Here is a 121896-nt window from a genome sequence, read left to right as displayed (position 1 = left end):
CGTTACTCGAGATTTCTCGAGCACGCTCGGGGGTCCTCCGAGTATTTTTTAGTACTCGGAGATTTAGTTTTTCTTGCCGCAGCTGAATGATTTACATCTGTTAGCCAGCATAAGTATATGTGGGGATTCCCTAGCAACCAGGCAACCCCCACGTGTACTTATGCTTGCTATCAGATGTAAATCATTCTGCTGCGGCAAGAAAAGCTAAATCTTCGAGCACTAAAAAAAATACTCAGAGGACCCACAAGCATGCTCGAGAAATCTCGAGTAACGAGTATATTCGCTCATCACTAATACCGTATATACTCGAGTATAAGCCGAGATTTTCAGCCCATTTTTTGGGGCTGAAAGTCCCCCTCTTGGCTTATACTTGAGTCATACCCGGGGGTCGGCAGGGGAGGGGGAGCGGGGGCTGTCTAGTTATACTTAGCAAAAAACAGTTTTTCGCTATATTCACTCATCCTGGTCCGAGATGAAGTTCCGTGCACCTGCGTGGATCGGTGAGCTGGCTGTGGCTTTTTAGCCCATTTATTTTGCTAGTTATACTTACCTGCTCCGGCGCGGTCCCTGCTTCTTCCAGCGCTGCATCTTCTTCCTGTACTGAGCGGTCACATGGTACCGCTCATTAGTCATGAATATGCGGCTCCACCTCCCATAGGGGTGGAGCCGCATATTCATGACGGAAAATGAGCGGTAACTGTGACCGCTCAACACAGGAAGAAGATGCAGCGCCGGGAGAAGCAGGGACTGCGCCAGGAGCAGGTAAGTATACGGGGAGGGGAGCGCTGCGCGATATTTACCTGCTCCTCGCTCCGACAATGCTCCGTCTCCAGCGTCCTCTGGCAGTGACGCTCAGGTTAGAGGGCACGGTGACGTAGTCAGTGCGCGCCCACTGCTGAGCGTCAGTGCTGGAGACGGAGCAGCACGAGGAGCAGGTAAATATTGAAAGCGCCGGCGTCCTGAGCAAAGAGAGGTGAGTATGTGATTATTTTTTTTTATTGCAGCAGCAGCATTCTATATGGCACAGCTTTATAAGGAGCATCTATGAGGCCATAATCAACGGTGCAGAGCATTCTATATGGCACAGCTTTATAAGGAGCATCTATGAGGCCATAATCAACGGTGAAGAGCAATATATATGGCACAGCTTTATAAAGAGCATCTATGGGGCCATAATCAACGGTGCAGAGCAATATATATGGGGCACAGCTTTATAAGGAGCATCTATGGGGCCATAATGAACGGTGCAGAGCAATATATATGGCACAGCTTTATGTGGAGCGTCTATGGGGCCATAATGAACGGTGCAGAGCATTATATATGGCACAGCTTTATGTGGAGCGTCTATGGGGCCATAATGAACGGTGCAGAGCAATATATACGGCACAGCTTTATAAGGAGCATCTATGGGGCCATAATGAACGGTGCAGAGCAATATATATGGGGCACAGCTTTATAAGGAGCATCTATGGGGCCATAATGAACGGTGCAGAGCAATATATATGGCACAGCTTTATGTGGAGCGTCTATGGGGCCATAATGAACGGTGCAGAGCATTATATATGGCACAGCTTTATGTGGAGCGTCTATGGGGCCATAATGAACGGTGCAGAGCAATATATACGGCACAGCTTTATAAGGAGCATCTATGGGGCCATAATGAACGGTGCAGAGCATTATATATAGCACAGCTTTATAAAGAGCATCTATGGGGCCATAATGAACGGTGCAGAGCAATATATATGGCACAGCTTTATGTGGAGCGTCTATGGGGCCATAATGAACGGTGCAGAGCATTATATATGGCACAGCTTTATGTGGAGCGTCTATGGGGCCATAATGAACGGTGCAGAGCATTATATATAGCACAGCTTTATAAAGAGCATCTATGGGGCCATAATCAACGGTGCAGAGCAATATATATGGGGCACAGCTTTATAAGGAGCATCTATGGGGCAATAACGGTATGGAGCATCTATTTTTATTTTTGAAATTCACCGGTAGCTGCTTCATTTCCCACCCTTTGTAAAGTAAGCTGAGGAGACACCATCACGTGTTACTCAACGCAAGCAATGAATAGCCAGGCCTTTCCCTGGGAAGGAACAACCACGGGAAGGGCAGCATCCAATAAAGGAAAACATCCAATAAAGGAAAACCACCTATGCCAAGCATGGTATCCATCCACAGACAGCTGTTTCGGGGTTTTTGCCCCTCATCAGTGTGGAGTAGGAAACTGGCTATTAGGAGCAGTATCTTCACAGCATTTCCCACCCTACGCTTATACTCCAGTCAATAAGTTTTCCCAGTTTTTTGTGGCAAAATTAGGTAGGGGGGGTCGGCTTATATTTGAGTATATACGGTAATAATGCTAAATTCTTGTATTCGTCTGACATGCTGCCTGATTTTTTTTTCTCACGTCACCCATCCAGGGCCCCTTCAGGGTATCATGTTCACCATACTGTGCCCCTTCATGGTATCAATACCCCCATCCTGGGCATCTTGTATTAATAATGTTCCTGATTAATCAAGACAAGTATAGTGCATGTTCGCAATATGCCAGTCTTGTTGGAATACAAGGAGCTGAATTTGTTAAGAGGCATATGCCACTGAACATGTTAAATGCATTTTCTGAATGACGTGCGCAGTGCCAGAAATGCTATTCCAGTCAGAGACTGGAGTAGCATTTCTGATGTACAAAACACAGATACTTTTGATTAATTGGACGGACAGGCATAGCCCTTTCCTCTGCCTCCTCCTTTTTAATTAGAGATAGTTCGAACTAGCAAAAAGCTGCAAAATGTCTGCATAGCTCCGTGTTTTGACTTCACTTTTCTGGCTTAAAAGCTTTGATAAAAGGGTCCCTATCTCTTCCAAATGTGTGCAACTCTTAAGGAACCAGGAGTGTCTGACTCCCCACACCAATACCACCTATGTCTGCCTATTTCAGCCAGGATCAAACCTGCTTGCCCTGCCCCCCACACTCACAAAAAAACAAAAAAACAAACAGATCACATAATGGTTATGTGTGGATAAAACTTTCCACTTGCAAGAATTAGATTCCAGAGACCTCAACTGCTGATTACAATAAAAGTCTTTCCAGTTTTCATTTGGACGCCATGCCACTGTCAGCCTTCAGCTCGGAGATCTCCAGACTACGATCAGTATGGGGATCATCTTGCTGCATAGAACCAGCTAAATATTATATGTATCAAGTCACAGACAAAAGTTATTCTTTTTGACACGGAGTCAAACTCAATTCTCCACACAGCCGTATAGAATAATAACAGGGTGTGAATGGTAATTTCACGTTTCATTCGGATGTTCTGGGGCACGCACAGCGTGGCAGGTTTATTCATACAATGACAGGTGATGGCATTATTTATAGCACACATTCACACAGTGATTTAATGAAATAAGACAGATGATCGGTAGCTGCCATAACTGTTGTGCACATCTGTATCCTGAAACAAGACACTTTTTTTTCATATGAGACTTAATAGGGACAAAACTCTGGAGTTACAGAGGTGGGGTGTAAAGTCCAAGGGCACTTTATTATAGCGCCAGACCATAATACAAACTACAGCATGTTACAGTATATCTGTATACTAGTTTTCTTTTCAGTAAAACATATAGGCCAGGCATGGGAAGAAAAATGATGTAATTAAACCTAGCAAATTAAAGAATTTAAGTATTCCTCCCATTTTATCTTCTTAATATACAATGTGTCCGTAAAGTCATGGTGCACTTTTGACCAGTCACTGGAAAGCAACAAAAAAAAAAAAAAAGATAGAAATGTGAAATCTGCTCCAAATAAAAGAAAACTCTCCCAGTTTCATACCTATTCAGTGCAGTTCGATGTGGGCTCTATTTGTTACCCCACACACATCCAAACGATAGTGAACATCTTACCACACACGTGTAAGGACGTCTGGTGTAACAGAGTGAATAAAGTCTGTGATTCTCTGTTTTAAGTGATTAATGTCGTTGATACGTTCAATGTAAACATGTTGCTTCACATAACCCCAAAAGTCTAAGGCTGGTTTCACATTTGCATTTCTGTACGCAGCGTTTCATCTGCATAGATCCGCATGCGTCCTGTGCACATATCTTTAACAGGGACATGTGTTAGCATGTGTTGCGGAAGCGTACGCATGCGTAACTTCTCGATGTGCGGCGGGGTCCGGCGAACGCAACGAGTTGCATTTTTGGAAGCGTCAAAAATTCGTCAAATATGCGCAGACATGCGTATGAGTGCGTTAAAAAACCGCATTACTGTCTATGGGAATGCATGCGTTCGATGCGCTTGCGTACTTCGGACTGCGCATGTCCAGGAACCGATTGAGACACACCCTCCTGGAAATATTGAACGCATGCGCATAAAAACCGCAAACGCAGGCAAAAATCGCATACAAAAGCATGCACACGCAGAGTTTTTTTGCAGTCATGCGTAAGCTGATGTGGATAAAAAAAAACACTGCGTTAGCATGTGTTTGCGGATGATACGCTGTGTACACAGACGCAAATGTGAAACCGGCCTAAGGGCGTCAAATCCGGGGTTCCTGGTGGCCATGGCTTGACAGAACCCCTGCCTATCCACCGCCAGGGGAATGTTCTATCCAGAAAATCACGAACAAAGGTGGCGTAGTGTGGAGGAGAGCCGTCCTGTTGAAAGATGACACCTTCTGGAAAATGTGGCACTGCATACAATTCCAACATGTTAAGATACGTGTATGCCGTCACAGACCGCTCCGCAAAAAAATGGGCCTATCACCTTATAATGCATCAGGCCACACCACATGTTCACTTTAGGGGTGTTAGGTTCGTACTCAACGTAGGTATGAGGATGTTCAGGAGCCCATATTCATTTGCAGTCCCCCCCCCCCACTCACTGCATCATTTGCAGTCCACCTCGCCTCACTCACTGCATCATTTGCAGTCCACCTCCACCTCCCACCCCTCACCCATTTAATAAAGAAAACCAAACAAATAAAGACGTTCTTCATACTTACCGCACTGACGATCATCTGTAGGCGCAGCTCTACTTCTGGTGTCCTCATACATACCGGCGCCTATGTCATAACCGGATGTCCAGAGAAGGCGGAGGAGGCAGGAGATGCGCACCCGTTCAGGTTAGATGGGCATGAAGCTACTTTATTGCAAAGTGAGGCCTGGTGAACAGAAGGACAAGAGGGGCCCAGGCCCCATTCAGCAACTCTACATTTTCTCTAAAATGGCTTCTGTTGGGGATATCCGAGAATAAACCTGATGTAGAACACGGACAGAAAGGAAAAACAAATTATCACAGACTTATGCATGCACGCACACTTGTGGCAGTACAGAAAATTGTAATAAATTTCTTTGTTTTCCAAATGTAATTCTGGTTTACGTGCAATATTCTAGAGGTGTAATTTGTTTAGTCTTAGCCGAGTTGCCTTATGAGCAGCTGTCTTGTAAAATCCAGGCGAAGGCCAGCTTCACACATCCATGATATATAAACCATTTTCGCATCAACGCAGCCCATCGTGAGGCATTTCATAGGCAAATGGCAGTTAGCTCAGGTTGGGCGGGAGACCAGGTGTTCAGGCCAGGTCTGCTGATGAGAGCGCGTCCAGTGTTTCATGCATGTGTGAAACCGGCCTAACTGTCCAGTATGTGCTCTCCACTGTAAACTGCATGTTAAGCTGGATTTACACTGCATGATCATTTTGAAAGAATGTTCAGTGTTCTTAATTGTTACCTGATAAGCTGCAGTTATGAAGCTCCCCTGAATTACACTGTAGATACTATATGTATGTCCTGTGTGCGTTTGGTGTATTTCTTTAAGACACAGTTTTGGCATGCCTGCTGAACTGACAGTAAGAAACCTATCACAAGCAAGATACAGAAGTGACAAGCTAAAGCTACATAACAGAGGATACACTACTGCAGTTCAAGCAGTGATATAGAACTCTTATCATCTACCATTTTCTGCCCATCTAAGTATATCAAATGCATGGTGCTGATAATCTGCTCTTCTCGTGCATGATATCACACTGATGATATTACCTTTATTAATTATATCAATGAGCATTATGTGTTGGGCATTACTCCCACACAAATAATGGATCATTGCACTGGTCCATAGCAGCACTTTGGCTATCAGACCCACACATCCACTGGAGCAATTTACGGTCTCTGATTACATCTTGAAGCCAAGAATTAATTAGCTTTAAAATGTAATCAGAAGTGGCTAAGTATTAATTGATTTAGTATGTACTCCTGATGAACCTACTAAGGAGAAACGCATTGAGTCTTCACTTACCCTTTAAAGGGACTCTGTCACCTGAATTTGGAGGGAACAATTTTCAGCCATAGAGGTGGGGTTTTTGGGTGTTTGACTCACCCTTTCCTTGCATGCTGGCTGCAATATTGGATTGAAGTTCATTCTCTGTCCTCCGTAGAACACGCCTGCGCTAGGCAAAATTGCCTTGCGCAGGCGTGTACTATGAAGGACAGAGAATAAACTTCAATCCAATGTTGCAGCCAACATGCAAGGAAAGGGTGAGTCAAACACCCGAAAACCCCGCCTCTATGGCTGAAAATTGTTCCCTCCAAATTCAGGTGACAGAGTCCCTTTAACGAGCCTTGTCACATGATTTAGGATAAATGCCAAAACAAGAATGTCAATTTTCAGACACTTTCAGGGTACTGCCCTTCGTCAGTGCAAAGTGCGAGATCTGGTTTGGCTGTGTGAGAGGCATCTGACCGGGATCCAAGAAGTATTGTTTCTCCTTGCAGAAGCGGACATGTTAAGTATGCCGAGATGAGGAGACTTAAAGCCGCAAACCTCCTCTGCAGATTGTCTCTTCAGAGAGGAAGAAGACTAGAACTCTGGTGCCACCTATTGGATAGTTCCCAGAGGAGCACTGCGGCTTTAAGTCTCCTCATCTTGGCATGCTTAACATGTCAGTCTCCGTAAGGAGAAACCATACTGGATCCCATGTTATTATGGTGTGTGAATTATAAAAATATGAATGAATAAAATGAATAAAACAAATAAGGATAAAAAAAAACCCTCAGAACCAGGATATTTTATGGTTTTTAATCAATACAGCACGCACAGAAAACAGCATCCTCTCTGCAAATTTAAAAGAATAAAACAAATGAACAAACAGTGATTAAAAGTAAAAATTCCCAGTAAGTACAGTACATAGAGTCTTCCTCATTCTCCTCCCAGTCAGGAATAGCAGCATATTTTGACCAAGTCCAAAACTCAGCATTCTACATTACAAGCACAATGGATGGGATTTATAGAAATCTCAGGCCCACTGTGCTCCTTTTTAACGCTGCATAAACTGACATGACCAATAAACTGTAATTAGATGCAGTAATTCCGCATAGTACGTACTGTAGAACGCAAGGTTTTGGGAGCAGCAACAATGCGCAGCATCCAGAACACTACTATTCCTGAAGGTGGGCACGCAGTCTCACCTTGTCAAATTGTTACAAATTCCCTCCTGCCTTTCTTCCCTTCACCATCTTCTGAAATAAACAACTGGAAGGGTTTATCATTACCAGAAGTCAGTAATCTTACCCAGCTCAAGTCAACAAGTCGTGACGGTGGTGAAGGATGTACAGGAGAATTATTAGGCAAGAAAACCCCACAAGTAATCCTTGCTTCTCCAGCGCTGCCACTCCGCTGGTCTATGCATACAGGGCTGCAGTAGTGATATCACTTCTACAACATGTGTCCTATGCAGGGACTAAGGGGTGATGCATCGGACTGTTTAGACCAATGATTGTCAGCAGCGGTCACATGTATACACGACAACATCGCTGCAGCTCTGTCTACGTACAGACTGTCGAGGAGCAACAGAGAAGCAGGAGTGGTGCCCGAGTAGGTGAGCACTGATGTTTTGTTCTTTTACGCTATAAGGGTAGGCACCAGTTTTTCATTAAAAACAAGGCCATTTAAATCAATTATTTGTCAAGATTTAAGGACGACAAATTCATTACCGTGTTATTTTTACAGTAAATGTGCAATAAAAAAAACCATAACATCCACTCCATATTGCCAGTGAAACACTGCGGCTAAGCAGTTATTTTCAGAAACAGTCTTCAGTAAAAAGTATCATCCCTCTTACCATAACCGGTAAATCAACCAAACAAAATGAATGATATTGCAAATAATCTGCTACAAGATATGCCTGCAGTGAAAAATAATATAGCTGTATAGAGATCAGAAAGGCCGTGACCCGATGGTGTATGCGACCTAATGAGGACACCGAAGAGTTGTGAACAGAAGTCAGGACTTGATTTCAGTGCAATATAGTAATAAAATATCGGCTATGGATTGCATTATATAGGAAGTCTCTTAGATATTCTGTTGGTGGGTCTTCAGCCAGCTTCCACTGAATGGGAGGTCACACAGGAATGAGACTTGTCGCTCAATGTTGATAGGAAGAAGTTGCATAGGAGTCGTCCTCTTCAAGCCTAGAAACAAAGAAATAAATATGGAAATCATAGTAAAGATATCAGGATCTGCTGGACCAGACAGCACTGCAATCCTAGCTAGCAGATGCCAGGACTACAATCAGGGCCGTATTTGCCATTAGGCACTGGAGGGCACGTGCCTAGGGGCGGCAGGTTGCAGGGGGCCGCACCAAGACAGAAGAACTATTTTTTTTTTTTAACCTCCCCTGCCCTCCCTCTGCTAGACAACCCATGAAATGGCTTGGATTTTTGGTATTTCCAGGCCTCCGTACCTTGTGAGGTCACACTCCTTCCAGTAGCCACACTCTAGTCGGCATGGGACTGCTAGAATACAAACTACATACTTGCAGTCATGTGACAATAAGCAGGGACAAACGGTGTGGGTATATTACACACTATTAGGATTCAGCAAGTGGCAGTAATGGATGAAAATTTACCCTGGGCTGGATACCCCTATAAGCTGAAAAACCTCTAAGGTTAACACACTGCATTCCTTCTGTAACCTGTTAACACTATTTATACTGAAGGAGGAAATAAAAAATGCTGACAATAAAATGCTGGTTTGGCCCCAAATTCCACAAGATGGATGGACACTGACATATTACAGTATATAGACAAACGTAAAATCGGAAGCTGGAGAAGGAGTATATATAAAATATATGGGACAAGAGGCATAAGATGACCCCAATGATGCTACTTTTCATTTGGTGTTATCGCACTAAAGGTACCTTCACACATAACAATTTCGTTAAAGATATCGTTGCTTTTTGTGACGTAGCAACGATATCGTTAATGAAATCGTTATGCGTGACAGCGACCAACGATCAGGCCCCTGCTGGGAGATCGTTGGTCGCAGGGAATGATCAGGACCTTTTTTTTGGTCGATGATCACCCGCTGTCATCGCTGAATCGGCGTGTGTGACACCGATCCAGCGATGTGTTCACTTGTAACCAGGGTATATATCGGGTTACTAAGCGCAGGGCCGCGCTTAGTAACCAGATATTTACCCTGGTTACCATTGTAAAAGTTAAAAAAAAAAAAAACAGTACATACTCACATTCCTGTCACGTCCCCTGGCGTCAGCTTCCCGCACTGACTGTGTCAGCGCCGGCCGGCCGTAAAGCAGAGCACAGCAGTGACATCACCGCTCTGCTTTACGTCCGGCGCTTACACAGTGCAGGGAAGCTGACGCCGGGGGGCGTGACAGGAATGTGAGTATGGACTGTTTTTTTTTTTTTTTTTTACAATGGTAACCAGGGTAAATATCGGGTTACTAAGCGCGGCCCTGCACTTAGTAACGCGATGTTTACCCTGGTTACCCGGGGACTTCAGCATCGTTGGTCGCTGGAGAGAGCTGTCTGTGTGACAGCTCCCCAGCGACCACACAACGACTTACCAACAATCATGGCCAGGTCGTGTCGTGATCGTTGGTAAATCGTTTAGTGTAACTGTACCTTAAGGCCTCCTTCATATGTACGTGGATACCACTCACACCCAATATGCACATGTCCATTTTCTGGCAGCACAGATGACTAGGGCCACTACAAGTCTATGGGTCCGTGAAAAGCACGCACAGCACACGGATGGCATCTGCTTGTTGTACTTGTTTAACATTACAAAGTATAGAAGAAGCTTTGTAGTTTCATTCTGTTTTTAAACGGAAAAACACTGATCCAAAACCATGATGACACCGATACTTTTTTTTACGGTACTGGTTTTTTATGTACGTGTGAAGGGGAGTAAGAGACACTTTTCCTGATATTAAGTCATCTAATTTTACAGGTGTTCACAATTTTTCTCCATTGAAATAAGTGATGTGTTGGTCTGGTTTCAGTAAACCTTGTATTTTAGACGTTTTAGACGAAGATTTAAAAAGAATATGCATAAAAAATTGGGGAGGGCTAGCACTGGAGTTTATCTTTAGGGTCCTCTATTAAAAGATACATCTCTATTAAAAGATATATTAAAGGTACCGTCACACTCAGCGATGCTGCAGCGATACCGACAACGATGCCGATCGCTGCAGCGTCGCTGTTTGGTCGCTGGAGAGCTGTCACACAGACAGCTCTCCAGCGACCAACGATCCCAAGGTCCCCGGTAACCAGGGTAAACATCGGGTTACTAAGCGCAGGGTCGCGCTTAGTAACCCGATGTTTACCATGGTTACCAGCGTAAACGTTAAAAAAACAAACACTACATACTTACCTTCCGCTGTCTGTCCTCCGGCGCTCTGCTTTCCTCTGCACTGTCAGCGCCGGTCAGCCGGAAAGCAGAGCGGTGAAGTCACCGCTGTGCTTTCCGGCTGGCCGGCGCTGACACAGGATGCAGGAGGAGTGCAGAGAAGCAGAGCGCCGGGGACAGACAGCTGAAGGTAAGTATGTAGTGTTTGTTTTTTTAACGTTTACGCTGGTAACCAGGGTAAACATCGGGTTACTAAGCGCGGCCCTGCGCTTAGTAACCCGATGTTTACCCTGGTTACCAGTGAAGACATCGCTGGATCGGCGTCACACACGCCGATCCAGCAATGTCAGCGGGAGATCCAGCGACGAAATAAAGTTCTGGACTTTCCTCGGCGACCAACGATCTCCCAGCAGGGGCCTGATCGTTGGTCGCTGTCACACATAACTATTTCCTTAACGATATCGTTGCTACGTCACAAAAAGCAACGATATCGTTAACGATATCGTTATGTGTGACGGTACCTTAAGATTGAGCCAGGTCTTTAAATACTCTGCACTTATTAGAACCACATATAATAATAATAATAATAATAATAATTTTTATTTATATAGCGCCAACATATTCCGCAGCGCTTTACAAATTATAGAGGGGACTTGTACATACAATAGACATTACAGCATAACAGAAATACAGTTCAAAACAGATACCAAGAGGAGTGAGGGCCCTGCTCGTAAGCTTACAAACTATGAGGAAAAGGGGAGACACGAGAGGTGGATGGTAACAATTGCTATAGTTATTCGGACCAGCCATAGTGTAAGGCTTGGGTGTTCATGTAAAGCTGCATGAACCAGTTAATTAATTTTTTTTTTTTTTTAATATAGGCCACACAGGGATCGTTAGGTTAATGCATTGAGGCGGTAGGCCAGTCTGAACAAATGAGTTTTTAGGGCACGCTTAAAACTGTGGGGATTGGGGATTAATCGTATTATCCTAGGTAGTGCATTCCAAAGAATCGGCGCAGCACGTGTAAAGTCTTGGAGACGGGAGTGGGAGGTTCTGATTATTGAGGATGCTAACCTGAGGTCATCAGCGGAGCGGAGGGCACGGGTAGGGTGGTAGACTGAGACCAGAGAGGAGATGTAGGGTGGTGCTGAGCCATGGAGTGCTTTGTGGATGAGGGTAGTAGTTTTGTACTGGATTCTTGAGTGGATGGGTAACCAGTGTAATGACTGGCACAAGGTAGAGGCATCGGTGTAACGGTTGGTGAGGAATATGATCCTGGCAGCAGCATTCAGGACAGATTGGAGCGGGGAGAGTTTGGTAAGAGGGAGGCCGATTAGTAGAGAGTTACAATAGTCCAGACGAGAATGAATAAGTGAAACAGTAAGAGTTTTTGCAGAGTCGAAAGTAAGAAAAGGGCGAATTCTAGAAATGTTTTTGAGATGCAGGTAAGAAGAGCGAGCCAGTGATCGGATGTGGGGGGTGAATGAAAGGTCAGAATCAAGGATGACCCCAAGGCAGCGGGCATGTTGCTTTGGAGTAATGGTGGAACCGCAAACGGAGATGGCAATGTCAGGCAAAGGTAGGTTAGTAGAGGGAGAAAACACGAGGAGTTCAGTTTTTGACAGGTTTAGTTTCAGATAGAGGGAGGACATGATGCTAGAGACAGCGGTAAGACAATCACTGGTGTTTTCTAATAAGGCAGGCGTGAGATCAGGAGAAGAAGTGTATAGTTGGGTGTCGTCAGCATAGAGATGGTACTGGAAGCCAAATCTACTGATTGTTTGTCCAATAGGGGCAGTATACAAAGAGAAGAGGAGGGGGCCTAGGACTGATCCTTGAGGAACCCCAACAGTAAGGGGAAGGTGAGAGGAGGAGGAACCAGCGAAACATACAGTGAAGGATCGGTCAGAGAGATAGGAGGAGAACCAGGAGAGAACGGTGTCCTTGAGGCCGATGGAGCGGAGCATAGTGAGGAGGAGCTGATGATCCACAGTATCAAATGCTGCAGAGAGATCCAAGAGGATTAGCATGGAGTAGTGACCATTAGATTTAGCTGTTAGTAGGTCATTAGAGACTTTAGTGAGGGCAGTTTCAGTAGAGTGTAAAGAGCGGAAACCAGATTGAAGAGGGTCGAGAAGAGAGTTATCTGAGAGATAGCGGGTAAGACGGGAGTGGACCAGGCGTTCGAGGAGTTTAGAGATGAAGGGAAGATTAGAGACAGGTCTATAATTAGCGGCACAGTTTTGGTCGAGGGATGGTTTTTTAAGTAATGGATGTATGATGGCATGCTTAAATGAGGAGGGAAAAATACCGGAAGTGAGGGAAAGGTTGAATATTTTAGTTAGGTGAGAGGTGACAGCCGGGGAAAGGGACTGGAGGAAATGTGACGGAATGGGGTCACTGGTGCAAGTGGTCGGGCGAGAAGATGCAAGGAGCCTGCTTACTTCTTCTTCTGTAACTGGTTCAAAGTCAGAGAGTGAACTAGATGCAGTGGGGGAGGGAGGACAGTGCATGGTATGAAGAGATTGGGAGATGATTTCCTGTCGAATATGGTCAATTTTTTCTTTGAAGTAATTGGCCAGATTGTCAGCACGGAGATCCGTGGTTGGGGCCTGCGCTCTTGGGTTGAGTAGGGACTGGAACGTGTCAAAGAGACGTTTAGGGTTATTGGACAGGGAGGTGATGAGGGTGTTGAAGTAGGTTTGTTTGGAGAGGTGAAGGGCAGAATTGTATGTCTTTAGCATGAACTTATAATGGATGAAATCTTCGGGTAGATTAGATTTTCTCCACAGACGTTCTGCGCACCTGGAGCACCGCTGCAGGAAACGTGTTTGCAGCGTGTGCCACGGTTGTTGCCGTCTGTGCCGAGTTGTTTTATGTATAGGAGGAGCAGCTTCATCCAGGGCACTTTGCAGGGTTTCATTGTAATGCTTCAGAGCAGAATCAGGACATGAGATGGAGGAGATTGGGGCCAATGATGACTGCAAGTTCTTCATAAGTTCCTGGGTGTTAATGGCCTGTATGTTTCTATAAGTGTGGAAAGTGGGGGTGACCTGAGCGGGATGGCAGTTCTTGATAGAGAATGAAAGAAGGTGGTGGTCAGAGAGTGGGAGAGGGGAGTTTGTGAAATCATCCACTGAGCAAAGCCGGGAGAAGACCAAGTCAAGGGAGTTTCCATCTTCATGTGTTGGCGAGTTAGTATGCTGCGAGAGGCCGAAAGAGGAGGTTAGAGCCAAAAGGTGAGAAGCAGATGGGGAGAGGGGAGAGGCAATAGGGATGTTGAAATCACCCATGATAAGGGTGGGGGTGTCACAGGAAAGAAAGTGTGGAAGCCAGGTGGCAAAATGATCCAGGAACTGATGAGAGGGGCCGGGAGGACGATACACCACCACCACTCGCATGGAGAAGGGGACGTAGAGTCTGACCACATGGACCTCAAAGGAAGGGAAGACAAGTGAGGGTACTTGGGGGATAACTTGGAAAGTACATTTTGGTGAAAGGAGCAGACCAACGCCTCCACCTGCTCTGTTGTCCGATCTTGGGGTATGAGAAAAGTGTAGTGCACCATATGAAAGAGCAGCAGCAGCGGTGGTGTCTGACTGCTGGATCCAGGTTTCAGTAAGAGCCAGGAGGTTAAGAGAATTAGAAAGGAAGAAGTCATGGATGAAGGAGAGTTTATTACACACAGAGCGAGAATTCCAAAGGGCACAATTCAAAGAGACAGAAGGCATGCAGGGAATATTAATAAGGTTAGAGGGGTTTCTGGGTGTAGAAATTGGGAGGTTTGACTGGCATATAAAGACTTAAGGTACCGTCACACTAAGCGACGCTGCAGCGATACCGACAACGATGTCGATCGCTGCAGCGTCGCTGTTTGGTCGCTGGAGAGCTGTCACACAGACAGCTCTCCAGCGACCAACGATCCCGAGGTCCCCGGTAACCAGGGTAAACATCGGGTTACTAAGCGCAGGGCCGCGCTTAGTAACCCGATGTTTACCCTGGTTACCAGCGTAAACGTAAAAAAAACAAACACTACATACTTACCTTCAGCTATCTGTCCCCGGTGCTCTGCTTCTCTGCACTCCTCCTGCACCCTGTGTCAGCGCCGGCCAGCCGGAAAGCACAGCGGTGACGTCACCGCTCTGCTTTCCGGCTGACCAGCGCTGACAGTGCAGAGGAAAGCAGAGCGCCGGAGGACAGACAGCGGAAGGTAAGTATGTAGTGTTTGCTTTTTTAACGTTTACGCTGGTAACCAGGGTAAACATCGGGTTACTAAGCGTGGCCCTGCGCTTAGTAACCCGATGTTTACCCTGGTTACCAGTGAAGACATCGCTGGATCGGCGTCACACACGCCGATCCAGCGATGTCAGCGGGAAGTCCAGCGACGAAATAAAGTTCTGGACTTTCCTCAGCGACCAACGATCTCCCAGCAGGGGCCTGATCGTTGGTCGCTGTCACACATAACGATTTAGTTAACGATATCGTTGCTACGTCACAAAAAGCAACGATATCGTTATGTGTGACGGTACCTTTACAACGAGCAGTAAGAAAAATCCTTCAACAAATATTCCAGCTGAAAGACTGATTGATGTTATCAATTCTTGTTCAACAAAGTGGCCAGCACATGAAAGCTATGGATGAGTGACATTTACACATGGCTCTTACAATGTTGGTCTTCCAGGAGATTTATACACTACACTCATTCATTTGATCTGGTCTAGTCTGCTACAGAAAAGCCTGTACAAATAGGATTAGAATTAGACATGAGCTCAGGTGAACAAATGCTATAAAACAGTATATTGCTATCGATGTAAGAATTAATGACAGCTCACTGGACAAGCTAAGGTTCACTCAAAATACTGAAGAATTAGGAAGCCATGGGGCTCTGTAAAGAGCTAAAGGAAAGATCGCCTGCACAGATTAGTAAGAATACAACGCTGGCTTAAAGACCCATACATTTCATATTACCAACTTAAGGAGTATTTCCACCAAAAGCATTTACCACCTATCTGCTGGGTGGGTGATGAATCTCAGACCTGTGAAATTCCTGACCACTGGAAAACCCCCGGATTGCCAAGATAAGAACCCGCTGCAGTGTGATTCCATTTGTGAGAAAAGGGAGGACTAGTTCCCTGCACAGCAGATGGTTGGGAGTACTGCAGCACAAAAAAAAAAAAAAAAAAAAGGCATACAGAGCTAAAGGTGTGGCCCCCTTAAAGGTTATGATTTGTTGGGTCCCAGAGGCTGATCCTCCTAGCAGTATGATACACGTTCTAAAAAGGATGGAAAACTTTGTAACCCTGTCTTTGATTATTGCTGGTAGATAATTGCTGTGTTACACAGTCAACATCGGCCTATAACAGCAGCAGGTGCCCATTAAATTGGTTGTCCGCTCACTCCATGTGACTGCAGACTTGTGAATTCTCGCATTGAGCACACTGAGCACGGTTAGGGTATGTTTCCACGGTCAGGATTGTGACGCAGGTAAAATCTGCCCCTGTGGTCACTGGCAGGTCACCTGCATTTTTGATGGGTTTTTACATGCGTTTTTTTCATGCGTATTTTGTAAGCTAAATAAAGTTAAACAAAAAAAAAACAGAATTGTGATGTCATTTCTTGTCCAACCTTTTCATTTAGGCCGGCTTCACACTTGCGAGTTTTACGGACATAAGAGCGCAGAAACTACGTCCGTAAAACTCGCAAAACATACGGCACAATTATTCTCTATGCCCCTGCTCCTATCTGCCGTATTAAACTGATCAGTATTATACGGCTTTCTACGGCCGTAGAAAATCGCAGCATGCTGCGTTTGTCACCGTATTGCGCAAATAAAACGTCAATGAAAGTCTATGGAAGCCCCAAAAATACGGATTACACACGGACCAGCAGTGTGACTTGCGAGAAATACGCAGCGGTGTTAGAGAGAAAAGCCGGTAATTCAGTGCGGTGTACAGTAAAATCACACTGACAGCTTCCAGTAGAATAGGTAGAATAAATGTGTACACATAGAATAGATATATATATATGTCAGTGAGACACATATATGTATATATATTACTAGCTGAAGAGCCCGGCGTTGCCTGGGCATAGTAAATATCTGTGGTTAGTTATAGCACCTCACTTCTCTTATTTTCCCATCACGCCTCTCATTTTCCCAATCACATCTTTCATTTTCCCCCTCACATCTCTCATTTTCTCCTCATCACCTCAGTATTCACATGTTTGTCATCTCCCTTATATATAGTATACATCTGTATGTCATCTCCTGTATATAGTATATACCTGTATGTCATCTCCCCTGTATATAGTATATACCTGCTGTGTGTCATCTCCCCTATATATAGTATATACCTGAATGTCATCTCCTTCTATATATAGTATATACCTGTATGTCATCTCCTCCTGTATATAGTATATACCTGTGTCATCTCCCCTGTATATAGTATATATCTGTGTGTCATCTCCTCCTGTATATAGCATATACCTGTATGTCATCTCCTCCTGTATATAGTATATACCTGTAGGTCATCTGCTCCTGTATATAGTATATACCTGTGTGTCATCTCCTCCTGTATATAGTATATACCTGTATGTCATCTGCTCCTGTATATAGTATATACCTGTGTGTCATCTCTCCTGTATATAGTATACTAGCTATTGAACCCGTTCTACGCCCGGGTGGCGAGCATTTATATTGGTATATGGTCTCCATCCTTGTATGTGCTGCTCCATCCTGCGTCCCCATCCTGTCATGTGCTGCACCCATCCTCCGTCCCCATCCTGTCATGTGCTGCACCCATCCTGCGTCCCCATCCTGGTATGTGCTGCACCCATCCTGTCATGTGCTGCACCCATCCTGCGTCCCCTGTTGTGAATTCTGTGGCAGAGCTCCCTCATGTGGTCACAAGTGGTACTTCGGCTGATTCTCTCTGTGAGCTTCCGTTGGTGGAGGAGAGTGGTACTGCGGCTTCTGAGTTTCCTTCCTCAGGTGATGTGGTGAAGTCGTTGGCTGCTGCTCTATTTAACTCCACCTAGTGCTTTGATCCTGGCCTCCAGTCAATGTTCTAGTATTGGACCTGTTTCCTCCTGGATCGTTCCTGTGGCCTGCTGCTCTGCATAGCTAAGTTTCGCTTTTGCTATTTTCTTTGCTGTTTTTTTCTGTCCAGCTTGCTTCTTTGTTTTTTCTTGCTTGCTGGAAGCTCTGGGACGCAGAGGGTGTACCTCCGTGCCGTTAGTTCGGTACGGAGGGTCTTTTTGCCCCCTTTGCGTGGTTGTTTGTAGGGTTTTGTGTTGACCGCAAAGTTACCTTTCCTATCCTCGCTCTGTTCAGAAAGTCGGGCCTCACTTTGCTAAATCTATTTCATCTCTACGTTCACAGTCATTATATGTGGGGGCTGCCTTTTCCTTTGGGGCATTTCTCTGAGGCAAGGTAGGCTTATTTTCTATCTTCAGGCTAGCTAGTGTCTCAGGCTGTGCCGAGTTGCATAGGGAGCGTTAGGCGCAATCCACGGCTGCCTCTAGTGTGGTTGGAGAGGATTAGGGATTGCGGTCAGCAGAGTTCCCACGTCTCAGAGCTCGTTCTATGTTTTTGGGTTATTGTCAGGTCACTGTATGTGCTCTGACTGCTATGTCCATTGTGGTACTGAATTACCAGATCATAACAGTCCCCATCCTGGTATGTGCTGCACCCATCCTGCGTCCCCATCCTGTCATGTGCTGCACCCATCCTGCGTCCCTATCCTGTGATGCGCTTCTCCCATCCTGCGTCCCCATCCTGTGATGCGCTGCTCCCATCCTGCGTCCCCATCCTGTCATGTGCTGCACCCATCCTGCGTCCCCATCCTGGTATGTGCTGCATCCATCCGGGGGCCTGAGCAGGCGGGGACACCGGCGCGCTGTGGGGGTCAGGTGCAGGTATCGCCGCCAGCTCAGGCCCCCCAGCACTTACTATATTCACCTGTCCTGCGTTCCATCGCTGAGCGCCGCCATCTTCCCGGTCTCCTGGCTGTGACTGTTCAGTCAGAGGGCGGCGCCGGCGCGCATTAAGCGCGTCATCGCGCCCTCTGAACTGAAGGTTACAGGCCGAAGACCGGGAAGATGGCGGCGCTCAGCGATGGAACGCAGGACAGGTGAATATAGGCGATACTCACCCTCCTGGCGGTCCCTGCTTCTCTGTTGGAGATCGCGGTGTGCGTTCAGTGTGAACGCACACCGCGATCTCCCGGGAGCGTCACTCTGTGAGGCCCAGACTGCGCCGGCGCTTGCGCCTGCGCAGTCTATAAAGGCTTCGGACAGAGTGACGCTCCCAGCGTTATATTATAGATATCTGTGTGTCATCTCCCCTGTATATAGTATATACCTGTGTGTCATCTCCTCCTGTATTAGACCTTGTTCACACGTTATTTGCTCAGTATTTTTACCTCAGTAGTTGTAAGCTAAATTTGTAGCCTGATAAACCCCAGCCATCAGGAAGCCCTCCCCCTGGCAGTATATATTAGCTCACACATACACATAATAGACAGGTCATGTGACTGACAGCTGCCGTATTTCCTATATTGTACATTTGTTGCTCTTGTAGTTTGTCTGCTTATTAATCAGATTTTTATTTTTGAAGGATGATACCAGACTTGTGTGTGTTTTAGGGCGAGTTTCGTTTGTCAAGTTGTGTGTGTTGAGTTGCGTGTGGCGACATGCATGTAGCGACTTTTGTGAGATGAGGTGTGGCAACATGCGTGTAGCAACTTTTTGTGTGTCGAGTTGCATGTGACAGGTTAGTGTAGCAAGTTGTGTGCAGCAAGTTTTGCGCATGGCGAGTTTTATGTGTGGTGCCTTTTGAGTATGTGCAAGTTTTGTGTAAGGCAACTTTTGCATGTGTTGCAACTTTTGTGCATATGGCAATTTTTCCGCGTGTGCAAGTTTTGCGTGTGGCGAGTTTTCCATGAGGTGAGTTTTGCACTTGTGGCGAGTTTTGCAAGAGCCTAGTTTTTGCATGTGGCGAGTTCTGCGCGTGGCGAGTTTTGAGCGGCGACTTTTGTGTTTCGACTTTTATGTGGCGAGGTTCGTGTATGTGTGGTGAAATGTGTCCTGAGGGTAATATGTGTTCAAGCACGTGGTAGTGTGTGGCGCATTTTGTGTGTGTGGTCATATCCCCGTGTGTGGGGAGTATCCCATGTCGGGGCCCCACCTTAGCAACTGTACGGTATATACTCTTTTGTGCCATCGCTCTCATTCTTTAAGTCCCCCTTGTTCACATCTGGCAGCTGTCAATTTGCCTCCAACACTTTTCCTTTCACTTTTTTCCCCATTATGTAGATAGGGGCAAAATTGTTTGGTGAATTGGAAAGCGCGGGGTTAAAATTTCGCCTCACAACATAGCCTATGACGCTCTTGGGGTCCAGACTTGTGACTGTACAAAATTTTGTGGCTGTAGCTGCGACGGTGCAGATGCCAATCCCGGACATACATATATACACATTCAGCTTTATATATTAGATTACTTCATCCAGCGCTAGATAGCTTTAAAGCCGGTAATTCAATTACCGGCTTTTGCTTTCTCCTTCCTAAAATCCGACATGATATGAGACCTGGTTTACATACAGTAAACCATCTCATATCACCATTTTTTTTGCATATTCCACACTACTAATGTTAGTAGTGTGTATACGCAAAATTTGGCTCGAGATCATAAGAGGGCGCTCTCTGCTGGTTGTCCTCATATGAACTCGAGCCAGGGAGCTTTCTAGGAAAGTTCCCACGATCTAGGAACAGCCAGCAGAGGGCGCCTCACCGCAAATGCAGGTAAATATAGGTCATTGACCTACTTTACCTACATTCTCCGGGGATTTGCAGACATGAGGAACGTTGCATTAGCAAAGCTCGTGTCTGCAAAATATTTTAACCCCTTCAGATGGATTTACATCGTTGGACTTTACAGATCTGCGGAAGGTAAGGATATTGTTGGTTTATTATGTTTTTTTTGTTACAGAACGAGGGTCTTCAGTGATTGGATTGGGCGTTAAATAAAATATTACAACAACCTTTGTTTTTATTTCATTAAAATAATTTTTAATAGTGTGTGTTTTTTTTTTAACCCTTTACTAGTATTCGATTAATAATGGATAGGTGTCATAATTGACGCCTCTCCATTATTAATTTGGCTTAATGTCACCTTACAATAGCAAGGTGGCATTAACCCTTCATTACCCCATATCCCACCGCTACACGGGAATGGGAAGAGAGTGGCCAAGTGCCAGAATAGGCGCATCTTCCAGATGTGCCTTTTCTGGGGTGGCTGGGGGCAGGTGTTTTTAGCCGGGGGGGGGGGGGGGGGGCCCCAATAACCGTGGAACCTCTCCAGGCTATTAATATCTGCCCTCAGTCACTGGCTTTACTACTCTGGCGGAGAAAATTGTGCGGGAGCCCACGCCAATTTTTTCCGCCATTTAACCCCTTAATTTACTAGCTAGAACCGCCAAATTTTGCATAGACACACTACTAACATTAGTAGTGTGGAATATGCAAAATAAATGGTGATATGAGATGGTTTACTGTATGTAAACCAGGTCTCATATGTCGGGTTTAGGAAGGAGAAAGCAAAAGCCGGTAATTGAATTACCGGCTTTCTGCTATATCGCGCAGGATGAAATATTAATATATATATACATATATGTGTCTACTGACATTATATATATATGTTTTTTTTTTTTTGTTTTTTTTTACACATGGATCCCTTGTATAGCCGTATGTCGGTTTTGCAAGCCTGCGATAAAAACACGCAGTACGGATGACATACGGATTACATACGGAGGATGCCATGCGCAAAAAACGCTTTAACACCCTGCCTACGGAGGAGCTACGGACCACTATTTTCGGGACTTTTCAGCGTATTACGGCCGTAATATACGGACCGTATTTTCATACGCTGAGTGTGAAGCCGGCCTTACATACTCCATTGAAGAATAATGTTTAGACACACAGATATAGATACGATAGATCTATCTATCTATTGTATCTATCCATCTATTGTATCTACAGTACAGACCAAAAGGTTTGGACACACCTCATTTAAAGATTTTTCTGTATTTTCATGTCTGAAAATTGTACATTCACACTGAAGGCATCAAAACTATGAATTAACACATGTGGAATTATATACTTAACAAAAAAGTGTGAAACAACTGAAATTATGTCTTATATTCTAGGTTCTTCAAAGTAGCCATCTTTTGCTTTGATGACTGCTTTACACACTCTTGGCATTCTCTTGATGAGCTTCAAGAGGTAGTCACAGGGAATGGTTGCCACTTCACAGGTGTGCCCTGTCAGGTTTAATAAGTGGGATTTCTTGCCTTATAAATGGGGTTGGGACCATCAATTGTGTAGTGCAGAAGTCTGGTGGATACACAGCTGATAGTCCTCCTGAATAGACTGTTAGAATTATTATAATTTGTATTATGGCAAGAAAAAAGCAGCTAAGTAAAGAAAAATGAGTGGCCATCATTGCTTTAAGAAATGAAGGTCAATCAGTCCGAAAAATTAGGCAAACTTTGAAAGTGTCCCCAAGTGCAGTTGCAAAAACCATCAAGCGCTACAAAAACTGGCTCACATGAGGACCGCCCCAGGAAAGGAAGACCAAGAGTCACCTCTGCTTCTGAGGATAAGTTTATCCGAGTCACCAGCCTCAGAAATCACAGGTTAACAGCAGCTCAGATTAGAGAGCAGGTCAATGCCACATGTAAGAGCAGTGACACTATGGAACTCTCTGCCGTATGATGTTGTAATGAGTGATTCATTACTTAAATTTAAAAGGGGACTGGATGCCTTTCTTGAAGTATAATGTTACAGGTTATATATACTAGATTCCTTGATAGAGCGTTGATCCAGGAAACTAGTCTGTTTGCCGTATGTGGAGTCAGGAAGGAATTTTTTTTCCCCAATGTGGAGCTTACTCTTTGCCACATGGTTTTTTTTTAACTTCCTCTGGATCAACATGTTAGGATAGGCTATGGGTTGAACTAGATGGACTTAAAGTCTTCCTCCAACCTTAATAACTATGTTACACAGAGTTCTAGCAGCAGACACATCTCTACAACTGTTAAGAGGAGACTTTGTGCAGCAGGCCTTCATGGTAAAATAGCTGCTAGGAAACCACTGCTAAGGACAGGCAACAAGCAGAAGAGACTTGTTTGGGCTAAAGAACACAAGGAATGGACATTAGACCAGTGGAAATCTGTGCTTTGGTCTGATGAGTCCAAATTTGAGATCTTTGGTTCCAACCACCGTGTCTTTGAGCGACGCAGAAAAGGGGAACGGATGGACTCTACATGCCTGGTTCCCACCGTGAAGCATGGAGGAGGAGGAGGTGTGATGGTGTGGGAGTGCTTTGCTGTTGACACTGTTGGGGATTTATTCAAAATTGAAGGCATACTGAACCAGCATGGCTAGAAAGCATCTTGCAGCGGCATGCTATTCCATCCGGTTTGCGTTTACTGTAGTTGGAGCATCATTTATTTTTCAACAGGACAGTGACCCCAAAACACACCTCCAGGCTGTGTAAGGGTTATTTGACCAAGAAGGAGAGTGATAGGGAGCTACGCCAGATGACCGGGCCTCCACAATCATCAGACCTGAACGCAATCAAGATGGTTCTATGTAGCTGAACGCTCCGGTCCGAGTGCCGGCGGCAGTGTCAGGTATTGAGGCGAGAGACACGCGTGTGAGTTTCTCACAAGTGTGACCCCGGCCTTAAAAGCAATATCTGTTTGATTTTTTTTTAAAAAAAGTGAAAAAAAAAAAATGGCGTCGGCTCCCGCGCAATTTTCTGCCCTAGAGAGTGAAAGTCAAAGACTGGGGGACCGATGTTTGTAGCCTGGGGAGATGTTAGTACCCATGGATCTTCCCAGGCTATGAATATCCGGCGCTTAGCCTCTCTCTTCCCACTCCCGAGTAGCAGTGGGACATGGGGTAATAAGGGATTAATGTCAGCTTTGTAAGGTGACATTATGCCGCCTTAATAACGGAGAGGCGTCAATAAGATACCTACCATTACTAATCCTATGCTTGTGAAAGGGTTAATAAAACACACACACACAGAATAAAGTATTTTAATGAAATACAACACCACACAGTTTTGCCATATTTTTATTGTACGCTAAATCCATGCGATGCCCTCGTCTCCTGGAAAAAAAGAAAAATAATAAACCAACAGTGTACTCTCTGAGGGGAGGGGGGTCCTCTCTCCGGCTGTGTCCCTCCTCTGCACCCCTTTGCCGTTAAACCCATCCTTCATTATGGAGATAATACCCTAGATAGGTGTGTACTCTACTTATGGGCGCAGTTATGTGACAGGCATACTGTATTTATTCCTTTACTTTGGGCTTACCTGCTCTTACATCGCTTATGGGGATCACACTGTGTGCTTTTTCTCCTCTTTGGGGTTCCCCTTTTTTGCAGTACTATTGGGGTACACTGGAGTGGCAGTTTCGCTTCTGTTTTGTATTGGAACTTATGCAATATGACGCACTACTGATTGAAATTTTAACTTTTATATATCAAGACAGACTTGTTTATATATTATCCTATGGTATGCTCTTTGTTATCCTCCTTTTTGAAGTGAACTCCCTGAGTCTGACGTAGTCCTTAACCCCTTTACCCCCAAGGGTGGTTTGCACGGGCCAATTTTTACAATTCTGACCACTTTCCCTTTATGAGGTTATAACTCTGGAACGCTTTAACGGATCCCGGTGATTCTGACTTTGTTTTCTCGAGACATATTGTACTTCATGATAATGGTAAAATTTCTTTGATATTACCTGCGTTTATTTGTGAAAAAAAACGGAAATTTGGCAAAAATTTTGAAAATTTCACAATTTTCCAAATTTGAGTTTTTATGCAATTAAATCACAGAGATATGTCACACAAAATACTTAATAAGTAACATTTCCCACATGTCTACTCTAAATCAGCACAATTTTGGAACCCAAATTTTTTTTTGTTAGGGAGTTATAAGGGTTAAAAGTTGACCAGCAATTTCTCATTTTTACAACACCATTTTTTTTTTTAGGGAGCACATCTCATTTGAAGTCATTTTGAGGGGTCTATATGATAGAAAACACCCAAGTGTGGCACCATTCTAAAAACTGCACCCTTCAAGGTGCTCAAAACCACATTCAAGAAGTTTATTAACCCTTCAGGTGTTTAACAGGAATTTTTGGAATGTTTAAATAAAAATGAACATTTTTTATTTTTATTTTTTTTTTACAAAAAATTTACTTCAGCTCCAATTTGTTTTATTTTACCAAGGGTAACAGGAGAAAATGGACCCCAAACGTTGTTGTACAATTTATCCTGAGTACGCCGATACCCGACATGTGGGGGTAAACCACTGTTTGGGCGCATGACACAGCTCGGACGCGAAGGAGCGCCGTTTGACTTTTCAATGCAAAATTGACAGGAATTGAGATGGGATGCCATGTTGCCTTTGGAGAGCCACTGATGTGCCTAAACATTGAAACCCCCCCACAAGTGACACCATTTTGGAAAGTAGACCCCCTAAGGAACTTATCTAGATTTGTGGTGAGCACTTTGACCCACCAAGTGCTTCACAGAAGTTTATAATGCAGAGCCGTAAAAATAAAACAAAAATCTTTTCCCACAAAAATAATTTTTTAGCCCCCAGTTTTGTATTTTCCCGAGGGTAACAGGAGAAATTGGACCCCTAAAGTTGTTGTACAATTTGTATTGAGTGCGCTGATACCCCATATGTGGGGGGAACCAACGTTTGGGCACATGGGAGGGCTCGGAAGGGAAGGAGCGCCATTTGGAATGCAGACTTCGATGGAATGGTCTGCAGGCGTCACATTGCGTTTGCAGAGCCCCTAATGTACCTTAACAGTAGAAACCCCCCCAGAAGTGACACCATTTTGGAAAGTAGACCCGCTAAGGAACTCATCTAGATATGATGTGAGAGCTTTGAACCCCCAAGTGTTTCACTACAGTTTATAACGCAGAGCCGCGCAAATAAAAACATTTTTTCTTCCACAAAAGTTATTTTTTAGCCCCCAGTTTTGTATTTTCCCAAGGGTAAGAGAAGAAATTGGACACCAAAAGTTGTTGTACAATTTGTCCTCAGTACGCGGATACCCCATATGTTGGGGTAAACCCCTGTTTGGGCACACGGGAGACCTCGGAAGGGAAGGAGCACTGTTTTACTTTTTCAATGCAGAATTGGCTAGAATTCAGATCAGAAGCCATGTCGTGTTTGGAGAGCCCCTGATGTGCCTAAACAGTGGAAACCCCCCAATTATAACTGAAACCCTAATCCAAACACACCCCTAACCCTAACGGTAACCCTAACCACACCTCTAACCCAGACACACCCCTAACCCTAATACCAACCCTATTCCCAACCGTAAATGTAATCCAAACCCTAACCTTAGCCCCAACCCTAAAGGGAGAATGGAAATAAATACATTTTTTAAATTTTTTTTATTTTTCCCCTAAGGGGGTGATGAAGGGGGGTTTGATTTTCTTTTACAGCGGGTTTTTTAGCGGATTTTTATGATTGGCAGCCGTCACACACTACAAGAAGCTTTTTATTGCAAAAAATATTTTTTGCGTTACTACATTTTGAGAGCTATAATTTTTCCATATTTTGGTGCACAGAGTCATGTGAGGTCTTGTTTTTTGCGGGAAGAGTTGACGTTTTTATTGGTAACATTTTTGGGCACGTGACATTTTGTGATCGCTTTTTATTCCGATTTTTGTGAGGCAGAATGACCAAAAACCAGCTATTCATGAATTTCTTTTGGGGGAGGCGTTTATACCGTTCCGCGTTTGGTAAAATGGATAAAGAAGTTTTATTCTTCAGGTCAGTACGATTACAGCGACACCTCATTTATATCATTTTTTTGTGTTTTGGCGCTTTTATACGATAAAAACTCTTATACAAAAAATTATTATTTTTGCATCGCTTTATTCTGAGGACTATAGCTTTTTTATTTTTTTGCTTTTGATGCTGTATGGCGGCTCGTTTTTTGCGGGACAGGATGACGCTTTCAGCGGTACCATGGTTATTTATAGCTGTCTTTTTGATCGCGTGTTATTCCACTTTTTGTTTGGCGGTATGATAATAAAGCGTTGTTTTTTGCCTCTTTTCTTACGGTGTTTACTGAAGGGGTTAACTAGGGATATAGTTTTATAGGTGGGGTCGTTACGGAAGCGGAGATACTTAATATGTGTACTTTTATTGTTTGGTTTTTTTTTTTATTTAAAGAAATGAATTTATGGGAATAATATTTATTTTTTTTCATTATTTAGGATTTTTTTTTTTTTTTTTTTTTACACGTGTGGAAATTTTTTACATTTTTTTTTTACTTTGTCCCAGGTTGGGACATCACAGATCGGTGATCTGACAGAGTGCACAGCACTCTGTCAGATCACCGATCTGACTTGCAGCACTGCAGGCTTCACAGTGCCTGCTCTGAGCAGGCTCTGTGAAGCCACCTCCCTCCCTGCAGGACCCGGATGCCGCGGCCATTTTGGATCCGGGCCTGGAGCAGGGAGGGAGGAGAGGAGACCCTCACAGCAATGCGATCACATCGCGTTGCTGCGGGTGTCTCAGGGAAGCCCGCAGGGAGCCCCCTCCCTGAGCGATGCTTCCCTGTACCGCCGGCACACCGCGATCATGTTTGATCACGGTGTGCCAGGGGTTAATGTGCCGGGAGCGGTCCGTGACTGCTCCTGGCACATAGTGCCGGATGTCAGCTGCAATAGGCAGCTGACATCCGGCTGCGATCGGCCGCGCTCCCCCCAGGAGTGCAGCCGATCGCGCTGGACGTACTACTCCGTCCTTGGGAAGTAGGGCCCACCCCACATGGACGGAATAGTACGTCCATTGGCAGAAAGGGGTTAATAATGAGTGTTCCACGACGAGTCTAGCTCTGCTACATCTGGATGCCTGACATCCAGACTTAGCAGAGCTTGTAGATGATCGCTGGCGATAACTCTCCTGGGATCACCTACACTGCAGCGTTCTCACAATCAGCTGACCGTGAGAACCAGACTAGTGACCGGAGATAACTCCTCGTCACGTGCACGGCAGTTCTCACGATAAGCTAAGTTATTACGAGAACTTAGCTTACCGCGAGAACTGCAGTGGACGCGGACTTCTGGCGGCGGGACAGGCAAGATCGCATGTACTGTACTGTATGTGCACACGTTGCGGATTAGGCTTAGGAATTTCTGGTGCAGATTCTGCCTCTCCTGGCAGGAAACGCACCAGCGGATTTGTCGCGTATATTGTGCATTTTTGCTGTGGTTTTCTTGCGGATTTACTGCGTTTTTTACCCCTGCGGTTTTCTATAATGGAATGGGTACAAAAACGCTGCAGATTCACAAAGAAGTAGTGACATGCTACTTCTTACTACGCATGTGACTAATCATTAGATGCGGGTTTTACCGCATGTAATGAATATCTATGGGCAATTTACGTTGCCGCCACAGAACGTCGCCGCATTGTAAACAGACATGCTGCGTTCTGAAAGACGCGCTGCGTGTCAGTTTACGCGTGCCTGCCGCATGCGTGTTCTACCGCATAGTGGAGACGGGATTTCATGAAATCCCCTCCACTATGCTGTAACATCTGGACGCTGTGTGTTTGATGCTGCGGCTCTACGCAGCGTCAAACATGTAGCGTTTCCTGACCGTGGAAACATACCCTTAGGATTCTCCATTCCCAGGAATGGCGGTCATGTTACGGCAATTAGGCGAAATGCATACTTCCTGCCACATTCCGACTAGAGGAGTGCGCCTTACTCAATTCATGTGAATGGAACAAGGCTGGAAACAGTCTAGTCAGAATGTGGCCAGAAAGCATTAAGCTACTTACTGGTAGCGGCATTTTTCGGAGGCCTATGACAGCACTACGAGACAGGGGATCCGCCCTTCAGGAACAGGAAACCTACAGATACAAAAGGGCGGCACCTCTCCCTATGCATCAGTTGTATTTCAGAGCCTGAGAGGACTACCGCGGTTAGTAGCACACAAATATACATTATATACAGTTTATGTACAAAAATAATCCATCATATTGAACTATATACCACACGTGAGATCTATCTATCTCATTATATATACTATAGGAAGTGCAACCCCCACGTGATTAGGGAGGGAACTAAGGGTGCTGTCATGGGCCTCCGAAAAATGCAGCTACCAGTAAGTAGCTTAATGTTTTATTCGGATTCCCATGACAGCACTACGAGAGAATTACAGAGATGTAAACTACCTTAGGGAGGGACTATAGCCTGCAGCACCCTTAACCCGAAGGTGAGATCAGAAGAGAACCCCAAGTCCAACCTATAGTGCTTGAAAAAGGTGGAAGGGGATGACCACGTAGCTGCCTTACATATCTGGTCGATCGACACTCCAGATCTTTCAGCCCAGGATGTAGCCATGGCCCGGGTGGAATGTGCCCTCAGATTCTGCGGAGCTGGACCTCCACCTGCAGTATAAGCCAGAGAGATAGCCTCCCTAATCCACTTCGCTAGCGTGTACTTTGAAACTCTAAGACCTTTCCTGGGACCTTGGAAGGATAGAAACAACGCATCCTCTCTCTTCCAAGCATCAGTGACTGATATATATTCTAACAGACATCTCCTAACATCTAATGTATGGAGTAACTCCTCTTTGGAATTAGAAGGATTAGGGAGAAATGACGGTAACACTATCTCCTGAGATCTGTGAAAATCTGAGGCCACTTTTGGTAAAAAACTGGATCTGGTCTGAGGACTACTCTGTCCTGTAGAAATTCTGTATAAGGGGACAGCCTAGAAAGAGCCTGTATGTCTCCTACCCTACGAGCAGATGTAATTGCCACCAAAAACGCTGTTTTGAGGGATAGTAATTTAAGTGAGGCTGAATGTAAGGGCTCAAATGGTTCCTTAGTCAAGGCTGAAAGGACTAGATTGAGATCCCAAGGCATTGACCTATTCTTGTGTATAGGTCTGGATCTACTAGATGCTTTGATAAACCTTGATACCCAATAATTACCCGCAATGTTACAAGAAAATAGAGCCCCCAGGGCTGATACTTGTACTTTTAGTGTACTTGTGGATAGATTTAGCTCTAGCCCCCTCTGCAGGAATTCTAGAATCTGGTTGATTGGTATACCCTCTTCAATATTAAAATTTGAAGAGGCCAGAAACTTCCTCCAAGTTCTAGAGTAGATCTTAGTTGTTATGTTTTTCCTACTCTTCATAAGGGTATCAATTAGGTTTGGAGAAAAACCTCTGCTTTTTAACAATGACCTCTCAAAAACCATGCCATCAAATGGAGACCCTTCACTTGTGGATGGTTGATCGGACCTTGATGAAGTAAGTCCGGAATGTCCGGCAGCACCCAGGGGTCTTTCACGGACATGGCCCTGAGCCAGGAAAACCAAGCTCTTCTGGGCCAGAACGGAGCGATCAGTATGACTCTCGCTTGATCCTCCCTTATCTTTCTGACCACCAGCGGCAATAGATTGAGAGGGGGGGGGAACGCATATGCCAATCGGAAATCCCATCTGATCAGGAAGGCATCCACTGCCAGTGGATATTCCCTGGGATTTAAGGAACAGAAATTTATCGTCTTTCTGTTGTGCTTGGTGGCAAATAAGTCCACTTCTGGATGACCCCACATGTGGACAATCCGGTTGAAGATCTTTGTGTTCAGAGACCATTCTCCTTGTTTTAAGGTGCTTCGACTTAGAAAGTCTGCTCTTATATTCTCTCTCCCTCTTATGTGAACTGCGGATAAAGATAGAAAATGGTTTTCTGCTGTCTGGAGCAGGCGATCCGCTACTTCCATCAGGGACTTGGAGCGTGTTCCACCCTGGTGATTCACATAGGCCACTGCCACCTGGTTGTCGGAGAGGATTTTGACATGGTGACCCTGTAGATATACGAGGAGTTCTTTAATTGAGAATTCAATTGCCATTAACTCCCTCTGATTGGAAGAGGCTGATGTTTGGGGATCCCATAAACCCTGGACTACTACGTCACCCATGTGTGCCCCCCACCCCGTGGGGCTGGCGTCCGTCGTAATTACCCGAGTCACTTGAGTCACCCAGGGAACTCCTGCTGACAGATTGTCTTCCTTCAGCCACCATCTAAGAGATGTCAGAACCTCTGGATTCCACGTCAACTGACCCTGCAAGGAACCTTGTAAGACTCTATCATAATTCAGTACGTCAAACTGTAAAGGTCTGGAGTGGAACTGTGCCCAACGGACGGCCGGAATACAGGAAGTTAGGGAACCTAACAAAGACATAGCCTGTCTAAGAGTCATGGTTGGTTTATTACCTGTTGTTGGATATGGAGCAGTTTATCAGGTGGAAGACAGCATTGTTGGGACTCGGAATTTAACAGCAGCCCTAGAAATCTCTGGGTTTTTAGGGGTTGTAATCGGGATTTTTCATAGTTTATAATCCAGCCCAGATGCTCTAGTTTAGACATAGCTGTTTTTACCTGAGCAAGGCAATGGTCTGCTGAGTTTCCAACTATCAGGAAATCATCCAGATAAGGGATTATGAGGATATCAAATTCACGTAAGTGTGCCATGACCTCTGCAACAACTTTAGTGAATACTCGGGGAGACGTTGAGAGGCCGAAGGGAAGGGCTCTAAATTGAAAATGTCGAACAATACCCCCCATAGACACTGCCACACGTAGAAACCTCTGAAAGTTCTCAAGGATAGGAACATGATAATACGCATCTTTTAAGTCCACAACTACCATGAAGCAGTGTTTGAACAACATTTTAATTGCAGAGCTGATTAAGGCCACATTTAAAATTGAGTCAACCAGGTATTCATTAAGGGATTCAAGGTTAATAATAGTCTTAAATGATCTGTCCGGTTTTTGAATCAGAAATAGAGAGTAGAATCCACTCCCTCTTTCTGACTCTGGGACCTCAATCAGCACGTTCTTAAGGCATAAACTCACAACTTCTGCCTCTAAAGCCATCTGTTCAATAGTGGAGGAGCGTAAGGGGGTTAGCATAAACTTATCCCGAGGCCAGTGAATAAATTCCAATTTCAGGCCTTCTGAAATAATACCTCGGACCCAGTCACTATTTGAGATGTTAGTCCATGCGGAAGAGAAGGCTGACAATCTCCCTCCCACAGGGATTGCTAGTCATTGGTCCGGTTTCTTACGTTCTTTTGAGGAACGGCGGAACATGTAACCCGTACCTCTCCTGCGTCTATCCTCCCATCTAAAATTCTCTCTAGAGGGCGAGGATGCACGCTTCCTTCTGCGACCAAATCTCCTCCTGTTGAATGGACGCCGATAAGAGGCTGATGACAAACTAGGAAATTTTTTCTTGTCATCTCCAGCCTTTTCAAGCAGCTCATCCAAGGTTGGCCCAAAGAGATATTCCCCTTTGCATGGAATAGCGCATAATTTGGACCTTGATTGAATGTCACCCGACCAACACTTCAACCACAGGGCTCTACGAGTCCTGCTGCTCTGGCCGCCATTCTGACCGAATCGACCGACGCGTCCGACAGGAAAGCCGCAGCATCTTGAATCACCGGAAGCGCACTTAGAATAGAACTTCTGGAAGCGCCTTCTTTAGGCTGGGATTCCAACTGTTCCAGCCAGACCATTAGGGATCTGGCTGTACAAGTCGCAGCCACTGCCGGTCTCAAGGATCCGGCTGCCATCTCCCAAGTACCTTTAAGGAAGGTATCCGCCTTCCTGTCAAGAGGGTCTTTAAGGGATCCCATGTCCTCGAAAGGTAATGCGGCTCTCTTTGATGCCTTTGCCACCGCGGCATCTAATTTAGGGGCCTTGTCCCAGGTATGCACAGTCGTATCCTCAAAGGGATACCTGCGTTTTAAAGCTGGTGGTAATGAGCCTTTCTTCTCCGGTTTCTTCCATTCTCGGAGAATCAGGTCTTGAATTTTATCATTCACCGGGAAGGATCTACGCTTCTTGTGTTCCAAGCCACTGAACATTAGCTCCTGACGGGAAAGCTGAGTCTTAGGTTCTTCTAGGCCCATCGTACCTCTGACCGACTTCACTAATTTATCCACCCGGTCCAGAGGCAGACAGAATCGGCCAGATTCCTCTTCTGATGACGAGGAAGAGAGATTTGAGCCATAAGAACCTTCCTCTTTATCTTCCTCTGACGAATCAGAGATCACCGAGGCTCTCTGTTTTGAACTTCCCGCCTGGGACATAGACCGCAAGGATTCCCTTACTTCTGTACGGATCATCTCACGTAGATTAGCCGTAGAAGCAGATTCTTCCGCTACCTAGGGGAGGACAATAAGGGTGATACCATCTATCTAGCCTGATGTCACTCAACCCCTCCACTCCTGTAGACCTCACCGTCTGTTGTATACAGGAGGCGCATAATTTTTTAGTATAAGAATCTGGTAACGGGACTTCACACAGGGCACACTCCTTATGTTTCGACTTTGTCATTCTAGGGGAAGAAAAGTGCAAAGTATAAGGGGCCTGCGTCACTGAGTGAGCATTCACGTAGATCTCTTACCAGTGTACGCCAACAAAGGTACCGGAACACGAGGGGGTTCTTTGCCAGTCGATGCTCTAGATCCCTGCTTGGACGAGCTTTTACGGCTGGACTGGTCACTCCTGGCATGCTCCTTCTCCGTGGGCTTTTGTCGCACCTCCTCCGACAGCTGAAGCTGCCGCACACCATCACTCTCCATGATGTGGATGTGACCAAAAGCAGAGCTCTAAATCCAGCTCCTGCTTAAATCCCCCTCAGATCCGGTCAGCAGGCTGCCTGGCGCCACTCTCATTGGTTCCTGCTGATGAGGCTACAGCTGGGGGGTCAGCGCCGTGTGTGAGGAGTCCGGCGTTCAGGATCGATGGGCGCCGCCATCTTGGATGAACTGCGCATGCGCAGTTCCCCAGTGACCCGGAAGCGCCTGCTGACTCTGCCCCCTCGACGTCACTGCACCCGGAAACGCTCCAGCTAACGCTGAGAGCGATGCAGGACGCCGAAGAGCACGCAGCAGCGCTCCGGATAGCGTTCCCCTCCTGGCACCGCTACCTCACCACCGCGCTGCACCACCACATGAACCGAAGGAGCGCTATACTTACCGGCGCCGGCGCTGAAGGAGATCAGGAATCCTCCGGACTCTGCTCCCTGCTGTCTACGTCACTGACGTGCAGTCCAGCCAGGACCACCGTGACGTCTTCCAGGGGCTTCCGCACCGGCCGAGGTAGGAGACCCCCCCGCTACCTGATTCGGTCCGGCCGGCCTGGGATCCATTACGAGATTCATCTGTAGGATCCTGTCCCTTCAGGAACAGGAAACCAACTGATGCATAGGGAGAGGTGCCGCCCTTTTGTATCTGTAGGTTTCCTGTTCCTGAAGGGCGGATCCCCTCTCTCGTAGTGCTGTCATGGGAATCCGAATAAATATGCATATCACATAATTGCGGCCACATGACAGTGACGGGAACGGAGAATCCTCACAGTGCACAGGTCAGTGGCTTGCAGAGTATGCCACAAGTAAGAACGGTTCACATTTATTGGTTTAAAACAGGTAGGCCAACACAAAATTCTCCAGTTTTTAATCATGAAACATGTTTTTATTGTTATTGATTGAATAAAGGTATTTTTTTTTAATCAGGAGACTGAGTGCCAGATTACTTACCCATCGTGTCTGTGGGATTCCTGTAGCTGCTTGTTTAATACTGTGGTATTGCAGTTTACGGTCTAAGCAATCAGATAATTGCAGGTTCAAGTCCTCTAAAGGGACTAAAAATATGTTTTTAAATATAAAAAAGAAATATAAATTCAAATCACCAAACTTTCCCTGCATTATAAATAATGAAAAATACACATAAATCGAATGGCTGCATTTATAAAAGTCCAATCTTTCAAAATATGTAATCAACCGGATTGCTAAAGCCATAAAAGAGAAAAAAAAAACAGAGGTGCAGTCTTTCCAGTTGCCACAACATCCAAAAAACAAACAAAAAAAAAAATATGAAAAACATTACATCTATTCCAAAATATTTAAAAAAGTCCTCACAGCCCCATAACAAAAAAATGAAACTGCTAAGAGAGTCTGAACATGAGAACAATTTTTACTACTATTAATTTTCACCACTTAAAAAGACAAAAAAAAAACAAATATAGTATAAGTTTGATATCACAATAATAGTAATTGGGAAGAAGAGGAGGAAGATCCAAAAGAACCAAAATGGAAAGTGGCTTAGTTGGGTAGAGCTTAAGGCTATGTGCACACGTTGCAGATTATTTGCGGTTTTCTAGTGTTTTTGCGCTATAAAACCGCAAATAATCTGCATACATTAAGCATCCTATCATTTTTAATGAAATCCGCAATTTCTGTGCACATTGCGGAAAAATAATGAACCTGCTCATTAATTTTGCGTTTTTTTCGCGGTTTTCCCACTGTCTAATGCATTGGGAAATGTCCGGAAAAAAACGCGTTAAAACCGCGTAAAAAAATGCGCAAAAAACGCATGCGGATTTCATGCGGAAATCTGGCAGAAATGTCCGGATTTTCACAGGAATTTTCTGCATGAATTCCTGAACGTGTGCACATAGCCTAAGGGGAACTAGCCTCTAGATTCATCATGCCCAAATCACAGACCGCACAAATAAGAGCCTAGGTGCCTAACTGCAGCCACGTTGGTCTTTCTCTGCAACATATCAGACAAAGCATTGCTTGGTGCTGTACCGAACTAGTCACAGCTCGACTTTTCAAACAGTCGTACAGTCAGGTTCAGATTCAGCTTGCCTGCGGTTTGGGCAGCATGAATCTAGCAATTCTTTCGCTCACATTGAACATCCTCTACTCAGTGGCTGATGGGCTGCCAGTGATCAGTTATCGGGGATGTCTTGTGGTTAGGGGGTGGAGGGTTAAGAGGCATCTAAGCAATCAGTTTCCTGATATCAATGGACTATCCATATAATGAATGACACCTCAAGACTCACCTGTCAGAGAGTAACTCTTTATTGAAGCTTTATGATACTGGCTAAAACAGGGGCACCCAGAGAAGGGAAATAAAATCAATATTTTGCCAGCTGCATTGGTACAGATTTTATACAGTACATATAATCTGCCCAGCAAAAACACAGATGAAGATCAAGCATCCAATTCACGATAGGGAGAAATCAACAAAGGAGACATCATGGTCCATCAGGGAGAGGAGAGTGCAGCGCAAAGGCAGAAAACACTCAGCAAAACATGATGGAGGCTGATGGGGGTTTTCAATAGGAAGCACTAAAATGGAGCTCACGGCAGGGTCCACTCCTTCCTCTTTATTATGTGCACTTATCCAGTGTGGTTCTATTAGCCTTATCTGGCCAGCTGGTCCTCCAGCCTCTCAGCCAGTCTCTACATGACACATCCATACTGCAGAGGACAATGGATGGCTGGGATAGAAGTGGCTAAGTAGGACACAGCTCATACAGCGCCATCCATCCGTGTACAGAGGTAAATGGCTCCTGCTCGCCTGGCGAGCGTCTGGATCAACTCAGAATCACAGATCTGACGCTGATCAAATGGTTTATGTGATATTAGAAAAAGCGAGAATAAGTGTGCATCTACTCAAGGGTGGAAGAAATGCCAGCTGTTCAAATTCCACCGAACCTCAAAATACATGTCAGACCCGACACAAATGAGCCTCGGAGATACAACAGCATGACGGGCAGCTCTGGCCATGATGGCACATGTGAGGGGCAATCATCCTGATGCCAGCTGTGTAATGAATGAATTAGGCTGTCATTGAGTTATCACAGTGATCTGAATCCCTCCACTTCTGATAATCACCGACAGGCATTTATTATCAAGGCGGCACAGCAAGGTTACATCTGACTAGATGTGTCTGAAGACTTCTAGGTCCCTAAATATGGTTAAAGCTACTTTTTGTCTCCATGCCAGTCTGATATATACAGGAACTGCCTAGATTTCCATGCTCTGTAACTTACCATCTTCAGCATTCTATCAGAGCTATAGGTGCTGGAACTTCCTTTAAGGCCGGCGTCACACTAGCGTATTGCATCCGATGCGAGAGCATCGGATGCGATATGCTAATGACCCTCGGCTCCTGCTCGCAGGAGAGCAGGAGCCGAGTGTCATCCGCTTGTGCTCCGATTCTCTCGCACAGGGTGGATCGGAGCACAGCTGCGGAGGAGGCGGAGAAATGACTTTCTCCATCTCCTCCATTGCTGGTGTCCGCTTATAGCGCACATCACTCGGATGTTATCCGAGTGGTGTGCGCTGTCTCACTCGCACCCATAGGCTTATATAGGTGCGAGTGAGCCGCGAGTTTTCCTCGGTCCGAGACAATCGCAGCATGCTGCGATTGTCTCGGACCGAGAAAAACGGCCGACAAAAAGTCGGCTGCTGGGAGCGGCCCCATAACTTAATATTGGTCTGAGTGCAATGCGATTTTTTATCGCATTGCACTCGGCCGTTTTAAACGCCAGTGTGACGCCGGCCTCACTCACTTCCAAGCATGTACTATGCTTGTCCTTCTCCTGACATGAACTGCACTGAAAGCCCAGTTTGATAAGAACTATAAGAACCCACCTTGACACTGATGAGGTGGCTGTCATGCTTTTTTGATCATAAACGGGTTTACCAAGCACCCATATAATTTATATGCACTATTGCTATTACTTACAGCAGGGTATTTATTTTGTTTCGGTCTCGGGTTTTGTCTGTTTGATGGCCAGTGTGAACATGCTCCGATTTTCTGCATTTAGTGCAGGTAAGGCTGTGGCCTCCCATCCTTTGAACTGGATATCACACATTTATAAAGCTCCGCACTCGCTGTGTCCATGTTTGGGACCCGGTCCTGCTCAGACCTTATTTACACAGGACATCAATAAGAATGAAGCAGGGTAAGGTCTTAATATTAGAGGTTAGTAAAGATGAATCCAGCGGGACCAAGGCGACCGAAGTGAGTATGTTCCATGTTTATTTGTTCATCTAAAAACAAGTTGTAGACAGTGTGCATATCATCCAACAGCACAGAGATCAGACCTTGGTACAACTTGACTTTTGGTGGGATGGCGGTTACACTTTTTTTTTTTGCAATCAAAAATGGTGTTTACTAAGTGTACAAATGTTATGTACATGCACTATTATTGCTTTTCCTTATTTTCTTACAGCGGGGTATTTGTATTGTTTCTGTCTTGGGTTTTGATAAGAACTATGTTGAAAAGATAGGCAACACAAAATAATTCGAGCGCTTCAAAAAGATATAGTGACAACTGTGATACTATAGAAAAAGGCAATACAACATGGAGAGAAACTGCATCACCCACAATATTGGAGAAAATGCAGATTTACAGTGATATATTGCAAATATAAAATGTACAAAGACATTTAAGGCCACTTAAAACTGAATAAACTAAATATACCATTAGAGAGAACTAATGAAAACCACTGCGGTACCAACTCCAAAGTGAGAGTAGACTCCTGACCCACCAAAATTTACACCAGCTTACAGAATGTATGTCATCCTTGACTATATGCTCCCTTTGTCAGCAATAACAATGGTGGCAAAAATAAAAATATAAAAAAAGTGTGTAGTTTGTAAAATATAACGTACAAGAATTATGATACCCCCCAAAAAAAGTCTGTATACAAAAAAGGGATACTTAGACAGCATGGGGTGAGGGCACTGGGGTCACAGGCACAGACCATAGCACAGCTCTGAAGAGCAGCTTTCACCAGCAGGGAAAGAGTAAAGGGAGCAGTGTGTAGTGTGCCTGTGATCCCATTTACCTCACTTCTTGACATCTACAATGGAGCTTGACAGTTTGTGAGCCCTTCCAATTTTTCCAAGGTTTTGTATAAATTTCACCTAAGTCTACATTAAATTTCCAAACAAGTTCTAAAACCGGATAAAGAGAAGCAAATCAAACAAATCTGACAAAACATTAAACTTATTTTTTATTGAGAAAAACAATCCAATATCATAGGTCTGTGAGGGACCCCCTCTCCCCTCCTTGAGCAGCAGTAACAGCATCTAAACATTGCTGGTAATTGTTGATTCTTGCACATAAGCTTGGAGAAAATTTAGCAAATTACTCCATACAAAACAGCTTCAATTCTGTTATATTGATGGATTTTGTCTCATGAACTGCTTCCTTTTGACTTAGAAATTCCAAAACTTTAACTTAATCCTTCTCAAACAATTCTTTTGTAGAACATGCGCTTTGCTGCATGACATGTTCTCAAGGTTCAGCTCATGGACAGATGTCCAGACATTTTCCTTTACAATTTGCTGGTAGAATTCAGAATTCTTTGTTCAATCCATGATGGCAAGCAGTCCCGGCACAGGACCACCACCATGATTCACAGATGGTATGAGGTTTTTTGTGCAGTAATGCAGAGTTTGTTTCTGCAGTGCTTCTTTTAGCTCTATTTTGGACCCATCCATCTACAAAACACTGTCAATAGCCTTCTGGCCCGTCCAGGTGATCTTAAACCCTTCATGACCGGAGGTATTTTTGTTTTTGCTCCCCTTATTCCCAGAGCCATAACCATTTTTATTTTTTGGCCAAAATGGCTATGTGAGGGCTTTTTTTTTGCGGGACAAGTTGTACTTTTGAACACCACCATTGGTTCTAACATATCTTGTACTGGGAAGGGAAAAAAATTCCAAGCGTAGTCAATTTGCAAAAAAAAAAAAATGCAATTGTTTTTCTTTTACCATGTTCACCCAATGCTAAAACTGACCTACCATTATGATTCTCCATGTCATTACCAGTTTATAGACACCAAATATGTATAGGTTCTTTTTTTTTATTTAAGTGGTCAAAAAAAAAAAAAAAAGTCTAACTTGGGTAAAAAAAAAAAAATTGTGCCATTTTCCGAGACCTGTAGCATCTCCATTTTTCGTGCTCCTGGGCTGGATGAAGGTTTATTTTGTGTGTACCGAGCTAATGTTTTTATTGATACCAATTTGGTGTAGATACAATCTTTTGATTCCTGTTATTGCATTGTAGTGAGGACCAAAACAAAAAAAAAAAAAACCAATTCTGGGGTTTAGAAATTTTTCTCATCAATTTTTTTATATTGATAGATCGGGCGATTCTGAGCACAGAGATACCAAATATGTGCATGTTTGATTTAAAAATTCTTTCATTTTGGATGGGGCGAAACGGGCAATTTGAACTTTTGAATTTTTTAAATATTTTTAAAAAAGAAAATCGTTTTTTTGTTTTTACATGCTTCAATAGTCGCCATGGGAGACTAGAAGCTGCAGATGTCCAATCTGCTCTGCTACATACAGGCGATGAACAGATGATCGCCTTTACGCTGCAGACCACCGGGCGGCGCTCATAGCAATCTGGCTATGACAACCATAGAGGTCTGCTAGAAATGTGTGGATTTCCAGCGGTGGGGTAACCGATGTGTGGGATTTTAGGTGCGATTACCGGAAGCGCAAGTTAAATGCTGGTGTCAGAGATGGATGGATCGCGTGGGCTCCCGCGCAATTTTAATAACCAGCAGAGGAAAAGCAGACGGCTGGGGACAGATGTTTATAGCCTAGGAATGGGGTAATACCCATGGAGCTTCCCAGGCTAATATCTGCTCACAGCTGTATACTTAGCCTTTACTGGCTATTAAAATGGGGGACCCCCCCAAAAAAACTTACATGGGGTACCCCTATAATTAATAACTAGCAAAGGCTATGCAGACATCTGTGGGCTGATATTAATAGCTTAGGAAGGGGCCATGAATAATGGCGCCCCGAGGCTAAAAACATCAGCTCTCAGCCGCCCCAGAAAAGGCTCATCTATAAGATGGCCTCGCTCTTCCCACTTGCCCTGTAGCGGTGGCAAGTGGGGTTCATATTTGTGGGGTTGATATCACCTTTGTATTGTCGGGTGACATCAAGCCCACAGGTTAGTAATGGAGAGGCGTCTATAAGACACCTATCCATTAGTAACCCCAAAGTGATATTGTATAAAAACACAGACACCCAGAATAAAGTCCTCTATTTGAAATAATGACACAGACTCCTTTAATGAATCCAATTAAACCATAATGCCTAATCCACTGAAGCCAAAGTCTCCTGCAACAAAAATAAACCACAATATTCCTCACCTGTCCACAGATATTATAATCCATAATGTTCCTTGACAATCCTGATCACTTTGAGAGCAGTCACATGAGTGATGTAACTGCTCTCAAAGACAGCCAGCGATACACTGACAGGAGATAAATCGCTCACACAGCATATTACCAAGCTAGTCAGTGATGTTGCTCGCAGCAGTTCAGTCACCAGTGGTTCTCAGCCTGGACAGTTGCGTCTTAGACATCAATTTTCTAAGTACCGTGTATACTCGAGTATAAGCCGACCTGAGTATAAGCCGAAAACTTATTGACTCGAGTATAAGCCTAGGGTTGAAAATGCAGCAGCTACTGGTGAATTTCAAAAATAAAAATAGATGCTCCATACCGTTCATTATGGCCCCATAGATGCTCCATATAAAGCTGCCCCATATATAATGCTCTGCACCATTCAGTATGGCCCCATAGATGCTCCATATAAAGCTGTGCCCCATATATAAGGCTCTGCACCGTTCAGTATGGCCCCATAGACGCTCCATATAAATCTGTGCAATATATAATGCTGCTGCAATAAAAAAAATAAAAAAATAATAATAATAAGGACATACTCACCTCTCTTGCTTGCAGCTCCTCAGCGTCCAGTCTCTGCGTCTCTCCGCACTGACTGTTCAGGCAGAGGGCGGCGCACACACTAGTACGTCATCGCGCCCTCTGACCTGAACAGTCACTGCAAGGACGCGAAGACAGAGCGGCGCCCGGCGGGTGGAACGTGGACAGGTAACAGATACTTACCTGCTCCCGGCGTCCCTGGCTCCTTCCCTTGGACAGCTGGTCTCCGGGTGCCGCAGCCTCTTCCTCTGTCAGTGGTCACCGTTACTGCTCATTAGAGAAATGAATATGCGGCTCCACCCCTATGGGAGTAGAGTCCATATTCATAACTTTAATGAGCGGCACCATGTGACCGCTGAACAGGGGAAGAGCTGCAGCACCGAAGACCGTGTGACGGGCAGGGGGAGCGCCGGGACTAGGCGAGTATGCGACTCGCTCTCTCCCCCTCACTCGCCGACCGTGACTCGAGTATAAGCCGAGAGGGGCACTTTCAGCCCAAATTTTTGGGCTGAAAATCTCGGCTTATACTCGAGTATATACGGTAAATATATTTCTAAAGGGGATATTGACATAAAATTCTCACCAGTTGTCGGTAACAACCCATCCAATCCACACAGGCAAACAACTCAAACCATAGATGTGGATAAATTAGGTTATGTGTAATAGTGAGAAATGTGACGTAGCAGGGGTCCAATGGATTATAATTGCAGCCAGGAGCCTACTGAAACCCTAGTGGCTGCCATCTTTGTCCTTTTATCTAGCCCATTATATATATAAAAAAAAAAAAAAGTCAGCATGCCAGGCAGAAAACAAGCCCTCGTATAGCTCCATTGACAGACAGATAAAAAATACAAGTCTTAGGCCATGTGCACACGTTCAGGTTTTTCGCGTTTTTTCACGGTAAAAACTCATTAAAAACGCATACATTATGCATCCTATCATTTAGAATGCATTCTGCATGTTTTGTGCACATGATTGCGGTAAAAAAAGCAGCATGTTCATTAATTTTGCGGATTTTCTGCGTTTTTCCCGCTATTCTATGCATTTGGGGAAAAACGCACCAAAAACGCGGTAAAAACGCATGCGGATTTCTGGCAGAAATGTCCGGTTTTTGTCAGGAAAATTTCTGCAAGAAATCCTGACGTGTGCACATACCCTTAGAAAAAAAAAAAACTTAAAAAAATAGCAAGGCTGCAAGTTTTTGCCATTTCATCTGAAAGCAACATAATATATAGGGCAAGTGAGCCCAATTGCAAGGATGTGTCACTTATTGGGCTGTGTTGTAGTTTCAATACAATCTGTTTTATCAGCAGGTCATCAGTAGAAGACCAAGTCTCATGTGCAAGCCAGTCAGTCTAATCTGACCCTGCCCCCGCCACTGATTGGCAGCTTGCTGACACCATGTACACAGGAAGCTGCCAATCAGGGGTGTGGGCGGAGTTATACACAACTCAGCATTCTCACCACTGCTACATCTGCAGCAGAGAAAAAGGCAATTATATCAAAGCTGCACCAAGCAGCCCAGCAAGTGATACAATCGCTGGAATCAAACTCACTTGCAATATAATATGCTGCTCTCAGATTACATAAAACAAACTGCTGACATATTGCCTTTGAATATGGTAAATAAAAAGTTATAGCTCTCAGAATAAAAGGAGGAGGAAAAAAAACAAAACAAAAAGAAAATTGCTCAGTCAGAAAAGGGTTAAGTGGTTTTAAGTGAGTGTCTCTACTGCATATTTTTTTTAAAAGGAACCTGTCACCCCCAAAATGGAAGCTGAGCTAAGCCCACCGGCATCAGGGGCTTATCTACAGCATTCTGTGGTGATCACATCCTCTGACAGGCCTCTCGATCTTAGGGTCAGGGGTTCAGGATCCAAGCAGATAGCTGGAGTGAGTCTGAGTTGCTGTGGAACACCGGACCTTGGTACAGTAGATCCTGTCTCTTCGGTAGAAGCATAGGTCTTTCTGTCGACATTCTGGATAGTAGGGAGAACTAGCTTCTTCTTGGCCAAAAGGGAACCACCAAGATTACTGTTGCTCCCTCGTCTCGTATCTTCCTGAGTGTTCTCGGGATCAGTGGAAGAGGTGGAAAAGCATACAGAAGACCTTCTCCCCAAGTTGAGATAGAGCGTCAACCCCCGCTGTTTCTTCTAGGGGATGGAGAGTGGAAAATGTTCTGGCCTTTGCATTTGACCTGGTGGCAAAGAGATCCACTTGAGGTGTTCCCCACTACTGGCACAGAACACGTCTGGATTTAACTCCCACTCTCTGGGATCTATTGGCGTTCTGCTCAAAGTCTGCCACCTGATTTTCGGCACCTTCCAGGTGGACCATGGAGATGGATCTGACGGATTTCTCTGCCCATGTGAAAATCTGGTCTGCCAGGTTCTGTAGAGATGGATGTCTCGGACCTCCTTGATGCCTTAAAAATGCCACTGCTGTCACATTGTTGGACAGTATCCTTACGTGTCTGTCTCTGACCTGTGACTATGCGATTTGGAAAGTAGGCTACTACTTCTGACATCAGTTTGGTAAATATCCTGGGAGCTGATGCTAGGCCGAAGGGGAGGCACCTGAACTGGAAATGATAAACTATTCCCTTATTCGTCAGGGCAAATCTCAGGAACTTCTGGTAGGAAGCGTGGATTGGGACATGGTAGTATGCACTCTTCAGATCTAAGGTGCACTTCACCATGTCAACCATGTCCTTGTCTGTCAGAGGTATTGTGGACTTTATAGACTCCATCCTGAATCTCCTGTATCTCATCCACTTGTTCAGGGGTTTGAGATTTATAATCGTCCGGGAGTCTCCCGATGTTTTTTTTTTTATTGAAAAGAGGTTTGAATAATGATCCTTGCCTCTCTCTGTGATGGTTACTGAGACAATTGCCTCTACCTTTAATAACTCCTGGATGTCTGGCCACATAGGGGAGGTTAAGAGGGGATAGGATCTGGTTACTATGAATATTCCTGGAGGAAAGCTGGTGAACTCTAGTTTGTAACCTTGACTGATTACCTGAAGAATCCATGAGTTTTTGGATATATTCTGCCAACCCCCTAGAAATTTTGGTAACCGACCTCCCACTCTGATGTCATTTATTTGGTTTCCCTGAACCAGGACCCGGGAAGATGGAGTCTCTAAACTTTCTACCTTTAGGGATAAGACCATCTCCCAGTCTTTCCCTTACCCCTGTAGGCTGTGTTCTAACTGAGTCGGGACCTACGAAAGGGTTGGTATTTTTTGTATTTTGTGGTTGGGAAAAACTCTAGAGGGCCGTTTGACCCCGTTTGAATGAGAGTCCCCCTGGGAGGTGGAATCCTCCTCCTTAAGTTCAAGGGTTTGAATAATATCTGAAATAAGGCTATCTACCATGTCCTGCGTGCCAGAGGTATGATCTGTATCTGAATCAGACGAGTGCGAAAGTACATCCGACCCGACGTCCGCCTCAGAGGAAGGGGAACGGGTGGAGAGGGGTATTCTAGATGGTGCCGCGGGTTCCGGAGAGCTGGATGAGGAGCTAGACAGAGTCCTCTTTCTGGCTCCTTTCTCCAATCTGACCCTGTGCGGGTCGTAGTCAGGTGCAAGCAAATCGCCTTGGGAGGCGTTCGTGGCACTGGTGGCAGAATATAGAAGCGGCAAGCGTTCCAGGACCTGTAAAAGGGACTGAGACACTTTTGTCAGGTCTGAGACTAACGGACATGGCAACAGCCCACTCCAGGAGGAGGGGGAGTGCACTCATCCCGAGCAATAGGAGCTTCCTGAGGGACAGACATGGTGGAAGGATTGCAGGACAGACAGAAAGGCGACGGCTGGCCTGAAGCCCACTTTCTCTTACAGCGGGCACAAGCGTAAAGGGTCACCGTGGGTTTGTAGCCAGAGGCCTGTGTGGGGGTTGGGCATAGGTAGAGCCTGAATGAGGACTGCAGCAGGATGCTATAAAGGTGATACTGCTGAAGAGGGCTGTAGCAGAACGCTATGCCGGCGATACTGCTGAGCCGAGGAAGGAGGCAGGGAATGCAGAGCCTACCAGATACCTAGCAACTGCAGAAGCAGTGCAGGTACTGTGTCCCCCTCCGAATCCTGAAGACGATGCAGGAGCCCGACAAGATGGACGCAGATCTCTCTGGCCATGCAACGCTTGAGCGAGAGGTGGGCGGGCAAATCTGTGTTCGTACACAAGAAAAAGAAACCGGCGCCCTGATAGGCCGACGTGCCTGAGGAGCCGTGTCGGAGTGGAGAGCCGAGGCAGTGCACAGCAGAGAGGGAGTGCCTGACGCTGGAGAACATGAAAGTGCGGCGCTGATAGGCCTAGACCGACAAGAGGGCGTGGCCTAACGAGGGAAGGAAAAGGCTGCAATATACCGGGAATCGCGCGATTAGGCGGGAAATTTGAAATCTAGAGACCAGTGAGCGCTGCCATGTGGGGGGGGAGGGGAGGGGGGGGGTTAGTCCACTTGCTACCTTGCCTGAATCCGGCTCCTTGGTGTCTGAGGGTCGCGACAGAATCCCTCGAAGAAGAAGAGGGTCCTGGGAGTAAGATCCTCCTTCCTGCACCATCTCCGGACGGTGCAGAGGACGGCGTCAACCCCTTACAAGAAGGGGGGAGATCGCCATAGATGACCACCGTCTTCCTCTCAGCCCTTTCCGAAGAGAGGGGTGAGGAGGGGAAAAGGTGAGGACTGGCCACCAAGAAGTCACCCTGAAACACCCGTAAGGGTGACAGGGGACGAAGTCCTGCCAGCGGGTCCGAGAGTGGGCAATGCGGGGAGTACCACACTGCTCTCTCGGTCGCTTAAATGTGGGAAAAACAGGGTGAATCTGCACCCTATTACCCGAAGAAGTGAATCTGAAAGAGAAAGGGAAATTATTAATAAAACACAAAAACCATGTAAAAGAAAATAATGCTGATCTAGTGGTTAGATCCAGGTCTGCCTCCTACAGACACTAAGCAAAAATGGAGTTGCATTGTGCCTGTCGGAGGGTATATACTGCCGGAGGAGGAGTTAACATTTCTTTATTTGCATAGTGTCAGCCTCCTAGCGACAGCAGCATATACCCATGGTTACCTGTGTCCCCCAATGAAGCGAGAAAGAAAACAACGCGTCCCGCAAAAAACAAGACCTCACATGACTGTGGGTCAAAATATGGATAAATTATAGATCTCAAAGTGTGGTGATGCAAAAACAATTTTTTGCAATAAAAAGCTTCTTTTAGGCTACGTTCACATTAGCGTTGTGTGGGGCAGCGTCGGCGACGCAACGCACAACGCATGCAAAAACACATGCACAACGCAGCTTTTTGTGACACATGCGTTCATTTTTGCATGACTTTTGGCGCAGAAAAAACTGCATCATGCAGCGTCCTCTGCGCCCTGACAGTTGCGTCAAAATGACGCATGCGTCACAAAACGCAAGACAACGCATGTCCATGCGCCTCCCATGTTAAATATAGGGGCGCATGACGCATGTGTCGCCGCGGCTGCGCCCGATGCTGCCCCGCACAACGCTAATGTGAACGTAGCCTTAGTGTGTGACAGCTGCAAATCATAAAAACCAGCTATAAGGCCTCTTACACACGTCCTGATATTTCTGGTACCGGAGATGTCAGTGTCCATGTGTATAATACTTGCAGCACACGTGTGGCATGCGTGTGCCACATCAGTACCACAAGGACAGGTGCCAGGGAGGAAGCGTTACAGTAAGCGCTGTTCCCCGGCGCTTGGTGCTAAACACAGCTCTCATCATTCTCCCCTGCTTTTCCAGCGATCAGTATAAGCAGGGGAGAATGATGAGAGCAGTGTTCACCACCCGGCGCCGGGGAACAGTACTTACTGTAACGCTTCTTCCCCGGCGCCAATGCATGTCACATGGATGAAATCCATGTGTGTTATGCGTATGCATGTGTGCTGGATGTTTTGTGGTCCATGCGGACATTAAAAAAAAATGGACATGTCAGTGGGTTTTGCCTATGGACATACAGTCCGGGGAAACAGACATACGGTCCGTGGAAACACACAGACATGTGAATAGACCCATTCACTTGAATAGGCAAATAGCGCTCCGATCCTCCCAAGTCTCTCCGCATGGCTGCCCAATGGTATAAAATTCTGTGACACACCCATGGTGTCAATATGATTACTGAACCCCTAGAGGAATTCATTGAGAAGTGTAATTCATAAAATGGGGTCACTTATGGGGGGGGGGTTCTGCTGTTTTGGCACCTCATGGGCTCTCCCAGTGGGTCATAAGACCTGCAAACCATAACAGTAAAATCTGGTGTTCCTTCCATTCTGAGCCCTGTCATGTGCCCAAATAGTGGTTTATCCCCACATATAGTGTATCCGTGTACTCAGGACAAATTGTACAACAACTTTTTTCTGTTACCCTTGGGAAAATAAAAAGTTGGGGGCGAAAATAATTTGAGGGAAATATAGGATTTTTTATTTTTACGGCTCTACGTTATAAACTTCTGAGAAGCACTTGGGGGTTCAAAGTTCTCACCACACATCTAGATAAGTTCCTTAGGGGGGTCTAGTTTCCAAAAGGGGGTCACTTGTGGGGGTTTCCACTGTTTAGGCACATCAGGGGCTCTCCAAATGCGACATGACGCCCGCAGACCATTCCATCAAAGTGTGCAATCCAGAACGTCACTTCTTCCCTTCCGAGCCCAGACGTGCGCCCATACAGTAGCTTTCTCCCACATATGGGGTGTCAGCGTACTCAGGACAAATTGAACAACAACTTTTTAGGTCCAATTTCTCCTGTTACCCTTGGGAAAATAAAATTTGGGGGGACTAAATGATCATACTTATGGAAAAAAAAAATATTTTTTTATTTTCACGCCCAGGCGTTATAAACTTTAGTGAAACACCTGGGGATTCAAAGTTCTCACCACACATCTAGATATGTTCCCTGGGAGGGGGGGGGCTAGCACATCAGGGGATCTCCAAACTCCTCAATTTCAATTCCAGCCACTTCTGCATTGATAAAGTCAAATTGCGTTCCTTCCCTTCCGAGCTCTGCCGTGAAAAGTGGTTTACCCCCACATATAGGGTATCAGTGTACTCAGGACAAATCGCACAATAATTTTTGAGGTTCAATTTCTCCTGTTACCCTTGGGAAAATAAAAATTTGGATCTAAAGTTTTTTTTTTTTTTTTTTCAGAAAAAATTAACACCACACACACACACACCATTCCAAAAATTCCTGTGAAGCACCAGAAGGGTTAATAAACTTTTTGAACGTGGTTTGGAGCACCTTGAGGGGTGCAGTTTTTAAAATAGTTTCACTTTTGGGTATTTTCTATCATATAGACCCCTCAAAGTAACTTCAAATGTTATGTGGTCCCTAAAAAAAAAAAATGGTGTTGTAAAAATGAGAAATCGCTGTTTAGCTTCTAACCCTTATAACTTCCTAAAAAAATAAATACATTTTGGTTCCAAAATTTTGCTGATGTAACGTTTCCCACATGACTACTTTACTTATTAAGTATTGTGTGTGACATATCTCTGATTTAAGGGCATGAAAATGCAAAGTTGGAAAATTGCAAAATTTTCACAAAATCTCTATTTTTTTCACAAATAAACGCAAGTTATATTGTAAAATTTTTACCACTATCAGGAAGTCAAATATTTCACGAGAAAAATGTCAGAATCACTGGGATCCATGGAAGCGTTCCAGAGTTATAACCTCATAAAGGGACAGTGGTCAGAATTGTAAAAATTGGCCTGGTCATTAACATGCAAACCACACTTGGGGGTAAAGGGGTTAATGAAGAAATATGTTGACTCAGGCATGAATTCATATATAAAATATTTATGCTCTAATACAGTAATTTATAGTATGCATACAGATGCTGGACACAAGGCATGAAGATATCAAACATCACTTAAGGCATTAAAGTCGAATATTAACCTTTCTTCTTTCCGGGCTCAATAATATACTAGCAATTGCTACCGTCTACATCAGCAGAGCCACTGAGATCAATGACTGGCTGCAGTGAGGTCAATGTGACATCACCGCTGCAGCCAAACATTGGAGACTGGGGCAGTGGCAGAGAAAATGACGGACCCGAGTGTGTAAAAACAAAAAAAAAAAAAAATAATGTGCTTTACTCAATGTTCTGTGCATACAGGGAAACATTTTCTGAAAAGTGACAATGTCTTTATTGTATGTGGACACACCAAAAAATCTGTTGCAAATACTGATGTGTTAGTTTTGCGTGCCGTTTTGACGTGTATTTTTCTAACTTATAAAAATGTGTGAAAAATGCTGCCTGCAATACAAACAATTGACGGCTGCAAGTTTAAATAAGCAACATGTATGAAATTTCAGAAATCTCATTCACTTTGCTGGTACTGTAAAATACTGCATTTGTTTGCAGAAAAACAGAAACTGCAATGTGTGCACATGCCCTTAATGAACATGTAAAACAGGAATTAAGCCAAGTTCACATGTTGCAGAAATTTCTGCGGCAATTCTGCAATTCCTGCCGCGGGTATATCGCATGCGGAATTGGCATGCGTTTTCCCGCTAAACACTAGCGTTTTGCAAGTGTAATTAGCTTGCAGAATGCTAGCGTTTTCCAAGAGATCTGTAGCATCGTTTGGAAAACTGATTGACAGGTTGGTCACGCTTATCAAACATGGTGTTTGATAAGCGTGTCCAACTTCTTACTATTGATGCTGCCAATGCAGCATCAATAGCAAAAAGATCTAATGTTACAAATGATTTAATAAAAAAAAAAAAAGAAGAAAAAAAAAAAAAAGGTAATTCTCACCTTCCGACGGCCCCCCATCTCCCCAGCGGTGCACACGGCGGCTCCCTTCCCAGGGATGCTTTGTGCGAAGGACCTGCGGTGACGTCACGGTCACGTGACCGCGACATCATCCCAGGTCCTACGCACAAAGCATCCCTGGGAACAGAAGCCGCCGCGTGCACCGCTGAGAGGCAGGAGGACCCCGGGGGCCATCAGAAGGTGAGTATATCCCTATTTTTTTTTTTTTTTTTTCTCTTTACAGTGATATGGTGCCCAGTCCGTGGAGGAGAGTCCCCTCTCCTCCACCCTGGGTACCATCCGCACATGATCCGCTTACTTCCCGCATGGTGGGCATAGCCCCATGCGGGAAGTAATCCGATCAATGCATTCCTATGTGTGCGGAATCCCCACGATTCCGCAAATTAATGAACATGCTGCGTTTTTTTCCGGAATGCGTTTCCGCTTGGAAAAAAAACGCAGCATGTGCACAAAAAATGCGGAATGCATTCTATTAATAGGATGCTTAAAGTGAGCGTTTTTTTTTGCGGTTTTCGCGGTTAGAGAAACTCTTCCTACTTCATGAGTTACCCCAGTTGTATTCACTTCTACTGCCAGGGAGAGCAACATTTTCTCTTCTGCAACTAAATCTACTAGTCATTTGTGTAATGTACTAATGTAATTAGCCCCAAAAGAAGACAATCTGAAAGAAGCACCTCTTAATTTTGGCTAAAAGAAGGCTGTTTTAAGAAGTGGACTTCATTCAATAACATCAATATGCTCTATTTTTTTTTTTTTTTAAAAAAGCATACGATAAACTTAGGCTAAAGGCCTCCATATACATTAGTCTATAGGCAGCCAAACTTGCCGACAATCTAGTGTGTATAAGGGCCTATAAATCTCCCAGACAGATGATGTCTGGGGGGAATGATAAGGTCCCAACAGTGTGAATTTGAATGGCCTACCCTTTTCATTAGTAGGAGATAAGCCGTCCTAAAGGTACTGTCACACTAGATGATATCGCTAGCGATCCGTGACGTTGCAGCGTCCTCGCTAGCGATATCGTCCAGTGTGACAGGCAGCAGCGATCAGGCCCCTGCTGGGAGATCGCTGGTCAGGGAAGAAAGTCCAGAACTTTATTTCGTCGCTGGACTCCCCGTAGACATCGCTGAATCGGCGTGTGTGACACCGATTCAGCGATGTCTTTGCTGGTAACCAGGGTAAACATCGGGTAACTAAGCGCAGGGCCGCGCTTAGTAACCCGATGTTTACCCTGGTTACCATCCTAAAAGTAAAAAAACAAACACTGGTTTACCCTGGTTACCGGGGACCTCGGGATCGCTGGTTGCTGGAGAGCTGTCTGTGTGACAGCTCTCCAGCGACCAAACAGCGACGCTGCAGCGATCCGGATCGTTGTCGGTATCGCTGCAGCGTCGCTATGTGTGACGGTACCTTTATAGTACAGCAGTGGCTTTCTCAGCTCTCCCCTTTAAAAACACATGAAGACTCGACTAAGCAAAATGTTCATATGTATGGGGTAGATTGGGAAAGCTAGTTGATGGCCAATCAGCTCTTGGCCATCAGCCATCTTATATGTATGGCCCACTTAAAGTCTTCAGGAGCGCACCTGTGCATGCAGCAATAGGGTCAGCATCAGAGCAGTGCTTGAAGCTCTACAGCAATGAGCTTGTGAGCGCTGCACTCCATCCCCATGGGGCATGACACCTCTGATGGACTGCAGTGGTTACCAGTAACATTGGCAACAAGTACTAAACTATGGAATTAAATATTCCTTCTTTTTAATAACAAATTGCAATGCTGATTGCTAAGTGCTTGTAAAAACAATGTTTGGCATTTATGGCTTCGACAATGCCGTTAGCAGTGCCCATACACCCGAGACAGACCTCGGATGCAGCCATTGGAGAATTTAAGCTTGCATCTGCTCTCCACTACTACATTAGGGGTCCAAGCAGCAGCCCACTTGTATGATGTCCATATGCACGGATTATTATTTTTTTAAATTTACAAGCGCCATCATAATAATTACCTGAGGTATTCTTCTTCTTTCAGCCTTTTGGCTGCCTGTGTGGATCTCTTTATCTGCAAGTCCAATCTTTGAAGGAAGTCTTTGGCAGATAGCTCCTCATCTTGTGTAACCACAGGCCGGCCTGATACAGGAGAGGTGGGTGGAGAGGTAGGATTTGCCGGAGAGGACACCTCTTCTTCACCCAGTGCACTACTGTCTTCCGGACAGTCATTTTCTGGCGAGTCCAACAAGTTAAGTCCGTTAAATAGAGAAGGCTTCTCTGAAATCACTGGGATATTTAGTGACTTCCTCAGGAAAATACAATCAGTAGAAAACAGTTTGTTAGCCCTTTTCACCTGTTCCATCTGAAAAGTAATGGAGAAAAAGGTGTGGAATTACCATTTATTGCAGAACCATATGTAACTTTAAAGTGTACCTATACCATCAGGTTTTCCTTTGTTTTTTAAATATGTTGTAAATGCTGGAAGTAGGGTATTTGCAGTGGAGGTCCGCTCAACAGACCGCTCAACCCCTGTACGACACAGCCTTGTACGGACTCAGAGGGTCTACCAGCCTGAACACTGCTCCGTGCGCCAACATCACTTCCGGCGGCATTACATGACTGCCATGGCAAGCTACTGTTTCTCCGTCATGCTATAGCTGGCCATTCAGGATAGATGGCTTTTCCAGGTTTACATTTGTCTCTTTCAATGGGAATTCTCTGTGTAAACAACAACAAGATGGTCATAAGGCCATGTGCATACATTAAGTATTGGGTGAGTTTTTTACCTCAGTGTTTGTGAGTCAGAGCTAGCAGTGAAATAATCAGAGGAAAATTATATTAGAAACACGTCACCACTTCTGTATTTATCACCCACTCCTGGTTTTAGCTTACAAACGCTGAGGTAAAATACTGACCAAATCCTGAACTTGTGCACATGGCTCTAGAGCTGCTGCTCAGTGTTTGTTGAGATCACTGCTGCCATCACATCACGACTACAGCACATACCTGCGGCAACCAATCACCGTGCTCAGCGGTCTGTGCCATCATCTACACTGGCATCACCACGGAGCCCAGAGAATAACTTGAGCAGATACTTCAGATGCAGTAGTAACGTCACTGCTGCCATGTCAACCAAGAAGTAATTAAACCAAGCTCCCTATGACGCCCACACATTGCTTCTACTGAAGAAAATACTGATAATAAAGTGCATCTACGCATGGACATGAAATGCCCTATTTTTAGCCCATATAATGTAACGTCTCACATCCATGTTACAATACAGTCGTCTGTATGAGCCCTTAGCCAAAATGAGGAAACAAGAAAAAAAAGCAATGGCTTTATCTCCGCTCAGGAAGGAAGTATTTTTTTATTCCAAGATCTATTGATTAAAATGTACAAAGTTACATAATATGGTAAAAAAACAAACAAAAAAAAACAAACAAACGAGCCCCTGCTGTGTGCTGTGTAATGGCCGAATCACACCATGTCCCTGCACGATCTGACCACACCACAGCTCCTGGGCAGGGGAGGAAGCAACAGAGTATACAGACAGGACAGCACGGGTCACAGCTGATGCTTTCTGTAACAATACTTTTCCCTGCCTGCTTAAAAATATTTGCATTTATTCAGAACTATTTCCTGACAGTTTTTATATATTATATGTTGTTTTGATGTTTATATGTATTGTTCATACTGTTTTAGGACCTTTCAGCCACAATTAACATATGTCATGTGATTTGTTTTTTGATTTTGATTGGTGGCATAGGGTTTATATACCGTTTGTGGCTAATAATGTTAGAGCTTTGACAAAGATCACTGTGTTGATCGAAACGCGTCGCTCTTTCATCTGTCTGATGTTTTTCTGTCCTGGAGTCCTTAATGGAATTTTAATGTTTTTTCGAATAAAGAAATTTGGAAATTTTATCCCAGGAGCTGGAGGTGAATTTTTTCTCAAGCTTTACTAAAAAGTCAAAGCTGAAGCAATTTTTCATCAAATCGACTGGTTGCCTGCAGTCACCACTAGGGGGAGCTTGCATACAATAGAGATTTTATGGCCACGTACTGTATACCTTGTACTCGATACCTTGTCCTGGATAATAATACCAGTGACACATGGATCTCTGCCTGGTTCTGTGGCCCAAAATGGGTCTGTCTCAACGTTACGGCTTTGTGACAGGAATTGGACGTTGGCACCATCTCTTTAGGCATGTCACAACAGGATAACCTTTCCCCACTTAACTGCATGCCCACTTCATATATCATGCTGTATTCTGTCAGCAGAGGAACCATCAGTCTGCAGAAATTGGTCCAGGGACACCTTTATGGACGATTTATTGGATGCTAGGAATGGGTAGAGGGGCTTTTTGTATGGTCTTTTTACTTTGTGGCACAAAAAAAAAAGCAAAAACCTGCAGCTAGAAATGGGTGGGAGTGTTCACATGGGCACTTGTGTTTCTTAGGGCCTTGGATTTACCAGCATTTATGCCTCTAAGCGCTTAATGTGACAAGATTTATAGCTTATTGTTGCTTTGAACTCCTTGTATGATGATGACAGGTAGGGGCATGTTGCTCTTTGTGCCTTGCACGGAAATGGAAAGTTATTTACGGCTGTCAACACGAAAGCCAACAAATACTCAAACATTCTACACCTGGGTGCACAATGATAAGAACAGCAAGACTGATGGAGAAAACACAATTAACGCCTCCTGGAAGATACCTGACAAGACTGAGGGAAAAGCAAGCACCATCTTCAGCACTAATGGCCATGAAGAGAATCCAAGAATACACAAGAAGTTCAAAACTAATACAGCACTGAAAGCGCCAGAAGCAGCTGCACCAACAAGCACTTCCATATAGAGTTTCATTTCAAGCAGCTTTACATTTTTAAAAGGGGCTTCTGCAACAACAAAAAGTGTAGTAAAGTACCGTATATGTTTCAATCTAGTTTTTGGGGATGCCTAAAAAAAACAAAAAACAAAAACAGGACACTGAAGAAACAGAGGCCATATGCAGTCCAAAGTGACTGTCTGATTAGGCTATGTGCACACGCTGCGGAATGGTGTGCGGATTTTTCTGCACTGATTTTGGTCAATCCGCACTGCGGATATACAGTGGCATTACCGAGGATTTACCACGGTTTTTGTGCGGATTCCACTTGCAGTTTTACACCTGCGGATTCCTATTATGGAACAGGTGTAAAACACTGTGGAATCCGCACAAAAAATTGACATGCTGCGGAAAATAAACTGCTGCGTTTCCGCGCGTTTTTTTCTGCAACATGTACACTACTGATTTTGTTTTCGATAGGTTTACATGGTACTGTACACCTCATGGAAAACTGCTGCAGATCCGCAGCATCGGATCCGAAGCGTGTGCACATAGCCTTATATTGATTGGTTCTGTCAGAGGGGTCCTTCTGAATCAATTTTTTTTTTTTAGATCCAGACAAAAAAAAAACAAAAAAAAAAACAACGTAAGTTCTGTGTAGAGCACAGGATAAATGTTAACTTAGCCTTAAAAATAATCAAAAAATATTAGGTATCCCAAAATGGTCAAATAAAACTTAAAATTCATCCCATAAACAAGTCCCCACTCAGGTCTATCCTCTTTACACAGAAGAATAGGAGTTTCCCCTTTTCTGGTAGCAGACAGGCTATGAAAAAGACACACAGCACCCCCCCTCAAAAAAAAGTCCATCAAAATACCGTACATTCACCCAAGGCCAGATGGTCAGTCCTCCATTTGGAGCCCCACAGCGTGCCTAGACCAAAGTTAATTTCTACACTCCACTGCAAGGATATCAGCTTACAAAGATTAGCTCATAATTTATGTTATAGCTCAACTAGGTGTTGCCAGACATCTGTCTTGGGGGGAGGGGGGAATACTTTATCGCTTGCATGAGGGTCACCAATCGTAAGCGGATAGCATCATACATGGGAGAATAGAACACGCCTGCTTCTCACTGATTTCTGCAGCACCTGTGTCGAGACACAGCAAAGCTATTCTGTATCATTATAAACACTTCTAGAACTAATCTCATGGCAGTTAGTGTGGGGAATAGCTGACAGCACTGTGATCTGGAAGGGTTTGCAATGGTACAGCAAAGCCGAGTTATGCATTCCTACACAGTAGCTGCAAAAATCAGAGAGAAGAGGATGGCGAGTTCCTTTCTAAACTGAAACACCCAGAAATGTAGCAGGTGGCTTTACATGGAAAGAGAAGATCAGCTTGATGCTCCTCCTGCCTTGACTACATCACAGGTCAATAGTAGACATGCCGTGCGAGAGCTATCAATCAGAATCCGGGAAACTGCTCAAATTGAGGAAACCTAATGGTGCACTGAGCCCTTAGCCATATAAAGGATGTTTTCTGCACCCTTTACGAAATGAAACATTTTTAAAGTAACTACACAATCAAAAATGTAGTGCAAGTATGATTTTTGCATGATCCGAGCCCCCCTAAACAACGGTTTGTGTTTTTTGGGGCGACAGGATCCCTTTAAGATTTCAAACATCCTAAAATACATTTGAAAACTCATGTGGATGTAAAATAGACATATGGCAAATTATATTTATTAACATTATTCTGTGGCACAGCCGTCTAAGGGTCTAAAAAGTCTACATTTTAAAACCTTTAAGATTCCAATTTTCATAAATAAAACAAAAAAAAAAAAATTATTGACATAAATTTATCACTAACCAGGTACAACGTGCTAATGAACTTTCGACATTCAAGGTGGATATCCCTGATAGCGCTTTTCCTCCCATTTGTACTTTTGGCCATCATTAATACGTGACATATTAAACAACAGATGTAAAACATCTCACCTGTTGGTCCTAATAAAACAGATTGGGTACACAACTAGGACTATTCTGTATTAAAAGGAATCTGTCAAGGTTTTTGCTACCTAATTACCGAAATGGAGAGCAGAATAATGTAGGGAAAGAGACCCTGGTCCCAACAGTTGACAGTTTTTAGATGCAGCAGAGCTCAAAAGTTAACCCTGTCCACTCCAGCCTCTACATTTATAGCGTCTATTGACAGTGAGCTGCTTATCACAGGGTTTATGATTAACGTATATTACTATGTAAAGAGTCTGCAAATCACCCAATGAATGAGTGTTTTGAAAATCAGCGCAACTCACATGTAATCATTGTTATTAGCCATGCTTCATCCCGTGTAAACAGGACTCGCATTGCCAAGAACCATGGCAGCTTATGTGCACTGAGCAACCTATAGATCGTTCAGTTCAGTGTGAAACGTTTACTTTGTTCTTACACAGGCAAACAATTGCGGTTTTGTGCCAATCGGTCAATGTGAACAGACCCGTAGGCTATGTGCCCACAGTCAGGATATAGCAGCGTTTTGGACACCGCATATTTTTGCTGAATTTAAAACACTGTTCTAATCACACACGTAAATCCGCATGTGTTCACTGAATCATGTGGATTTACCGCATCTAATGAATGACTGAGTGAGACTAGCTTCTCCGCTGCAGATAAAGGACACTCTGCCGCTCATAAACCCGCACCGCGGGGAGTCTACACAGCTCAGATAGAAGCACAGTGGGCAGGAGATTATAGAAATGTCATCCACTGGGCTTGTAACCTAGAAAGCAGGGTTGTGTTGTGTATCCAAAACGCTGCTATTCCGGATGGTGGGCATGTACCCTTAGGAAAACAAAATGGTAATCCAAACCAGGAAGATTCAAAAAGTTAATCTGTGTGACCAGACAGTACAAACAATGTCTAGTGGAAACAAATAACACATGACACCATCCGTAAAGACACAAGAAGAATAGCTTCACATAAACAACCACATCATAATATAACTTATATAGAAAATTGTGTATTGGTGATACACCACTCCCAGGATATCGGACTTTTTTTTAACTCTTCTTTTTGACCGTCTGTCCGTGTACATAGCAGAATAACACAGGTTTCCCAATTGCTGAACCCCCACAGGGCAGAAACAGCCTCCTTGATTCTCCCCTATGGATATGTGCACAGTCTTTTTGCGGAGTTTCTGGAGTAGAATCTCCAAGGTTTTGATTTGGCAAGTAGGATTTGGAGTTTTGAGTTTGACTTTCTGGAAAAAAAAGAAAAAAAAAAAAAAAAAAAAAAAAACCCCTCAGGGCCTGATTTCTGAAACCTTTCACACCAGAATTTTGGCATAAAAGCTTGGAAAAGTTGCAAAATGTTGGCGCAACTTGAACTTGTACCTGAATTTTGCAATTTTCACAGTGACCGGGGCGCGACAGGGTGCGATTTCACAGCTCATCTAATTCATGAGGAGCTGTGGTGGGCTGCATGTCAGAAGTCTCACTGCGGTCCCTGATTGGAGTGAGGGTATGTGCACACGTTGCGGATTTCCTGCGGATCCTCAGCGCTTTTTGTGGTGCAGAAACGCTGCAGATCCGCAAGTGATTTACAGTACAATGTAAATCAATGGTAACAACAAAAAAAACAAAAAAAAACAAAAAAAAACGCTGTGCTAATGGTGCGGAAAATTCCCTGCGGAAACGCTGCGGATTAAAAGAAGGAGCATGTTACTTTTTTCGCAGATCTGCAGCGTTTTTGTACCCATTCCATTATAGAAGTCTGCAGGGGTAAAAAAAGGCAGAAAATCCACAGTAAAACCGCACAAAAAAAAAAAAAAAAACACACCTCAAATCCGCACCTGCGTTTTCTGCCAAGAGATGCAGAATCCGCACCAGAAATTCCTAAGCCTAATCCGCAACGTGTGCACATAGCCTAAGATTTCTGGCGTAGCGCATGGAGGCACACGCCACTAGTCAGACTCTACAGATTAATTAACGTCCCTTCATGGATCAGGAGCGTCTGACCCCAGCACATCTCCTTATCAACAATGGTGTGAACGCCAGTCTAGATGAATCTAATCTGTGCCCACATCCTGCCACCCTCCCAGCAAAATGGCATCAGCGCAGAGATAAGTGGCAGAAAAACAAGGCACTTGTATCACCTGAGAAACACAAAGCACAGACAGAACAGAGCGAGAAGCCAGTTATCCGAGGAGGGAGGTGATGTCAGGGCCATCTCACCTTTCACACTCTAGAACATAAACCATACGTGAACCCCCCAGCCAGCGGTGAGAGGGGAGGGAAGTTTTGTTTGCTTTTTTTCATGTATTTGAATGTGTGAAAAAAAGCTGCAAAAACACTGAAAGAATCCATGGTAAAACTTAGTAAAAAAAAAAAAAAAAATAGAAGGACAGGAAAAAAAAAGTAGCAGAATTTGCATTGATTTTGCTGGTACTAACACTGCGTATTTTACACACTAAATAGCACTAACTATGTCCCGTGTGAAGAAACCCACCACATGCCGTATATTAGGAAGAAAATGCCAAATGCTGGAAACCGCTGTGTTGAATGTTGTAAAGTGGTGCAAATTGTGACAGAAATGTGGCTGGAGTAACGCTTCAGGTAGAAGGAGACGCAGTTTTAAAGGGAACCTGTCACCCCGTTTTTTGAGATTGAGCTATAAATACTGTTAAATAGGGCCTGCGCTGTGCGTTACTATAGTGTATGTAGTGTACCCTGATTCCCCATGTATGCTGAGAAATACATTACCAAAGTCGCCTTTTTCGCCTGTCAATCAGGCTGGTCTGGTCAGGTGGGCGTGTTCACAGCGCTCTTTTCTTCCCCAGCTTTCCGTTGGTGGCGTAGTGGTGTGCGCATGTCCAGAGTTCCGACTTCCCTGCGCCCACGTGAAGACACAGCGCGCGATCTGCGCTGTAATCCCTTGCATCGGTGGGGGCGGCCATCTTCCTGGGGCCGCGCGTGCGCAGATGGAGTGCTCTGCTGCACGGGGCTTCAGGAAAATGGCCGCGGGATGCCGCGCGTGCGCATTAGAGATCGCGGCGGCCATTTTCCCAAAGCCGAGATGCAAACTCGGCTTTGGGAAAATGGCCGCCGCGATCTCTAATGCGCACGCGCGGCATCCCGCGGCCATTTTCCTGAAGCCCCGTGCAGCAGAGCACTCCATCTGCGCACGCGCGGCCCCAGGAAGATGGCCGCCCCCACCGATGCAAGGGATTACAGCGCAGATCGCGCGCTGTGTCTTCACGTGGGCGCAGGGAAGTCGGAACTCTGGACATGCGCACACCACTACGCCACCAACGGAAAGCTGGGGAAGAAAAGAGCGCTGTGAACACGCCCACCTGACCAGACCAGCCTGATTGACAGGCGAAAACGGCGACTTTGGTAATGTATTTCTCAGCATACATGGGGAATCAGGGTACACTACATACACTATAGTAACGCACAGCGCAGGCCCTATTTAACAGTATTTATAGCTCAATCTCAAAAAACGGGGTGACAGGTTCCCTTTAAGATGCCACTAAGTCACCAAAAGGTCCAAGCCCCCTAACAAACCAGACTAAACCGGCTGTACTAAGAACATTCCCTGGTAAATAAGGCAGTGCCCAGAATAAACATACATGGCTGCAGTACCACGGACGCTCCGCCATGCTGCCCGCGGCTCATAAATCTGGTGACATGTTCCCTTTACAATCCATTTCATACTCCACAGAGAAGGAGAATGGTGCAGAGCTTCAGAGGTGGCGCATCCATGGTGGTGGAAGGGGAGAAAAGCTGAATAGAAGGCGTGCTTGGCTGAGCGTGCACGCGTACGGGGCGTATAGCAGCCACAAATATATTCGGGATACATTCTTGTGCCTGATTTCTCATGATGCCGTGCCATGTTACAAGAGGGCGAGTATTTACTGCATCCACATGGATTACTAGACAGATACCAGTCTGTAGACTCCAGCATGAGCCTGCAGCTGCTCCCGCAGATCTACACCCGGGACGGAGAGAGAGATTTGGGATTTATAATAGATGGGGACCAGAAATCACCCACTCAGGTGATAAGTGCATGAGTGGCCCACACAGAGGGCATCCACAGAATGCTTGGCGAGGGGCGCCTGGGAAACCTCCTTCACAAAAAAGTAATTACATAAAATGGTGTCGTTCTTTGTGTAGACAGAATAATGTGCACAAGGCCTTGGGCTGTGTTCACATCAGCACTGCGGTTTCTGGTCAGAGAGACATAAATGGGAAGTGCCAGATCACCACACGATGGACCCCACTTTCTTATAATGGGGGGGAAGAGCGCGGCATGAAGCATTAGGCTTCCTGTCAGCATAATGACAGCAAACAGGACAGACTCCATGAAAGGTCAGAGGGGTCAGTCCAGCATCGGCAGGATCCAACGTACCACAGATCCAGGGACTAGCGAGAGCCGTGGTGACTGCGGCCATGGAAAGACAAACATACGGGATGACAGCAGAAGGGGCACAAGGCACCGGCCACGACTCGGTCTGTTATGTGGACTTGTGTGTGACACCTCAGAGTGAGTGAGTGTGAGTATACAGTGGGGCAAAAAAGTATTTAGTCAGTCAGCAATAGTGCAAGTTCCACCACTTAAAAAGATGAGAGGCGTCTGTAATTTACATCATAGGTAGACCTCAACTATGGGAGACAAACTGAGAAAAAAAAATCCAGAAAATCACATTGTCTGTTTTTTTAACATTTTATTTGCATATTATGGTGGAAAATAAGTATTTGGTCAGAAACAAAATTTCATCTCAATACTTTGTAATATATCCTTTGTTGGCAATGACAGAGGTCAAACGTTTTCTGTAAGTCTTCACAAGGTTGCCACACACTGTTGTTGGTATGTTGGCCCATTCCTCCATGCAGATCTCCTCTAGAGCAGTGATGTTTTTGGCCTTTCGCTTGGCAACACGGACTTTCAACTCCCTCCAAAGGTTTTCTATAGGGTTGAGATCTGGAGACTGGCTAGGCCACTCCAGGACCTTGAAATGCTTCTTACGAAGCCACTCCTTCGTTGCCCTGGCGGTGTGTTTTGGATCATTGTCATGTTGAAAGACCCAGCCACGTTTCATCTTCAATGCTCTTGCTGATGGAAGGAGGTTTGCACTCAAAATCTCACGATACATGGCCCCATTCATTCTTTCATGTACCCGGATCAGTCGTCCTGGCCCCTTTGCAGAGAAACAGCCCCAAAGCATGATGTTTCCACCACCATGCTTTACAGTAGGTATGGTGTTTGATGGATGCAACTCAGTATTCTTTTTCCTCCAAACAGGACAAGTTGTGTTTCTACTAAACAGTTCCAGTTTGGTTTAATCAGACCATAGGACATTCTCCCAAAACTCCTCTGGATCATCCAAATGCTCTCTAGCAAACTTCAGACGGGCCCGGACATGTACTGGCTTATGCAGTGGGACACGTCTGGCACTGCAGGATCTGAGTCCATGGTGGCGTAGTGTGTTACTTATGGTAGGCCTTGTTACATTGGTCCCAGCTTTCTGCAGTTCATTCACTAGGTCCCCCCGCGTGGTTCTGGGATTTTTGCTCACCGTTCTTGTGATCATTCTGACCCCACGGGGTGGGATTTTGCGTGGAGCCCCAGATCGAGGGAGATTATCAGTGGTCTTGTATGTCTTCCATTTTCTAATTATTGCTCCCACTGTTGATTTCTTCACTCCAAGCTGGTTGGCTATTGCAGATTCAGTCTTCCCAGCCTGGTGCAGGGCTACAATTTTGTTTCTGGTGTCCTTTGACAGCTCTTTGGTCTTCACCATAGTGGAGTTTGGAGTCAGACTGTTTGAGGGTGTGCACAGGTGTCTTTTTATACTGATAAGTTTAAACAGGTGCCATTACTACAGGTAATGAGTGGAGGAAAGAGGAGACTCTTAGGCTGCCGTCACACTAGCAGTATTTGGTCAGTATTTTACCTCAGTATTTGTAAGCCAAAACCAGGAGTGGGTGATAAATGCAGAAGTGATGAATATGTTTATATTATACTTTTCCACTCCTGGTTTTGGCTTAGAAATACTGAGGTAAAATACTGACCAAATACTGCTAGTGTGACGGCAGCCTTAAAGAAGAAGTTGCAGGTCTGTGAGAGCCAGAAATCTTGATTGTTTGTTTCTGACCAAATACTTATTTTCCACCATAATATGCAAATAAAATGTTAAAAAAAACAGGCAATGTGATTTTCTGGATTTTTTTTTCTCAGTTTGTCTCCCATAGTTGAGGTCTACCTATGATGTAAATTACAGACGCCTCTCATCTTTTTAAGTGGTGGAACTTGCACTATTGCTGACTGACTAAATACTTTTTTGCCCCACTGTATATATCTACTATATAATTGTCTAAGGGTCGCTTCCGTCTGTCTGTCCTTCTGTCTGTCACGGTTATTCATTCACTGATTGGTCGCGGCAGCCATGACAGGCAGCTGGCGAGACCAATCAGCGACAGGCACAGTCCGGAAGAAAATGGCCGCTCCTTACTCCCCGCAGTCAGTGCCTGTTGCCCGCATACTCCCCTCCGGTCACCGCTAACACAGGGTTAATGCCACGGGTAACGCACTCCGTTACGCCACTATTAACCCTGTGTGTCCCCAACTTTTTACTATTGACACTGCCTATGCGGCATCAATAGTAAAAAAAATGTAATGTTAAAAATAATAATTTTAAAAAAAAACCTGCTATACTCACCCTCCGTAGTCGCTCGCGCCTGCGGCCATCTTTCATTGCAGATTCCGGTGGCAAAGATGGTATGGGAGAAGGACCTGCCATGACGTCATCACAGGCCCTGCGCGAGAAGGACTTGCCATGCTGTCATGGTCATGTGACCGCGACGTCATCACAGGTCCTGCGCTCATACCAACCCTGGGACCGGAAGCTGCCGTGGACTACAAGGGGCCTTCGGAAAGGTGAGTATATGTTTATTTTTTATTTTTTAACCTGTGACAAACGTGGCTGGGCAATATACTACGTGGCTGGGCAATATACTACGTGACTGGCCAATATACTAGAATACCCGATGCATTAGAATCGGGCCACCATCTAGTATATATATGGCTATATATATACAAACACTAGATGGTGGCCCGATTCTAACGCATCGGGTATTCTAGAATATGCATGTCCACGTAGTATACAGCACAGAGCCACGTAGTATACAGCACAGAGCCACGTAGTATACAGCACAGAGCCACGTAGTATACAGCACAGAGCCACGTAGTATACAGCACAGAGCCACGTAGTATACAGCACAGAGCCACGTAGTATACAGCACAGAGCCACATATGTCACAGGTTAAAAAATAAACATATTCTCACCTTCCGAGGGAGCCGTTTTAGTCATGTCGCCTGTGTGCGGTGCACTCGGCTGCTTCCGGTCCCAGGGTTGGTAGCGCAGGACCCGTGATGACGTTGCGGTCACATGACCGTGACGTCATGGCAGGTCCTTGTCGCATACCATCCTTGCCACCGCAACCTGATGCTTGCATGGAGCGGTTACCGGAGCGTCGCGAGGAGTGGTAAAGGCAGCAGCAGGTGAGTATATAATGATTTTTTATTTTCTTAAATTATTTTTAGCATTAGAGCCTTTTCCTATTGACGCTGCATAGGCAGCATCAATAGTAAAAACTTGGTCACACAGGGTTAATAGCGGCGGTAACGGAGTGCGTTACCCACGGCATAACGCAGTCCGTTACCGCTGGCATTAACCATGTGTGAGCAGTGACTGCGGGGAGTATGGAGCGGTTGCTGGGCACTGACTGCAGGAGAGTAGGGAGGGACTAATCGGACTGTGGCCGTCGCTGATTGGTTGCGGCAGTCATGACAGGCAGCTGGTGAGACCAATCAGCGAATTAATAACCGTGACAGAAGGACAGACAGACGGAAGTGACCCTTAGACAATTATATAGTGGATGGATGGATGTATATAGAAGCCACATAGTATAGAGCACAGGCCACGTAGTATATAGATGTGGCCTGTGCTATATACTATGTGGCTGCTATATGCATACATACATATTGTAGAGTACCCAATGCGTTAATACAGGCCACACAGTAAATAACGCAGTATATAGCAGCCACGCAATACATAACACTGGCCACGTAGTATATATAACACTGGCCACATAGTATCTAACACTGGCCAGGTAGTATATAGCAGCCACGCGGTATCTAACACAGCCCACGTAGTATATAGCAGTGTGGGCACCATATCCCTGTTAAAAAAAATAATTAAAATAAAAAAATACTTATATACTCACCCGCCGGGATCCATCGAAGCTGTGCCGATGCGCGCGCGCGGCTGCAGCCATCTTTCGTTACCAGGATGCATTGTGAAATTACCCAGATGACTTAGCGGTCTCGCGAGACCGCTAAGTCTTCTGGGTAATTTCGCAATGAATCTCTGGGAACGGAAGCTGGTGGCAGGCACGAGCGCATCGTCGGACGATGGAAGGTGAGAATAGCAGGGTTTTTTTATTATTATTTTTAACATTAGATGTTTTTATTATTAATGCTGCATAGGCATCATCAATAGTAAGAAAGTTGGTCACACAGGGTTAATAGCAGCGGTTACGGAGTGCGTTACCTGCAGCATAATGCGGTCCGTTACCGCCGGCATTAACCCTGTGTGAGCGCTGACCGGAGGGGAGTATGCGGGCACGTGTGTGTGTGTGTGTGTGTGTGTGTGTGTGTGTGTGTGTGTGTGTGTGTGTGTGTGTGTGTGTGTGTGTGTGTGTGTGTGTGTGTGTGTGTGTGTATACACACCCCCCCACCAGTGTGCGCTGGGCCTAGCACTGCAAGCCCCGTGCACCACGGTCTCCTGCCCGTACACAGCTCAGGTGGGGGGCTCCACACTGTCTCCCACCAGCCGGGCACACCGCCCTCAGCCTCCCAGGCCCGTCCCCCGCTTACCGTCACCCCGTACTTGAGAGCGATGCCCTGCAGGGTGTCCCCGGGGCGGACCGGGTGCGCTAGGTACCTCTCGGCCCAGGGCGCCGTCACGCTGGCCGTGCTCCCGTACGAGCGTGTTTTGGTCCGGGCCAGGCTCAGAGACAGCTCTGCTTCAGACTCGCACTCCGAGCTGGGAAACATGGTGTATCCGAGCCGGCTCCCCGCATCCCTGTGCGGCTGTAGCACCGGGGACAGTCCCGCCATCTTCTGCGGAGGAATCCACGCTCCGGTAACGGTAAGAGCACGACATGTACTGGAGCCTGCATCACCGGCAGGGGGCGCTCCTGTGATCCAGCACGGGGAGGCGCGGCCGTGTTATCCCCCGGTGTGGAGCACGTGTCCGTGAACGCTCCGCCCCTGGCGGCATCTCCAGGCAGCACGAGTGCACGGCGGACATGCTGCGACCTCAGGACACATTAGTAGCATTCGTCTTATTAACTCTATCAGTGCTGTTGGTATTACTCTTATTTTGTGTTATACTTACTGCTATTATTTATTGTACTGTTATTAGTATGCGTTATATTCTAAGGGTGTGTTTCCACGTGCAGTAAACGCTGCGTGTTTGACGCTGCATAGAGTCGCAGCGTCAGACACGCAGCGTCCAGATGTTACAGCATAGTGGAGGGGATTTAATGAAATCCCGTCTCCACTATGCGTGGTAACACGCACGCGGCGGGCCTGCGACTCCGGACATGCGGCGCGTCTTTTTAGATCGCAGCATGTCCATTTACCTTGCAGCAACGCTGCACCGCCGCAAGGTAAATCACAGGGCCCTATGTGTGGGGTGCGATGATCCCAGATGTGTGCTGTGAACACATCCGGCATCATCGCGTATTCAGAAGGGGGCGGAGCGAGTTTTCCGCGCCGTCCAAAGCGCCGGCAATCCTGAACGTGGACACGTACCCTTAAGGGTGTGTTTCCACTGTCAGGAAACACTGCATGTTTGACGCTGCGTACATCCACAGCATCAAACAAGCAGCGTCCAGATGTTACAGCATAGTGGAGGGGATTTCATGAAATCACATCTCCACTATGCGGTAAAACACGCAGACGGCAGACCCGCGTAAACAGACATGCAGCACGTCTTTTCAGAATGCAGCATGTCTGTTTACAATTCGTCGCCGCACCGTGAATTTACCATAGGTAATCATTAGATGCGGTAAAAGCACATCTAATGATTTGTCACGTGTGTAGAAACTGCGTAAAGGCAGCTAAGGCTACTTTCACACTTGCGTTGTTTGGCGTACGTCGCAATGCATTGTTTTGGAGAAAAAATGCATCCTGCAAAGTTGCCCGCAGGATGCGTTTTTTTCTCCATCGACTTGCATTAGTGACGCATTGCGACGTATGGCCACATGTTGCATCTGTTGTGTGACGGATGCGTCGCGTTTTGGCGGACCCTCGGCACAAAAAAAGTTACATGTAACTTTTTTTGTGCGTTGAGTCCGCCATTTTCAACTGCACATGCACGGCCGAAACTCCGCCCCCTCCTCCCCGGACATTACAATGGGGCAGCGGTTGCATTGAAAAACTGCATCCCCTTCCCCCCGTTGTTTATTTCTTTCACAACGTGCGTCGGTAAGTCGGGCCGACACTAGTGTGAAAGTAGCCTTACTACGCATGTCTCCTAATTTACATGCGATCTTACCTGTCCCAACGCCGGAAGTCCACATCCACTGCAGTTCTCGCGATAACTTAAGGTACCTTCACACTGAACGATATCGCTAGCGATCCGTGACGTTGCAGCGTCCTGGATAGCGATCTCGTTGTGTTTGACACGCAGCAGCGATCAGGATCCTGCTGTGACATCGCTAGTCGGAGCTAGAAGTCCGGAACTTTATTTTGTCGCTGGACTCCCTGCAGACATCGCTGAATCGGCGTGTGTGACGCCGATTCAGCGATGTCTTCACTGGTAACCAGGGTAAACATCGGGTTACTAAGCGCAGGGCCGCGCTTAGTAACCCGATGTTTACCCTGGTTACCAGCGTAAAAGTAAAAAAAAACAAACACAACATACTTACATTCCGCTGTCTGTCCCCCGGCGTCAGCTTCTCTTTACTGTCAGCGCCGGCCAGCTGGAAAGCAGAGCACAGCGGTGACGTCACCGCTGTGCTTTCCGGCAAGCACGCTTACACAGTGCAGGAAAGCAGAGCGCCGGGGGACAGACAGCGGAAGGTAAGTATGTAGTGTTTGTTTTTTTTTACTTTTACGCTGGTAACCAGGGTAAACATCGGGTTACTAAGCGCAGCCCTGCGCTTAGTAACCCGATGTTTACCCTGGTTACCAGGGGACCGGCATCGTTGGTCGCTGGAGAGCTGTCTGTGTGACAGCTCTCCAGCGACCAAACAGCGACGCTGCAGCGATCGGGATCGTTGTCTGGATCGCTGCAGCGTCGCTAAATGTGACGGTACCTTTATCGCGAGAACTGCCGTCCACGTGATCGGGGGTTATCTCCGATCACTAGTCTGGTTCTCACGATCAGCTGATTGTGAGAACGCTGCAGTGTAGGTGATCCCAGGAGAGTTATTGCCAGCGATCATCTACAAGCTCTGCTAAGTCTTGATGTCAGGCATCCAGATGTAGCAGAGCTGGACTCGTCGTGGAACTCGTTACGTCGGACTCAGGGAGTATACTGTTGGTTTATTATTTTTCTTTTTTTCTAGGAGACGAGGGCTTCGCTTGGATTACCAGTACAGTAAAAATATGGTCAAAACTGTGTGGTGTTTTATTTCATTAAAATACTTTATTCTGCATGTGTGTGTGTTTTATTAACCCTTTACCAAGTATAGGATTAGTAATGGATAGGTATCTTATTGACGCCTCTCCATTAGTAAGCCGGCTTAATGTCACCTTACAAAGTATACAGCTGCGGGCTGATATTCATAGCCTGGGAAGATCCATGGGTATTAACCGCTTCCCAGGCTACAAACATCGGTTCCCCGGTCATTGGCTTTCCCTCTGGCGCAGAAAATTGCACGGGAGCCCACTCCATTTTTTTTCACATTTTTTTAAATTAAGCTTTGCTTTTAAGGCCGGGGTCACACTTGTGAGAAACTCACACGAGTCTCTCGCCTCAATACCCGACGCTGCCACCGGCACTCGGACCAGAGCGTTCAGCTACATAGAAATACATGCAGCCGCACGCTCTGGTCCCGAGTGCGGGCGGCAGTGCCGGGTATTGAGGCGAGACTCGTGCGAATTTCTCGCATGTATGATCCCGGCCTAACTATTAACATTTTATTATGTTTATTACTAAACATCGGGCTTGGTATTATCTATTATCTATATATCTATCTATTATCTATCATCTATCTATTGTATCTATTATCTACCGATATATCTATAAATATATACAGTATATAGATAGCTAGATAGATATATCGATAGATAATAGATAGATACAATAGATAGATAGAGCTATAGATACGATAGATCTATCTATTGCTCTGTCTGTGTGTCTAAACATTATTCTTCAATGGAGTACGGTATGTAAATTAAGAGGTTGGACAAGAAATTACATCACAATTCCTTTTTTTTGTATAACTTTATTTAGCTTACAAAAACACACAAATCAGCATGAAAAAATGCAGGTGACCTGCCAGTGACCTCAGGTGCAGATTTTATCTACGTCAAATCCTGATGCAATCCTGACCGTGGAAACATACCCTAATATGGAATGCCCGCCAGGGCCTAGGGGTACTCGGTACGAGGCCTAGCACTTAACCCCTTTACCCCCAAGGGTGATTTGCATGTTAATGACCGGGCCAATTTTTACAATTCTGACCACTGTCCCTATATGAGGTTATAACTCTGGAACACTTCAACGGATCCTGATGATTCTGACATTGGTTTCTCGTGACATATTGTACTTCATGATAGTGGTAACATTTCTTCGATATAACTTGCGTTTATTTGTGAAAAAAACGGAAATTTGGCGATAATTTTGCAATTTTCCAACTTTGAATTTTTATGCCCTTAAAGGGACTCTGTCACCTGAATTTGGAGGGAACAATCTTCAGCCATAGGGGCGGGGTTTTCGGGTGTTTGATTCACCCTTTCCTTACCCGCTGGCTGCATGCTGGCTGCAATATCGGATTGAAGTTCATTCTCTGTCCTCCGTAGTACATGCCTGCACAAGGTAATCTTGGAACTCCGCCCCCACCTCCCCGCACCTCACAATGGGGCAGCGGATGCGCTGGAAAAATGCATCCGCTGCCCCCGTTGTTCAGCGCTTTCACTGCTTGCGTCGGTGCGCCACAAAGTCGCATAGCGACGTGCAGTGCACGACACAAGTGTGAAAGTAGCCTAAGGCCTCTTTCAGACTTTTGGCGTCAGTCTAAAACCGCCATTTTCCTCAAATAGCGGATCCGCCATTTTTTTTGGAGGATCCGCTATTTTCCCATAGACATACATTAGTGGCGGATGGTCGTCCGTTCCATCCGCCATGTGACGGATATGTCGAGATTTGGCGGACGTCATCTAGACATTGACGGACATTATAACGTTTTTTGTCTACGCCGAAATGGCGGTTCGCGATGGATCCGTCACGTCTGCCATTCTATAAAATGGGCGACGGATCCGTCATGACCGTCATTTCGGCGGATCCGTCGCCCCAATCCGCTTTTCCAATTGCGCATGCTCCAAAAAGTAGATACTTTTCCCTGACAACCCCCAAGTAACGGATCCGTCAAAAAAACGGATCCGTTAGAACCGTTTTCTCAACAATTGTGACGGATCCGTCGATCCGTCACTATGTCGGAGCAGACTGACGCCAAACAACTGAAGTGTGAAAGAAGCCTAAAAGACGCTTTTTATTGCAAAAAATATTTTATGCGTTACCACATTTTGAGACCTATAATTTTTCCATATTTTGGTCCACAGAGTCATGTGAGGTCTTGTTTTTTGCGGGACAAGTTGACGTTTTTATTGGTAACATTTTCAGGCGCGTGACATTTTTTGATCGCTTTTTATTCCGATTTTTGTGAGGCAGAATGACCAAAAACCAGCTATTCATGAATTTCTTTTGGGGGAGGCGTTTATACCATTCCGCGTTTGGTAAAATGGATAAAGCAGTTTTATTTTTCAGGTCAGTACGATTACAGCGATACCTCATTTATATCATTTCTTAAATGTTTTGGCACTTTTATACGATAAAAACTATTTTATAGAAAAAATAATTATTTTTCCATCATACATGACGGCACCACGAGAGAGGGGATCTGCCCATCAAGGACAGGAAACCTTCAAGATAAAAGGGGCGGCTCCTCTCTCCACATCAGTTGGTTTCCTGTCCTTGACGGGGAACCCTCAAGATGGAAGACATCTGATGAAGATTGAAGAGGATGCCGGGATCTGGGTCGGGTGGATTTGGGCAGGCGCTGTCTGCTGCACCCGTCACCAGGTACCCGTAGTCGCCTCGGGGGTCAATGTATTCCATGCCCCCCCTGAGCGAAGCATGGCCGCAGCCCGCGAGGCGAACGCCCGGGTGAAAATTCTCCACGGGGGCCGCTGGTGCGCTCCCCCCCTGTCGAGTTGGAAAAATCCTGCGTGTCCACGGGGGTCACTTTATGGTGCCCCCCCTGTTGACCAAAGGTGGCCATGCAGCCCGTGAGGCACATCGGTGCCCGGGCGAGGTAAGCTCCTCGGAGGTATTGGGGCCCTCCCTGTCGAGCGTAAGGTGCAGGTCTCCCACCTTCCCCTCCCCTCCCATTCCTTCCTGGGGTACCTGAGAAGACGCATGGAGCAAGTGCTGGCGATGGGGGGGACCGGGGACGCTGAGGGTAAGTGCTGCTGTCTTCCTTCCGTGGCGTGGACAGCGTGGTGATGGTCAGCGCTGTGAGCCTCCCTCCAGCTGCACCGAGTACCCGGATATGGAGGGGGCGCATTACCCGGAGGCGGAACCTTTGTGAAGGGCTAAGGGGCAGGGGGACCACAAAAGACGGCGCACACCGGAAGTGATGCGCGCCTGGAGCATCAATTCAGCAGCGCGAACCGGAGGTAAGGTCCGGGTGCGCGCGCAGCGCTCTGGCAGAGGCAGGATCAACCAGGTAGATGGTGGATATGAAAGCGCGCACCGGAAGTAAGACCGGGTGCGCACACTGGCCGTCGGATGGCAGGATCAACCAGGTGGTATAATTGATTAAGGAGCGCGCATCGGAAGTGGTTGCCGGGTGCGCGCTCAGGTACCACTCTGCGGCGCAAGCATCGCACAGCGCAGGCGTTGCGCTAGCGACGGCAGGATCAACCAGGTGTTTGATTGCATATTGGAGCACCGGAAGTGGTGCAGGCACGATCAGCCAGGTAATCATTCAGGACAGGTGCGATGGTACACCTGATTAATGAAGTGACCAGTAAAGGCAGGATCAACCAGGTGATTCATATTAAAAAAAAAAAAAGTGAATCTATTTAAACAAGCCAGCTGCGCTGCCCTGTGTCACTAAACCAGGCCAGGTTGAAGGTGACTACTCTTGTTGTGTGCTGGTGTGTATAATGGAGAGTTTCTCGCCAGAGCATTTGATGCCACAGCAAGAGGTGCAGGAGAGGCGGTCTCGCTCAAGCGAAAAAAGCCAGACCCGCCATGGCAGCAGCAGAAGCCGCTCGGACAGTATACGGACGGATTGGCATAACAAGGAGGGGTCCCTAGTCTCATTGGGAGACACAGAGAAAACCAGCCAACCTCCAGATCCGGTACCCGTACTTTGAAAACGTCCGAGTGGTGAGTGAACTACGAGAAAGTCCAGCATGCTAATGTCTGTTCTTTTCTCTCATCTTCTCTCTCCCCTCTTTTCTTACATACATTGCGGGGTGGAGTATAGAAGGTCACCAAAAAGTATAAGGCGAAGATGAAAAATAGAGAATGTCCCTTATGTAAAAAGCCTTTAATGTCATCTTGGGGTAAAAGACTGTGTCAGGACTGTATTAACCAGACTGTGGCGGAGGAAACACCCTCCTTTATGGACAGCCTAAGATCTCTGATCCAGTCCGAAGTCTCTAAGTTCGTAAGAGCATTACAGACACCTGACACAGATGCCAGATCTAGGGACAGATCCAGCCCCTCTATAGCATCCCAAAGGGATTCCTCGGGGTCAGAGCAGGATTCAGATACGGCCTGCTGTTCTGATAGTAGCTCGGAGGAGGAAGACACTTTTCCAGCTGAGGCTACAGATAAACTTATTAAAGCCGTTCGCTCTACCATGGGGCTGGTAGATGAGAAGGCCAAAAAGACAGCCCAAGAACTCATGTTCAGTGGCCTACAAAAGAAAAAACGGAGGTCATTCCCTGTTAACGATCAAATACAAGAACTGATTAAAAGGGAATGGCAAAAGCCAGAAAAAAGGTCCCAAATAACTACCTCCCTAAAAAGAAGGTATCCCTTTGAAGAGGAAGCGTCCTCATCTTGGGACAGAGCCCCAAAAATCGATGTGGCGGTCTCAAAAGTGGCCAGGAAGTCCTCCCTGCCGTTCGAGGACCTAGATTCTCTAAAAGAACCTCTGGACAGGAAGGTGGACAGTTCCCTGAAGACAGCTTGGGAAGCCTCAGCAGGAGCACTAAGGCCAGCTATCGCGGCCACTTGTGTCGCCAGATCCCTTAAAATCTGGATAGACAACCTGGAGGAACAGGTGGAGCAAAAAGTTCCCAGGGAAGCTATTCTAGAGTCACTTCCAACCATGAGGGCAGCGTCTATGTTTCTGGCTGAAGCATCAGCAGACTCTGCTAGGCTGGCAGCAAAATCAGCAGCGTTAGCTAACACTGGACGCCGTGCCGTATGGCTTAAATGCTGGCCAGGGGACACTCAGGCAAAAATGAAGCTTTGTTCTTTGCCTTGTGAGGGAAACTTCCTGTTCGGACGGCATTAGATGAGGTACTGGAGAAGGCCGGTGATAATAAGAAGAACTTTCCAAGACAGCCATTTCAGCCCTTTCGGAGAGGCCAAAAGTTCCGAAGGCAGCAATACAGAGACCGGGACAGGAGCAACCTGGACAAGCGACCCAGGGGAGGAAAGGGCTTCTATTTCGGCAAGTCCCCCAGAGACACCAAAAAACCCTCCCAGTGACGGTCCTTCTCAGGTGGGAGGGAGGCTCTCTCACTTCCTTCCAGCCTGGGAGAGGATCTCCTCCAGCATATGGATCCGGCAGATCGTAGGATCAGGCCTAAGAATAAAGTTTCACCACTGGCCTCCAAGAAGGTATATGCAGACCCCGGTACAGTCCTCCCAAGAAAAGCAAGACAGTCTGGAGGGGAAGTAACATCACTCCTAGACAAGCACGTCTTGGAAGAAGTTCCTATAGACGAAAGGAGGGAAGGATTTTATTCCCCTCCTTTTCTCATAAAAAAACCGGACAACTCTTGGAGGACAATTATAAATCTAAAAGGCCTCAACAAATTTCTTGTAGTACCATCATTCAAGATGGAAACCATAAAATCGGCGGTGAAACTTCTCTATCCCCAGTGCTACATGTCCGTCCTCGACCTCAAGGACGCTTATTATCACGTCCCAATCAGACAACAAGATCGTCAGTTCCTCAGAGTGGCAGTTCAGATGGGGTCCCAGCTGTGTCACTTCCAGTACAGGGCTCTGCCCTTTGGGATAGCAACCGCCCCACGTGTATTTACGAAGCTGATTGCAGAGGTCACAGCACTTCTCAGGGAAAAAGACACTCTAATAATTCCCTACTTGGACGACTTCCTGATAGTGGGAAATAACTTTTCTCACTGTCAGGAGCAGGTCAGGATAGTGATGGACACTCTTCAGACACTGGGATGGCAACTAAATCTCAAGAAGTCCAAGTTAGAGCCGGCAATGGTCCAGAATTTCCTGGGGATAACGGTGGACTCCGTGGCACAGGAGTGCCGCCTCCCAGAAGAAAAAGAAGAAAAAATCAAACATGATTATGGCCACATTAAAAAAGCCGTAAATGACCTTAAGAAGGGCCATGTCGGTGTTAGGGTCCCTAACCTCCTGCATACCGGCAGTAAAATGGGCCCAGTTCCATGCAAGAGAACTGCAATGGTGTGTGCTGCAGAACGACCGAGAACTTCAGGGACAGTTAGGGTACCGTCACACTATACGATTTACCTACGATCACGACCAGCGATATGACCTGGCCGTGATCGTAGGTAAATCGTAGTGTGGTCGCTGGGGAGCTGTCACACAGACAGCTCTCCAGCGACCAGCGATGCCGAGGTCCCTGGGTAACCAGGGTAAACATCGGGTAACTAAGTGCAGGACCGCGCTTAGTTACCCGATGTTTACCCTGGTTACAAGCGTTAAACTAAAAAAAAAAAAAACAGCACATACTTACATTCTGGTGTCCGTCAGGTCCCTTGCAGTCTGCTTCCCGCACTCAGTGACTGCCGGCCGTAAAGTGAAAGCACAGCCGCTGTGCTCTGCTTTCACTTTACGGCCGGCAGTCACAGTGCGGGAAGCAGACGGCAAGGGACCTGACGGACACCAGAATGTAAGTATGTGCTGTTTGTTTTTTTTTAGTTTAACGCTTGTAACCAGGGTAAACATCGGGTAACTAAGCGCGGTCCTGCGCTTAGTTACCCGATGTTTACCCTGGTTACAAGCGAACGCATCGCTGGATCGCATCGCTAGATCGGTGTCACACACACCGATCTAGCGATGACAGCGGGAGATCCAGCGATGAAAGAAAGTTCTAAACGATCTGCTACGACGTACGATTCTCAGCAGGATCCCTGATCGCTGCTGCGTGTCAGACACAGCGATATCGTAACGATATCGCTGGAACGTCACGAATCGTACCGTCGTAGCGATCGAAATGTTATAGTGTGACGGTACCCTTAGAGCAGAAGCTCACTCTCCCACTCTCTGTGCTCCAATCTCTCAGATGGTGGTTTACAGATAGAGTCATCCCCCAGAGGAGTTCCCTGGACATTCACAGCCTCCATGATAATCACAACGGGCGCCAGTCCATGGGGATGGGGAGCTCACTCAGACACACTATGGGTCCAAGACCCCTGGGCTCAAGAGGAGAAAGATCTATCCTCAAACGAGTGGGAGCTCCTAGCAATAGAAAGGGCGCTAGAGAGATTACTTCCACACTTGGCAGGGCATCATGTGAGAGTCCTATCGGACAACTGAACAGCGGTCGCATACGTGAACCACCAGGGAGGCACCCGCTCTCGGGCACTGATGCACATAACCACAAGACTCATGTCTCGAGCCGAAAAGCACTTCCTGTCATTATTGTCCCTGCATATCCGAGGTGTGGACAACATAAAGGCAGACTTTTTAAGCAGGAACCACTTGAGGCAAGGGGAATGGTCCCTAAAAAAGTCAGTTTTTCAACGGATAGTGCACATGTGGGGAAAACCCAGGGTGGACCTCTTTGCCTCAAAAGTCAACAAGAAAGTCCAAAAGTTCTGCTCCCTGAACCCTACAGACAGGCCGTTGGCAGTAGACGCCTTCAGCGTAGAATGGACGTCAGGGCTCCTGTATGCCTTCCCACCAATATGTCTAATCCCAGCAGTTCTGAGGAAGATCAGGGAAGACAAGGCCAGAGTAATTATGATCGCTCCCTTCTGGCCGAAAAGACCGTGGTTTTACTGGCTGAGAGTGATGTCAGTGACGGACCCGTGGGTTCTCCCGGAAGACCAGGACCTTCTAACTCAGGGTCCCTTCAACCACCCGCAGAACTCCGGGCTTCATTTGACAGCCTGGCATTTGAGCGGTCGTTACTAGAGAAAGAGGGGTTTTCAGCTGGGTTAATATCCACCTTGCTCAGCAGCAGAAAACCAGTAACGACCAAGATCTATGGGAGGATATGGAAGAAATTCCTGTCCAGCTCAGGGCCAATACGGGAAGGGGAGGTCCCGATAGTGGCAATACTGGAGTTCCTGCAGAAGGGCTTAGATCTGGGGTTAGCTGTTAGTACCCTTAAAGTACACATTTCAGCCTTAGCAGCCCTATTCAACTGTGACCTGGCAAGTAATAGGTGGGTGGTGAGGTTTATCCGAGCCTGTAGTAGAGCTGACTCTGTTCCATCTCCTACTCCTCCACCATGGGATCTAAATCTAGTGTTAACAGCCCTGACGGAAAGCCCCTTTGAGCCGTTAAATACAACTTCTGATAAAATACTAACATTAAAAACAGCTTTGTTAGTGGCACTTACACGCGTTGTCAGCTGACCCCCCTTACACACAAATTATGGACGATAGGGTTGTATTAAAATTAGATCCGGCATATCTCCCCAAAGTGGTATCGAGATTCCATAGAGCTCAGGATATAACCCTACCCTCTTTTTGTCCCAACCCTAGTAACAAAAAAGAGGAGAGACTCCATTGCCTAGACGTTAGGAGATGTATCCTACAGTATCTAGAGAGTACAAAATCCTGGAGGAAGCAGAGTGCTTTATTTGTTTCGTTCCAAGGGTCAAGGAAGGGCCTTAAAGCCTCAAAACAGACTATAGCTAGATGGGTGAGAGAGGCCATTATTCTAGCATATAGTAGTGCAGGCAGGGTTGTTCCACAGGGTCTGAAAGCCCACTCCACGAGGGCCATGGCGATGTCGTGGGCGGAGAGAGCTGATGCTACCATCGACCAAATCTGTAAGGCGGCCACTTGGTCCTCTCCGTCTACTTTCTTTACACATTATAGGCTAGACCTATCTGCTACCTCTGATCTCACTTTTGGGAGAAGAGTGTTACAAGCAGTGATCCCTCCCTAAAAGAGAATACAAATCTCTGTAACTCTCTCGTGGTGCCGTCATGTATGATGGAAAAACACGGGTATTACATACCTGGTAATGTGTTTTTTCATGAGACATGACGGCACCCTTATATTCCCACCCTTTTGATCACGTCATTAGTTGGGTGCATTATTAGCATTTTTTGTATTATACACTCCCTGGGGTATCGGTGAATAGAACCGTATAGGATGTATTATTTATGTGTACACTAACCAGCGGAGTTCCTCTCGTACTCTGTAAAACAACTGATGTGGAGAGAGGAGCCGCCCCTTTTATCTTGAAGGTTTCCTGTCCTTGATGGGCGGATCCCCTCTCTCGTGGTGCCGTCATGTCTCATGAAAAAACACATTACCAGGTATGTAATACCCGTGTTTTTGCATCGCTTTATTCTGAGGACTGTAACTTTTTTATTTTTTCGCTGATGATGCTGTATGGCGGCTCATTTTTTGCGGGACAAGATGACGTTTTCAGCGGTACCATGGTTATTTATATCTGTCTTTTTGATCGCGTGTTATTCCACTTTTTGTTCGGCGGTATGATAAAGCGTTTTTGCCACTTTTTTTTTTTTTTTAACGGTGTTTACTGAAGGGGTTAACTAGTGGGACAGTTTTATAGGTTGGGTCGTTACGGACGCGGCGATACTAAATATGTGTACTTTTATTGTTTTGTTTTCTTTATTTAGATAAAGAAATGTATGGGAACAATTTTTTTTTTCTTTATTTAGGAATTTTTTATTTATTTTTTTCTTACACATCTAAAAAAAATTTTTTTTACTTTGTCCCAAGGGGGACATCACTGTATAGTGACAGATCGCTGATCTGACACTTTGCAGAGCACTGTGTCAGATCAGCGATCTGGCGTGCCCCACTGCTTGGTTACCAGAGCCTGCTCTGGACCCGGAAGTACTCCCTGCAGGACCCGGAAGTAGCCTCGCAGCCATTTGGATCTGGGGGCTGCAGGGAGGAGACACTCTGTACAAGGTGAGCACATCGCCTTGTACCGATCGTCTCAGGGAAACCCGTAGGGAGCCCACTCCCTGCGCGATGCTTCCCTATGCCCTCGGAACACTGCGATCATGTTTGATCGCGGTGTGCCGGGGGTTAATGTGCTGGGAGCGGTACGTGACCGCTCCTGGCACATAGTGCTCCCCCCCGTGAGCACGGCCGATCGCGCTGGACGTACTATTCCGTCCTTGGGAATTAGGGCCCACCCCACATGGACGGAATAGTACGTCCAATGGAAGAAAGGGGTTAAAGGGGATGTCACGGTGGCGGCGACCCGACCCGGTCCGTTGCTCTGGGCGCCCAAGTAAAAGGGAATGTCCTTATAGGGGGATTGAATAAAGTTTGTGTTCGTGACGCCACCTGTGGTTCTCGGTCAGAGGTGACCGATGCTGCTTAAAGGGGTCCTTTGGGGTGATGTTATGGCAGCTAAGATAGTATGGCTTCCCACAGGTGAAGCTGAGTCCCCAGGGCACCCGGTGTATAGATGAAGATGGTGGGTAGTGTAGAAATAAATGGAGGGCACAGGTTTGCAGTCTCCTCACCTGTGTCAGGCAACCACAGTCCAGGGTACCAGATCACAGGTACAGGCAGGGTCCGGCCGGCTTGGAAGCGAGTTGGGAGTCTCCTTTACCAGGTGGAGATAGAAGCCTTTCCTCTAGCGCTGTGGTGTCGTCCCTTGTTGCCTGTGGCTTCTGTCAAGGTCCTCATGTGTTCTCTGTCCTCCTTGTAGGTAGGACACTAACCCGTATGACAGTTGGCTCGAGCCTTTTTACAGGGTCTCTATCACGACCCAGGCTCTATGCGCTACTGTGTCCTCAGGTGTCAGGGCGGACAAGTGATATAAAATCCAGCTGTCCTGCTGGTTTCTGCTATGCCACTTGGAGTCCGACACAACCCCGGTCTTCCGGCTACCTGTGTCTGCGCTTTGTAGGGAGGTAGCCCAGTCGCAGCTGTCTCTCACTCTCCTGTGTTTCGCTTCTCCTACACGCTCTCTACAAATCGCTTGGCTTTCTCTTTCCCTCTTTACTGGAGCTGCTGCACAGCCCCTCTGCTTCCTTCTCCTCTGTCTCTCTGACAGGAACTAACTGGCTTTCCCTCCAGACCAGACTATATCTAGGGAAGCCACCCACAAGCTGGATCAGAGCTCCCCCTTCTAGCCTGGAGTGTGAACATGTTGCATGCTTGTGTGTATCTGATAAAGAAGATCCTCACTTCCAAGAGTGACATCACTCTCCCCGTGAGGAAAGCAATGCCACTGTGATGACCATGAACCTTGGGTGTCACAAATATTTTCTTAGGCCGGCCTCACACTCAGCATATAAAAATACGGTCCGTTATTTACAGCCGTTATACGCAGAAAAGTCCCCAAAATAGTGATCAGTATGTCATCCGTAGGCAGGGTGTGTCAGTGTATTTTGCGCATGGCATCCTCCGTATGTAATCCGTATGGCATCCGTACTGCGAGATTTTCTCGCAGGCTTGCAAAACCGACAAACGGATATACAAGGGATCCATGTGCTCAAATAATCGTAAAAACATACAGTTATATGAAAAAGTTTGGGCACCCCTATTAATCTTAAGCTTAATGTTTTATAAAAATTGTTTTTTTGCAACAGCTATTTCAGTTTCATATATCTAATAACTGTTGGACACAATAATGTTTCTGCCTTGAAATGAGGTTTATTGTACTAACAGAAAATGTGCAATCTGCATTCAAACAAAATTTGACAGGTGCATAAGTATGGGCACCCCACCAGAAAAGTGACATTAATATTTAGTAGATCCTCCTTTTGCAAAAATAACAGCCTCTAGTCGCTTCCTGTAGCTTTTAATGAGTTCCTGGATCCTGGATGAAGGTATTTTTGACCATTCCTCTTTACAAAACAATTCCAGTTCAGTTAAGTTTGATGGTCGCCGAGCATGGACAGCCCTCTTCAAATGATCCCACAGATGTTCAATGATATTCAGGTCTGGGGACTGGGATGGCCATTCCAGAACAGTGTAATTGTTCCTCTGCATGAATGCCTGAGTAGATTTGGAGCCGTGTTTTGGATCATTGTCTTGCTGAAAGATCCATCCCCTGCGTAACTTCAACTTTGTCACTGATTCATGAACATTATTGTCAAGAATCCGCTGATACTGAGAGGAATCCATACGTTCCTCAACTTTAACAAGATTCCTGGTGCCGGCATTGGCCACACAGCCCCAAAGCATGATGGAACCTCCACCAAATTTTACTTTCGGTAGCAAGTGTTTTTCTTGGAATGCTGTGTTTTTTGGCCGCCATGCATAACGCCTTTTTCTATGACCAAACAACTCAATCTTGGTTTCATCAGTCCACAGGACCTTCTTCCAAAAAGAAATTGGCTTCTCCAAATGTGCTTTTGCATACCTCAGCCAACTCTGTTTGTGGCGTGCTTGCAGAAATGGCTTCTTTCGCATCATTCTCCCATACAGCTTCTCCTTGTGCAAAGTGCGTTGTATAGTTCACCGATGCACAGTGACACCATCTGCAGCAAGTTGATGCTGCAGCTCTCTGGAGGTGGTCTGAGGATTGTCCTTGACTGATCTCACCATTCTTCTTCTCTGCCTTTCTGATGTTTTTCTTGGCCTGCCACTTCTGGCCTTAACAAGAACTGTACCTGTGTTCTTCCATTTCCTTACTATGTTCCTCACAGTGGAAATTGACAGGTTAAATCTCTGAAACAACTTTTTGTATCCTTCCCCTGAACAACTATGTTAAATAATCTTTGTTTTCAGATCATTAGACAGTTGTTTTGAGGAGCCCATGATGAGAACAACTTGCAAGTGGCCACTTTAAGTAGCTTTTCTCATGATTGCATACACCTGGCTATGCAGTTCAAAGCTAAATGAGGTTAGAAAACCAAAAAAAGTGCTTTAGTAAGTCAGTAAAAAGTAGGTAGGAGTATTTAAAACAAGAAAATGATAAGGGTGCCCATACTTATGCACCTGTCAAATTTTGTTTGAATGCAGATTGCACATTTTCTGTTAGTACAATAAACCTCATTTCAAGGCAGAAACATTACTGTGTCCAACAGTTATTAGATATATGAAACTGAAATAGCTGTTGCAAAAAAAGCAATTTTTATAAAACATTAAGCTTAAGATTAATAGGGGTGCCCAAACTTTTTCATATAACTGTATATACTGCCTAATATATATATATATATATATATATATATATATATATATATATATATATATATATATACATATATATATATAAATATATATATATATATATATGTATATATACACATATATGTCAGTGAGGCACATATATATACAGTGGGGCAAAAAAGTATTTAGTCAGTCAGCAATAGTGCAAGTTCCACCACTTAAAAAGATGAGAGGCGTCTATAATTTACATCATAGGTAGACCTCAACTATGGGAGACAAACTGAGAAAAAAAATCCAGAAAATCACATTGTCTGTTTTTTTTAACATTGTATTTGCATATTATGGTGGAAAATAAGTATTTGGTCAGAAACAAACAATCAAGATTTCTGGCTCTCACATACCTGTAACTTCTTCTTTAAGAGTCTCCTCTTTCCTCCACTCATTACCTGTAGTAATGGCACCTGTTTAAACTTGTTATCAGTGTAAAAAGACACCTGTGCACACCCTCAAACAGTCTGATTCCAAACTCCACTATAGTGAAGACCAAAGAGCTGTCAAAGGACACCAGAAACAAAATTGTAGCCCTGCACCAGGCTGGGAAGACTGAATCTGCAATAGCCAACCAGCTTGGAGTGAAGAAATCAACAGTGGGAGCAATAATTAGAAAATGGAAGACATACAAGACCACTGATAATCTCCCTCGATCTGGGGCTCCACGCAAAATCCTACCCCGTGGGGTCAGAATGATCACAAGAACGGTGAGCAAAAATCCCAGAACCACGCGGGGGGACCTAGTGAATGAACTGCAGAGAGCTGGGACCAATGTAACAAGGCCTACCATAAGTAACACACTACGCCACCATGGACTCAGATCCTGCAGTGCCAGACGTGTCCCACTGCTTAAGCCAGTACATGTCCGGGCCCGTCTGAAGTTTGCTAGAGAGCATTTGGATGATCCAGAGGAGTTTTGGGAGAATGTCCTATGGTCTGATGAAACCAAACTGGAACTGTTTGGTAGAAACACAACTTGTCGTGTTTGGAGGAAAAAGAATACTGAGTTGCATCCATCAAACACCATACCTACTGTAAAGCATGGTGGTGGAAACATCATGCTTTGGGGCTGTTTCTCTGCAAAGGGGCCAGGACGACTGATCCGGGTACATGAAAGAATGAATGGGGCCATGTATAGTGAGATTTTGAGTGCAAACCTCCTTCCATCAGCAAGGGCATTGAAGATGAAACGTGGCTGGGTCTTTCAACATGACAATGATCCAAAGCACACCGCCAGGGCAACGAAGGAGTGGCTTCGTAAGAAGCATTTCAAGGTCCTGGAGTGGCCTAGCCAGTCTCCAGATCTCAACCCTATAGAAAACCTTTGGAGGGAGTTGAAAGTCCGTGTTGCCAAGCGAAAGGCCAAAAACATCACTGCTCTAGAGGAGATCTGCATGGAGGAATGGGCCAACATACCAACAACAGTGTGTGGCAACCTTGTGAAGTTCCTAATGCAAAGAAAGGTGAGAACGGGACGGCACTAGAGCAGTGTGTACTCCTTTGGACTAGAACTCACTGCATGCAATCGTCACAAACAGCTTGTGGGCATCAGGTGCTCTAGCAGTAAAAGCGTGAAGCTGAATACATATCCAAGAACAAAGAAAACTGCGGCACTCACCCCGTTGTTGCTGTGCGAACGTGTTCTTTATTGAAACATGGCTTTACGGAAGATCATACATCCAGCTAGGCAGCAGGTTTTACAGGAGGGTGCGGTGATGGAGCGTGGACGACGGCCGTTTCGCACTGATTGTGCTTCAACGGGTCCAGCAACCTTGTGAAGACTTACAGAAAACGTTTGACCTCTGTCATTGCCAACAAAGGATATATTACAAAGTATTGAGATGAAATTTTGTTTCTGACCAAATACTTATTTTCCACCATAATATGCAAATAAAATGTTAAAAAAACAGACAATGTGATTTTCTGGATTTTTTTTTCTCAGTTTGTCTCCCATAGTTGAGGTCTACCTATGATGTAAATTACAGACGCCTCTCATCTTTTTAAGTGGTGGAACTTGCACTATTGCTGACTGACTAAATACTTTTTTGCCCCACTGTATATATATATATATATATATATATATCATACAGCGCTACATAGCTTAAAAGCCGTTAATTCAATTGCCGGCTTTTGCTATCTCCTTCTCAAACCCGACATGATATGAGACATGGTTTACGTACAGTAAACCATCTCATATCCCTTTTTTTTTTGCATATTCCACACTATGTGTAAAATTTGGGCGCTCTAGCTATTAAATTAAAGGGTTAAATCGCGGAAAAAATTGGCGTGGGCTCCCGCGCAATTTTCTCCGCCAGAATGGTAAAGCCAGTGACTGAGGGCAGATATTAATAGCCTGGAGAGGGTCCATGGTTATTGGCACCCCCGGCTAAAAACATCTGCCCCCAGCCACCCCAGAAAAGGCACATCTGTAAGATGCGCCTATTCTGGCGCTTGGCCACTCTTTTCCCACTCCCCTGTAGCAGTGGGATATGGGGTAATGAAGGGTTAATGTCTGTTATGAAATGCAATTCAGTAACACAATGTACATAGCGATCAGAGCACATACAGTGATCTGACAATAACCCAAAATAATAGAACGAGCTCTGAGACGTGGAAACTCTGTAGACCGCAATTCCTGATCCTCTCCAAACACAACTAGAGGCAGCTGTGGATTGCGCCTAACGCTCCCTATGCAACTCGGCACAGCCTGAGAAACTAACTAGCCTGAAGATAGAAAAATAAGCCCACCTTGCCTCAGAGAAATACCCCAAAGGAAAAGGCAGCCCCCCACACATAATGACTGTGAGTAAGATGAAAAGACAAACGTAGGGATGAAATAGATTCAGCAAAGTGGGGCCCGATATTCTAGACAGAACGAGGATAGGAAAGATAACTTTGCAGTCTACACAAAACCCTAAAGAAAACCACGCAAAGGGGGCAAAAACACCCTCCGTACCGAACTAACGGCACGGAGGTACACCCTTTGCGTCCCAGAGCTTCCAGCAAAACAAATAGACAAGCTGGACAGAAAAAATAGCAACAAATAGCAAAGAAGCACTTAGCTATGCAGAGCAGCAGGCCACAGGAATGATCCAGAGAAACACAAGTCCAACACTGGAACATTGACAGGAAGCATGGATCACAGCATCAGGTGGAGTTAAGTAGAGAAGCAGCTAACGACCTCACCAGATCACCTGAGGGAGGAAACTCAGAAGCTGCAGTACCACTTTCCTCCACAAACGGAAGCTCCCAGAGAGAATCAGCCGAAGTACCACTCGTGACCACAGGAGTGAACTCTGCCACAGAATTCACAACAAATGTCACCTTGCTGTTGTAAGGTGACATTAAGCCAGATTAATAATGGAGAGGCGTCAATTGTGACACCTATCCATTATTAATCCAATAGTATGAAATGGTTAAAAAAACACATTATTACAAAGTATTTTAATGTGCACCTGTGTCATGATCCCAATGGCAGGGGATCACAAAAGGACAAGCACAAAAACAAAACAAGCTCTAGGGTGATGGAACCTGAGCTGACCGCGATCCTGAACCTAAACACACAACTAGCAGTAGCCGGGGAACGTGCCTACGATGATTCCTAGACGTCTCGCGCCAGCCGAAGGATTAACTTCCCCTATCAGAAGAAACACAGACCTCACTTGCCTCCAGAGAAACACCCCACAGAAATAGCAGCCCCCCACATGTAATAACGGTGAAATGAGAGGAAAGCACATACGTAGTTATGAAAATAGAATCAGCAAAAATGAGGCCCGCTAAAGCTAGATAGCAGAGGATACAAAAGTGAACTGCGCGGTCAGCGAAAAACCCTTCAAAAAACCATCCTGAAATTACTTGAACTCATGTGCCAACTCATGGAACATGAGGAGTAATTTCAGCCCACTAGAGCAACCAGCAGCAAGGAATCACATCTGCAAGCTGGACTAAGACAAAAATTAAGCAAAACGTGGAACAGGAAAATCAAAACTTAGCTTGTCCTGAAGATAACAGACGCAGGGAGCAGAGGTAAAAAGACACGCTGATTACATTGATAGCCGGCGAGGAAATGACAAAAAAGCCAGGTTAAATAGGAAACTCCCATAACCTGATGGAACAGGTGGACACCAGAGACCGCAGAGAACACAAGTCACCCAGTACCATCAGTAACCACCAGAGGGAGCCCAAAAACAGAACTCACAACAGTACCCCCCCCTTGAAGAGGGGTCACCGAACCCTCACGAGAACCACCAGGGCGACCAGGATGAGCCCTATGAAAAGCACGGACCAAATCGGCAGCATGAACATCAGAGGCAATCACCCAAGAATTATCCTCCTGACCATAACCCTTCCACTTGACCAAATACTGGAGTTTCCGTCTGGAAACACGAGAATCCAAGATCTTCTCCACAACATACTCCAATTCACCCTCCACCAGCACCGGAGCAGGAGGCTCAAGCGAAGGAACAACAGGTACCTCATACTTCCGCAACAACGACCGATGGAACACATTATGAATAGCAAACGATGCCGGGAGATCCAAACGAAACGACACAGGGTTAAGAATTTCCAAGATCCTATAGGGACCGATGAACCGAGGCTTGAACTTAGGAGAAGAGACCTTCATAGGAACAAAACGAGAAGACAACCACACCAAGTCCCCAACAAGAAGTCGAGGACCCACGCGGCGACGGCGATTAGCAAACTGCTGAGCCCTCTCCTGGGACAACTTCAAATTGTCCACCACATGACTCCAAATCCGATGCAACCTATCCACCACCATGTCCACTCCAGGACAATCAGAAGGCTCCACCTGACCAGAGGAAAAACGAGGATGAAACCCCGAATTACAAAAGAAAGGAGAAACCAAGGTAGCAGAACTAGCCCGATTATTAAGGGCAAACTCGGCAAGCGGCAAAAAGGAAACCCAGTCATCTTGATCAGCAGAAACAAAACACCTTAAATAAGTTTCTAAAGTCTGATTAGTTCGTTCCGTCTGGCCATTCGTCTGGGGATGGAATGCAGACGAAAAGGACAAATCAATGCCCATCTTAGCACAGAACGTCCGCCAAAATCTAGACACAAACTGGGATCCCCTGTCAGAAACGATGTTCTCCGGAATGCCATGCAAACGGACCACGTTTTGAAAAAACAGAGGGACCAACTCAGAGGAGGAAGGTAACTTAGGCAAGGGTACCAGATGAACCATCTTAGAAAAGCGGTCACACACAACCCATATGATGGACATTTTTTGAGAGACAGGGAGATCCGAAATAAAGTCCATGGAAATGTGCGTCCAAGGCCTCTTCGGGATAGGCAAAGGTGACAACAATCCACTGGCCCGAGAACAGCAAGGCTTAGCCCGAGCGCAAACTCCACAAGACTGCACGATAGAACGCACATCCCTCGACAAGGAAGGCCACCAAAAAGACCTGGCCACCAAGTCTCTAGTACCAAATATTCCAGGATGACCTGCCAACACAGAAGAATGGACCTCGGAGATGACTCTACTGGTCCAATTATCCGGAACAAACAGTCTTTCCGGCGGACAACGATCAGGTTTATCCGCCTGAAACTCCTGCAAAGCACGTCGCAAGTCTGGGGAGACAGCCGACAAAATCACCCCATCCCTAAGGATACCAGTGGGCTCAGAATTTCCAGGAGAGTCAGGCACAAAACTCCTAGAAAGAGCATCCGCCTTCACATTCTTTGAACCTGGCAGGTATGAAACCACAAAATTGAAACGGGAGAAAAACAGTGACCAACGAGCCTGTCTAGGATTCAGACGCTTGGCAGACTCAAGGTACATCAGATTTTTGTGATCAGTCAAGACCACCACACGATGTCTAGCACCCTCAAGCCAATAACGCCACTCCTCAAATGCCCACTTCATGGCCAAAAGCTCCCGATTACCAACATCATAATTCCGTTCAGCGGGCGAAAGTTTTCTAGAAAAGAACGCACATGGCTTCATCACTGAGCCATCGGAGCTTTTCTGTGACAAAACCGCCCCCGCTCCGATCTCGGAAGCATCAACCTCAACCTGAAAAGGAAGCGACGTATCTGGCTGACGCAACACAGGAGCAGAAGAAAACCGGCGCTTAAGTTCCTGAAAGGCCTCCACAGCCGCAGGAGACCAATCAGTAACATCAGCACCCTTTTTAGTCAAATCCGTCAAAGGCTTAACAACACTAGAAAAATTAGTTATGAAGCGATGATAAAAATTAGCAAAGCCCAAGAACTTCTGTAGACTCTTAAGAGATGCAGGCTGCGTCCAGTCACAAATAGCCTGAACCTTGACGGGATCCATCTCAATAGTAGAAGGGGAAAAAATATACCCCAAAAAAGAAATCTTCTGGACTCCAAAGAGACATTTAGAACCTTTTACAAACAAAGAATTGGCCCGCAGGACCTGAAACACCTTCCTGACCTGCTGAACATGAGACTCCCAGTCATCAGAAAAAACCAAAACATCATCCAAATACACGATAATAAATTTATCCAGATATTCACGGAAAATATCGTGCATAAAAGACTGGAAGACAGAAGGAGCATTAGAAAGTCCAAAAGGCATCACCAAATACTCGAAATGGCCCTCAGGCGTATTAAATGCGGTTTTCCACTCATCACCCTGCCTTATCCGCACAAGATTATACGCACCCCGAAGATCAATCTTAGTGAACCATTTAGCCCCCTTAATGCGAGCGAACAAATCAGTCAACAATGGCAAAGGATACTGATATTTGACTGTAATCTTATTCAAAAGACGATAATCTATGCAAGGCCTCAAGGAACCATCTTTTTTGGCCACAAAAAAAAAACCTGCTCCCAAAGGGGACGAAGATGGACGGATATGTCCCTTTTCCAAGGACTCCTTAACATAATTCCGCATAGCAGTATGCTCTGGCACTGACAGATTGAACAAACGACCTTTAGGGAATTTACTGCCAGGAATCAAATCTATAGCACAATCGCAATCCCTGTGAGGAGGAAGCGAACTGAGCTTAGGCTCCTCAAAAACCTCCCGATAATCAGACAGAAATACCGGAACCTCAGAAGGAGTAGATGAAGCGATAGAAATCGGAGATGCATCATCATGAACCCCCTGACATCCCCAGCTTAACACAGACATTGTTTTCCAGTCCAGGACTGGGTTATGAGTTTGTAACCATGGCAGACCAAGCACTAAGACATCATGTAAATTATACAGTACCAGGAAGCGAATCACCTCCTGATGAACGGGAGTCATACGCATGGTCACTTGTATCCAGTACTGAGGTTTATTCATAGCCAAAGGTGTAGAGTCAATTCCTTTCAAAGGAATAGGAACTTCCAGAGGTTCCAGACTAAACCCACAGCGATTGGCAAATGACCAATCCATAAGACTCAGGGCAGCGCCTGAATCCACATAGGCATCGACGGAAATGGATGATAATGAATAAATCAGCGTCACAGACAGAATGAACTTAGACTGTAAAGTACCAATGGCAACAGACTTATCAACCTTTTTTGTGCGTTTAGAGCATGCTGATATAACATGAGCTGAATCACCACAATAAAAACACAATCCATTTTTCCGCCTATAATTTTGCCGTTCACTTCTGGACTGAATTCTATCACATTGCATTATCTCAGGTGCCTGTTCAGAAGACACCGCCAAATGGTGCACAGGTTTGCGCTCCCGTAAATGCCGATCAATCTGAATAGCCATAGTCATGGACTCATTCAGACCTGTAGGCGCTGGGAACCCCACCATAACATCTTTAATGGCCTCAGAAAGGCCATCTCTGAATTTTGCAGCCAGAGCGCACTCATTCCACTGAGTAAGCACCGACCATTTCCGAAATTTCTGACAATATATTTCTGCTTCATCTTGCCCCTGAGAGAGAGCCAATAAAGATTTTTCAGCCTGAATCTCTAGGTTAGGTTCCTCATAGAGCAAACCCAATGCCAGAAAAAACGCATCCACATTGAGCAACGCAGGATCCCCTGGTGCCAATGCAAATGCCCAATTCTGAGGGTCACCCCGCAGGAAAGATATAACAATCTTGACCTGCTGAGCAGGGTCTCCAGAGGAGCGAGATTTCAAGGAAAGAAACAACTTGCAATTGTTCCTAAAATTCAGAAAACTAGATCTATCTCCAGAAAAAAACTCTGGGATAGGAATTCTAGGTTCAGACATAGGCGTATGTACAACAAAATCTTGTATATTTTGAACCTTAGCAGCAAGATTATTCAGGCTGGAAGCCAAACTCTGGACGTCCATGATAAACAGCTGAGGTCAGAGCCATTCAAGGATTAAGAGGAGGAAAGAAGCAGCCAAGCTGCAATTAAGGCTAGGCAGCAAACACTGAGGAGGGGAAAAAAAAAAAAAACTTCCTCAGACTACTTTTCCTCCTACTTCAGCCAAAACGATGACCAATTTTTTTTTTTAGGCCGGCTATACTGTCATGATCCCAATGGCAGGGGATCACAAAAGGACAAGCACAAAAACAAAACAAGCTCTAGGGTGATGGAACCTGAGCTGACCGCGATCCTAAACCTAAACACACAACTAGCAGTAGCCGGGGAACGTGCCTACGATGATTGCTAGACGTCTCGCGCCAGCCGAAGGATTAACTTCCCCTATCAGAAGAAACACAGACCTCACTTGCCTCCAGAGAAACACCCCACAGAAATAGCAGCCCCCCACATGTAATAACGGTGAAATGAGAGGAAAGCACATACGTAGTTATGAAAATAGAATCAGCAAAAATGAGGCCCGCTAAAGCTAGATAGCAGAGGATACAAAAGTGAACTGCGCGGTCAGCGAAAAACCCTTCAAAAAACCATCCTGAAATTACTTGAACTCATGTGCCAACTCATGGAACATGAGGAGTAATTTCAGCCCACTAGAGCAACCAGCAGCAAGGAATCACATCTGCAAGCTGGACTAAGACAAAAATTAAGCAAAACGTGGAACAGGAAAATCAAAACTTAGCTTGTCCTGAAGATAACAGACGCAGGGAGCAGAGGTAAAAAGACACGCTGATTACATTGATAGCCGGCGAGGAAATGACAAAAAAGCCAGGTTAAATAGGAAACTCCCATAACCTGATGGAACAGGTGGACACCAGAGACCGCAGAGAACACAAGTCACCCAGTACCATCAGTAACCACCAGAGGGAGCCCAAAAACAGAACTCACAACACTCCTGCCTGTAAAACCCCGGTGAATGAATGGAATGTAGGTGAATGACCTGTAGTTACCTTGAGTTGCGGTGATGCGCCCTTTGCTGGATGTCCTCATATGAACTCGAGCCTGGGAACTTTTCAGAATATTTTCCCACGCTCTAGTTCATATGAGGACATCCAGCAGAGGGCGCATCACCGCGACTGAAGGTAACTACAGGTCATTCACCTGCATTCCATTCATTCGCCGGGGTTTTACAGGCAGGAGCACAGCTGCATTAGAAGGCTTCTGCTTGTAAAATGATTTAACCCCTTCAGATGGATTTACATCGTGGGACGTGACAGAACGACGGAAGGTATGGGATATTGTTGTTTTTTTATTTTACCTTTTTTACAGAACGAGGGTCTTCAGGTGGATTACCAGTATAATAAAATATTACAACACCCTGTGTATTTATTTCATTGAAATACTTTGTAATAATGTGTGTGTGTTTTTTTAACCATTTCATACTATTGGATTAATAATTGATAGGTGTCATAATTGACACCTCTCCATTATTAATCTGGCTTAATGTCACTTTACAATAGCAAGGTGACATTAACCCTTCATTACCCCATATCCCACCGCTACAGGGGAGTGGGAAGAGAGTGGCCAAGTGCCAGAATAGGCGCATCTTCCAGATGTTCCTTTTCTGGGGTGGCTGGGGGCAGATGTTTTTAGCCGGGGGGGGGCAATAACCATGGACCTTCTCTAGGCTATTAATATCTGCCCTCAGTCACTGGCTTTACCATGTTGGCGGAGAAAATTGCGCTGGAGCCCACGCCAATTTTTTCCGTGATTTAACCCTTTAATAGCTAGAGCGCCCAAATTTTGCACATACACACTACTAACATTAGTAGTGTGGAATATGCAAAAAAAAAGGGATATGATATGGTTTACTGTATGTAAACCATGTCTCATATCATGTCGGGTTTAGGAAGGAGATAGCAAAAGCCGGCAATTGAATTACCGGCTTTCTGCTATATCGCGCTGGATGAAATATTAATATATATACATATATGTGTCTCACTGATATATATATATATATATATATATATATACCCCTATGCTATGTGTAGACATTTATCTTAGCTATTCTATTCTAACCTGTCAGTGTGATTTTACTGTACACCGCACTGAATTGCCGGCTTTTCGCTAGAACACCGCTGCGTATTTCTCGCAGGTCACACTGTTGGTCCGCGTGTAATCCGTATTTTTCTCACCCCATAGACTTTCATTGGCGTATTTTTTTGCGCAATACGGTGACAAACGCAGCATGCTGCGTTTTTCTACGGCCGTAGAAGACCGTATAATACAGATCAGTAAAATACGGCAGATACGAGCTGGGGCATAGAGAGGCATTGTACCGTATGCAATCCGTATTTTCAGCACCCCACATCAAAGCCGGGCCGGGTGAGCCCGCATCAAAGCCGGGACATGTCAGCTGTTTTGAACAGCTGACATGTGCCCGTAATAGGCACGGGCATAATCGCGATCTGCCCGCACCTATTAACTAGTTAAATGCCGCTGACAGCGGCATTTAACCACCGCATCCGGCCGGGCGGCCGGAAATGACGGCATCGCCGACCGCCGTCACATGATCGGAGGTCGGCGATGCTTCTCCATTGTAACCATAGTGGTCCTTGAGACCTCTATGGTTACTGATCGCCGGTAGCTGTGGTCGGCGCTCACAGCACACCTGATTTTCTGCTACATAGCAGCGAACAGCAGATCGCTGCTATGTAGCAGAGCCGATCGCGTTGTGCCTGCTTCTAGCCTCCCATGGAGGCTATTGAAGCATGGCAAAAGTTGAAAAAAATAAAAAATATATAAAAGTTTAAATCACCCCCCTTTCGCCCCAATCAAAATAAATCAATAAAAAAAAAATCAAATCTACACATATTTGGTATCGGCGTGTTCAGAATCGCCCGATCTATCAATTAATAAAAAGCATTAACCTGATCGCTAAACGGCGTAGCGAGAAAAAAATTCGAAACGCCAGAATTACGTTTTTTTGGTCGCCACGACATTGCATTAAAATGCAATAATGGGCGACCAAAAGAACGTATCTGCACCAAAATGCTATCATTAAAAACGTCATCTCGGCACGCAAAAAATAAGCCCGCACCCGACCCCAGATCACGAAAAATAGAGACGCCACGAGTATCGGAAAATGGCACAATTTTTTTTTTTTTAGCAAAGTTTGGAATTTTTTTTCACCACTTACGTAAAAAATAACCTAGTCATGTTAGGTGTCTATGAACTCGTACGGACCTGGAGAATCATAATGTCAGGTCAGTTTTAGCATTTATTGAACCTAGCAAAAAAGCCAAACAAAAAACAAGTGTGGGATTACACTTTTTTTGCAATTTCACCGCACTTGGATTTTTTTCCCGTTTTCTAGTAGACAACATGCTAAAACCAATGATGTCGTTCAAAAGTGCAACTTGTCCCGCAAAAAGTAAGCCCTCACATGGCCAAATTGACGGAAAAATAAAAAAGTTATGGCTCTGGGAAGGAGGGGAGTGAAAAACGAACACGGAAAACGAAAAATCCCAAGGTCATGAAGGCGTTAAATCCCAAAATGTCCCACTATCACAACTGGGGACTTCAATTATCGATATAACCAAATTTTCCATATTACTCCATATAAAAGTGGAAAGAAGAAGAGATCCCAAAAAAATTAAAAATTTACTTTTAGTGAATGATGTCATAATAGATAAAATAGCAAATGTACTGTACTGTCAATGGACACCGAACAGCCGATCACATACAGTAGATAAGGTAAAAAAAAGGGGGGCATATGATGATAATTCAAAAATAAAAGATCATACAAAAATGTCAAGATATTAATATACTATAACATCCTATATAGGGAAGAACCTGAAGACCCACCTCTTCCGACAAGCCCACAACCTGCAGTAACCACCGATCGACCAAACCGCTGCATGACCAGCTCTATCCTCGCCTACTGTATTCTCACCCATCCCTTGTAGATTGTGAGCCTTCGCGGGCAGGGTCCTCACTCCTCCTGTACCAGTTATGACTTGTATTGTTTAAGATTATTGTACTTGTTTTTATTATGTATACCCCTCCTCACATGTAAAGCGCCATGGAATAAATGGCGCTATAACAATAAATAATAATAAAGTAACTATTACATATGCAATCAATATATATATATATATATATATATATATATACCGTATATATATATATATATTCTCCCAATCCCACACAGGAGATATATTCACCCAATGAGACAACATAAACTAATTGTAGCAAGCACAATTCATGTAGGATATCCCATAAGGGTTAGTCAGAGTAATAGACAGTTTATATTGAACAAACTTACATGTATGCAGACCAATCAGGCCAACTGCAAGGAGTATAAACTAGCAAAAAAAACACAAAAAAGCAGTCATAACATCCCTTAAAAAATATTACCCTTGTTAATTGGCAATGTAAAACCTAAAACAACAGGTACAATGGTATGGGTAAGACAGTGAAAAGGTGCCCACAGTGGACATGAATAGAACAAAAAGGGCAAAGTTGGCTAATCACTCCTGAGAAAATCACAGTAATATGCCAGACTATGGCAGAAGAACAATTTATCAGGCAAGAGTAATATTAAGACATAGTGTCACCCGTAAAGAGGTGAATACCTCATAGTACATACCTATAGAACACAGGATAGGAGGGCCAGTAGCCCACCCCGACGCGCATTTGCGGAGTAAAGGGAACTCCTTCCTCAGGGGGCGTGTGGAGAATGGTATCTATAGCATGTGTATTTATACACCATTAATAGAGAACAGGACAATCACCTGCGCGCAGCGTCTCCAGTTACCCTGCACCGCATCCGGAAACTCCCCCGTCCGCAGGTGTCAGGAACACGTGGGACCCCATGTGACCGGACAACCTATGTCAGCGGAAGGACAGCACAATGTCGCGGGACAAGATGCGCGTGCACATAACCTAGCGGCCATTTTACAGGAGGGCAAAACGAAAATGAAGAGTCTTCAATTTTCGTGCGCCGCATCCGGAACCTCCTCCGTCCGCAGATGTCAAGCACACGTGGAACCACACGTGACCGGACACCCCACGTCAGCAAGAGGATGGTGCCATGTTGTGGGACAGGAAGCACATGCACACAGTGTGCCTAGCCTAGTGGCCATTTTACAGAAGGGCAGGAGAAAGGGGCAAGTGTACAATCCACAGTACATGGACTGGATACATAGAACAAAACAACATTATAGTAAATGTACCGCTAAGAATCCAATCAGGTGGACCATCTTAATGGTGAAAAAATACCAAAATAAACATAGATAAAATCAAAGGCCACATATAGAAACTATACAGGTCGCATATAGAATACCATAAGTAAACACTATACACTGTTGCAAAGGGTAAGAATATAATAATTACACATATAAGAACTCATATGGACCACAGCAGTAACAATAAATGCTGCCTAATATATATATATATATATATATATATATATATATATTATTCGGTCGTCCATGACAGCACTACGGAGAGAGGGGATCCGCCCTTCAGGAACAGGAAACCTACAGATATATAAGGGCGGCACCTCTCCCACGCATCAGTTGGTTTCCTGTTCCTGGAGGACAGGATTCCCTACAGATTTTCTTCAGTCACCTATCAAGCACCCAGGCCGGCTGTCCGACCCAGGTAGCGAGGGGGTCTCCTACCTCGGGCAGTGCGGGTCCCTGGAAGCGCCACGGTGGGCCCGGGTAGGGCTCCACGGCAGTGAGCGGTGCAGAGGGGAGCAGCGTCCGGAGGAGGTCTGTCTCTGGGGTCAGCGTGATAAGTATGTTCCCCCCCTCCCCCCCGGGCAGGGGGGAGACTAATTACTGACCATTCACACCTGCACATGTTTCGGCGGGGGAAGGCTATTTATAGCTGATTAGATTGCTGCAGAGCTGCTTATGGCATCTGCAGCTATGGATGTGCCAGAAGCTGCCGGTGATCTGCAGGAGCAGGACAGATCCTCGGAGACCCTTGCGAAACCCCAGCAGAAGACTCGCGGACGCAGTAATCAGGCCAGTCACAGATCAAGGCAAAAGGATCTGGACCGACCCCCCCCCCAGTGATCCGGTACCTACCGCTACTGCCTGGGTAAGAGATCTTCGTGAATGTACCCTGATGCAGTCTTTTCCTATGTTTATTTCCGTAGGGGAAAAAAAGCGCTGGTAAATCAAAAAACAAGGAGTGCGCGTTATGCGCTTGCCCTTTGCCAGACGCCTACCCTAAAAGACTTTGTCAGTCGTGTGTGCGGCAGACGGTAGGAAATAGTTGTATAGGATACTGTATAGCGGTAGCACCGGATAAGTGACATAGCCTTTTCTCCGCTCCCATAGGTGGCGGAGGAGTCTCCCGATTTTACTTCAAATCTTAGGGAGATTATCAGGAAGGAGGTGAAGGATTCCCTGAAATCCCTATCCCGGGCAGAACCTTCCAAGAGAAGAGGGGACCAGATTTGTAAGGCTGCTACTTGGTCTTCTCCAAACACTTTCTATAACCATTATAGATTGAACCTGGGTGCCTCCTCTGACCTCTCTTTTGGTGTAAGGGTGCTGCATGCTGTAGTCCCTCCCTAGTTAGTTACTCTCTGTAATTCTCTCCTTAGTGCTGTCATGGACGACAGAATAAAGTCTTAGTTACTCACCGGTTAACGGTGTTTTTCGGAGTCCATGACAGCACCTGTACATACCCTCCCGTCTTCTTAAGTTCTGGGTGTACACCTCTTCCTTCATTTATATGTAATTCACGGGTAGTGAATAGTTAGTTATTGTATTATTGTTTATTATGTATGCTATTAACCTTGGTGGTCCTCTTGTGCTCTGTAAACCAACTGATGCGTGGGAGAGGTGCCGCCCTTATATATCTGTAGGTTTCCTGTTCCTGAAGGGCGGATCCCCTCTCTCCGTAGTGCTGTCATGGACTCCGAAAAACACCGTTAACCGGTGAGTAACTAAGACTATATATATATATATATCCCAATGCAAGGATGTCCATGCATGCATACTTCACAATAATATACTAACACATAACCTTAATGTTCAACACATGGCCCAAAAACCATCAAGCACCCACTGAATAACTCCCCTACATATATCCCCGACACCACAATCCCAAAACTGATTACAGCACAAAAAAACATTCAGCATATATCCCATAAATAGTATATTGATGACAATATCCACGAAGATCCGATGTAAAACTTGCTCCACTCGATATTCATCATTTCCAAATGGAACTTCACTGGCAGTAGGCACACCAAAATTGAATAGTACTAAATAAAAAAGAATAAAAGTGGAACAAAATTAAAAACTACAATGGAAGAACAAAAACTACCCAGGACCACTCATGAACACACAGCAGACGGAGATCATAAAAAAGGGGCAAATGATATATTTTCATTTAGCCCATGTGGGTGAATAGTGTGCAAAGTCCAAATCCACCTTGTTTCCAGCTGAGCAAGGCGTTTGGACAGGCTTCCTCCCCTGATATTAATATGGAGTAAGTCAATCCCCCGCACCCTCAGCATCGTAGCATCACAATGATGAAATTCCTTAAAATGACGTGGCAACGTTTTAAGGACGGCCACGTCCGTGCAGGTAGCTGCCGCCTGTATGCCCAGAATGTGCTCCCGGACACGGACCTTAAGTTGCCTAGTTGTAAGCCCGACATATATCAGTCCACATGTACATGTGGCATAATATATGACATACCTTGAGATACAGGATATACGGTGCTTGATAGCAAAATTTTGGGTACCATCTAAGCTAGTAAAAGATGAGCATAGTTCAATATTAGGGCATGCGACGCATTTACCGCATGGCACGCAGCCACCCCGTGATGAAACAGTGTCAAGTGTGGGTACAGACTGACCAATGTAATGACTTCGGGTGAGTCTATCCCCCAGATTCGCTCCCCCAGATTCCTTGCCCAGGGGAAAGTGATAGATGGATTTTTAGGGAGAAATTTCTTGATGATAGGATCTGCTTGTAAGATTGGCCAGGCCCTTTCTAACACAGACCGTACTCTAGCATGTTGAGGATGGTAAGATGTAATAAACCTTGTTATGAACTGGTGATTTAGAACCACAATGGACCTGGTGGTTAAGAGCACTGAAAATGACCTGATAGTTACTAATAACATAGGACGAGCTCTGAGACGTGGGAACTCTGCTGACCGCAATCCCTAATCCTATCACACAACACTAGAGGTAGCCGTGGAGCGCTCCTGACCAGACCTAGGCGCCTCGGGCACAGCCTGAGAAACTAGCTAGCCCTGAAGATAGAAAAATAAGCCTACCTTGCCTCAGAGAAATTCCCCAAAGGAAAAGGCAGCCCCCACATATAATGACTGTGAGTAAAGATGAAAATACAAACACAGAGATGAAATAGATTTTAGCAAAGTGAGGCCCGACTTACTGAATAGACTGAGGATAGGAAAGATTGCTTTGCGGTCAGCACAAAAACCTACAAACAACCACGCAGAGGGCGCAAAAAGACCCTCCGCACCGACTAACGGTACGGAGGTGCTCCCTCTGCGTCCCAGGGCTTCCAGCAAGCAAAACAAACCAATATAGCAAGCTGGACAGAAAAAATAGCAAACAAAAATAACACAAGCAGAACTTAGCTTATGCAGGGCAGACAGGCCACAAGAACGATCCAGGAGAGAGCAAGACCAATACTGGAACATTGACTGGAGGCCAGGAACAAAGAACTAGGTGGAGTTAAATAGAACAGCACCTAACGACTTAACCTCGTCACCAGAGGAAGGAAACTCAGAAGCCGCAGCCCCACTCACATCAACCAAAGGAAGCTCATGGACAGAACCAGCCGAAGTACCACTCATGACCACAGGAGGGAGCCTGACCACAGAATTCACAACAGTACCCCCCCCTTGAGGAGGGGTCACCGAACCCTCACCAGAGCCCCCAGGCCGACCAGGATGAGCCAAATGAAAGGCACGAACCAGATCGGCAGCATGAACATCAGAGGCAAAGACCCAGGAATTATCTTCCTGACCATAACCCTTCCACTTAACCAGGTACTGGAGTTTCCGTCTCGAAATACGAGAATCCAAAATCTTCTCCACTATATACTCCAACTCCCCCTCAACCAAAACCGGGGCAGGAGGATCAACGGATGGAACCACAGGTGCCACGTATCTCCGCAACAATGACCTATGGAATACATTATGGATGTAAAAAGAAGCTGGGAGGGTCAAACGAAAAGACACAGGATTAAGAACCTCAGAAATCCTATACGGACCAATGAAACGAGGCTTAAACTTAGGAGAGGAAACTTTCATAGGAATATAACGAGACGACAACCAAACCAAATCCCCAACACGAAGTTGGGGACCCACACAGCGCCGGCGGTTAGCGAAACGTTGAGCCTTCTCCTGGGACAATGTCAAATTGTCCACTACATGAGTCCAAATCTGCTGCGACCTATCCACCACAGTATCCACACCAGGACAGTCCGAAGACTCAACCTGCCCTGAAGAGAAACGAGGATGGAAACCAGAATTGCAGAAAAACGGCGAAACCAAAGTAGCCAAGCTGGCCCGATTATTAAGGGCGCACTCAGCCAAAGGCAAAAAGGACACCCAATCATCCTGATCAGCAGAAACAAAACATCTCAAATATGTTTCCAAGGTCTGATTGGTTCGTTCAGTTTGGCCATTTGTCTGAGGATGGAAAGCCGAGGAAAAAGACAAATCAATGCCCATCCTAGCACAAAAGGCTTGCCAAAACCTCGAAACAAACTGGGAACCTCTGTCAGAAACGATGTTCTCCGGAATGCCATGTAAACGAACCACATGCTGGAAAAACAATGGCACCAAATCAGAGGAGGAAGGCAATCTAGACAAGGGTACCAAATGGACCATCTTAGAGAAGCGATCACAAACCGCCCAGATGACCGACATCTTTTGAGAGACGGGGAGATCCGAAATAAAATCCATAGAGATATGTGTCCAGGGCCTCTTCGGGACCGGCAAGGGCAAAAGCAACCCACTGGCACGAGAACAGCAGGGCTTAGCCCGAGCACAAATCCCACAGGACTGCACAAACGAACGCACATCCCGCGACAGAGACGGCCACCAAAAGGATCTAGCCACCAAATCTCTGGTACCAAAGATTCCAGGATGACCAGCCAACACCGAACAATGAACCTCAGAGATAACTCTACTCGTCCATTTATCAGGGACAAACAGTTTCTCCGCTGGGCAACGGTCAGGTCTATTAGCCTGAAATTTTTGCAGCACCCGCCGCAAATCAGGGGAGATGGCAGACAAAATTAGCCCCTCTTTGAGAATACCCGCCGGCTCAGGCAAACCCGGAGAGTCGGGCACAAAACTCCTAGACAGGGCATCCGCCTTCACATAATTAGAGCCCGGAAGGTACGAAACCACAAAGTCAAAACGGGAGAAAAACAGCGACCGACGAGCCTGTCTAGGATTCAACCGTTTGGCAGACTCGAGATAAGTCAAGTTCTTGTGATCAGTCAAGACCACCACGCGATGCTTAGCTCCTTCAAGCCAATGACGCCACTCCTCGAATGCCCACTTCATGGCCAGCAACTCTCGATTGCCAACATCATAATTACGCTCAGCAGGCGAAAACTTCCTGGAAAAGAAGGCACATGGTTTCATCACCGAGCCATCAGAACTTCTTTGCGACAAAACAGCCCCTGCTCCAATCTCAGAAGCATCAACCTCGACCTGGAACGGGAGCGAAACATCTGGCTGGCACAACACAGGGGCAGAAGGAAAACGACGCTTCAACTCCTGAAAAGCTTCCACAGCAGCAGAAGACCAATTGACCACATCAGCACCCTTCTTGGTTAAATCAGTCAACGGTTTAGCAATACTAGAAAAATTATTGATGAAGCGACGATAAAAATTAGCAAAGCCCAGGAACTTTTGCAGACTCTTCAGAGATGTCGGCTGAGTCCAATCATAAATGGCCTGAACTTTAACAGGGTCCATCTCGATAGTAGAAGGGGAAAAAATGAAACCCAAAAATGAAACCTTCTGAACACCAAAGAGACACTTTGACCCCTTCACAAACAAAGAATTCGCACGCAGGACCTGGGACACCATTCTAACCTGCTTCACGTGAGATTCCCAATCATCCGAGAAGACCAAAATATCATCCAAGTATACAATCAGGAATTTATCCAGGTACTCTCGGAAGATGTCATGCATAAAGGACTGAAATACTGATGGAGCATTGGAAAGCCCGAATGGCATAACCAGGTACTCAAAATGGCCCTCGGGCGTATTAAATGCTGTTTTCCATTCATCGCCCTGTTTAATACGCACAAGATTATACGCACCACGAAGATCTATCTTGGTGAACCAACTAGCCCCCTTAATCCGAGCAAACAAATCAGACAGCAGCGGCAAGGGGTACTGAAATTTGACTGTGATTTTATTTAGAAGGCGGTAATCAATACAAGGTCTCAAAGAACCATCCTTCTTGGCCACAAAAAAGAACCCTGCTCCCAATGGCGACGACGACGGGCGAATATGACCCTTCTCCAAGGATTCCTTTACGTAACTCCGCATAGCGGCGTGCTCAGGCACAGACAAATTAAACAGTCGACCTTTAGGAAATTTACTACCAGGAATCAAATCGATAGCACAATCGCAATCCCTATGCGGAGGTAGGGCACTGGACTTGGGCTCATCAAATACATCCCGGTAATCTGACAAGAACTCTGGGACCTCAGAAGGGGTGGATGATGAAATAGACAGAAATGGAACATCACCATGTACCCCCTGACAACCCCAGCTGGACACAGACATAGATTTCCAATCCAATACTGGGTTATGGACTTGTAGCCATGGCAACCTGTTGTGAATTCTGTGGCAGAGCTCCCTCCTGTGGTCACAAGTGGTACTTCGGCTGATTCTCTCTGGGAGCTTCCGTTTGTGGAGGAAAGTGGTACTGCGGCTTCTGAGTTTCCTCCCTCAGGTGATCTTGTGAGGTCGTTAGGTGCTTCTCTACTTAACTCCACCTAATGCTTTGATCCTGGCTTCCTGTCAATGTTCCAGTGTTGGACTTGTTTTTCCCTGGATCATTCCTGTGGCCTGCTGCTCTGCATAGCTAAGTGCTTCTTTGCTATTTGTTTGCTTTTTTTCTGTCCAGCTTGTTTATTTGTTTTGCTGGAAGCTCTGAGACGCAAAGGGTGTACCTCCGTGCCGTTAGTTCGGTACGGAGGGTCTTTTTGCCCCCTTTGCGTGGTTTTCTTTAGGGTTTTGTGTAGACCGCAAAGTTATATTTCCTATCCTCGCTCTGTTAAGAAAGTCGGGCCTCACTTTGCTGAATCTATTTCATCCCTACGTTTGTCTTTTCATCTTACTCACAGTCATTATATGTGGGGGGCTGCCTTTTCCTTTGGGGTATTTCTCTGAGGCAAGGTAGGCTTATTTTCTATCTTCAGGCTAGTTAGTTTCTCAGGCTGTGCCGAGTTGCATAGGCAGAGTTAGGCGCAATCCACGGCTGCCTCTAGTGTTGTTTGGAGAGGATTAGGGATTGCGGTCTGCAGAGTTCCCACGTCTCAGAGCTCGTTCTATGATTTTGGGTTATTGTCAGATCACTGTATGTGCTCTGACCGCTATGTCCATTGTGGTACTGAATTGCCTTTCATAACAGTACAGGAAGCCAAAAGTACTAATGATTCTCAATAGAGGGAAAAAAGAAGTTCTGAGACCATTTATTTTTTTTTCTTGCACTGTGTTTTGCCTTTTTTTTCCCCTAGACATTTGGGTGGTTCAGGACACAGGTGTGGACATGGAGATTCAGGGTCTGTGCTCTTCAATGGATAATCTCGTTATAAATGTACAAAAGATTCAAGATTTGGTGGTTCAGAAGCCTATGTTTGAACCAAGAATTCCTATTCCTGATTTGTTTTATGGTGATAGAGTCAAGTTTGTGAATTTCAAAAATAATTGCAAACTGTTTCTGGCCTTGAAACCTCACTCCTCTGGTGACCCAGCTCAACAAGTGAGTATTATTATTTCTTTTTTGCGTGGCGACTCTCAAGACTGGGCATTTTCCCTTGCGCCAGGAGATCCTGCATTAAGTAATATTGATGCGTTTTTCCTGGCGCTCGGATTGCTGTACGATGAGCCTAATTCAGTGGATCAGGCAGAGAAAAATTTGCTGGCTTTGTGTCAGGGTCAGGATGAGATAGAGGTATATTGTCAGAAATTTAGAAAGTGGTCTGTACTCACTCAATGGAATGAAGGTGCGCTCGCAGCGATTTTCAGAAAGGGTCTCTCTGAAGCCCTTAAAGATGTCATGGTGGGATTTCCTATGCCTGATGGTCTGAATGAATCTATGTCTTTGGCCATTCAGATCGGTCGACGCTTGCGTGAGCGTAAAGCTGTGCACCATTTGGCGGTATTACCTGAGATTAAACCTAAGCCTATGCAGTGCGATAGGACTTTGTCCAGAGTTGAACGGCAAGAACACAGACGTCTGAATGGTCTGTGTTTCTACTGTGGTGATTCCACTCATGCCATCTCTGATTGTCCTAAGCGCTCTATCGGTTCGCTAGGTCTGCCACCATTGGTACGGTACAGTCAAAATTTCTTCTGTCCGTTACCTTGATCTGCTCTTTGTCATCGTATTCTGTCATGGCATTTGTGGATTCAGGCGCTGCCCTGAATTTGATGGACTTAGAGTATGCTAAGCATTGTGGGTTTTTCTTGGAGCCCTTGCAGTGTCCTATTCCATTGAGAGGAATTGATGCTACACCTTTGGCCAAGAATAAGCCTCAGTACTGGACCCAGCTGACCATGTGCATGGCTCCTGCACATCAGGAGGATATTCGCTTTCTGGTGTTGCATAATCTGCATGATGTGGTCATGTTGGGGTTGCCATGGCTACAAGTCCATAATCCAGTATTAGATTGGAAATCCATGTCGGTGTCCAGCTGGGGTTGTCAGGGGGTACATTGTGATGTTCCATTTCTGTCAATTTCGTCATCCACCCCTTCTGAGGTCCCAGAGTTCTTGTCTGATTACCGGGATGCATTTGATGAGCCCAAGTCCGATACCCTACCTCCGCATAGGGATTGTGATTGTGCTATCAATTTTATTCCTGGTAGTAAATTCCCAAAAGGTCGATTGTTTAATTTATCCGTGCCTGAGCACACCGCTATGCGCAGTTATGTGAAGGAATCCCTGGAGAAGGGGCATATTCGCCCGTCATCGTCGCCATTGGGAGCAGGGTTCTTTTTTGTAGCCAAGAAGGATGGTTCGCTGAGACCTTGTATAGATTACCGCCTTCTTAATAAGATCACGGTTAAATTTCAGTACCCCTTGCCATTGTTATCTGATCTGTTTGCTCGGATTAAGGGGGCTGGTTGGTTCACAAAGATAGATCTTAGTGGTGCGTATAATCTGGTGCGAATTAAGCAAGGCGATGAATGGAAAACTGCATTTAATACGCCCGAGGGTCATTTTGAGTATCTAGTGATGCCGTTCGGACTTGCCAATGCTCCATCAGTGTTTCAGTCCTTTATGCATGACATCTTCCGAGAGTACCTGGATAAATTCCTGATTGTGTACTTGGATGACATTTTGATCTTCTCGGATGATTGGGAGTCTCATGTGAAGCAGGTCAGAACGGTTTTTCAGGTCCTGCGTGCTAATTCTTTGTTTGTGAAGGGATCAAAGTGTCTCTTTGGTGTGCAGAAGGTTTCATTTTTGGGGTTCATCTTTTCCCCTTCTACTATCGAGATGGATCCTGTTAAGGTCCAAGCCATCCATGATTGGACTCAGCCGACATCTCTGAAAAGTCTGCAAAAGTTCCTGGGCTTTGCTAATTTTTATCGTCGCTTCATCTGCAATTTTTCTAGTATTGCTAAACCATTGACCGATTTGACCAAGAAGGGTGCTGATGTGGTCAATTGGTCTTCTGCTGCTGTGGAAGCCTTTCAAGAGTTGAAGCGTCGTTTTTCTTCTGCCCCTGTGTTGTGTCAACCAGATGTTTCTCTTCCGTTCCAGGTCGAGGTTGATGCTTCTGAGATTGGAGCAGGGGCTGTTTTGTCGCAGAGAGGTTCTGATTGCTCAATGATGAAACCATGCGCTTTCTTTTCCAGGAAGTTTTCGCCTGCTGAGCGAAATTATGATGTGGGCAACCGAGAGTTGCTGGCCATGAAGTGGGCATTCGAGGAGTGGCGTCATTGGCTTGAAGGAGCTAAGCATCGTGTGGTGGTATTGACTGATCATAAGAACTTGACTTATCTCGAGTCTGCCAAGCGGTTGAATCCTAGACAGGCTCGTTGGTCGCTGTTTTTTTGCCCGTTTTGACTTTGTGATTTCGTACCTTCCAGGCTCTAAAAATGTGAAGGCGGATGCTCTGTCTAGGAGTTTTGTGCCCGACTCTCCGGGTTTGTCTGAGCCGGTGGGTATTCTCAAGGAAGGAGTAATTGTGTCTGCCATCTCCCCTGATTTGCGGCGGGTGTTGCAAAAATTTCAGGCTAATAAACCTGATCGTTGTCCAGCGGAGAGACTGTTTGTCCCTGATAGGTGGACGAATAAAGTTATCTCTGAGGTTCATTATTCGGTGTTGGCTGGTCATCCTGGAATCTTTGGTACCAGAGAGTTAGTGGCTAGATCCTTTTGGTGGCCATCTCTGTCGCGGGATGTGCGTACTTTTGTGCAGTCCTGTGGGATTTGTGCTCGGGCTAAGCCCTGCTGTTCTCATGCCAGTGGGTTGCTTTTGCCCTTGCCGGTCCCGAAGAGTCCTTGGACACATATCTCTATGGATTTTATTTCAGATCTTCCCGTTTCTCAAAAGATGTCAGTCATTTGGGTGGTCTGTGATCGCTTTTCTAAGATGGTCCATCTGGTACCCTTGTCTAAATTGCCTTCCTACTCTGATTTGGTGCCATTGTTCTTCCAGCATGTGGTTCGTTTACATGGCATTCCAGAGAATATCGTTTCTGACAGAGGTTCCCAGTTTGTTTCGAGGTTTTGGCGAGCCTTTTGTGGTAGGATGGGCATTGACTTGTCTTTTTCCTCGGCTTTCCATCCTCAGACTAATGGCCAGACCGAACGAACCAATCAGACCTTGGAAACATATCTGAGATGTTTTGTTTCTGCTGATCAGGATGACTGGGTGTCCTTTTTGCCTTTGGCTGAGTTCGCCCTTAATAACCGGGCCAGCTCGGCTACCTTGGTTTCGCCATTTTTCTGCAACTCTGGGTTCCATCCTCGTTTCTCTTCAGGACAGGTTGAGTCTTCGGACTGTCCTGGTGTGGATACTGTGGTGGACAGGTTGCAGCAGATTTGGACTCATGTAGTGGACAATTTGACCTTGTCCCAGGAGAGGGCTCAACGTTTTGCTAATCGCAGACGCTGTGTGGGTCCCCAACTTCGTGTTGGGGATCTGGTTTGGTTACCCTGTGTCCTCGTTATTGTCTGCACCTCACACCATCACCATCCACCTTACTGGGAAGCCTGTTGTGAATTCTGTGGCAGAGCTCCCTCCTGTGGTCACAAGTGGTACTTCGGCTGATTCTCTCTGTAAGCTTCCGTTGGTGGAGGGAAGTGGTACTGCGGCTTCTGAGTTTCCTCCCTCAGGTGATGTGGTGAGGTCGTTAGGTGCTGCTCTACTTAACTCCACCTAGTGCTTTGATCCTGGCTTCCTGTCAATGTTCCAGTATTGGACTTGTTTTCCTCCTGGATCGTTCCTGTGGCCTGCTGCTCTGCATAGCTAAGTTTTCTTTTGCTATTTTGTTTGCTTTTCTTCTGTCCAGCTTATCTATTTGTTTGCTGGAAGCTCTGGGACGCAGAGGGTGTACCTCCGTGCCGTTAGTTTTGCCCCTTTTGCGTGGTTTTTAGGGTTTTGGTGTTGACCGCAAAGTTACCTTTCCTATCCTCGCTCTGTTCAGAAAGTCGGGCCTCACTTTGCTAAATCTATTTCATCTCTACGTTTGTCTTTTCATCTTACTCACAGTCATTATATGTGGGGGGCTGCCTTTTCCTTTGGGGTATTTCTCTGAGGCAAGGTAGGCTTATTTTCTATCTTCAGGCTAGCTAGTTTCTCAGGCCGTGCCGAGTTGCATAGGTAGCGTTAGGCGCAATCCACGGCTGCCTCTAGTGTTGTTGGATAGGATTAGGGATTGCGGTCAACAGAGTTCCCACGTCTCAGAGCTCGTTCTATGTTTTTGGATTATTGTCCGATCACTGTATGTGCTCTGACCTCTATGTTTACTGTGGTACTGAATTGCCTAATCATAACAGTACAGGAAACCCAAAGTACTAATGATTCTCAATAGAGGGAAAAAAGAAGTTCTGAGACCATTTTTTTTTTCTCTGCACTGTTTTGCCTTTTTTTTCCCCTAGACATTTGGGTGGTTCAGGACACAGGTGTAGCAATGGACATTAGAAGTCTGTCTTCATGGGGGCGTGGCTTGGGCATGGAGCTGTGAGCACACATCTCTCCTGAGCTCCAGCGTGCCTGAGACCTCTGCAGCAATTATATAGCCACCATCAGCTCCACTCACCCACCCATGTTGAAGAGCAAGGTCGGGCTCCGCTCCCAGGCACCCAGGGAGCTCACAGCAGGTCCTGCAGGCTCCAGTATCACCAGGTACATGTCAGTGTCTGGGAGGGCGGGAAAGAGAGCAGCTCCTTCAGCCATGGTGGAGGGGGGAGGTGCTTCCTCCTCCTTGCAGCAGCATGAACACAGGAGCTCTCCACCTGGAAATGCAGGCACTCAGAAGAATGGGGCCACAGCAGAGAAGGCACAGGAGAGAGGACGAGTGATTGCTGCACCAGGGACCAGCCGCTCACCACAGAAGCTGACAGGAGGGAGCCCAGCACAGAGCAGGGGAGAGGTGAGAGCTGTGACCTGCCCCTCCAACCCTGGACAGACTGTGTCACAGGCTGGGAACCTGTCTCCCCCTATACTGCACCCTTATCAGGCTCAGGAAACTGAAATGGGCCCCCCACTACTACCACCAGGGAGGCATGAGAGAGGGGCCTTTCCCAGTCTAGTGCCAAAGGACATTGTGCCCACCATCACTGCATCTCATGGCCTCCACACACAGGCTCCTGTTAGGTCCCTTGCCTCTGATGACTATATAACTGCCTCTGAGCTGAGAGCGCAGCTGAGTGCCTTCCCTACAAAGGCTGACATGGAGGGCTATATACAGCGTCTGGAGGCAGTGTGCAGGAGTGAAGTGGGGTCCCTTAAGGAAGACGTGTCCCACCTTACCACCACTGTCTCTGCATTAGAAGATAAAGTGGAGTCGCTTTCCTCACAATTGCAGAGTCAGCAGCAGCTTCTTGACCTACACTCAGAGACTTTCAATGTGGTCCTAGATATGCTGGAGGACTCTGAGAACAGGAACCGGAGGAATAATATCAGGCTCCGTGGGATCCCTGAGTCCGTAGCCCCACGTGACCTCTCCTCGGCCCTCCATGGCATTTTCAATTCTCTCTTAGGGAGGTCACCCACTGAACACATTGAAATTGACAGAGCCCACCGCTCGCTAGGCCCAAAGAACCCCGATACATCTAAGCCGAGGGACGTCATCTGCAGGATTCACTACTTCCAAACTAAGAATGACATCATGCGTAAGGCGAGGGACCACGATGCTATTGACTTTAATGGGTCTGATGTCCTTCTCTTGTCTGACCTCTCACGCTTCACCCTGGCTAAACGGAGGGCACTGCGCCCCCTCCTGGAGGTGCTGCGGGAAAATAAGATCCCCTACAGTTGGGGTTACCCATTTCAATTACAAGTACGCAGTGATAAAGGATTGATAATTTTGAGATCCCCGTCAGATCTGCAGAACTTCACCGCTGCACTGGGCTTACCCATTGTCACACTGGGAGACTGGCCTCGCCTTACTGCGTCTGACCTATGGGGCCCACGCCGTGCTGGAGGCCCCCACACCGGGTCGCTGGGAAAGAGGAAACGGGGCTCCCGCCGTAGACCTGCCTCCGTTACTCATGCTGATGACACTTGATCACCTAATTCAGACCTTATGATCACTATTGCCCCTTTTCTCTTTTTGCTTTCTTGCCGCCTACATTGTCCCTCCATGTTGCCAGGCTCCCACGGGGGGCTTGGTCGTGACTTTGCTTTAGCCTGTTAATTGTGGATGGATTGGAGCCACATGTTTTTTAGCGGTGATATTCCTATTTGATTCTACCTGGGACTCCTGAGCGGGGTTCCTAACATGGTTCATTTTGCACTATTTATGAATGTCCACCTACATCAATTGACTCCTCATGTACTGTGCTCAACTGTTGCACTACCGCATTAATGTGTTAATGTTATTTTATGTTGGCTAACGCTGCTCTTTCTCCTGAAATGTGACTTTTGATGATACCCCTTCGGGGGCTTGTTATGACTCTGCTCATTTCGACAAATGTACTTGGCCCATGATCCGCTGTTATGTTCATTAACAATGTTTATGTTACCAAGGTCATGGGCCTACTGGGTAGAGCTGGATTTTTTTTTTTTTTCTTTTTTGCTGCAGGGGCTCGGCTGGTTGCTCTCTGCTCAATCACCTCCCCACTAGGGTGTGTCTCTGACACTACTTCTCAGAGTTTTCTCTGATATTGTCCTGTACCCTTGAGGCCTAGTGGCTTCTTGGTTTTTCTCTTTTTTTTTTCTGGTCGGAACCCTGTCTTCCGGCTGAACTACTCTCTTTCCTTGGTGCTTTACTTTCTCTGTTTCTATTTTTCCCCACTTTCCACCCCTCCTACTCCTTTCCGACCCGATTGTACCACCCGCAGGCCCGATAGTTCCTATGGCGTCTCTACAACTCTGCTCGCTTAATGTCAGGGGGTTTAATGTCCCTGAAAAGCGATCAAAGGTTTTATACGGTATGCATAAGAAACGGGTTGACATACTTCTGCTGCAGGAGACACATTTCCGAGCAGACAGAATCCCTAAGCTTAACCATATATACTACACACAGTGGTTCCATGGCAGTAACTCTGACTCCAAGTCTAAAGGTGTCAGCATTGCATTGCACAAGTCTTTACAGGCTCAGGTAGTTGCCTCTAAAGCGGATTCTAATGGTCGATATGTGTTTTTAAAGCTCAAAATTGCCCATGATTTGTTCACCATAGCTAACATTTATCTCCCCAATCAAGACCAGGTCCGAGCGTGCAGAAAGTACCTACAGGACCTCTCGGCCTTTGCGGAAGGCTATGTGATTATGGGAGGGGACTTCAATATGGTGTTGGACCGCGCTGTGGATTCCTCTTCGGGCAGGTCAGCGGTGTCCCTCTCACAGCTGGAGAGACTGCGGCGGGCCCTGACGGACTCAAGGTTGGTGGATGTTTGGAGGTTACTACACCCCACTACCCGAGATTATACCTACTTCTCCACAGTACATAATTCCTATAGTAGATTGGATTATTTTTTGATCAGCCACGGGCTCCTGTCTCTTGACCCAATGTCTGACATTGACACGATGTTGTGGTCAGACCATGCCCCAGTTTTGCTCTCCCTTCGGCTGCCGAGCCTTTCTCCGAGAGAATGGACCTGGTCCTTAAACCCTGGTCTCCTTGGAGATCTAACATGTCAGGCGGCCGTGCGAACAGCAATCTCAGACTTTCTAGATTTTCACAAGCATGACCCCACGGCCATCCCATACCAATGGGAGGCTCTGAAGGGAGTAATACGGGGAGTATTTATACAACAGGGGGCCCGACTGAAGAGAGAGAGGGAGACTAACATTGTGGGTTTGTTGACTCGTATCCAAACTCTGGAGTTGGATCATAAACGGACTAGAGATGCTGGGGTGCTGGCTGATCTCCTCCGGGCACGCTGTGAGTTGAGTGCCTTGTTGGACACGACGTTAGCACGACAGAGGGACCGCTTTCATAAATTTCTGTATAAGTACTCTGATAAACCCGGGAGAGCTCTAGCGAGGTTTTTGCACCCCCGTGCTCCCACCACTTATATCCCTACCATGAGGTCTGCTACGGGTGAACTGGTCCATTTTCCTGAGGAGATTGTGGACTCATTCAGAGCATATTACGACTCTCTCTACAATTTAAGTGGCCCGCTGTCTGATATGTCCCCTTCCGAGTTTCAAGCACGGGTGGACGACTACATCCGGGACACTGAGCTCCCACCTATGTCGGTGGAGGAGTCTGAGGCCCTGGAGAGTCCTCTCTCTGAACAGGAGGTTTTAGACACGATAAAATCTTTGGCTAATGGTAAAAGCCCTGGTCCTGACGGATTCTCCGCCGCCTTCTATAAGTTATATGCGAATTCCCTGGTCCCCTTCATGACCAAACTGTTTAACTCCATCTCGGCCAGCTGCCCCTTTGCCCCCCAAACGCTGATGGCCACAATCACCGTGATTCCTAAACCGGGAAAAGATCCCCTATTGTGTGCAAGCTATAGGCCCATATCCCTCATTAATGTGGATGTGAAGGTGTTCGCGAAAGTGTTAGCTGGTAGACTGAACCCTATTCTCCCTGGGTCCATCCATAGTGATCAGGTGGGCTTTGTGCCGCACAGGGAGGCCAAGGATAACACGGTGAAGACGTTGCTTCTGACCTCGTACATGCGCACAGGAAAGGTACCAGCATGTTTATTATCTATTGACGCTGAGAAGGCGTTTGATCGCCTAGGCTGGACCTTTCTACGTGCCTCCCTGAAGCAACTGGGAGTGGGACCTAACATGTTGGAGAGGATTTTTGCTCTGTATCATAGGCCTACGGCCCGTCTTAGAGTGAACGGTACCCTTTCCCCGCCCATTGACATAAGAAACGGGACCCGTCAGGGTTGTCCCCTTTCCCACTTACTTTATATCCTTGCGATGGAGCATCTGGCAGTGGCATTACGGAAGACTCCTGATATTGAGGGTCTGCGGATTGGCCAACATGAGTTTAAGATATCCCTGTATGCGGATGATTTATTGCTGTACATTACCAACCCGACCGTGACTTTTCCTGTACTCCTCCGAGAGTTCCGTAGGTTCGGGGAGGTTTCAAACTTTAAAGTCAACTACTCGAAGACGGAGGCGCTCAATATCTCCCTGCCTGATGATCTAGTCTCTCAGCTTCAGGCGTCCTTCTCTTTTAAGTGGAAGACCGATGCCTTAAAATATTTAGGAGTCTTAATACCTGCTGACATTAGCGCAACATATGCTCTGAACTACGTCCCGCTCCTGCAGAAAACTATCTCGGACCTTAAACGGTATGGCAGACCTCAGCTATCTTGGTTCGGACGGGTGGGAGTGGTCAAAATGGATATTTTACCCCGATTCCTCTATCTTTTTCAGACTGCTCCAGTGCAGGTTCCGGATTGCTTTTTCAGGCGCCTGCAGTCAGCTATCAATAGCTTTATTTGGGGAACTAAGAAGCCGCGGACTCGGTTCTCAGTGTTAGTGAGACCCAAGACTAAAGGGGGGGTAGGCCTTCCTGATTTTAAACGTTATTATCAGGCAGTCTTGCTCTCTAGGATTGTCGACTGGAGGTTCGGTGATGCTCATAAACAGTGGGTGCTCCTGGAGAAACTTTTATCGCCCTCTTCTTTGTACTGGCTGCCTTGGCTGGGGGGGACCGGACGCCCACCTGTGTCGAGTTTTGCTCCACTCACACAGATTGTTTTGAGGTTCTGGGATAGATCCTATGTGAAATTACGCCTGACCTCCCGATTGAGCAGACTGAGTCCCCTTTTTGACAATCCGGCCTTTCCCCCAGCAATGAATAGATCTACGTATCTGTGTTGGTCACGACTTGACGGGGTGGGACTGGGTCAGGTGAAGGATAAGCTTGCGGGGCTCTCCGGCATGCGGGGGTTACGAGGTTCTGATCTTACGACACCGCTGTCCTGGCTGGAGTTTCTGCAATTGCGGAGCTTTCTTTCCAGTGTGCCGATGGGGGCGCTGACACCATTTGAGTCCCTGATGCTCCCTACCGAGGGTCCCTCCCATGTGGTTTCGGTGCTCTATGGCCTGGTCTTGAATTCACTTCCCCCTACTACGCTTGGATTTATGGAGGCTTGGGAGAGGGACCTGGGGATCACCTTTTCTGAGGCAGATAGTCTAAAAATCTTCACTCTTGCACATAAGATGACGATGTCCAGTCAGGCGCAGGAGAGGAATTATAAATTACTGACACGCTGGTATAGGTGTCCCGTCCTTCTCCACAGGATTAACCCGGAGATCTCGGACGCCTGCTGGAGATGTGGCTCTGCCACGGGCTCTGTGCTTCATGTTTGGTGGTCCTGTGGTCCCCTGCAACCCTTCTGGAACTCAGTCTTCGATGCCTTTCATTTGATGACTGGGGTCCGCCACGAGCCCTCCCCCCAAATGGCACTACTGTCCCTGATACCCAGTTCGATAGCTTCCGTTAAAAAGGGGATCCTGAGATTTTGCCTCATAGCTGCTAGGGCAGTTATTCCCCGACATTGGAGGTCCACTGAGGTCCCCTCCACGGAGGAATGGATAGCTGAAATGGATAGATTACATCGTCTAGAGTTGCTGGTGGCGGGTGATGGTGATGCTGCATATGTCCAGGGACGCACCTGGTTCCTCTGGCAATCCTTCAAGGAAAGCACAGGGTTCCTGACTTGGCTGCGTACATACTCATAATTCTCAATACGTGGGCGTATACATTACTGGGTCTCCCTTAATCCCCCCTTCTTCCCCTTTCCCCCCCCCCTTTTTTTTTCTCTCTCTCTTCTTCTCTTTATTTCTTTTTCTCCTATCTCTACAATTGCTTTTCTCACAGGTTTTGTATCCTGTATCCATGTCCCGAGGTGATTCTCAAGATGAGAAGCATGTACCCTTTATGTGCCAGAGTCCTTGTTCAACTACACTTGTGCTGTGTGCTCAGAGGCGTAATGTATAGTTCTGGACATTGTAATGATTCATTTTATTGTTTTTCCTGTTTAAAATTTCAATAAATATATTTACTGAAAAAAAGAAGTCTGTCTTCATGTTTGGATCAGCTCTCGGCAAGAGTACAAAAGATTCAAGACACTATTGATCAGAAATCTATGTTAGAACCAAGAATTCCTATTCCTGATTTGTTTTTTTGGTGATAGAACTAAGTTTCTGAGTTTCAAAAATAATTGTAAACTATTTCTGGCCTTGAAACCTCGCTCCTCTTGTGATCCAGTTCAACAGGTTTTGATCATTATTTCTTTTTTGCGTGGCGACCCTCAGGACTGGGCATTTTCTCTTGCGCCAGGAGATCCTGCATTAAGTAATATCGATGCGTTTTTCCTGGCGCTCGGATTGCTGTACGATGAGCCTAATTCTGTGGATCAGGCAGAAAAAAATTTGCTGGCTCTTTGTCAGGGTCAGGATGAGATAGAGTTATATTGTCAGAAATTTAGAAAGTGGTCCGTGCTCACTCAATGGAATGAATCTGCGCTGGCATGTTAAGAAAGGCAATTCAGAATCACAATGGACATGGAGGTCAGAACGCATACAGTGATCTGACAATAACCCAAAATAATAGAATGAGCTCTGAGACGTGGGAACTCTGCAGACCGCAATCCCTAATCCTATCAAACCACACTAAAGGTAGCCGTGGAGCGCTCCTGACCAGAACCTAGGCGCCTCGTCACAGCCTGAGAAACTAGCTAGTCCTGAAGATAGAAAAATAAGCCTACCTTGCCTCAGAGAAATTCCCCAAAGGAAAAGGCAGCCCCCCACATATAATGACTGTGAGTAAGATGAAAACACAAACATAGAGATGAAACAGATTTAGCAAAGTGAGGCCCGACTAGCTGAACAGAACGAGGATAGGGAAGATAACTTTGCGGTCAGCACAAAAACCTATAAATAACCACGCAGAGGGGACAAAAAGACCCTCCGCACCGACTAACGGCACGGAGGTGGTCCCTCTGCGTCTCAGAGCTTCCAGCAGGCGAGAAAAACCAATAAAGCAAGCTGGACTGAAAAATAGCAACAAAATAACATAAGCAAAACTTAGCTTTGCAGAGCAGCAGGCCACAGGAATGATCCAGAGAAAAAAACAAGTCCTACACTGGAACATTGACAGGAAGCATGGATCAAAGCATCAGGTGGAGTTAAGTAGAGAAGAAGCTAACGAGCTCACCAGATCACCTGAGGGAGGAAACTCAGAAACTGCAGTACCACTTTCCTTCACAAACGGAAGATCCCAGAGAGAGGCTAGGTTTGCCACCATTGGTACAGTACAGTCAAAATTTCTTCTGTCCGTTACCTTGATCTGCTCTTTGTCATCGTATTCTGTCATGGCATTTGTGGATTCAGGCGTTGCCCTGAGTTTGATGGACTTGGAGTATGCTAAGCATTGTGGGTTTTTCTTGGAGCCCTTGCAGTGTCCTATTCCATTGAGAGGAATTGATGCTACGCCTTTGGCCAAGAATAAGCCTCAGTACTGGACCCAGCTGACCATGTGCATGGCTCCTGCACATCAGGAGGTTATTCGCTTTCTGTTGTTGCATAATCTGCATGATGTGGTCGTGTTGGGGTTGCCATGGCTACAAGTCCATAATCCAGTATTAGATTGGAAATCCATGTCGGTGTCCAGCTGGGGTTGTCAGGGGGTACATGGTGATGTTCCATTTCTGTCAATTTCGTCATCCACCCCTTCTGAGGTTCCAGAGTTCTTGTCTGATTACCGGGATGTATTTGATGAGCCCAAGTCCGATGCCCTACCTCCGCATAGGGGTTGTGATTGTGCTATCAATTTGATTCCTGGTAGTAAGTTCCCAAAAGGCCGATTGTTTAATTTATCTGTGCCTGAGCACGCCGCTATGCGCAGTTATGTGAAGGAGTCCCTGGAGAAGGGGCATATTCGCCCGTCATCGTCGCCATTAGGAGCAGGGTTCTTTTTTGTAGCCAAGAAGGATGGTTCGCTGAGACCTTGTATAGATTACCGCCTTCTAAATAAGATCACGGTTAAATTTCAGTACCCCTTGCCGTTGTTATCTGATTTGTTTGCTCGGATTAAGGGGGCTAGTTGGTTCACCAAGATAGATCTTCGTGGTGCGTATAATCTTGTGCGAATTAAGCGAGGCGATGAATGGAAAACTGCATTTAATACGCCCGAGGGTCATTTTGAGTATCTAGTAATGCCATTTGGACTTGCCAATGCTCCATCAGTGTTTCAGTCCTTTATGCATGACATCTTCCGAGAGTACCTGGATAAATTCCTGATTGTGTACTTGGATGACATTTTGATCTTCTCGGATGATTGGGAGTCTCATGTGACGCAGGTCAGAACGGTTTTTCAGGTCCTGCGTGCTAATTCTTTGTTTGTGAAGGGATCAAAGTGTCTCTTTGGTGTGCAGAAGGTTTCATTTTTGGGGTTCATCTTTTCCCCTTCTACTATCGAGATGGATCCTGTTAAGGTCCAAGCCATCCATGATTGGACTCAGCCGACATCTCTGAAAAGTCTGCAAAAGTTCCTGGGCTTTGCTAATTTTTATCGTCGCTTCATCTGCAATTTTTCTAGTATTGCTAAACCATTGACCGATTTGACCAAGAAGGGTGCTGATGTGGTCAATTGGTCTTCTGCTGCTGTGGAAGCTTTTCAAGAGTTGAAGCGTCGTTTTTCTTCTGCCCCTGTGTTGTGTCAACCAGATGTTTCTCTTCCGTTCCAGGTCGAGGTTGATGCTTCTGAGATTGGAGCAGGGGCTGTTTTGTCGCAGAGAGGTTCTGATTGCTCAGTGATGAAACCGTGCGCCTTCTTTTCCAGGAAGTTTTCGCCTGCTGAGCGAAATTATGATGTGGGCAACCGAGAGTTGCTGGCCATGAAGTGGGCATTCGAGAAGTGGCGTCATTGGCTTGAAGGAGCTAAGCATCGCGTGGTGGTCTTGACTGATCATAAGAACTTGACTTATCTCGAGTCCGCCAAGCGGTTGAATCCTAGACAAGCTCGTTGGTCGTTGTTTTTTGCCCGTTTTGACTTTGTGATTTCATACCTTCCGGGCTCTAAAAATGTGAAGGCGGATGCTCTTTCTAGGAGTTTTGTGCCCGACTCTCCGGGTGTATCTGAGCCGGCGGGTATCCTCAAAGAGGGAGTAATTGTGTCTGCCATCTCCCCTGATTTGCGGCGAGTGCTGCAAAAATTTCAGGCTAATAAACCTGATCGTTGTCCAGCGGAGAAACTGTTTGTCCCTGATAGGTGGACGAATAAAGTTATCTCTGAGGTTCATTGTTCGGTCTTGGCTGGTCATCCTGGAATCTTTGGTACCAGAGACTTAGTGGCTAGATCCTTTTGGTGGCCATCTCTGTCGCGGGATGTGCGTACTTTTGTGCAGTCCTGTGGGATTTGTGCTCGGGCTAAGCCCTGCTGTTCTCGTGCCAGTGGGTTGCTTTTGCCCTTGCCAGTCCCGAAGAGGCCTTGGACACATATCTCTATGGATTTTATTTCAGATCTTCCCGTTTCTCAAAAGATGTCAGTCATTTGGGTGGTCTGTGATCGCTTTTCTAAGATGGTCCATTTGGCACCCTTGTCTAAATTGCCTTCCTCCTCTGATTTGGTTCCATTGTTCTTCCAGCATGTGGTTCGTTTACATGGCATTCCAGAGAATATCGTTTCTGACAGAGGTTCCCAGTTTGTTTCGAGGTTTTGGCAAGCTTTTTGTGGTAGGATGGGCATTGACTTGTCTTTTTCCTCGGCTTTCCATCCTCAGACTAATGGCCAGACCGAACGAACCAATCAGACCTTGGAAACATATTTGAGATGTTTTGTTTCTGCTGATCAGGATGACTGGGTGTCCTTTTTGCCTTTGGCTGAGTTCGCCCTTAATAATCGGGCTAGCTCGGCTACCTTGGTTTCGCCATTTTTCTGCAACTCTGGGTTCCATCCTCGTTTCTCGTCAGGACAGGTTGAGTCTTCGGACTGTCCTGGTGTGGATACTGTGGTGGACAGGTTGCAGCAGATTTGGACTCAGGTAGTGGACAATTTGACCTTGTCCCAGGAGAAGGCTCAACGTTTTGCTAATCGCAGACGCTGTGTGGGTCCCCGACTTCTTGTTGGGGATCTGGTTTGGTTATCTTCTCGTCATATTCCTATGAAGGTTTCCTCTCCTAAGTTTAAACCTCGTTTCATTGGTCCGTATAGGATTTCTGAGGTTCTTAATCCTGTGTCTTTTCGTCTGACCCTTCCAGATTCTTTTTCCATACATAACGTATTCCATAGGTCATTGTTGCGGAGATACGTGGCACCTATGGTTCCTTCTGTTGACCCTCCTGCCCCGGTTTTGGTGGAGGGGGAGTTGGAGTATATTATGGAGAAGATTTTGGATTCTCGTGTTTCAAGACGGAAACTCCAGTATCTGGTTAAGTGGAAGGGTTATGCTCAGGAAGATAATTCCTGGGTCTTTGCCTCTGATGTCCATGCTCCCGATCTTGTTCGTGCCTTTCATGTGGCTCATCCTGGTCAGCCTGGGGGCTCTGGTGAGGGTTCGGTGACCCCTCCTCAAGGGGGGGTACTGTTGTGAATTCTGTGGCAGAGCTCCCTCCTGTGGTCACAAGTGGTACTTCGGCTGATTCTCTCTGTAAGCTTCCGTTGGTGGAGGGAAGTGGTACTGCGGCTTCTGAGTTTCCACCCTCAGGTGATGTGGTGAGGTCGTTAGGTGCTGCTCTACTTAACTCCACCTAGTGCTTTGATCCTGGCTTCCTGTCAATGTTCCAGTATTGGACTTGTTTTCCTCCTGGATCGTTCCTGTGGCCTGCTGCTCTGCATAGCTAAGTTTTCCTTTGCTATTTTGTTTGCTTTTCTTCTGTCCAGCTTATCTATTTGTTTGCTGGAAGCTCTGGGACGCAGAAGGTGTACCTCCGTGCCGTTAGTTCGGTACGGAGGGTCTTTTTGCCCCCTTTGCATGGTTTTTAGGGTTTTGGTGTTGACCGCAAAGTTACCTTTCCTATCCTTGCTCTGTTCAGAAAGTCGGGCCTCACTTTGCTAAATCTATTTCATCTCTACGTTTGTCTTTTCATCTTACTCACAGTCATTATATGTGGGGGTCTGCCTTTTCCTTTGGGGTATTTCTCTGAGGTAAGGTAGGCTTATTTTCTATCTTCAGGCTAGCTAGTTTCTCAGGCTGTGCCGAGTTGCATAGGTAGCGTTAGGCGCAATCCACGGCTGCCTCTAGTGTTGTTGGATAGGATTAGGGATTGCGGTCAACAGAGTTCCCACGTCTCAGAGCTCGTTCTATGTTTTTGGATTATTGTCCGATCACTGTATGTGCTCTAACCTCTATGTTCACTGTGGTACTGAATTGCCTAATCATAACAGAAGCCCTGGGGACATACTTCACCTGTGGGAAGGTATACTGTTATGATCCGGTGACCTTGGAGCCGCATGGAACTTTCTCTGGAGTTGGTGTACACTGTACTGACCGCAAATCCTGAACTTAACACCGCAACTAGAAGTAGCCGTGGGGTGTGCCTAACAAATCCTAGACACCTCGACACAGCCGGAGGACTAAATACCCCTATAGATGGAAATAGGAATTCTACCTTGCCTCAGAGCAGAACCCCAAAGGATAGGCAGCCCCCCACAAATATTGACTGTGAGTAGTAGAGGAAAAGACACATGCAGGCATGAAACCGGATTTAGCAAAAGAGGCCACTCTAGCTAAAATAGGAAAGGATAGGACAGAATACTAAGCGGTCAGTATTACAATCCTTCCAAAAATATCCACAGCAGAAAATACAAAAAATTCCACCATCTAACTAAAGATTTGGAGCGTATATCTGCAACTCCAGAGAATCCAACAAGGCTGAGAAAACACTGACACAGTCTAAGCTGGACAAGAGAAAACAAATTAATAGCACAGAATTATTAAGCACACAGCATGTGTGCCACAGAAACAAAAACCAGACACTTATCTTTGCTGAATTGGCAGCAAGGCAGGAGGAACCAAAGATCCAAAACCTCCCAGAACCATGGACAACTGGCAAGGACTAATGAATCCTGCACACCTAAATACCCCAGTCAGAACTGCAATCAGCAGAAACACCTGACCAGGACTGCAACTCAGGGACAACTACATTATCACCTACAACCACTGGAGGGAACCCAAAAGCAGAATTCACAACAGTACCCCCCCTTGAGGAGGGGTCACCGAACCCTCACCAGTGCTAACAGGATGATCAGGACAAGCCAGATGAAAGGCACGGACCAAATCAGCAGCATGGACATCAGAGGCAAAAACCCAAGAATTATCCTCCTGGCCATAACCCTTCCATTTGACAAGGTACTGAAGCCTCCGCCTCGATAAAACGAGAATCCAAAATCTTCTCAACCATATACTCCAACTCCCCATCAACCAACACAGGGGCTGGAGGATCAACAGAGGGAACAACGGGCACCACATATTTCCGCAATAAAGATCTATGGAAGACATTATGGATGGCAAAAGAAGCCGGAAGCGCCAATCGAAAAGACACCGGATTAATAATCTCAAAAATCCTATAAGGACCAATAAACCGAGGCTTAAACTTAGGGGAAGAAATCTTCATAGGAACATGACGGGAAGACAACCAGACCAGATCCCCACCCCAAGGCGGGAACCAACACACCGACGACATTTAGCAAAACGTTGAGCCTCCTCCTGAGACAACACCAAATTGTCCACCACATGAGCCCAAATCTGCTGCAACCTGTCAACCACAGAATCCACACCAGGACAGTCAGAAGACTCAACCTGCCCAGAAGAAAAACGAGGATGAAAACCAAAATTACAAAAGAAAGGCGAAACCAAAGTAGCCGAACTAGCCCGATTATTAAGGGCAAACTCGGCCAATGGCAAGAAGGCCACCCAATCATCCTGATCAGCAGACACAAAGCATCTCAAATAAGTCTCCAAAGTCTGATTAGTTCGCTGGGACTGGCCATTTGTCTGAGGATGAAATGCAGAAGAAAAAGACAAATCAATGCCCAGCCTAGCACAAAAGGCCCGCCAAACCTAGAAACAAACTGGGAACCTCTGTCGGACACAATATTCTCCGGAATACCATGCAGACGAACCACATGCTGAAAAAACAACGGAACCAAATCTGAACAGGAAGGCAATTTAGGCAAAGGCACCAAATGAACCATCTTAGATAACCAGTCACAAACAACCCAGATAACAGACATCTTCTGGGAAACCGGAAGATCAGAAATAAAATCCATAGAAATATGCGTCCAGGGCCTCTCAGGGACTGGCAATGGCAAAAGCAACCCACTAGCACGGGAACAACAAGGCTTGGCCCGCGCACAAGTCCCACAGGACTGCACAAAAGAACGCACATCACGTCACAAAGAAGGCCACCAAAAGGACCTACCAACCAAATCTCTGGTACCAAAAATACCAAGATGACCAGCCAACAGAGAACAGTGAACCTCAGAAATCACTCTACTAGTCCATCTGTCAGGAACAAACAGTTTCCCCACTGGACAGCGGTCAGGTCTGTCAGCCTGAAATTCCTGAAGAACCCGTCGTAAATCAGGGGAAATGGCAGAAAGGACCACCCCTTCTTTCAGAATGCCGACCGGTTCAAGGACCTCAGGAGAATCAGGCAAAAAACTCCTAGAGAGGGCATCAGCCTTAATATTCTTAGAACCCGGAAGATACGAAACTACGAAATCAAAACAGGAAAAAAACAAGCACCATCGAGCCTGTCTAGGATTCAGCCGTTTGGCAGACTCGAGGTAAATAAGATTCTTATGATCGGTCAAGACCACAATACGGTGCTTAGCTCCCTCAAGCCAATGTCGCCACTCCTCAAACGCCCGCTTCATAGCCAACAACTCCCGATTGCCGACATCATAATTGGGTTCAGCAGGCGAAAACTTACGGGAAAA

At 46.0% G+C, this 121896-nt stretch overlaps 1 protein-coding gene across 1 annotated transcript; it reads right to left on the bottom strand.

The window, feature by feature from the left end:
- Positions 1 to 7065: 7065 nt before the first annotated feature.
- LYSMD2 (LysM domain containing 2) lies at positions 7066 to 66258 on the bottom strand. The gene is made up of 3 exons (XM_069765994.1): positions 65902 to 66258; positions 52153 to 52496; positions 7066 to 8472 (listed from the first exon to the last, which is right to left on the bottom strand). The coding sequence occupies exons 1-3, from the start codon at positions 66142 to 66144 to the stop codon at positions 8427 to 8429; spliced, it is 633 nt and encodes a 210-aa protein (XP_069622095.1). The 5' UTR covers positions 66145 to 66258; the 3' UTR covers positions 7066 to 8426.
- Between the last annotated feature and the right edge of the window lie 55638 nt (positions 66259 to 121896).

This window comes from Ranitomeya imitator, chromosome 4, assembly GCF_032444005.1.
Source record: "Ranitomeya imitator isolate aRanImi1 chromosome 4, aRanImi1.pri, whole genome shotgun sequence".
Lineage (NCBI taxonomy): Eukaryota > Metazoa > Chordata > Amphibia > Anura > Dendrobatidae > Ranitomeya > Ranitomeya imitator.
This window is presented reverse-complemented; position numbering and strand designations above follow the sequence as displayed.

Excerpts from the sequence above, each read along its gene's own strand:
- LYSMD2 (XM_069765994.1), bottom strand. The coding sequence starts at position 66,144 with ATGGCGGGACTGTCCCCGGTGCTACAGCCGCACAGGGATGCGGGGAGC. Across the intron at positions 52,497-65,901 it reads CTCTCAAGTACGGGGTGACG|ATGGAACAGGTGAAAAGGGC; the intron begins GTAAGCGGGGGA and ends ATTACTTTTCAG. Across the intron at positions 8,473-52,152 it reads AAAGAAGAAGAATACCTCAG|GCTTGAAGAGGACGACTCCT; the intron begins GTAATTATTATG and ends CTTTGTTTCTAG.